The sequence below is a fragment of the Manis javanica genome, chromosome 3 (assembly GCF_040802235.1).
Source record: "Manis javanica isolate MJ-LG chromosome 3, MJ_LKY, whole genome shotgun sequence".
Lineage (NCBI taxonomy): Eukaryota > Metazoa > Chordata > Mammalia > Pholidota > Manidae > Manis > Manis javanica.
In genome coordinates this window covers 202,007,047-202,124,260 of record NC_133158.1, presented here as the reverse complement: position 1 = coordinate 202,124,260, position 117,214 = coordinate 202,007,047, and the positions used below count along the sequence as shown (strand labels likewise).

At 38.4% G+C, this 117,214-nt stretch overlaps 1 long non-coding RNA gene across 2 annotated transcripts; it reads left to right on the top strand.

Annotated features, from left to right (window-relative positions):
• Positions 1-12,515: 12,515 nt before the first annotated feature.
• Positions 12,516-54,330, top strand: LOC140848547 (uncharacterized). 2 transcript variants are annotated; one of them, XR_012129631.1, is made up of 4 exons: positions 12,516-40,364; positions 47,474-47,560; positions 53,196-53,330; positions 53,723-54,330. It is a non-coding gene; the product is annotated as an uncharacterized lncRNA (long non-coding RNA). The 2 variants fall into 2 exon arrangements; XR_012129630.1 differs by lacking the exon at positions 53,196-53,330.
• Positions 54,331-117,214: the final 62,884 nt, after the last annotated feature.

Below are 117,214 nucleotides of genomic sequence, written 5' to 3'. Positions count from 1 at the left end.
GATTTAATGTGGGTCCCCATTTCCTTTCTTTACAGTTACTACATGATGTGCTGTGTATTGGAAGTGTGCTTAATAATGCCCAGGAAGTCAGAAATCCTCGAGACTACGTGGTGAGTAGGCAGTGAATAACTGCTCCATTTTGCCTCTAGTTCCATTGTGTTATCCTCCTGGAGTCAGGCGTCATGCATGATCTTTCCAGTAAGGATAAATAAGCCCAGTTTGTCCTGTGTCTATTTAAGCATTCCACAAATAATTAGCACCTACCATGCGCTATGCCAAGTGCCAGAGAGAAGACCTTCAGTAAGTCAAGCTACCCTAGGAACTTACAGCTCACCTGAAGATAAGCAGGTAGGAAGGCAACCGGGTTCTGGAGTGCCCAGGGGCTTAGAACAGTGAGCAAAGGGCTCTGTGGGAGCACAAAAGAGCGCATCCTAACTCAAAGGGACTTCTGGAAAGACCTAGAGGTCGGGTAGCCAGGTCAAGGGAGACAAAAGTGCGTTTCCGGCAGAGAAAAAAATGTAAGTGACACTCTGAGTTTGAGAAAGTGTAGTTGTAGTTTGCAAAACAAAGTGTAAGGACACACACACAAATGTGCACATCTCTGCTTTTGAATGTCTAGTTAATCCAAATCCACTCTGCATTTACCTTTTGTAAACATGAATTTGACCCTTGTTCTTTGCATGAAGAAGTATTAGGGGAAGTACAGCCACAAAAGATACAGAATATATAGTAATTTCTTACATTTACTTTTTATTGAGTTGTAACACACACAGGTTTTAGGTGTGTAACTTCATGAATCAGTTGTACACACATACATACACGTGTGTGTGTGTGTGTGTTTGAAACCGCCACTCAGATCAAGACATAGAACATTCTCAACACTCCTGGTCATTTCTCTCCTTCCCAGTCATCAGACTGTACACAGAGAGCATGGATGATTGACCTAGGAGAAGAGGGAAAGTTTGTAGTGCTGTCAGGCTGGGTGAGTAGGCCCCAGGTTTTCTCTAAGCCTACCCTTGGGAATTGGAGACAGGGAAGCCACCTAGGCTATATCCTCTCAACTAAGTTCCAGGTTCCTGTAGTATCCAACTGGAGCCTTAGGAAAGATACCTTTTGCCCAGAATTCACCCTTTCCCTTTAGAGGTGGGCCCACAGTTGGTATATATCTTACTATTCAACCATTAATTTTGACCTTAGCTCATTAGCTCATACGGGAAACCTGATACAACTTGAACCCAGTGGATTCCCCTCTGGAGAGTATTTTTTTGAGAAACACAGATGACTGAGAGTTAGAAGTTAAGCACTTAGTAGTGATGGCATTCTCGGGTGGAAATCAACAAAAATTTCCTGCACTGCACCGAACCTCCTGGGTTCCCACCCTTTCTGACGCCTGGAGTCTGTGAGGTAGCCCAGTGTCCTTCCAATAAATTTCCTCATTCTCTGAAGCTATTTTGAAGTGGGTTTGGGATACTTGTAACCAAGACTCTTAATTAGGATAGGCCTTGATGTGTCTAATTACGGAATCATTAACAGAATGAAGTAAAGGCTGAGGCTGAGCTGAACTGGCTGGGGACCAAGATAGGCGGCTCTACAAGTTTCTGTGACAGGATTGAAGAGGGCAGTGACGGCACTCCCCAAGCCATTGCAGATCATTTGGCTTCAAATGACTAACGGGCCCTTTTGTGCGCAGCTAATCATGTGGGGCTGCTTGGCACCATCCGAATATTCATGCCTCTAGTCCTGCCACGACGCTCCCATAAGGGACGTGTGAGCCAGCACTCTGTCTTTTAGACAAACCCTGCTGGTTTTCTTTTACTATCTGTCTAGTGTAGAAGGGATTCAATTACCCTTTACCCTTAAAAATGTGCCGAAGGATGGTGCTGGTCTTCTGTGCTTTGGAGCAAACTCATATTGCACGAATCTGTTTCTCATTTACGTGGTTCAGCCAAAACGCCAAGGTTGTTTTTTTCCCTTCATAGATTGTGACAGTACAGAAGGCTGGCATCCTTTTGTTTTATTTCATTCTGTTCAGACCTTGGACATGGGGGGAATAGAGAAGAAATTACTGGAAAACTTAGATGTCTATCTTTATAGGACAAAAGGTCTCAGAATAAGAAATGATGGAAGAAGGCATTTTCAAATACTTAAGTTGATTTCTATGTTACTAGCCTCATACTCTATTAGCCAGAATGATGTAATAAATGAGTCGTATGATAATGTCTCTAATGCACTACCTTCAATACAAATATTGTGATAGATACTAGATATAGTTTAAAAAGAACATCCAGGAAAAAACTATGCAATAAGAAAGAAAACAAGGTTTCAGTAATGTAATATTTCAATAGCTTCAGTAACAATTCAGGGACTTATCTGTTCAAATTTTATAGATGATGCCACAAAATGCCATAAGTAGTTAAAATATTAGAACCTAGAAATAACCTAAAATTTACTCCTCAGAAAGATGCAAGACTGTCATTGAGACAGCTGTTTGATATCATTACTTATCTGAGAATATTAAAGCACAGAATAAATGTCTCACTTTGATAATATGTATTACTTAGTAAAGAAACATTTCTTTGGCTCTATACAGTCTTCGCCTTGGGTGAGCAGGGCTGAGGAGGTACCTACGTACATCCCTCACAGAGGGACTCAAACACAGACTGTGGTTTGAGCTGGTTCTTTCTCAGGAGGCCCAGGAGAGACTGCCCCCTAAGGCTTTTTCCTAGATCCCCTGAGCTACTCTTTTCTTCCATTTGTTTTTTTTGGTTTCTGTTAGCCAGCACTGATTTATTTTGCTTGCAGTCATGTGACTAACTAATACAGGAAAAGGTATACATAATCAGAGAAAAGTAGTCCAAAATTCAGAATCTGAGGCAATACCACTCCTGGGGACCAGACCACACAGATACAGCCTAGGTCTCTAACCGAAGCATCAGTGTCTTTGTGGCATCTCTACCTCTGTGTTGGGAGAAGACTAAGGAGACAGCCTGGGAAGCCCTTCTCTCTGCGGAAGTTGTGCTTCTGCTTTTGTTATGTAATCTTGGGAAGAAGCCCGACTGGTTACTTGTAGCTACTGGGGAGGCCAGCAGTGCCTTAAGAGTGTGACTTGAAAGCAAGTGCGTGGTGCCAGGACCTTGTAACACATCCTTCAGCTTTACCAAATGATGCTCCAGTGCAAAGATTTGGTATATCTCCCTGGCTTTGAGGCAATGGCTCTACGTCTTTTTTTAAGCTCATATCACTCATCCGTTCAATCCTTCTTCAGTTTTGTTCAATCCAGGAGATTCGATTAACTTTTACTTTCTGTAGTTGGTATTAAGGAACGAAGGGTATATATGCCTTCAGCATACACTTTCCCATTCAAGGAATGCCTGGATTGTAGCTATAAATACAGATTGCCAAAGGGTTTCCAGCTTACCCCGTGTTCCCTGCAGATGACACTTTAATGATGTCTAGGCGATAGCTGGCAGTTTGATAACATGTATTGAAAACCATTCAGTTTTGCACATTTCTTGAACCAGGTGTTTCATTTCCAAGACCTAATTTTAATGTTATAATGTTGGAGGAGTTCAAAGAATTAGCTACAAGAATAATAGAAAGATTTTAAAACAACCTAAATAGGCAGTAATAAATAAACATTTAAATAAATTTTAGTGAAATATTAAATGGCCAATAAAAATAATGTGATAGAAGGACAGTTAATGACATGGAAAGATATTCAAATATACTGTTAAGAAATACAAGTTACAAACTAGTATATATAGTATGTAGAAATTACATAATAGTATACAAAAGTTTGATATACTCTAAAAAATGATGAATTGCAAAATAAGTGTCCTGTATTATTCTTTTGTGGAAAATTACCTACTTTTATGTGTTGTGGGGAACCTGTATATAATTACATAGAAATAAAACTGAAAAGAATATACTCTCAAATAATGAGAATTTTCTTCTTGTTTGGCTTCTTAAGTATTCTACCATGAGAATATGTTGCTGTTCACTAATAAGAAAAATCAGATACAGTTACATTATTTGAAGAATGGATAGAAGAATTTCAAAACAAATATATCCTTTTTGATTTTGGAAGATCCTTTTTTTTTTCTAGGATAAAAAGTTGTTAACGTTTGTTCTGTGTTTTGATCACTAGAGGTCGCCAGAGTCATAAGGATTACCAGAAATTTTTTTTCCGTTTTTAATCCGAGGGATGTTTCTGGTCTCTCTTATTAGGCAGGTTTGAAGCATTTACTGGAAGACCTCTTGCTGCCTAGTCTTAAGGAGAGTAAACTGTTTGGACTAGTTTTTTTTAACATTAAATATTCCCTGAAACAGACAGCCATCTATCTATGGGACTATTCAAAACAGTTGGGTGTTTCTGGAGAATGTGATTTATTTCCTCCTCTGATACCAAAGGGCCTGTTGGCTGATACCTGCTGAATGTGAGTTCTGAGCAATGTTGTTGAGACAGGACCACAGAACCCCCAGCAGCAGCTCACACTGCCTCAAACGGAACAGCCTGGACCATTTCAGGGAAAAAACGCTGTGCCTTTACTGGTAGCATGTGTGGTATATGAGGCCTTAAATGAAGCAGAACATTCAAGAACACCCATTGCATCTTTTGAATAACAGACCACACTACTTTTGCATGCGTTTCTTGAATTCAACAGAAACCCAAATCCCCAGACCCTACAATTACGGAAACACAGGCAAGATTCAAAAACCAGATTGGAATTCTACGAACATTCAAAGAAACAGTCTCATTGCGAGGGGTTCATCAAAGCGAAGAACGACGAAGTAACTAATTTCAATGTCTTTAGAATCTCCCATTTCAAGGAGGTATAGTTCATGTTAAAAGATGAGTTTTCCATAATTAAACAGGATGCAGCATGTGGAAGGTGTCTTTGGTAGGAGTTACATACTGTGCTGTAAGAGGGAGTCTCACATTTTCAAAGTTTTAATTACCAGACGGAAATCAGTTACCTGGTCATGTAGATGAATCTGTGGTGGAGTCAGTCTCCCAGGGAAACGAGCACGCCATTGTTTTCCGGAAGAGCTCCCAGGGCTTCGACGACTGACAAATCCAAGGTTAAGGTTTTCGTACAAGCAATAAACTAAGAGACTTTAAGCCAATATCAACGTGACACAGTTTGCATTCAGGCTTGTTCCTTACTCAGTGTACTTCATTCGACTTTGATCTTGGTTAACTTTGAAGTATCCAAGGTTCCCACTTTCCATAAGTTTTTTTTTTTAAGTTAAATACGACAGGCGGGCAAAGGAACTCTAAACCTTAAAAGAAGTGAAAACAACTAGACACAGTCAGTTATATATTTTTACTACTTTGTTTAAAGTAGCACATTGCTCTACTTCAAACACTTCACATCACTGAGTTATTTATTAAGTTGTAAATAAAAGTCATATTTTCTACTATATCTTAGTAGACACTTTTGAAAACATGTTGCTGGGAACCTGTTGTATGATTCTTGTGAAAAGGTAAGTTAAATAAAAAACTATAGATTATAGTGAGTGATGTCCTGAAACTATTACTATGAAATAGCTATTAACTTAAAGGAAACATTTATATAAGGATTCTAATATTGGAGATCTTATACTGAAAATGGTTCTTTTTTAGAATTTCACAGACTCTGTATTCTAAAATTTACTAGAAACTTGGGTTGGTATTTGTATTTATAAAGTAATTCAGACCCATATCTCAAACACTCATTCATTTTATTTCATTTTATTATGCTTTAGATTTATGGAACTATTTCTCTCACTATTATAAAGGCAATTTTATTTAATAATGAAGTACATATACACAATCACACACACATACTTATGCATGTATGTATGAACTTACTTGGCACAAAAACAGAATTAGTGATGTATTTATAAAATTTATCTGAGAAGATATTAAAAGAGAACATTCCTTTTTTAGAGATTTTAAATTCAGCCCACCCAGGTACCATTTATCTCTTTTGTGATAACTCACGCACTTAGTCATCCTCCTTTATCTAAATTGCAAAGTAGAACTTCCCTCTATTAAAGAAAATAGCAAATTTATGTTATACCAGGTCGTGGACAGAGTGTCCTGGGGGCAGTTCATGGCCTGGGTAGCAAAAATTGTGAGTTACCTTTCAGGACATCGAGAAGGGCTAAATTCTCTTTCGGGTAAGTCTGATCCTGTCAAAGTACAAATCCAATATAGTTATTGGACATAATCTGAAGAATGATGTACATAAGAACTTGGAACAATTGAGTTACTCATGGGCTTGAGGAACATTTTGGAGAGGAATAAAAACTCTTCATATGTCTGGAGACAAGAGGTTTCATTCCTGCATCAGTTCTTTACCTTCCCATGGACATCTGAAGGAAAGCAGAAAGGAATTTATTTACTTGTCTGTAATTGCGAAGTTTAGGGAAGAAACTCTAAAGAAGAGAATTTAGAGAGGTAGTGTTGATGTGGGTAAAAATTTGTAAACCTCTCTACTGATTCTCCTAGATGGAAATTGTTGCTACAGAATGAGATATATGGTAGATGCCAAGGCCCCCATGGCTTTGACTGTGTTCCCTGGGATGACCCGGGGGCCTCCTTACTAGACTGGAATGTCAGAAGCTGCACAGGGCAGGCATTGGACACTCAGCTTGAATCCTAAAGCTGTGTGATCCTGTACAAGTTCTTTAACTTATTTGAATCGCAATTTCATTACCTGTAAAATGGAGATAATGCATGCTTTGGAAGACTGTTGTAAAGATTAAGGGAGCATCTAAATATAGAGCTCTAACATAATGTCTAGCTTGGAACAAATGTTTACTAAAAGTCTGTTTCCTTTCACAGAAAGTTAATGACTCAATATTTGTCCAAGTACTTTGTAAACTACAAAGTGCTAATCAAATATCAGTCATCATTAATATTATTTTTAACCAGTATTTTATATATACTTAGCTCCTTTTGGGAACTTCAACAAATATGTGGCCTATAAATGAGGTAGGAATTCTACTAGATAGTTCAAAGCCAAATTTGAGGAAGCATCCATTTCCTCTCAAGAAAAAAATCACATAATTTAACAAAGATCTAACTTCATTATTTGGAATAACTGTCATTTTTCTTCTGAACACCAAAATGCTCCACAGGTAGGTAAGAAAATACATAGGATGGGGTTAGAAAAATGGACAGTGGCCACTCTACCCCGTGCGTGATGGAATACGGTCTGTGATCCTACTTTAAAGGATGGAGAGCCATTTGAAAATGTTTACTGTGAAAGACACAATTATTTGACACCTACAATTTAGCAAATACCACTAAGTAGGTCTGGAAAAGGCTGATCATTTTGAGCTGAAGATGCACTTTCGAGAAGCTGGACGCCGTTCTGGACCCATGTATGTGTAGGAAAAGCTTAAATTGTGCAGCCTGAGTTGTAAGTCCATCCTGGCAAAAGCGGACTGCACTTGAGGGAAGACCCTGAGAATTTAGTGCCCTGAGAGAAATATTATGGGGTACCTGGGAGGTTAGCACGGAAAATAGAAACTGAGTGTGTGAGCCACTAGAGGCCAGAATCCCTTCAGGCCCTGTCTGTGAGCAGGAAGCAATTGGAATTCATTAAGTCCAAGTTAATACTCCGTGGGGATGTTTCTTCATAAATCAGGGTCCTAATGTACAGTGACTTATTCATAGTTTTAGAAGATATCTTGGAAGAATCAAGGTCGTAAGTCAATCTGATGTGCAGTTACTAGGCAATGAGTCACGGGAGAAGAAGCAGAATGAAGCCCGAGAGAACTTGCTCTGGAGTTGAACCAGCCCGTCACTGCCCCTTACTTTGTGACTTTCTCAACTTGCTCAAATTACAAACTTCAATTTCTTCATCTAGAAGATGGAGATAATAATAAATACATTTGCAGCATGTGTGTGAGGATTAAATGAGAAGATGTACGTAATGATGTTCAACTAACACTGTGTCCAACAAATAATAACTAACTAACTATGAATAATATTATTAATAAGATATACATAAAAATATTCTATCAGAAGAATATGGACCTCCAACCACGGGCCCTTTGTGGAAATAATACTAGGAATGCAGGGGCTGTCCTGAAGAATGTTCTGTCCTAATTTTAACTGAGAATGAAAAATGACTGCTTAGATAACAAGAACCAAAAAAAAAGGGGGGAATTTTATTGTAATATGTTCTTCGAATGTCTCTTCAAATAATAGTGACATTAGATTAAGCAGAGACAGCCATAACCTAGAAGATGCATTTCTTAAACTGTGCAAATTGTCTTTGTGTCCACACAACTTAAAACATACTGCTTGTTTTTAGCTCTAGAGAAGGCTTCATTTAAAAATGTATTTATTTGATTAGATACTAGTTGCTAGAGAAGCTGCACTACAAATGCTCTATTCTGATAAATATCTGTACAATACATTGAAATGTAGACTTGATCTGCTTTTAGTTCTGTTTGGTAACTCAATAGATAGCCTAGAATTGATGTGGGAATTTTACCAGATAATCCAAAGCTAAGTTTAAGATACCATCCATTTTCTCCCCAAGAAAAATTTTAAAATAATTAACAACTTCTTGATATTTTGTTAATAATCTTTGCAACAACTACCATCTGCCTTCCTCCGAACACCAAAATGTTCTAATGCACGTAACTGTTGAAAGACATGCGTAAATGATGCATCATCTCCAGTGAGTTACTTTTCCTCATTATAGACACTGTACTCTGGTGCTGTCTGTGTGGCTTCTGGCTCAGATCTACCAAATCGATGGTGAATCTACCCTGGAGGATAGACTTCCTAAAAGAAGGCAAAACAAAACCCCAACTCGAGTGAATGTTCTGAGAGGGGTGGAAGAAGGAATGAGTTTCGCTCAGGGAAGACTGTCCTGAGCTGAGGTTTATACCTGCCATCTCAGAATCTTCTTAGATGGCTCATTGATGTGGTCATTAAAGGCCATGTCTTGCCGCAGACAGCAGGTATAATTTGTCCTGGTGATTTTTTCATAAAAATATAACTTTTTTGGTACGCAAAATGTTGCCGTTAGAGTGTTAAATAATGCAGTCATAAAACAATGCCTATTGCTGAAAAAAATCTAATCATGATCAGTGCTTCCAAGAATAACAAATCCATTCTGGCAAAGTTGAGCAGGGATGAGAGTTGATTGAAAATCAAGCCAGGGAAGACAGTCTAGGAGGGAGATGAACAAAGTTTGCATGGAGACAGTAGCAGTGGGTCTGGAAAGCAGAGGGAGGTATAAAAGTAAGGGGGTAGAGTGTATGGGAGAGGTGAGAAAGAGGAAATAGTCTCAGATGACCCTCAGGTTTCTGGATTGGTAGACAGTAAGAATGGTGAGAGCTATTTCATGAGATGGGAAAGAACAGAACAAGTACGGAGGGAAAGGTGATGTGTTTGCATTGAATGGCTGAATCCTCAGCTCTAACCAGTAAGAAAGAGGATAGTAAATAGATTAAATAGGTATTAAATGCTAGAGGGGCATTTAAAATAAAAGGCAATCAACTATAGAGCATTATACATCAAGAACATTTCATATTATAAATAGACATATTCCAGTCATGTCATGGATCTACATTTTGTGAGTCAATAAAATTTAAATTGATAATACTATTCATTAGTACAGTAGATTTGGAAAACAATATGCAAATATCAAAGCCTTGAAAATATTAATATATTTTTTATTATGGTATCATTGATACACAATCTTATGAAGGTTTCACATGAGCAACATTGTGGTTATTACATTCACCCATATTATGAAGTCCCCCCCATACCCCACTGCAGTCACTGTCCATCAGCGTAGTAAGATGCTATAGAATCACTACTTGTCTTCTCTGTGCTGTGCTGCCTTCCCCATGACCCCCCTACATTATGTGTGCTCATGATAATGCTCCTTAATCCCCTTCTGCCTCCCTCCCTACCCACCCTCTCTACCCCCTTCCTGTTGGTAACAGGCTAGTCCCTTCTTGGAGTCTGTGAGTCTGCTGCTGTTTTGTTCCTTCAGTTTTGCTTTATTGTTATACTCTACAAATGAGGGAAATCATTTGGTACTTGTCTTTCTCTCCACCTGGCTTATTTCACTGAGCATAATACCCTCTAGCTCCATCTATGTTGTTGCCTACCAATGGTAGGATTTGTTTTCTTCTTATGGCTGAATAATATCCATTGTGTATATGTACCACCTCTTCTTTTCCATTCATCTACTGATGGACACTTACGTTGCTTCCATATCTTGGTTATTGTAAATAGTGCTGCAGTAAACATAGGGGTGCATATGTCTTTTTGAATCTGGGAACTTGTATTCTTTGGGTAAATTCCTAGGAGTGGAATTCCTGGGTCAAATGGTATTTCTATTTTTAGTTGTTGGAGGAACCTCCATATTGCTTTCCATGAAAATATTAATATTTTTATTGAATAATTTTACTTCTAAGAGTCTGTTCTAAGAAACTAATCACAAATATATAGACAATGTGGAAAAAGATAAATGCTGCAATAATTAAAGGAGCAAAAAGTTGAGATCAACCTAAAAATCCAAAAATAGGATAATAAAACAAACCATTATATATCTAGTAAAAAACATTAAAAATAGTTCTCTTAGAAAATCTTCAAAATGTGGATGCATTAATTTTCTCTTGCTACACAACAAATCACACCAAAGCATATTAACTTAAAATAACAAACATATATAATCTAACCCAATTTCTCAGGATTAGGAATCTGGGAGTGGATTATTTGGTGTTTCTGACTCAGGATGCCTCGTGAGATTTCAGTTGGGCTGCTGGCTTGACTGGGGCTTGAGAAAATGATATCTTCTGATTTATATGTTTAAAAGATAAGGCGCTTTGTGAGAAAAGGTGGATTGGGGAGAGGAGGAGGAGAAAGTAGCCGGGAGCAGTTAGCAGTCTCTGGTGAAAAGTGTGGAAATCAACCAGTCTCAACGGGCAGTACATTGTTCACCAAGTCTTGACTGGGGCTTCTCAAGGCTTGACTGGGGCTGGAGAAGCCATTTCCAGTCACAGGCACAGTTATCAGCAGACCTTCTGGCTGGTGGTTGGAGGCTTCAATTCCTCAGCATGTGGATGCCGTCCAAAGGCTGCTTACAGTATGGAAGCTTACTTTCCCCAGAGAAAGAAAGCAATGAGAGAGAGAGAGAGAGAGACAGAGAGAGAGAGAGAGAGAGAGAGAGAGAGAGAGAGAGAGAGAGAGAGAGAGAAAGAACAAGAACCAGCTCAATATGGAAGCTGAAGCCACATGTAACCTAATCTTAGAAGTGACATTCTGGCATATGCTACTAATCGCACAGACCAATCCTGATACAGTATGAGAGAGGATTACACAAAGGTGTGAACACTGGGAGGTAGGGACAATTGAGGGACATCTTGGATGCTGGCTATCACAGTAAGACAAGGTTGATGATAAAATATTAACTGAGCAGAAAAGATAATAAAGAGGCTTTATTCAAAAAATGCAAAGAAGACAATGTGAAGACGTCAGAATATTAACTACATACATCTTTGTTGCAGGACTACAACAAGTTGTTCTTATTTTCCTTTTTATAGCTTTTGATATTTAAAAAAATTTTTGTAGTTAACATGTATTTTATTCATTATATTCTTTATACATGCCAAAGAACCTCAGAAAATGCATTGAGCTTTCCATATTATTTTTATGTTCAAATAAAACTTGTCGTTGGCTAAAAAAATATTGAGTACCAATTTAGTACAACGAATTAAGTGTAGGATCAAGACATTATACTTTGATTTCTTTTCAAACAACTCCATGTATTTCCTAGAGTAAGTATTTTGTAGAAAATCAAATGTAATTACCAGGCCTCTTTGTTGATGATCATTAAGATGGTTTTGGTTTTCAGTTTTCCCACTTTATCAAAGGTAATATGTGCCTAGGCTAGATAATCTCTAAAGAAAGTTCTAATTCTAAAATCCACTGATTTTTTTTAGCAGGTATTTATTAAATACTTAATATGTACAAGGCACAGTGCTTTCTTAGTCAAGTGTACTACAGTCCAAGATTCATGAGGAATTTGAAGATGTTTTTGGAAAGAAAAGTTGGTGCAAATGTTTATTTTTTACTTGCACCATGAAATCTAGGCCCTGCCCCAACACACCAGAGGTTGGCATTTGGAGATGTAAAACAAAAACAGAAGTTTTCTGCAGCATTTACAGAGTTTCAATAGCTTCTACAAGAAGTGGGGCATATTTGTGGATTTATTTAGTCCTGAGAAGTGTCTGCAGATACCCCAACAAATGTCTTTCCTGATGTTTTAATGTTTACTGGTATTTCCTTCTGCAGGATATCCGCTCTGCTTGTTTTCCCGCATGAGAGAGTGCAGATGTTTCTGAAAGCATCTTTGCATAGATTCACTTGAAGCCAGGTCCTGACGGAAGGGGCAAAGCTCAAGGGGAGCTCCTGGGGCTGGAGGGAGGAAGGCAGCTGGGAAGAGCTTTTCAGGCTAAGGCAACATAGCCGTTCTCTAGGAGCCAGCTTCACTTTTTTAAGAGAATGGGCTCTTGCTGGTACAGAGGCCAGGGATGCTCTAGTATGTCTTCAATTTCTCAAAATGCAAATATCCCTATTGCCATACTTGCAGATGTTCTGTTTGTCTCATTGAAGTCCTAGGATTGTAGTTCCAACTCAATTTCAATTGATGAGTGTTTTCAAATACGAAGTTACCAAAATATGTCTCAGTGCCCGAGATGCAGGAGAGCTGGCAATAGGACTGGTAGGTCCCAGGAAGAAGGAAGACCTAATTTGACTCCAAGCAAGTAAAATGAATTCATGATTATAAAATCTAGTCAGAAGTACTCCATAAACATATCTCGAAGTGCTACTCATATAGTAAAGCTATGGCCACTGTGAAAAAGGGACTCACAACCAGGTCTCTAGGGTATAGGTATTAAATGTTGAATAACTTGTGGTGCATTGTACTCCTGAGAACAACTAAGTGCTTCCTTGAAGTCAGGAAGGACTGAGTTCTGCCTTACGAAGCTGAGGACTTACTAGTGAGGGAGACTTGAGGAAGTTGCTGTCAAATGACTAAGTCAAAGAGCCAAATTCAGAAGTACATGTATACACTTTCCCATCCTAAAAGAAGAGGAAACTCTACTCTCAAAATGGCACACGAAGAAGTGCACACAGATTAATTCAAACTGTAGTTGGTGGGCTAATATAGCTCTGTTCCAATGGAATCATAGTAGGACTTTTAGATTTGTATTTGTGCTAAAGCAAACTAAATTAGCATGCCAACAAATGCAGAAATTTCTTGGCCATAGTCAAGTCACAAGGCAAATAGAGAATCTGCAAAAGGAAGTCTGAGAAGAAAAAACCCCCCAAAACCCTAATCTCATCTTTCCCCAACACTTTTCCAAAGGACAACAGTCTCTGCCAGAGCTTTAAGTAAATGAATATTGAGCACAGATAGAATAGAAGGAGAGGAGGCCTACTTAGAAGTCTGACCTTCAAACTGTGGTACATAGCTATAAACTTTGAATTCTCCCAGACAGATCCTTAAATATAGAAACATGGCGTGGATTGTAAGGGAAGGGGCCACACATGGGTGGATGACTATATCAATGTCCATCTCTTTTTAGAAAGACTGGTCTGTCTCTCCTCCTCCTCCTCATCATTATGAAGCAAGGCCAGTTCCCTGAGATGAAAGAAGGCTTTCATAACTTAGGAAATGGGGCCCAGTTTGAGGAAGAATGGAAAGAAGGAAAAGAGATCATCTCCCATTCAATTACTTTGGGATTGGGTATAAAAGTAGAAGTAATTCATGTTTATTGATTGCTTGCAATGTCCTATGTAGTAGTAATTTATGTGCATTATCTCATAGAAGCTTCATAACAATTCAATGAAACAGGTCTTCTCATTTTGCTAATGAAAAAAACATAGGCTCAAATATGTTAATGATTTGCCACAACTAATACCAGCTCTAAGTGGCTTACTCTATTTTTGATCGATCTGTGTCTTTTGATTCAAAAGCCATTCTCTTCCCACTCCCCAGTGCTTCTTTCCTAAGCCGACCTGCATGAATGGCATACATCGGCCCACGCAGCCCTCTTAAGAGGGACGGGCCATTCTGCTCTTCCTTGGAGGAGTCAAGCTTGCCTTTGCCTGAGGGCCTTGCTTTTCCCTCAGGTGTTCTAATGAGCCATTCCCTCACTTCTCTTTGATCTCTGCTCAGTTGTCACCTTCCCAGAGAGACCTTCTCGACCTCACCATTGAAAATAGGACTTTTGCCATTAGCAGCCACCTTGTGGTCCTTACTTTTCGTGACAGCGCTTATCCCTATGTGACATTATGTATCTGTTTGTGTATTTGCTTCTTCTTTGACTCTTACATTAGAATGGGTGCTTCATGGACACAGGCTTTCTGTTTTGTTCACTACTGTGTCCATAGAGCCTAGATCTGGAATTTAAGAGATGTCTTCTCTGCACTAGTTGGGTCGATGAATTAAAAAGTGTGTTGCTGTGGCTATTTCTTAAGTAGAGGTGAAAAATCAAATCTCTGATTCTAACCTCTACCTTTCCCTAATTCACTTCTCTCTTCCATTTTTAACTGAAATAACAAGTTTACTCATTACCCTGGTTGATGGTAAAATTTACTACCAATGTTGGTGAAGATAGTGGTGACACAGATGGCCAGGCGTCCACCAGAACCCATCTTTCCCCTCCCAAGATGGGGTATTATCACTCAGAGGTGACTGCTTAGCCAAGAACTACAGTTCCCAAGTCCTTTCCTTCCATCTCAGGCAGCCATACAGTTGATCTTCAATGACAGAATATGAACAGAAGTTTCAGAGTTGGCTTGTTGAGTAGCAGGTATGCCTTCTACTATTTTTCCCTTTCTTCCAGCTCAATGCAGCTAATGGGGACAGGTCCCAGGAATGGTGGATCCAAAGATGGAGGGACTCTGGGTCTCTGAATCACCACATGGGGGACAATCACTTGCTACCTCTAGGGGGAACACCAACATTTCAAATGTGGGAAGACAAATTTCTATTAGATTAAGTCATTGTAAATTGAGGGTTTGCCTTAATATATGTGTTACCTGTTTTTATAGATAGCTGAATAAAATTTTAGGTGATAGGGATTTGGTGGAAATCTTGAACTAGTTTTACAATCATTCTAGAGTAAAAGAAATGTCAAAGATACTTTTTATTTTTCCAATTTTCACTGTCTAGGTCTATAGTACTCTTAAGAGAGTAATCTCTTAAAACACATCAGTACAACTCTTGCCTTTTTGATGTACAAACAAGTCCCTACTTATCCACTCAAGAGTCAAGTAAGGAGAATTTGTGGATAAAGACTTCTATGGGTGGTAGGAAATCTCTAATCAGGCCAACCAGATCTTGTCTTTGTGACATTATGTTTTATGCTTCCAGGGATTAAGGACATATGAATAACATTTCCTGAAATGTGATTGAGGTCACTGGACTCAGCTGTCTGGGATGCTTCCCAGAACCCAGTTGTCAGTTTAATAATGATAGTGTTGAAGATGCTTTGCTCCATTTGTTTTGCCACTAATTTGGTTATAAACCATGAAAGGAAGTATATTAAATTTCTGATAATCATGCCTTGGCTTTCAGTGAGAGGAATTATTGCTCATCTTTATGCAGATTAATTAGGTCCATCGAGAAAGGAAGTGTTGATTTGGCAGGTTCCCTGTGTTAAGGTGTTAAAAACTCTACAGGACAAGGGTGCTCTCCTGGTCTCATTACCAAGGTGTAGAAATGGCACAAATACTTAGGTTCGAGCTCTGCTTCTTCTTTCCCATATCCGTCACCACAAGGATTGCCTTCGCTTCCTCCCTGGCTTGAAACAGCAACTGGTATATGAATGACTTACTAATGACTCTAATCTAGGTAGGAGGTACAATGTTGTTTCCCAGAATTAGAAAACATTTGTTTAATGTTTCTTTTTCACTAAGTAAATAAATAAAATCAAGGAAGGAAGGAAAGACAGGAAGAAGTGGAGGAAGGAAGTTTGGCCCTCAAACTGTGGTACATAGCCATGAACTTCTGGGTTCTCCCAAACAGATCCTTGAAAGTATAAACATGGCGTGGATTGTAAGGGAAGGGGCCACACATGGGTGGATGGCTATATCAATGTCCATCTCTTTTTAGAAAGACTGGTCTGTCTCTCCTCCTCCTCCTCATTGTGAAGCAAGGCCAGTTCCCTGAGATGAAAGAAGGCTTTCATAACTTAGGAAATGGGGCCCAGTTTGAGGAGGAATGGAAAGAAGGAAAAGAGATTATCTCCCATTCACTGATTGGTTAAAATGAAATGAACTGGAAGTCTATATGTTTGATTTTGGCAACTATCAAGCTCACCTTTCATGATTATTACTATGATAACAGAGAAGATATATGACAATTGTTTTCCTAGGCAATATGAAGACAAAGCTATTTTTAAAGCTTTTTATTCATAGAGAATACATATACTGAAATGTGTATTTATCTTAAGTGTATACCTTGATGAGTTTTTCTAGTCATAAGATTAACCACCGTCCTGACTTCTGGCAGCAGAGCTCAGTTTGCTTCATTTTGTAATTTATACAAATGGGATCATACACCAGATACTCTTCTGGTCTGATGACTTTTGCTGAATATTTTTTTGCAAGATTTACCCTATTGCTGTGTATGCTTGTAGATTATTGATTCTCACTGCTGTATAAAATTCTACTGAGTAAATATGCGACAGTTTATTTATATACTCTATCACTGATAGAGTATCTATACAGACCCAGTTTGGTTTGGGGCTATTACAAATAGTGCTACTACGAACATTCTAGTTTCGTCATTTGGTAAATTCAAATATGTATTTTGTTATATACAGATATACATGCATATATTTATTGGTTTCATATCTCTGTCAATTCTTGGAATTTTTTGGCTTTATTGTTTTAGCCAGTCTGGTGGTATTTCATTGTCATTTAATTTACATTTTCTTGATGTCTAATGAATTTGAGAATATTTCCGTAGGTTTTTTGGCCATTTGGATATCCTCTTCTAATCTTTTAACCTATTTCTCTATTGAGTTTCTGCATTTCTCTTATTGATTTGTAGGAGCTCTTTGTATGTTGTAGATAATAGTCCCTAATGATATACACATACTGTGAATATCTTTTCCCACTCAGTGAGTTGTCCTTTTATGGCCTTCATATTATGTTTTGATTAAGAGAAATTCTTAATTTTAATTAGGCAAAACTGTAAAGCAAGAATGATGCTCTATTAAGCTTTGAAAAGAGGTAATGTGATTCCACAAATAGAATGTAAGTATCAAACTCCCAGAAATCACTTAACATTTTGCAACTTACTCTTCCTGGTCATAATGTTGGACAAGCAATAGTTGCCCCCAGGGGTCACAGGAATAATGGGGAGATTTTTGAAATCATACTAGCATCAAAGGATTCCCATCTGCAGATTTAAACAATGTGAAAATCTTAGCAAAGATGGTTACAACGGTAAGAGCACTGTATAGTTTTCAATGTCAAGTTGGTATTAGCCATGGCCTCCTTCAGGAAACTGTCAGTCTTCTGAAAATAATAAGCCAGAGAAATCCTTTTCAGTTTCTGACAACACTGCGAGGATGGCGATAAACAGTACTATTTTAAGTCTAAAATTTACCTTTAAGAGTCTTCTCAAGAACTGAGTTGCAAGATTCTATAATAAGGGATATTTTTAATTAAACAAAATCAGTACATGACATTATTTATTATATTAATCTATAATTTATTATATTAATCTAGAATTGGTTTAAATCCAACTTAAGATTAATGTTGGAAAAAAACACAGCAGATTACAGCTGTCTATACAATAACATGAACGAATAGATATACTCCCTGGAAAATGGAATTTACTATGTGAAATCTTATAAATAAGGCATGTTTTTGAAAAAAAACCTAGCCTGTAAAGTGATTTGGTGAAATAATTACTTTCCTCACAAGACAAAATAAATTCTTGTCATATTATTAAATATTGTACAACCCCAAAATGTTGTTTTATAGTGGATCAACTAGAAGTTTGGATTAAAGCTGATTGTATTATGACATGGTCAGAGGTTAAGCAGGGGACACAGTTTCTAGAAATTTTTCCTTCGGTGTGGATGTCAAGGTTGGGTCAACTATTTTTCACCTTCAGCAAGCCTCATATTCATCACCTATGTGTGCTGCCTCCCCTCATCCCTGGGAAAGGGCCATTTACCCTGAATACTATTTGTTCCCATTTTATGTTTCCATCACAGGTAATTAAAGAAAAATGTTTGCATACACAAGGTCCTATTAAAATCAAAGTGTCAAGAAAATACCTCCAAGAATCATATATGAGTAAAAGTAAGAGACAGAAATGCTCCTCCTTCAGATATTAAAGAATATGTCTAAGAACCACTAGGACTTTTGTACTTTGCTAAATGATCAGTTCCTCAGAGGTAGTCTGTTTTTTCACCTTTGTATCCTTCATTTTCCTAGCATACTGCTGCACAGAGAACATGTGCACAAGTCATACTTGGGGGCTAAGGGGGTGTTGACTTTAACTTTGGAACGTGAAGTGTGAGTTTAACAGATATTGTCTCCTATTCATATTCTAAATACTCAGAACTTGGAAAATCAATGCAGTAAACTGTCTCTCTAGATACAATTCTTTTATTTTTTCTTTTTAAAAAAGTGATAGAAGGAAAACAAATTCAAAGCATTAAAAGTTTTAAAGTTATGAAATCTCTCCTTGCTTCCAGGAATGTGTAAAGATATAACTTGAGGATGGGCTAATATAATTTTTTTTTAAATTTAACATACATTTAATGGGCTAAATTTTCTCAAAATGTGATCTTGTTTTATTTTGAAATACAAGTATTTCTTGAAGCATACATTGTAAGCAACTGGAAAATTGGTTTTAAGCACATGTGATATAAGATTTCACAAATGTTTAGGATCATGGTGTTATTTCCATGACTATGAGATTTCATAAACACATCATATAGCAACAATCAATGGTTCAGTACACAGTGTATAACTGAGGTGGCTCATTAAACACAAAGGCATTTTCTATCCATTACTGCAGATAGCTATGTTTTCTTGTATTCTAAGTGAACAGACACGTAGATCTGTGCAAAATGTAATTTTTTCCCCTTGGATTATAGATCTGCCCTAAGTGCATATATAGCTAGCAGTGTTTGATCTTAACTAGCCTTCAGACAGCCCAATGAAGGTAGAATGACATTATGTGCAAAATCGATTCTTTTCGACATGCTTCATTTGGAACACTACAGCTCAAACTACTGAATTAATAGAATTTTCACTGCCTATCTGGCCTAGCACAATATTAATTCTGTTAACTTATCTGAACATTCAGTTAAATGAAAACTATAGGGGAAAAATCTCTTTTTCTTATTAGACTGTTGAATAAAAATCTCATATTCTGTGATATCTGTTTCTAATTTGTCTTTGTGGAAAGGAATGCCAAATAGCTGCCTTGTCTCCCCCCATTCAGACATTCAGAACCTCGCCAAACTGCAGTCCAACCAGGATGCACACCCCAGCATGTGATATTTTTTTTCCTTAGGATCATAGTCAATAAATTTGATTAGTTTGTAAAGCATTCCAAGCCACCAGCCCACAAAGCAGGTTGAGCCAATACCTTCCCTTATTCCCTGTTCCTTCTAGACCACCAGGGCTCTAGTTTGTATTTTTAAACCTGGGTTGAATTGTGGCATAACCACAAACCATTGTATGCTATTAACAGTGGGGTTCCAATGAATGACTGACAAACAAAATCTTAGCACACAAAGTCTACTTCTCTCAATGGTAAACACATGTTATTAATGAAACGTTTCTAACGGGCGCAGGCAGTTTGAAGTCTGTCTTGACTGACAAGACTTATTTTGCTATCTGAGCTAAACAAACAAAATAAAATACTTGAAAATAGTATATTGTAAAGAATATGTTTTGGTGAATCACAAAGCTATAACTTGTAGCCCTGGATTTGGAACTTAACTTCCCCTCTCCAAACTTGGATTATGGTGTCCTATTTCTCTAGGGTCCAAACACAGGGTACAGTTCCTCTGTCTTCTGTAAGAAGATCTGGATGGTGTTAAACTCAACCCTTGGTCCAGCCTCAAGAAGAGTTACCTTGATGCACAAAGGACTCAACAAAGGTATTACATAGGACACTGCAGAAGGATCCAGGTGAATATCGGTTTTAAGTGCAGTTTGAAGGCTCTGAATCTAGTCCTCATAAGGAATTGCTCCTGTGAGGTAGAAGGCTAAATGAAGATCAGATGTGGTTCATCCTTGGCTTCCTCCAAGTTCATGAGGTAGGTGAGTAGAGACTTTGTCCACGTACATTTGAAGTTTTCCTTTATCAGTAACACTGGCTACTTGGTATGTAGGCATCCATGAAAATAGACAGTGAGTCTTTCATGCAATTTTTCCAAACTCCTGTTTAACATAAAAGGATAACAAACCCCAAACCAAATAAAACAACACTGGCATTGCATTTTAGATGTCTCTGAAACATTCCAATGGTTTGGACCACCAAACTCGAACCCACGATGGTTGCATTTCATTTTGATCAAATTGGGCACTCCTGCCTCAAGCTGGTTTGCATTTCTTCTCTTCAAATTTGCCCTGACTCTGTTAGAGGAACCAGAGAATTATAGAGAAACAATGCACCGCTAATCTGATCTGTCGAGTTCTTTTGAGAAGGAATTGAGCAGTGAGAAAATGAGGGATGGCGTCTAATTTCAGAGTGACACCGGTATCATCAAACAGTTCCTAATACCAAATGTCCCTGGGAGTGGATTATCACCGTCTCTAACAGCATCAAAGTAGCCAGTCAAAGGTAAGACCTTTATACAAACCACATATCCATGTTGTAAATACTCTTTTCCCTGAATAAGCTGGATTACTTCCTCTCCCCTGAATTGGCAAGTTCATGTCATAGGTACAGTCTAAAATTAAGCTAAAAGAGTGCACCCTAAAACACCTTAAGGGCAATGTTGAAGGAAAAATGTCTAGGATATGCACTAGTGGACAAGTGTGTCAATGAATAAGTCTAAGCAGCCCCACTCCTACTTGTCCCACTCTTTTTCTTTCCTGGTCTCTGCCACAGTGCCTTATTCTCAACCAAGAGCACTGTCTCTGAATCCTGCCCTCCATTTGCCCAACTAGCCTGTGTGAGATCTGTGTGGCCCTCCTACATGCCGCAGTGGTCCTTACTATTTGAACAGGGCTCTGCTGAGATGGCTCATCTCTTCTCCAGAAAACATTGGCTATGCTCACTCAAGGGCTCATGTTCAATTTGTAAGTCAGGTGGAGGCTGGCCAGTCCCAAATGGCCTCTCTCACAAGTCCAGCCATCGATGCTGGCTGTTTGCTGAGCCTTGTGTCCAGCATGCTTGCCTGAACTTTTTCAAGAGGAAAGGCAAGCCCCACTTCATAAGCATTTTTAAAGCCTCTGCATGCTGCACATGGGACCAGTGTTCTACTGCCCCAAACAAGTCGTATAGCCAAGCTTAGAGTCAATGTGGGAGAACTAAATGAGATCATGGATATGGAGAGGCATGATTCATTGGGAGCTAGCATTTTAACAATCACCACACTATACTGGATGAATACATTGCTCTTAAGGAGCTCAGAATTCTAAGACAGAGACATATAAATAAATGATTACACCACTGTATAAGAAGTGTCGGAACTGAAGCATGAAGAAAAGCTATAGAGGTATTAATAAGGAAAGAACTCACTCTGCTTGGCCTGGGCATAATGGCAAAACTTTCACAGATAAGGTCATTTTGGCACTGGGTTTTGATAGATGAGTAGGAATTTGTCGGGAGCCTGTGGGAGTTGTATGGGGGTCACTCTATGGTACTTGTTACATAGAGAATAGGCCAATTCTGTGACCCGATATCAGGCCCTGTGTACCTATACTTAACTGGAGGTGTTTCTTCACTGGGGACTTTGATCTTCCTGTGTCTTTATCCTGGAGATGGACATGGTCTCCTTTACTCTGATCTGAGAAGTTTATCCTCCATGAGGAATTGTTCAGACAGGGAAGCAATCTCCTCTTTCCTAATTACTATCACTTCATAATACATTAGCTTAAAATCTGGCAGGTTAAATGCCTTTTATTATCTCATAGAATTTGGTGGTTCAGGAATTTACATAGGGCACAGCAGATACGGTGGCTCTGCTCTCTGATGTCTAGTTCTCAGCTGGGAAGACTCAGTGGCTATGGACCAGGGTCATCGGATGCCTCATTCACTCAGATGTCTGCGGCCTGGGCTGGGATGGCTTGAACACCAGGACTGCTGACTGGAGCTCCTACCAAGGCATCTCCGTATGGTTTGGCTTCCTTGAACATGGCTGCCTCAGGGTAGTCAGCATTCTTACATGGCTGTTCCTGGCACCAAGAGCTGGCATTCTAAAACATAAGGTGGAGGCTGCATTACCTTTAATGGCCCAGCCTTAGAAGTTACATAAGTCATTTCTGCCATACTCTATTGGTTGGAGAAATCAAATGCCCGTAGGTTCAAGGTAAGGGGACATAGACTCTTACCTCTCAATAGGAGAACTGTCAGAGAATTTTGGAGCCATGTTTTAAAACCACCCAGCTTTCTTCTCTCACAGCTTATCTCTGATGCTCACTTCCCTTTCAACCTGAGGATTTTGTTTGCCCTTAGTCTGAAGCCCAGGGTGGGGTGGGAATGAGGGATGAGGAATATTTGCTCTGACTCAGGGTATCTTCTCCAAAATATTTTATCCATGCTTGGAGTCCTTTCCATTCACTGAGAACTTCAGTGTTTTGAAACTCAAAAGCCAGAAAGAAGCAGAAAGAACATTCTGCCTTTTGTTGTTACATTCCTTCCCTGAGGCAAAAAGTTCTAGAGACAAACCTTAACACCTGAAGCAGTGGAGGACCAAAGGGATACAGGAAATACTGTGTGCGCGGAGTGAACTGGTTAATATTGTTAAATGGCATTTTATTTTATATATTCAGCATTTAAATGCTATCTCATCAAAGATGCTCTAAAACAAATAAACAAAAATATTGTTGCTCTTCTCTGATAATTTTGCTAAACAAAATCACTATTTCTGTTTGGAATGACCTCTTTCTATATATTCATTTCTTTCTTTCTCTTTATTCACCTTTTATTCTCTACAATTAAATTTTTTTTTACATGTGTTTTCAATGTAATAGACCCAACATCCTGTGAATATTTCAGCAGTTTTAAGGTATAGGAACCTGTACTCTTTAAGGTGTATCAGACTGTATAGTGCAATCCCTCCTGCCAATCTCACACCATATATGATCAAAGAGTTCAGCTTTTCATCCTCTCCTCTACAAGATAAGAGATATAAACTGGGCAAGGTGAATTATCCAAGGGTAAAAATTCTTTACATTCCCCATAAAAACTCATTAACAGGCTAAGAACAATATGCAAAGATCTCTTCTTAAGACCCTTTAAGTCAGGAACAAAAGCCGGTCAACACAGATGTTAGTAGTTACGCAGGTGTTTAATTCTTGAGTTTTGAGCTACCCATTAGTCTGTAATGTAGTTTTTTCATTCATACTTCTTTTGTGTTTTATGTCCATGTCTATTTATGAATCAGTCTCAACACTTAGTCTGAATATATTAATCAGTCCCATTCTTGAAACTGGGGTGGTAGGAGTGAGACAATGTCTTACTCCCTGGAAGATACATGGCTGCATGACATAGGCATGAATATGTGGGATGAATTAGAATTCTGCTATGGATGAAGAAGTGGGGGGTAAATTCAAGCAATCATATTCGCTACAGAGAAACGATGGAAAACTTGAAGCACACAGCTACACGATCAGGACCAGTAAAAGTGCCTCTGAGCCTAATATTAACTCAAGAGATGGCTAGCCTTTGGTTCAAGGACTGAAAAACTAAACACGTTGAGGGTATTGCTGAATCGTTTCTTCATTGGGACATCAACGTAGGAACAAGGCAGCTAGTGTAGACACCAAAGTGGCTAAGGAGTTGCCTCCAGCTTGTGGAGATCACCAAAATGAGGAGAAGTGAACTCCCTAACAGATTGTCAGTGTAGACAATACCGACTCTTGGAAAAAATGCCTGCTACATCCTATGCCAGCAAAGAAAAGTGTCCTTGGTTTTAAAGATACTAAAGATAAGTTCGTACTCCTATTAGGTGAAAATACGTGGATAGCTACGCGCTTAAAACGATCTTAGACAACTTGGATTTTCGAAGAGATTTACAAACAAATGGACAAATGGCTGTTGAGAACTTAATGTGAACTTTTGCATATTCAAGGCACTGTTCTCTGCTTCGGAGTTGAATGGATCTTTGAAATCCCAAGACCTTTTGGCTGGTGTGGAACACAGGCGTTGAGAGACTAACATTTGGGAGCCATTTTCCTTTTGAGTTAGAACAGGAATTTGAATAAAATCCAGCCCGAGTCAGCTTCTAAACAAGGATGAAATTCAAGTTTACAAAGCTTTATTTTCAAGCCTGAAGCAGCTTATTTATATATTTTTAACATTTGTCTTAAAAAGAAACATTGGTCTATAACTTTGCAAAATGCGAAATTGAACACTCAGCAAAAGTACGTGTTCTTTAAACTGTGTTCAAAAACTGCTCTAAAGCATTTCCTCCAACCAGGGCTGGGAGCAGTGCCATGCTGACAGTAGAGAAAACAGAGCACAGGGCTACAAGACAGGAATCCTGAGAACCCCTCTCTGCCTGGGCACTAAGGAAGTTTTGGCCTTGGACAGGTCGTTTCACTTCTCTAGGTCAGAACGAGCCTAATTTACCAGATGAGATGCCAAAGGCACTAAAAAATGTTAATCACTATTTTCATCTGACGTTAGGGTTGAGGAATCTGAGTACAATTAAGCCACTTGTCCCCAGTCAAATACTGAGTCAGTAGGCCTGCGTGCCCCTTAACTGCTAGGCCAGGACTCTGTTTCTGCTTTAGTGCTTTCCAGAAACTGGCGGTAAATCTGGCTGTGTTGTGTCCAGTTGAAAGGGGTCCCGTCGTCAGTGTCACCCACAGAGAAGCACCTTTACCTCTGGAGCCCCCACCAAGTATTTCTAGCATTCAGGAAGGCTTGCGCCACCAACCCCACCTGCCTTGGCATCTCTGAAGCACAGTCTACAAGCAAGTACAGGATGCACGGAATAATCCCTCGCAAAGAACAAAAATCCTTTCAGACCCTGAACATGCTCGGAGGAGCATCACTTGGATTAGTGGATTAAACGCATTAATCTAAATGATCTTCCTGATTCTGCAGGACATAATAAGCACACAGCAGCCACAAAGGACAGAGGCAGGTCTTCAGTAGCCTTCACTTACTCAGCGTATGTAGGCAGGATACTGCATGGGATGAAATCAAGTGCAAACCAGCAGATAAAGCATTCAGAAAGAATGCTCAGTTTATACACAAAGTATTCTTCAAAATGGTTTAAGTAAAACATTCTTGCTCATTATCTTTGACTCCTAATTATCAATTAGACTATCTAGCAACTGTAAAGTCCAACAAGCATAGCTTTTCTCTGTCAGTTACTCACTAAAAATAGCTACCAGGGCTACAGAAGGGGGTCGTTAGAGCAACACACATAAGCCAGCACCAGCAAAAACAACTCTTTGGGTGTTTATATGTATGGAAAGTTTTGTATTTAAATACAACGTAGTTAATAAACACAGATTTATGAAATCTTTTCTTTCATCAATAAACTATGGCCAACTTGAAGTACATGGATTATATTGCTATGTATTAAAATTCAAAGGGCAGGAAAAAGTCCCAGGAACAGATTCTCAATAATAATAACAAATTTTGCTGCTTTAGAGATTTACCCTGACGTTTTTCCTCACTTGTATTTAGGCATCCAAGTATATTTTATTCTAACGTTTTACCTAAAATAATTTTCATGGTCTATGTCGGTTGCCCTGGAATGTAGCTGGAGAAAGGAAAGGTGAAAGTATCAAAAGTATCAAGCATATACTAAATGTTGCTATTAGTATTGGGAGCTTGAAAATGTGGTTAGCCTCAAAGATAAAAATCACTAGTCTGTATTTCTTGGAGTCAGTATTTTGCTCACAGATTTAAAGGGACAACACTGTAAATTGCATAGGAAGAAACATTTTGCTGATTTGTGTTTCGTTGCATGGATAAAGCAACACTGTCTTTAATGATCACAGGTTTAGTATTAATTATGAAGGGTGAAGAGTGAATTTTTATCCCCATGGTTTTCTTTATTTCAATTATTTGCTCTGATATTTCCCTGTGTTTCCATGTGCCTCACTCCCTTTTTATGGTTATTTTATATTGCATTTGTTGCAAGGAACACATCTTGCAGTTTCTAGGTGAAGTTTCTAGAATCGGGTAAGAGACTTGCTTCTTTTTAAAAACATCAAAGGAGTTTTGTTTAGAAATAAAGTTCTTGTTCTGATTAACAAAGGTTTAGCAGGGATTAAATCAGTGTCTGTTTCAGACTATCAGAGCTGCTTGCCTGCAAGAAGGGTGTTATAAACATGGTGAGGCTGATAGGTTTTGTGGTACGGAAAAGGATTGGACGTGAGCATGTTCAGGCAATTTATTGCCATGAAGGAAGCAAAGCGCAGGACATTCAGCTTGCTGGTCAGCACCTGGTAGAAGATGAACTGTGTACTCCCCAGAGACTCCCAGGTGAACAGGTGTGTGCTTCTGGGCGTGCAACTGTGTGCATCGAAATTATACTTCCCTTGGAGGCTATGCAGTATTCTTTATGCCACCTTCTCTCCAATCGGCCACATGTTTCCTCCTAACTCAACCCTCTCATTGAAGGTAGAGTTCCAGATGACCAGGACTTGCCTGGGATCCTTCCCTGTTACTAATTTCATCTGCAAAGGAAAATCCTGTTCAGTGGAGTAGTGCACCTGGCTTCTTGCCCCACTCCTTACACACTCCTGCTCCTTGCACACTCCTTACACACTCCTGTTCCTTGTCCCTTTCTCCCTCTGATTGGCATGTGACATCTATTAGTTAACATTTCTTCACTGGGAATGCAAATCTAGCAAAACGTACATGCTAGGGTTTCCTCTCTTTTCTCTCTTGCCTGACCTGTCCAGCAGCAATACTGTGTGTATTGCGGATACATATTTTCACAAGGCCTAGATTCAGGCTGGTGGGGGCTTTGACTGGTAAAATGCCCAGTGGCTGCCTATCTAAACCATGTCCTCTAATTTAGCTATTACAGATTGTTTGCACTTTGCTCTCTGACTGACTGCTTCCTCTTTCAAATATTCAGAATTCAGGCAATTGTTCAGAACTCAGGGAAAAGGAGTGTCATTTACTGGGCATCCTCAAATCCCAACAATTATGTGAACAACCGTAATCTAAATTTTCAAGTTATCTGATTTACTTAGTCTAGAGATTTTCTCAAGTAATAGAGTGTTGAAATAAATCTCAGTTGCTAGGGCCTCAGTCTTCAGTAAGAATCTGGCAGTCTTTTCTTTTGCTTTCCTACAATTTTTATTAGGTGAACTTTTACTAGCTGTAAAATAGTTGCCATTTGTAACACCTTTTGATTATTTTGTCAGATTTAAGTCCTTTAAAAAAAACTTCAATTTTCTACAATATAAAATTTCTCAGAGAACTTCTAGAATTTCAGCTACTTATGTGTTGCCAACATGTGTCTGCAATTAAATCTTATAAATGATGAGGTTTACACATACTCGGTGGAGCTGATTTCCGACCACTGTGGTATAAGCGATGGTTTGTGAAGTAAATGAACTGGAATCAGAACATGGGGACCCTTAACACGTGAGCTTGGACACATCACTTAACATTTCTGGATGTGCTAGCCTTACCGAGATCTTGAGATAAATAACTTTTGTCTTGCCTACTTTATAAGGCTGCCGTGAAGGTCAGGTGATATGAAAATTTGATGCAAAGTGAAGTGTGCAACTTCCTTTGTTTGACCAGCCCTCTGAGTACCATTCAATGGAGTTTACCCCTCATTTTCTCTTGGTGTTTGTGACGTTCATTTCCTGGTGTTCCCACTTTGGCCTCTTTTTAACATCTATTGAGCTACCTTAGTTGGTCCTTTTCTTCCAGACAATCCTGGCCTGGCTTTCCTGGAAAAGAGATAAAAGCTGGCAGGCAGCTCGTTTATTTGGGTAGTGATCCCAGGGAGCACTGTTGAGAGACAGGAGAAGACCGTAGGAAAAGATGGAAAACCAATGCAAAAATGAGTTGCCACCACTTCAGGAAGTTAGCCCTAGACACTGTAGGAGCCCTCTGAAATGCATCTCGGGACGTCTGCCTCAGAAATGCAAGGAGAAGCATTTACCCGTCATCTCTGGCTCTCCAATTGGTGATCCCATGGGCGATGACAGCTCCTGACTTCCCCATTGCCCTTGCATGAGGGCTGAGTGGTTCCTGGCAGCGCAGCAGAGAAGCTCCAGTGCAGGCTGATAAGAGGCCTTGTCAGTTTGTACTGTGCAAAGGCTGGAGAAGAGTTCGTGCAGAGGGTACCGTGGCAGTGGCTGGCATAAGAGGAAAGTCAAATCGACTAAAGTGGTGCAAAAGAGGTGCAAATATACAGATATCTAGGTATTGGTGCTCCTAGATCCTCTCCTCCTCTCTCTTAGCATGTCATACTCTTCCTAAGTGATTGCCTCTCCTCTTACGGTTGTAATTATCATCTGTATGCTTTTATTCCCAAATATATCTACCGTCAGCTCAGATTACAATTCTGAATTTCATATTCATTTATTCTGCTTTCTGCATAGCATCCACTCTAGAATATTTCAGAGAACACACAGTTCTATATGTATGTGTAAAGCCAGTACTTGATCTTTTCCTAAAAATGTGTTTCTTCCCTAGTCCTTGATGGCTTAGTAAATAGAACCTCTAATTTCTTAAGCAAATGTATTACTTATCTTTTGCTGTGTTACAAATTACCAAGAATTTAGTAGTTTAAAAGAACAATTTATTATCTGACAGTTTCTGTGGATAAGGAGTTCAGCAGCAGTTTAGCTGGCTGGTTCTGGCTTGGGCTCCCTCATGAAGTAGCTGTCAAGACGCTGGCTGGGGCTAATTGTTGGAAAGCTCTAGTAGGCCTAGAAGACTTGCTTCCAAACTGTCCCCTTACGTGAAGTTTAGCAAAAAGCCTCAGTTCCTTCCTGTCTGTTGGCAGGAAGCCTCAATTTCCTGCCACGTAGGACTCTTCATAGGGCTTTTCCCCAGGAGCAAGTCATCCAGGAGGGAGGGAGTGAAGCAGAAATTATGACGTCTTTTATGACCTTGCGTTGGAAGTCACAGGCCACCACTTCTGTTTTTTGCTGATCACACAGACCAACACTCTTCCAGTGTGGTAGGGAATCACACAAGAATGTGAATGCCAAGAGGAAGGGAGAATCGGGGGCACCCTGAAGACTGCCTATCCGTGCATGAAACCTGAGAGTCATCTTCGGTTTTTATTCTTCCCAGATTTGTCATCACATCAAATCTTGTTGATTTATATCCAAAAGATAACTAACATCTGTTGACTTTTCTCTACCTTTACTGCCACAGCTCTAATCGAGTCCAAAATTATATCTTGCTTGGACTGTAGTCTTCTAACTGGGTTTATTTGTATATACTCATGCTCCCTTCTAATCCTTTCTGCAGAATAACCAAAGTGATTTAAAATATATATATATCATGTTATATCACTCTCACTATTCTCCAGTCATTCCACTTCACTCTTAGAATAAAATCCAAACCTCTTCCTAAGGCCTGCAGAGCCCTTCCTGTTCCGACCTCTGACCATCTCGCTTTGAATTCATCTCTCACTGCTCTCCCCTGTATTTCTTAACAATACACGTCCCTGACTTCCCTACCTACACACTTTATTTACCGGCCACCATCCTACCCACTTTCTTTCTTTGAATAAGTTTGACTAATCTTCAATTATCAGGTTAAACTTTAGGGAGTCCTTTGCTAGCTTCCAACTGTGCCCCATCCTTTTATCATCTAGCCCCATCCCTTGTTTACAGCCTTTATTCGATTTTTGTCATTAGAAGTGTCACTATATGTTTGCGTGAATATGTCTTGGTGGACAGGGACCATGTGTATTTTGCTCACACTTGGCTATCCACTGACAGTCATCACACTTAGCATAGCAGAGTTACTACTTAAATAGTTGCTGAGTTAATGAATGCTATACTGAAGAAAGTCTTTCGGTTGTTATAGTTTAAAGAAAAAAATAGTCCTATCCATCTGTGAAAAAAAAATTCCCACAAGTTATGAATTATTGTTTATCAAAGAATAAAGAAGCATTCTACTAAAGGAAATAAAATATGGGTCACTGTCCTCATTGCTATAAACTTAATGGAACAAGATACAAACAAGCAGAAAGATAACAAGCACAAACAGAGAGAAACAAACAAAAAGTTATTTCCAATGAGGCCATAGAACCCAGAAGTAGGTTGTTGTAACTGAAAATGCAATACAGTTAAGAAGTTCAATTCTAACTGAAAAATAAATGACTTTACACATAGTGTTTGGCTTTCTAGATTATTAATCTACTGACAAAACATAAAGCAACATCTTTGAAAAGGTCATTCTTCCTATGCTGTACCCCGAACATGATAAATCAGAGGTACTCTTTTCATACAGAACAATCCTGTTTTCATTCCTAAGGGTCTCAAGCTGAAACCTATTATACACAGAAAAACTGAAGTGTCCACATGTGATCTTCATATGGCCACTACTTCAGATGAGAACATTTCAAGTCTTTACCAAGTTACAACTTTTTGAAACAACTTCCTATCATCATTGTTATTATCATCATTATTTATCTTTTACTCACAAACACTTGTGTCCAGCATCATATAACTCTTATTCTTTTTTCAGGAAAATCAGTGTTTTTTTTTTTTTTTTCTGTGAGACTCAATTGTTATTAGCCAATGCCCATTGTATAACATCTCCCTTCCTCTACCTTCTGTCTCCTGTCTTCTCCCCTTCTTTCCCTTTTAACCACCATGCATCAACCTGCATGGGACGGTGTAATACATTTAATTATCATTTTTCAAATTCGTCCCTGTAAAAATTGTTATTTCTAGAAACATCTAATAAACCTAGTTGATGAAGGCAGGAAATGAACTGCTTCAAACCTATGAATAGCCGATTATAACCATTTCATATATAAAATCAAAAGAGATTTCTGTTTCGATTACTGAAGTGAGAACTAAAGCCTCTTTGAGAATATGAACTTTCACTGTTTCCTCTATGATTTCTTTTAGCTTAAAGAAGTAAACTTCTAAAAATTACCTTCCCATGGTCAGTTGAGACCTAACTCCTTGGAATGAACATGTAATTTCTTAGAAGGTGATGAAAGAAACAGTAAAAAGAAAATGAATTTCAGCACTTGGTCATATAAAACATCTCTGGGACCTCTCACTACATCTACAAAGTGGATCTGGCCTAAATGGGCAAATAAATGTTTCTTTAAATAAAGAGAAATACATTGTTCAAAAACTTTGCATGTCATTTAAACTGAACTACAAATACCTTATAGCAACAGGTAGGCATTCTGAACATTTTTTTCATGCATTTCAGAATTACTCGTAGAATGAGACCTTAAAAAATACGAAGGGGGGCTTGTTGATAGAATACACGTGTTGCCATGGCGATATTTTTGGATCATACCATTTGCCAGGAACATGGTGTCATTCTGGCTAATTTCAGTTCAAATTAAATGCTGTTGTGACAAAACAGAAATGTCTCTAGGTCACATCAGTGTGATTTGCCCTAGGAAATTAGATTATTCTTCATTGGAAACATCAGCTACAAGGCATGACCACACAGCTTCATAAATCTTTCTGATTTAGAAATGGAAAATATGTTCTTGTAATGTAATCATTATTAGTAAGTGCTCTATATTCTCAGGATACTAGTTTGTCATTAGAAAACAACTCAGATCTTTATCCTTCTAACTACCACTCCAATATTACTCCCTATCAGAGTTCCAATAATTAGCTGATGAGGTGTGCAGCCCTCCCAAAGAGCAAACAGGGAGGGCTTTTGAATCATAGCTTTCCTGCAGCAGAGAGGCACATGAGGGCAAGGTTTCAGTGCACATCTCCCCAGTGGCTTCTAGTTCATAGGATGCTTTCGTTTAGATTCCGTAAGACCTTGCCTAATTTGACGTCTCTGTGTGGATTTGCAAAAATCATTTGGGAAATGGGCTTACGGTTTTTGTATTGTGAAGTGATGAAAACAGCTGGTCCCACTATTTACTATGTGACATTTGGAGTCTGTAGGTACTTAGGAGCTACTCCAAATGAACATTTACTTTTTGTCAATGTTCAGGATGTTAAGGTGTTTGGAAGGAAGTAGAATGAATGTTTGATTGGTACTTTTTGCTTATCTTCTGAATATGGGTTTCTAGGTTGTGCTGTGTATTTCTCAAGTATAAATGAAACCCGTACTTCCCAGCTCTCTGCAGATGGAACACATAGAAAATGATGTTTGTATGGCATGTTGCGGGGAGTGGATGGAGTTGTTTGAGGCTGGACCTGACCTACTGAAAGCTCAGGCCCAATCTGCTGCTGAGAAGCCTGGGTGCTCAATATCCAGGAATGCCAATAAGCTGCGACACCCTAGTGTGCCATGGCTGAAGAGTGGAACACTCTGGCGAATGAATCTGTTTTGCTATCTTTTCCACAGATGCCTGCAGCTGTTTCCTCTGAACCCAATGTAAATAATCTATATCAATTTAAATTGCACAGCTCAGAATTGCATCCCATGACATGAAATAAGTGTGATAAACGTACTTACCTTTTAGTTTCTACAAACTGCGGCTCTTGGTTAAACATTTTAGTGTCATCTTTCTTTCTTTAAATAACAATCACAACAAACAAAAAATAACAACAGAGGTACATCTTTGAATTCAGTTTTTTATCAACTATAGTCTCTTGATTTTTGATAGGTCATATTCCTAGAACAATTTCCCAAGAGCCAATAAGCATTAATATACATTTTTAAGACTCTAAATTTGGGAAATGTATTAAGTTCTCTTTAAAAGTAAGGTGAACCATCAAGTAGATGTTTAAGCTTAAAACTATAATGCCTTCAAGATGCAAACAATTGACTTAATTTTTCTAAGTAGATGAAACCTATTAGTGATCATAATACTCTCTATATTCAGTAGTTTGGTAGGTCTGATAGCTCCAAGGATGAAGGGTACTCTATTCAACTTTACTTTCTACAATATGTGCGTATCACTCTTTCTCTCTTTCTCTCTCTCACACACACATACACATTAGGTATGTGTGCAGTTTCTGCACATCTGTGTGTTTATATGTACATAGACACATGCTTATATGTATATCTCCCTAATGGAAAAATGTTCTCTAAACAGAATTTGTGGAAAGAAGGACTCTATAGCATTCACAGAAGTTAGGTTTTATAAGTTGTATTTTATTTTATTTTAAATATTCTTTCTTTCCATTAACATTTTTCCCCATGGATTCAAATGAGATTTAGTACTTTCTTTTATTTAGAATACTTAATTCCATAGGTTCCATCTCCTGAATCATGTTGAAACCAATGTGTAAAAATAGCTTTATACAAAAGTGAAAAAACAGATCCTGTTTTCCAAAGTTTAATAGACAGATTCCTTTATTTTTTCCCAAAGTACTTTAATCTATGACAGCTTAGGCCAGGTAGTCAACAACTCACTGCAATGTCACAGGACTAAGAAATTACAATCGGGAAATGTTAAAGCTGGAAAAAAATCTTGGAGGTTAACTTCTTTAACCCCATAATTTAAAAATACACCATAGAGATGCACATATTTAACCTCATAATTTTAAAAAGGAGGAAGCCAACATGGAAAGATTAAATGATTTTTCCTCTCAGTTAATTAGTGGCAGAATTAGGACAGGAACTTGGGTAATCTGCCTCCCAACTCATTGTTTCTGCTGGTGTATTAGCTATTTCTCATTACTGGCAAGCAAAAGGATTAAATGAGATGAAAAGACTCAAGAAAATTATAATTTAGTCCTTCATATATGTATCCTTTCCAAATACTCTTCTAGTAAAAAGATGCTAACAAGATTTGTATATTCATTCATCTGAGTAAATAAATGGTATTTTAAAGAATACATTTATTATAAAAATATACCACAGAAGTCAGATATCAAGAGTTTGTTATTTTGGCTTGTGTAAGAGGACTGAGCATAGAATTCTTATCTTGAAAAATTCCCTCCTCCCTTTGTATTCCTGGCTCAGTTGTGATTCCTTAATGTTTTTCAGGGCACGTACCAGTGTCACAGTTTGACTTTCATTGCCCATCATCAACTGGTTTCCCCTAATGTATTGAAATTTATTACCCACTTCTCCTGATAGTGAACTTCTCCTTCGGCTGGCCAGATTCATGGTCCTTCACTGAGAGTTTGCTTATTTCTCTCTCTATCGTTCCCCTTGAGTTTCTGCTCAATGAAAAGCATGCCCCTCCTGCCTCTAGAGAAAAAGGCGAAACATTCCCAGATCACACTGCCTCTAAGTTCTTCCATGTGAACTTTAACTAAAAAGCAGCCTTCCCCGTTAAAAAATTCCAACTGCATTTATCTTACCACTAGAGTCAAATCTATTTAGAATACATTGCTATTTATCTTCACCACTAGGACACTTCCATTGCTTCTTCTTGCCTACAGTACAGTTAATTGGTTGTCATAAGGGTCATGATCTCTGACATGTGTTACCTAAATCAATTTACACTGCTTTTGTATTCATTATTTTAACTGATCCTCACAACCCTTCTATGAGGATAGGGAAATTATTATTGCATTTATGCATAAGGAATTGAGAGAGAAGTTCAATTATTACTATCAAATGGAAATGTTAATATTTTATTTTGCCAATGTAACATTAAAAACAACCCTACCATCTACTATCTTCTATATTTCCTAATTGAAATGACATTTTACTGCCTGGGAGTAAGATGTTTGAAGTCAGGGAAAATTAACCTTTCGCAAAAACTGCTACCTTTCCTGACTTTACATCATTATAGTAAAAAATCATAGACTAGGGAAAAGTTTTAGGGCCCTTCTATAGTTGTCTTTCTGAGATTTATATAATTAAGGAGATAGATAATTTAAGCCCCCTTTTTTCTTCCTTGCATTTGTTTTGGTATGCATCTACCCAAGAATAGGTTGCCCTGACCACCATGGAATAGATAGGAGTCACTGTAGAGGACTCAGGGAAATGATGTTACATACAGTCACTATAACAAAGAGCTGAAAACTGTCTGAAGCTGATTCCATCCCAACTTAATGTATTTAAAGAATATTTAGAAAACTATTAATTAGCAAACTGATTTTTGAGAAACGATTTTTATGAAATGGCTTTTTTTTTCACTCAACATTCATTGCATATTTTTCTTTCTTACACTAGTTCTATCAGCTTCTGAATGCTGTGGAAGGCAGGTATATTCCAGTATCATACAGAGGAAACTGAAATAAGCAGGTGAGGTATTTAGGGCTGTAGACCCTCCATTTACTTCAAGGTACAGAGCCATGTAGGACGAACTCAGCACTAGCTGGAGGCCTCACCAGGCCTGCCATTGGCTTGACCACTGTACATTGTCAGTGTAAAACCCACTGTTCAGAGACCTGGTAACATGTCCAGTATCTACAGGGAAGATGAAAAAAAAATATGGAGCCAAATGGTATCATATTTCCTCTGGCATTTTCCTCTTTCCTGGTGTGGATGGGAGCTTGAGGTTTTATCATAAAGGGATGAAATGGCGACCAACTCACAACACAAGCACAATGGGGTGGTAGAACTACACTGAAGTGGGACTGAACTGGGACAAGATTCTGGAGCCCTTTTACCACTTTGCATCCTTGAGTAAACAGTTAGAAGATAGGACTAGGTAAATTTCCATTCCTTTAGCTCTAAAATGTCTTGGCCATAAAATTAGAGATTGGCCAGAGTGCCAGGAACCATGTGCCTATTATTCAGTTTTGGTCTATAGTCACCAACCTGCTTTGTCCCTTCCATTTGGATCTCAGACCTCAGCAATAGTTAATTTTGAGCCCAGCTCAGCCTCATCGCTGGGCTTTCTGTGGAGTAGTGGGAGTTTGGTGTAAGGCACTTTGATGGACTACATTCCTGCATCCTGTATCTCTGCATCTTTGTTTCTGTCTCCTTCATCCAGGACAGATGTTGATACAGCCTGACTTTGCTCTGTGTTCCCCACAGATTCCAAGCTGAACTGGGTCTATGGAAAAGAAGGTGTGGCTCTCGGACTGTGCAGTTATTCCAGGAGGAACTTGGCATGCAAGTGTGATATGGAATCTTCTTTCTATCATTTTCCCCATGACCTTTATACCTTTGCTCATAGTTTTTCCCTCAAATATAACAGGTTTTTTTTTGTCTTATTAAGGATGTTTTCTCTTTTTTTACATATCCCTTTGGGGTTTGAAACTGGCAACTTTGAACTCTCCTATTTTCTCTTCACCCTTGCTCTTAAACACACATCCATGTACCCTTGCTCTTACACATTCATGTACAATGTTGTGTCTGAGGGACATTTTCTTAAGAAAGGCGACCATTGTTTTCTTTCAAATGTCCTTGATCCATAAACTAGAATATATGTATCTGTTGCAGGGTTTTGAAGCAATATAAAATGAAATATTAGTCTGTGAAATGGGTACAATTATGAGCAGCTAAGATGAGAGGTAAATTGCCTTCATAGGCTTCTGTAAGATGATAAGCTCCATACTTAAGGCAAATACCAGACTTTAAAGAAACTCTCTCAGGAAATGATTTTAGGCTTAATATTTAATTTAAATGTCCTCCATCTGTTACTGAAAGATTTTAATTTTTTTCTTTTTAAAGGGTGGAAAATGTGGAGGAAATGGGTTGCTAAAAACAAGACAAGAAAGTTACTGAAAATGATTCCACATAGCTTTAAACTGTGACCAGTCTACCCTCTGGTGTTTTTAAACACAATCCTTTTCCACATTCCAGAACATCTGTGGTTGTGTTTAAGTCCACAAGGACCTAGGACATTTTGCACCAATTGGAAACCTACAGCATATATTTCTTGCAGAGATATGTCTTCACAAATGTAACTTCAGAAAGGGGCCCACCCAAGTGGACAGTTTTAATGTAAGTGAACAGTACAGTAAAAAAAAAAAAAAATCCAGATTTCTATAAAGAATTCTAGAACCCATTGGTCAGCTTTCGATAATCTATGTGAATCTCAAATCGTTTCCTGACTTTGCCTTTGAACATCAGTGGTAAGTTTTGGTTTCCAATAGTGAGGTATTGAGAGTATTTGGCGATCCTCTCTTCCCAAATCTGGGATCTTTATCTAGCAGATGTTTTCAGTTGTGTGAATGGTGTTGAGTTGTGTGTGGGGTATGATGATGCAGAAACCCAGAGAATAGTTTGAGACCAGGCCAAACGTTGTTGCTCGTTGCTTACTATGGGCCAAATTTGAACTCATGTATCCAAAGGTTCGAAAGTTAGCACATTAGCTTCTCCTGGAAAATACAGATTCCAGAACAATAAATTATTCTCAAAAGAAAACAGTCATTTTTGTATATCAAGTCATTACTACATGAGCCTGCTCCCTTTTAAAAGTGGAAAGATGCTTAATGTGTCAACTCTCCAAAACTCAGAATGCAAGCTCTATTTGCAGACTGAAGAAAATATGTCCTAATGAGGTAATATCCTAAAAACATTGTCAGTGTAAAACCCACTGTTCAGAGACCTGGTAACATGTCCAGTATCTACAGGGAAGATGATAAAAAAATATGGAGCCAAATGGTATCATATTTCCTCTGGCATTTTCCTCTTTCCTGGTGTGGATGGGAGCTTGAGGTTTTATCATAAAGGGATGAAATGGCCAAGAATCGTTTACTGGCTTGCAGTCATGGAGAAAAGGCATTCACATCTGTTTCTGGTATTCTGTTGAAGAATCTCTCCAGTTGATAATTTGGATTGGAAGCAAATTGGTTTGTTTTCATAGGTCCTTTTCTTCCAAGCTCAGATAAAACAAACCTATCCTGTGGGTCCAATGGTTTGCATTCTGAATTCTTGGTTTATGTGGCACAACATCCCTTTATTATATTGCTAACACATTATCCATCTTGAGAACAAACTTGCTAAGTTTCAGCAGGATTTATATTATTTAACTTCCATGACTGACTATACACATTGTGTTTTGGTGTGTGTGTGTGAATGAAATTAGAATTCTTATGGACTTCTAATGTAATTCTTGCATTCTACAATTGTTTTAAATGACTTGCACCTGTAATACTTATTATGACTTCTTCTTGGAAGACTACCCTAACATTTAAAAACAAGGATGTGTGCAAGAGATTAAAGGTGATAAAGTATCTTGTGATACTTTTCCTTGCTTGACATCTACTAGTCGAGGAAGAGAGTATTTTTCCTTTTTCGATCAGTCAGTAACAGGTGAATAAAATACCATATGTAGTCAAGGTTTTAAACTCAAGTTTTTAAGGTCAAGGAAAGACAAGCTCCCTCTTCACAGAGTATAAAATATATCAAAAGGGAACAAATGCAAAAGGAAATAAAAAGCGAAGAAAACATGTAACTTCACATACAAAAACATCCATGCATATGCCAAATGTGGCTGTTCATTAGGTTTGGTGATAGACTAAAAGGACTGGACAAGGTAGAAGCCAACTAGAGTGATAACAAGGAAGGAGTTATTCTCCAGGCATATGAGAACAAATAAATCTTTGCCACAGAGGGCCATGTGTTAGGTGAAAAATGCTGCAATAAGCATCTAATGAATCAGGAAAGTTATTTGTTCTTTCTTTTACTTTATTTCTGCTGGAATTGTGCTGCAGTTTTCTTAAATAAAGTGTAGAATGGAAATATTTTCCCAAATCATTGCAAAATTAAGTGCAGCTCTTCAATATGGCTTTAGTTTCTGAAATTCGATTTTTAAAAAGAGATTCAAATTAGGTAAAAGACTACTCTTTGAAAGTGAAAGAACTTTAAAATATCCTTGCAGAGATAATTTTTGGGGAGTTAGAGTAAGAGACTGAAAAATATGAAATAGTTTTATAAAAAATCTTGTTGTCTCTGTCTTTTCCCAAGGCACAGCAGTATAAACAAGTAGCAGATTTCCTGTATGGCCCAGTGAGACCTAAACACAGATAGTAACAGAAAAATGAGCACCAGAACACATCGCTTTTTAAAAGAAAGTTATGCAACTGGTGACATTCATGTATCTATTGAGACGTATTTAGGTGTTTAGGATTACTGGACTTTCTTAGTTAAAAAAATGTGTTAAACTGCCTCAGCCAGGAGCAACCTGGTTTACTGACCCCATTTGTAAGTTGTTTAACCATCTTGTCGGCAGGGTGTCTACCTGTTCTGGGCTTTATCTTACCTGTATTACATATCTCAATGGGACACCCTCACTGTAGTATTGCAATAATTCATCCTCCATGTAGAAATACATAATTTTCCTTTTAGATCTTCTAAACTTCAGAATCTAAACTGAACAGACAAAAAATAAGAAGAAGAAAATTATTTCCATATAGTCTTATCGTGAAAGCCTATCTCTAGGCACAATGAATTGATTCTATTTTTTAGAGAAAATTTAATAAGTAAATAAATAAATTAATTAATTAAAAAACCTTAACTGGGGAAAGATTGAATTGACAAAGGAGCTATACATGGTTTGAAATCCACATCTCTGGGTTGAAATAAAAGCAATTGGTGATTTAAACAAATTTTATAATATTTCTGTTTTTCTCCACTCCTTACCCCCACTTGTGTGAATTATTTTATTATCTTATATGTTTAAAAGGTTGATAAAGAAGTCTGGAACCTTTAATTAACTCATTATTTTTCATCTCTTGGCATTCAGAGCAAGACGCAAATCAAAGACAACAAGCTGATGTCAGGAATTTACCAGATAAAAAGGAAAATTCAAAATGCACCCTGGGCTCAGTAGACGTCATAGAACACAAGGGCTGAAAGAATCACAAAAGCAGAGAAATCCAACACGCACGTGCTCTGCAGTGAGACAAACTTGGGCCAAAATCCCAGCCCTACCACTCACTTGCTGTGTGGTCACAGTCTACGTATTTTGTAGTGAAAAAGAAATATAAACATGATTAGGAATTTATAAATAAAATTGAACCATTAAAGATTTTTTTTGTTTAAGAAATAGGAAAGACTTTGGCAGTGACTAGGTACTCATGTCTCACATTATGGGTTCTCTCTGTGTTGTCTTGCTCCTCACGCAGTAGGGGTCTGAGAAGGAGACGAGGGAAGTCGGGATACGATCTCAAGGGCTCCGAGGCTGAGAAGCCCATGAAGTTGCAGCAGGTGAGTCCCTCCCTCTTAAAGGTTGTTTTCACCAAGGGCCCTTTCAGAGGAGGGGGTCCATTGTGAAAGGCATGTTGTGTATGCTTTGTGTTCTGAAAATAACTTTGTAATTAAAAACGTAGTAAAATATACAATAAAAATGTGTTAAAGTAAAATTGTCCCTGGCTCTATCATTTTTGTTACCAGAAGTAGCACAACAATAACTACTACTAAAACAATTTCAGAAGGTCAAAAAGGCAGAGTTAGGGTAATGCCAATACTCAGACAGGTCTTAATTTTTTACAAATCAGCTCTTCTGCTCTAAGTTATGACTTTTAATTGGTGACATTCTTAAATTCATAAAAAGTATTTATTAAAATTCCATTTTTATACTTCAGAAAATATAAAATGCAATAGAAATTGGAGGAAATTTTTTAACGGGGACTCCAAAAAGCCTAACAAAGAGACGCTCATACTTTTTATTCTTTACATTTTTGTTCTGGCCTTCATAAAACACAGGAAGTGGCAATTCCATCGTGTGTTTGATTATAATGAAAGAGTAATATTTTTCAGTTTTTAGAAATGATTTAAAAACCTCTGAAATTAGTTACAAAATGATGTATTTCAGCAAATTTGCAGTGGAGTGGGTCTATTTATTTCACCAATATTTCACCTGCCATTGTGAACCGCCGGTACCTCGGGGATAATAAAGGCGCTTTAGTCATGCAGGCCTCAGCTGCAGATTCGGTTGCTTCGCTCGCTGGTTATGGGATGTGGGCACGTTGTTTGACTTCTTTGAATGTCACTATTTCTATCTGTCACATGGGAAAAAAAATAGAACATTAGGGTGATTATGAGAAGGAGTTATTTTAGGTACAGTACCTGGCCTTTGATATATGCAGAGTTGTTTTTTTTTTTAATTGTCAAAATATCATCTACTCATTGAATTTTCTTGGAGTAGATAAAATGTAGTCAATAAATTATTTTCTAGTTTCTAATACAGACCTGCCAAGGGCTAAGAGTTCTTCTTAGGCCCTTCTTGTGGTGGAGGATAATTGGGACTGGGTGGTCTGGCAATATTCAGAGGCTGGGGAGGAGGACTGGCCACAGTCAAGAGAATCAAAACTACTTTACAATTTTGCAAAGATTTTCTTGACCCTTAGTATGAAGAAGACTTGGACATAGGGGATTTCACTCCATTTGCCTTGATGTTTGCAAAATAGGTCTAGTTATAGGATCATATTATAAATGACACTCTCAGCACAGGGCCATTCTTCTTGGTCTCCTAATTTGTACTGGGGCCAGGTGGTATCGCAAAAGAAAATCATCTGTTTTAAGGGTAATGGGGTCAAAGACAGATCAACTCTTAAGGATGCAGCCTAATGGGGAGTGATGTAGGTGGGTGGCAGACAACTGGTCACGCATCTATAAGAGAAATACAGAGATTAGGGATTTGCAGTGTTTGGAAATCCTAATCCAAGGCCTAATCAGAGGAGATTCCCTGATCCTCTGGGAAAAAGGAGGCTCCAGTGCTTCAGGGGCTGCTAATGCCAGTGTGTTAGGGAATTCTCCCAGAAGAGCCATCAGGTCCCTTTAAGGGTTTCATGTGGACCCACTGGGGCTGAGAAGGTCTGCTGGACTTCTTCCTTAAAGATAATGATTGCAGGCTGATACCTGGGGATGGTAGGTTGAAGGGAAATCACCCATGGTCCAGGGGCAGCATCTCAAAAGGATCTGGGGCTGAGGGACAAAGATAACCCTAGGGATGACATCTCTGGCAAGTGCCTCTATAGGAGAAACAATTTTATCTTGAAGATGCTCCATTAAAAGTGCTGCTTTAATGTCCTGCACATCTGGAAGCAATAGGTGGTATGATTTTGATTGACTGTAAAGTTTTCTTTTGACTTAAAAGGACTTTTTATGATGGCCTACCTTGGCATTGCCCATCTAATGTCATAACATAGAAAGTAAGAGAAAAGGATGAGGGGGTCCAAGGTAGGTAAGGGGTGAGGTCTGGCTCCCTGGTCTAGGCAACCAATGGAAAAATTAGTGGCAGATAAGGTAGGGGTGCAGTTGGGGTTGGTAGAGAAATGGAAGTAGTAAGTCTTGTCCATGTGTAGCTTGGAGAAGAGATATGGGAAGCAACCCTGAGATGCGAGTTTGATTGCAGAAGTGGGTAAGAAGTCAAGAAGGGACTTAAGAAAAAGACTAAGAGCATTTTCCAAATGGCTAGGAGGATGTTGACTACCAGGGAAGAAGAAGAAACCCAATGACAGAAACTACTACCTAGGAAGAAATCACCAGGGCAAATCCAGTGTTGGCACCAGACATGGAGGAAAAAGGCAAGAGGTTGAGATTTGTCTGAAAAGTTCATTGTTAGGGATCATTTCAATGACAATAGATGGCCATAGGTTGTGTGGTCTGGGAAGGGTGAAGACCTTGGGAAGATCAGTGAATTGTTTACTTTTGATAAACGAACAAAAGCAGCAATCATATTATGAGGCTCTGTAATAGACACAGGGGCACAGAGGGTGTGATAACAAGGAAAGATAATGAAAGCAATGAGGGGAAACATGCACAAAGGCAGGAATGCAGCGCAGGGTATTTGATCGATTGCTCAACCCAAACAGTGGGGAGTGGCATACGCACATCTGAAGATATTGTAGAGGGCTTTGGATTTCCTCAGTTCTTGTCTCCTTTAAGGAAGTAATTCAGTCAAGAGATGCAAAGATTAATAATAAAAAGGGGAGCAGAGCTGCTTCTGCCTAGGTCACCCATATTGGAATTCAGAGACCAGGTAGGAAAAGTGCAAGGGAAGCATCCGAGTCATGGCACCAAAAAGATGTTACTGGGAGGGGTTTTTCTCACTCCTCCTCCAGTGCACCTGGACAAGGAATTGGAAGCAAGATGAGAAGGCTAGAAGACAGTTTTATTTAGCAAGGAGAAAGTATTCTCTTGAGGAGAGAGTGGGCTGTCTAAGAGGTCAGGACCAGCCCTGCCCTGCTTATCTGAATACTTGTTGGTTTTATAGAAAAGTGTGAGGGGTAGGTTCACAGGTGCAGATCATATAACTGCTCTGGCTCTGTGCATGTTCATATTCATAATGCAGAGAGAAAAACCCATAGGGAAAAATTCAAATGATCATGTGAGTGGACCAAGGTCATTCTTGGACACAGTGACCTTTGTGCAGGTGTCGGCCTTGGGGACTTCCCAGCTCTATCTTCTTGTTTTAGGCAAAGAGTGGGTACAAATCCACCCAGAAAGGTTACAGGCTTCCACCTCCCTTCCCTTTGCCACTCATATCTTACTCACTGCCTACTCTAACACAGGCGGTGGGGAGACATGAAACTGAGAAGAAGTGCTAGACTGAGTCGAGGAGGAGGTGCCAGAGGGCACCACAAGGGGAGGAAATGGATCCATGCATACTTGGAGACCACAGCCTATAGGGACAGTGTGCCATGGGTATGTGGATTGTTTTGCTTCACACTGTACCTAGATTCACAGACACTGTCTTGAGGTTGGCTGGTGGCCTAGAGCCAATCTAACCCATCATGACCAACTTATCCTCACACAGGATACTTGCAGGTGGTAACTGCCCTAGTGGCTTTGAAATGGTCAACCTGGGTCCACCAAGGAAGCATCAAAACAACCAAGGATCCAAATGAAAAAGACAAGTAGTGCCTTAAAGTAGCACAGAATTCCTCCTTCCGTAGACCATTAGTCAGCACCATGTTAAGAATCCCTTTGTGGTCACCAATATTGGGCAATCCAGTCCTGGGAGAGCTCCTTATACACTAGGTGAGACCTCAACCTGCAGAAGTGTTCCTGACTCTGATGGAGAGAGAATTCATGAGCAGGTTGAGTAGGTACAAACAAAGTGTAGTTTAAAAAAAACAAAATTCAGGGAGGGAGGGTAGGTGTGTTCCAGAGATGAGCAGCTGTAAGGGTATTATTTTAAAGTAAAAAGAATTTCTTCCAAAGTGATTTTGAAAAGCTTCCTCTAATACACTAGTTTTCTAGAGAACTGAATCCAATGGATTAATCATATTCTTGTAAATGTAGCATATAGTAATGAGGAATTTCAAACCTGACTTAGGAAGCTTCTGTATCCTTAGAAGAAATATGCTTTCCCTCTCTGTCTGAGTTCAACTGTTTCACATTTTTATTACCTTTTTATTGTCAAGACCAAAAGTACATTTTAACCATTAAAAAAGTATAAAACATCAAATAAAAAAATGTGGTAAAACTACCCTGAATATTGTTGAAGTTTATAGCCTGAGTCACTCAGAGAAGAATAATAAAGATAGGTTTTATAATGTTAAAAAAAGTGGTTTTACCAATCCAAAATATTTGGGAAATGATCCAGATTATGAAATATTCACGTATTATAGCAATATACTTAAAGCATGAAACTTAATTTTTGAAAATGACTGCACATAAAAATACATGTAAACTGAATTATTAGTGTTCTTCTTGCTGACAGGTACATTTATTGGGTTCACAATACATGCAGACCTTCACTAGGGGAGAAACTTTTTCATGACTTTCTATATAAATGATTCTTCTAAGGTGGCAGCTCATTGGAGGCAGCATCCCTAATTAAGGAGATGGTATTCTCTTTTGCAGACATGCAATACAGTAATTTTTCATCCCTGCTTAGGGGAGAGGGAGGGTCCTAGACATACCACTTTTCATAGTTCTTAAGTCTTTGACTCATGAGTAAATTAGTGTGTTACATCTCCACCCTTCTCATTCTTCTGGTAAAGATGATGATGGTAATAATGATCATTAATAATAATGACAAGGGAGAGAAAAAGAAAGGAGGCAAGAAGGGAAGAGAAGGAGGAGGAAGAGGAAGGGAAAGAAAGAAGAGAAGGAGAAAGAGAGAGCCAAGGGTCAGCCTACCCACTCATTTCCAAGGGTCACCTTGAGGATAAATCTCAAATTTTATGCTGCATGAGAATTGCCTGAGGCCTGTATTTGAAAATGCAAATTTCTCAGTTCCACCCCCCTGATAGTCCGATTCAGCCTGTCTGAAGTACAGCCTAGGAATCCATACTTAAAATATGCATCCCAGGTCTGTGTAGTCCCTTGAGAAATGTTGCTGTGTATATCTTAGGAAGTGGGAGAGCTGTGTCTTGGGTCTGCTGCTGGAAGCAGCCATCAACAGCTCTCTGTGGCTCCAGCTGTGCTGAGAGCTGCTGCTCACCTCATGGCCAAGGACTGCCTGGCCATCCTGCACTCTCTCTGCACGGCCCTTGTGCACGGGAGAGTGTGGTGTCGTCCCCGAATTCCCTTGCTGCTCACTCCTGTGTCTCTATTCCCTGGTCACACAGTTTGAATGTAGGAGGGAGTCTGAGACTTCAGTGAAGGGCTGGATTTCACTAAGGGAAAGGTAATACCCAGGATGTAAAAAAGAAGCTCTGTGGTTTTTAAGATGCCTAACAGCTCTTTTCCAGGAGAAAAGAAAAACATCAAAATTAACCTACTCTCAAGTGTGCCCTGTTGACAGACTGTGGTTCCTAGTGCCTGTCCTTCAGACTTCCCCCGAATGTCCCTGGACTCTTCTGTAGGGAACATCCACATCTTTCCCACAGAGATTTTGTTGCCTGGTAATTCATCCTCTCCTTTATCTAGCACTCCACAGACACAGTGTCCCCAGAAGAACATTCTTCAATTCTGAAATTAAAGTACAGTAGGTTAGCCTCATTGGGAGGGTAGGGGTGGGGAGGAATAGTGACTGCCTACAGCAGAGCAGTGCAGTGTCAGCTTTGACACTTCTGGTCTTGGCACCTTAAAAATGTCCCAAAGCAGTTATAGGTGCAGAATGATGAATTTGTCTAGTTATTTGGAGCATGCGTATGCATCACAGACACCACACAGGCTCATGCACACATACAGCTCACAAAGATAAAAATATTGATTCATATAGACATTACAGTCCAGACTCTATATCCATAGTAAGAAATAATAAAGTCCCTGTACGCAATATGATCTGCACAGGATGACCATCCACAGTGAAAACAGAATGTGAGATATTGCCGATAGGGTAATGCTGGTCTCTTTAATTAGCCTTTATCAGGGGCCTATTCACATTAGAAATCTATATGAAATGGTGCTTATTACCAAGCCAAATACACACAGAGGCTAACATACAGATCCAGTGGAAACTTTACAATTACGTATCAGGGCACTTTTCTAGGTTTGCTGTGAGTGTGAGGAACGCAGTATGAAGATTTGTGATCTTCCTGTAGAAAGTAGACCCTCGTGGGTTGAAGTTTGGTTGCAGGTGTCTAGCTGATGCGTCCAGTTCTAGGTGCAACCACTTTACATTTTTTTTAGTGTTTTAAAATTTATTCTTTTTAATTATCTTTAAATCAACATACAGTAAAACTGGCCTTTATTTTTGATGTAGAGCTCTATGAATTTTAACATGGGTAGACTTGTATAACCATCAGCACAATCAGGATACAAAGAAGCTCTATCACCTAAAAACTGACATTATACTTCACTTTCTCACGGCACCCTCCTCCAAACCACCAGTGACCTGTTCTGTATCATTTTGAGAATGTTATATAAATGGAATAATACAGTATGATTATTTCACTCAGCATAATGCCTTTGAGACTCATCCAAATTTTTGCAGGTGTCAATGATTTGATTTTTTATTGCTGAATAGTATTCCATTGTATGTACATAATCACTTTCTCCATTCATCCACGAAGGATATTTGGGTCATTCCACATTTTAAGCTATTACGGAGTGGCCATAAACATTCATGGACAGGTTTTTATTTGAATACAAATTTTCAATTCTTTTAGGTAAATACAGAAGAATGGGATTGCTGGTCATATGGGAAATGTATGTTTAAATTTATAAGAAACTGTCAAATTGCTTTCAGAATGGCTGTACTATTTTGCATTCCCACCAGCAATTTTTGAGAGTTTCATACTCCCCTTGTCAGTTCTAGGTACTGTTAGTATTCTTTATTTTAGCCACTCTAAAGGTATATAGTGTTATCTCATCATCAATTTAATTTGCATTTGCCTGGAGGCTGTAAGTATGGTTCATTTCTTCTATAATATTTTTGAATATATCTTCCATTGCAAATTTTGCATTGTCCATTTCAGGGATACCACTCAAGAATGAGTGAGGTGCTGGGCATAGAGGGATGATGAAGATACAGTTCCTGCCCTCAGGAAACTCACAGTATAGTGGTAGGTACAAATGCTGATCATGATGACCTAGAGATATGTACAGAATATACATTAAAAATAAACTTATTTTTTATACAACTATACAATTATTCTATATAAATATAGTTATTTTAGATGACTGTACAATCCTAAGATTTTTCCTGTAGAGTTGGAAAATATTGATTCCTATCTTTGCTGTCTGTTACACACATATCTGCAATTATTATTTACAGATTGATTACAGTTGATAATGAGAGATAGAAGGAGTTGGGGGTGGGAAGGAGAGTAAACTAGCACTTGGAAACTATATTTTCATCAAATTAAAAAATTATTTGCATATAATTTTAGGTAAAATTCTATTGAGTATAAAACCTCAACCATTAAAACTGGCTTAGTCTTAAGCCCAAAGGAAATAGATTCATTTCAAAAGATATCAAGCCATGTCCGCTATGTGACATAACACCAGTTTCTGAGAGCTGTTCTATTGAGTATAAAGAAAATAGCCAAAACATTTATTGCTGCCTGCCTCTAAAAGAATAACTTGATTTATGAACACTGTATTAGAATCACCATGTACATATGTTACATACACATACATGTGCTGGATATGTATATCTCACCTAAGGGCTCACTTTTCCAAGTTGTCCCAGAGGTGGCTTCTGGGATGCCTCATCTCTCTCTGCGGCTCCTTCCCCTCATACCTGCTTTTCCTGTTGGCCGGTCAGTCCTGCCACCAACCATGCTGATCACTGCCAGCTCTGCCCCTGGACAGGGGTGGCCCCACTAATATTACTCTCAAGTTTCTGCCCTGGACTCATACTGGTGCTCCTTTTTGTCCAGTCCCTGCTGTGCCTTCCTCCAGAAAGCTTGGAGGAAATGGTGGAATCATTTAGGAAATAATAGCAAAGGAGAGGGGAGGAAAGGGGAAATGTCATGCGATAGAAATAAAAAAACATGTCACTACCTGTTGTTATCATAATCCTTCCCCTTATCTTTTTTCTCAGCTTCTAAATCCTGCCCCTTATCATTCCTCTTTCCGCATGAGAACGCCTAACCTGAATCATTCCCCCGGCTCTCTTCAGAGCCCCAAAGCTGACCCCCTATCACAATGTGGTATTGGCCAGTGGAGCGGGCAGTGGTGGGTGGTGTTGACTTGGAGTGGTGGTAGGATGTGGAAATTGATGGAGACAAGAAAGGAAAAAAAAAATAGAAGGAAAATTTAGTTCTTTCATAATCTTCTGGTATTCCTTTTAATACATATATATATATATATATATATATATATATTTTGGTATCTTTAATATACAGTTACATGAACAACACTGTGGTTACTAGACTCCCCCTATTATCAAGTCCCCACCACATACCCCATTACAGTCACTGTCCGTCAGTGTTGTAAGATGCTATAGAATCACTACTTGTCTTCTCTGTGCTGTACTGCCTTCCCCGTGCCTCCCAACCCACGTTATGTGTGCTAATCGTAATGCCCCTTATTTCCCTTCTCCCTCCCCAGTTCCTTTCCCTTTGGCAACTGTTAGTCCATTCTTGGGTTCTGTGAGTCTGCTGCTGTTTTGTTCCTTCAGTTTTTTCTTTGTTCTTATACTCCACAGATGAGTGAAATCATCTGATAGTTGTCTTTCGTCACTTGGCTTATTTCACCGAGCATAATACCCTCTAGCTCCATCCATGTTGTTGCAAATGGTGGGATTTGTTTCCCTCTTATGGCTAAATAATTTTACCTCATTCCCTTGAGACCCAATCTCTATTCTTCTTTAGGCCTACAGAGATGACCAGTCTTATGCTCAAGGCTTGTAAACCAGCTATCTTATTCAAGTTCTAAATTATATGTTACTCATTTATTGTTATCTCCTGAACACCTCACAGAGTGCCTGACACATGAGTCCTTGTTGAATAAATGCATGAACAAATGAATGAACCAAGATTTGAAGTACCTAAGTTCTTACTCTACCTGCCTATTTAGAGGGTCTGACCACACTATGGGACTGCTTTTGGGGTGGGTTTTCTATGAAATCCTTAGTTGGAGTTATGATCCCATTTGTCCAGAGAAATCCTGTTGTCCTTGGAAGCTAAGTTTTGAAAAGAGCAAATCTATCAAGACACGTAAGACCAACGTCTTTGGATCTCACATTACAAGAACTGATATAGTGCCAATGATGATGGTGACTGTCATGAAGCTTCTGCTGATCGGTTCTCTTCCAACACAAAATTGTTCATCAGGCAGACTTAATTTTGGTGGGAGTTTCTCCCCCTTCTATTTCCGTTCCACATTGCTCTTTGACAAATTTGGCAAGATTTCATGCCAAGGAATCTTCTTATCTTCTCCTCCTCCTATCAGCATTTTAACAATATCCATCCTGTTATGTCAGAGCTCTTTGTATCTTCAGCTTTCATTAAAACCACAGTCTAGGAAAAAATGCTTTGTTAATGTGTTCCAGAAACTGTTCTGCCTAAGGTCACCAATAATCTTTTATAATACAAGAATCATTTTTATGTTATTTATCAAAACCCTCTTTTTTTTTAAAACTAAGGTATAACTTGCCTACAGTGAAGTACATAGACTGTAAGTAAATAGTTGAATGAAATTTGCACATGCAAGGGTAACCTATATCCCATCCAGGCACAGAACATGTCTATCACTCCAGAAAGTTCTGTGTGTCCCTCTCAATCTCCCTTGCAGAAGCAACTACAGTTTTGTTTTTAGATCATCACATTGTTTTCTATTACTCATTTTAGAACTTAACATAAATGGAATCATATGCTACATATATTTTTTGTGCCTAGCTTCTTTTACTCAGTATGCTATGTATGAGATTTAATATTCATTGAATACTCAGTAGTCTATCCATTTTTTTGCCAAGTAATATTCCATAATATGAATATTCACTTTTTTTAATGAGTTCTGTTGACAGACACCTGGACATACAGTTTTTGGCAGTTATGAAGAAAGCTGGTACAAAAATTTATTTAGGTTTTCTGTGGACATATGTTTTTATTTTTCTTGATAAACAACCTGGAGTAGAATACTAGATCATTGGATGTATGTTTTACTGTTCAAACACTGGCAAACAGTTTTACAAAGCAATTTTAACATTTCCCTTTTTATACTATTAATTCTTATTTAGACAAAAATAAATTTAAATAATTTATTATATTACTATTGCTTATTGATTTATTTTTTTTCTTCAACTTGATATTCTAGTTGGTAATTTTTTATTCACATACATCCATGATGCTATTCATCCAGGCTATTATGTTTTTACATTATACATTTAACTTACAGTTTCATATTTGTAACTGTTGATTCTCCCTTCCTAGATAAAGACAATATCCCCTCTTCCCGCTTTGTTCCTAAAATAAGTGAAAAGTATGTGTTTACTCTTTGTGACTGAATGTCCTGCTACTTAGTCCCTCTTCTGAACCAGTCTGTCTGGAAGGAGTGGTAAGAGAAACTGCAGGAGCTTCACCTTTGGTATTTTTTAACACAAGAGGTGGGCTGATGAGAGATCCCCTGTTTAATGGAGAGCCTCTGCAGGTGTTTTTCTGCGCTAACTGCCTACTCTTACCAGCCACCCGACCGCTGCTCTGCAACTCGCCTCTCACGCTTCTGCCTTCTGAAAACACATTCTTGTTGCAGCTTCCTGGCCTACAGGACTTCAGTGCATTTAAGGGCAAATTAGGTTGACTGATAACCACTGCAGTTCTGCAACTACTCCCATGTTAATTGCTCCCCAGCCTCTTTCTGTTCTCCTCTGCAATGTCCAGGACGAATCTCCCTTGACGTTGCCATTCTGTAGTAGAGCCTGTGGCTTCCTCAGTGTTTCTGGTCCTCTAAGATTTATCCTTTTTTAAAAAATGTGTGACTATGTAGTCACTTGGGAAATATTTTCTGTTATTTCAAGAATTTTGTATAGGAAAGAAGACTGTGCTGAGTTCTTTCTTTTATCCTGAAACGAAAAGACCACTTCTGAACTCTCTAAATTTGAAAAACGTTGTTGTCCAAGTTGGAAACTTGGAATCATTCAAAAAGAGAAGCACCAAAGATCTTTGTATTTTGGGGCAAAAATTTGAGTGAACAATAATTTTGTTTCATGAGCACTTTTAAGATATGAATGTAATTGATCAAAGTATAATATAGCTTAGAGAAATCAGGATATTATAATAAATGTTCAGCATATAAGAATTGTTTTATAAGTATTACTGTATATATAAATATTATATTATACCATATTAATGAACATCATTTATTTCTGAGGGATAATGCATAAAGACATTTTATAAAATAAAACTCTAAATTTAAAGATTTTTGATATTAATGGTGATGGGAATTGAAGTCCTTACTTCCATAAGGAATAAATGGGACAAAATTTGAAAGGTTTGGCCACTCACATTTCTAAAAGTTCTTATTTCATCTAAACTGATTGGTGCCCACTCTACCTTCCATTTACTTTTTCTAGTGTTTTCTTTTATGGCTTTTATTCAACATGCTCCTATTATTTGACTTTTTAATTCTGTGCTTTCTGATAGTTCAGCTAGCCATTTTGATAGTACCTTTATCCAACTTTCTTTTTATGTAGATCCTATTTATACTATTTATCACAGTCAGTCAGTAGTCACTGAGTACTCACTGTTTAGAACCACACAGCCTAACAGTAATAATGATGGTAATAGCAATTGTATTTATTGAGTGTTTACTATGTAATAGTTACTGCACTAAGCACTTTGCAGGTGACATCTGATTGAATTCTCACAGAGGTTCTTCATCTATCATAGAAAAGAAAACCAAGGGTAAGAAGGGTTAAAGGACTTGCCTAAAGTTATGGAGAAAATAGTGGCAGAAAAGGATTCGAATCCAACTCTTTTTGACTGTAGTGCCTTGCACATAGATATTTAATAATTACTTTGTTTCTTTTTATTTCTCATTTTTTTCCTTCTTTATCATCTAAGTTCCATTTTAGTTCTAAACATCTGTTGTCATGTTAATGTAATTTACAGTTGTAAATTATATTGGACAAATTTCATTCTGAAAAGCACATGTATCTCACAAAATTTCAAATTAAACACTTTGCTAACAATCATGCTAACCAAACTCCAAGCTATACTCTAGGTTATCTTTCTAATTCTTTGAGAGATAAGACTTAACTCTCTACACTAAAATTACGTATCTGTGAAAAAGCTTATGGGTGTCTCTTAAAGGGAAAAATTCCTTGGTTAAAATAATACTCCTGTAGTTTCCAATGCACTTTCACTTGTATTCTCCCTCTTCCATTAAGACAAGATTGTGTAATAACCAGAGAAGTTAAATAAGCAGTCCAGCAGCAGGGAGTGGTAAGAGACCTGAGAGCAGATGGCAGGTCTTCCCCTCAGCCCAGTACCACCATCACTGTCCCGGCGGGCTTGCTCCCCAGGCTCGTGTTAGGTCTTCCCTGAATCATTTCGGAGCTCAGAGATAAAACCCCATTTGGAAATGAAAAACCGCTTTACTCATGTTACTGTTCATATCCATCCTCTTTGTGCTGAAAGCTATGCTCTGTGTTCTGTGTTCCTTGCTGTCGGTGGTTTCAAACAATGCAACAAAAAATGGTGTCAACAAGTGTGTCTGATGTACGTCTTCCTTCCTATTATTGTCTCCTTACAGGATATGTTTTCAGCTTGTCACAGACTCTTGCAGATCCTAAATGACTCACTATACTCCGCTCCACAGAAGGCAGACATTCCCCAGGGGAAATTAGAGGAGGAGGGGGCACTTTTCCATACTCTCTGGAAATAATAGGTACAATTGCCTATGAAACATGCTTTATCAAACAGTGCTGGACTAAGGTGAAAGCACGTTTTGCTTACAGTTAAATTTCTGGTTCAGTGCTTTCTGCAAACTGTTTCATAATGAAAAACAAATGTGCCTTAAATGTGAAGCAAAGGGAAAGCTACAAACTATTCTCCTAATTAAAGAATGGTTATCAAACATGTGGTGTTTTTTCACTGTAAATAAATATAGAAGATACCTTACTGAGCTGTGTTTATTTGGCCTTGCCCATGTTAGGTGAATTTGTCTGTGACCGAGGATGAAAATTATATGTATTTATAATATATATATGTGACTAGTACGAGACATTAACTTTTTCTTTTAACATAGTGATAATTGCGATCTCATTCACATTCCTACAGCCTTCAACATACTCGGAGATTTTGTTCCACTTCATCAGAGTTTTTCTACATGTGGGATATGGTCTTTGAAGTTAGTTGGAGCCCTTCACGTTGAAGGAAGATGAAGGCAGAAAGTGGAAGTGAGCTCTGGTGTCCACTGCAGAAAGTGGGATTGCCTCCACTGCGGGGCGAGGACTCACACACAGTCTGATCACTGTAGAGAGAGCTGTGCACGCAGCAGGGCCTGAAGGATGATATATCACAGTGACGACAAACCACCCGGCTGCGGGGCTTAAATACAATGATCTAAATACAACAAGTAGATTTTTGGTTCCTCGTATAATTCTACTATCACCGAGTGTTTGATCTGGAAATAGAAAGAAATCAGGGGAATATTATTCACATTTGGTCTGTGAATTAAATGGATCTTATTAGAGCAGTGGTTTAAAGCTAGAACTTACTGCTTATCCCACCTATCCATTTCTAAACTAAATATTTACTAAACTGAATATTATCACAATGTTCTTTGAGGACATGTTAGAGGCTTCAACTATGAGCATGTCTTTTTAATTCTTTTGTTGATTAAAAGAATTAATCTGCTTGTTGATGGGTAGTTTGTTGCATAGACCAATGCTGCCAGCTATAAAATAAGGTTTCTTTCAGTTTGGGCAAATTCATTCATTAATTCCAGAACAGTAATTACTGAGCATATAATGCTCTAAGCACTTTATTAGTCACTGGAAATTCAGTGGTGAACAAAGTAAAAATGGAGCGTGTAGTCTGTCTCCTTAAATGAAAGATAGTAGCTATATTCTTGATCAGAAGTTTTACTGTGGCAATTTTTAGTGATAAAAATAGCTTTCCCAACACTTGAATTATTAAGGTCCAATTTATTATTATATTATTAATTTACAGCACTTACTATTGCAGACTTTTTCTTACATGATTTCATTTCATTCTTTCAACAACCCTATGAGATACATGTCTTTCTTCACTTTTAGCTGATTGAGAGATGGAAGGTTAAAGGGTTAAGTATCTTGCCCAGGGTCAAATAGTTAGCGAGTGGAGAGTTAAAACCCAGGTCTGCCTCCCTCTGAAACTTAAAAGCAGCAGACTATAAAGGTCTTTAAAATGAGAAGTGTAATTTGCAAGACTTTCAAGTCACACGATATCCAGTATCTTAGTGCAACTGGGGCATGACTAAGATCTGCAGAAAAGGACTCTTCGGAACCTCACTTTCTTGACAATCAGGGAATGACGCTAGGCAGACTGTAGAGATACTTAGCACCAGGTACACATTCTTCTATTTAAGCATTTATTGAAACATTGACTGTGCTAGGGTCCATTTCTTTTTTGAATATTTTGCTGATGGCTGTTGTATAAAGTAGATGCTTAGCAGAACACATGTAAGCTGATGCCACACTGATGTGTTTTCTCGACAGGCACTGCCCCGCTCTCTGCCCCTTCCGCAGCTGTTGGGCTTGTCCTTCTCATTCTCCACACTGCCCACAAAATGTCTTCGTTCGTGTGTTTAAATGCTAAGAGAGTTGAAACTTAAAAATGAGGCTGAAGAAAACAATCTCCTGTGCTCCATTTTTGGGTGTGAAGCTAGAGTAAGCCATTGTCAAAGTTATAAAATCCTTGAGAGTTTACTGGAGAGAATTGCTAGGGAGAATCTCCATACAAAATGATTTCATGAGAACTTGTTCAGAGGACAAGTTTGGGATATGGAAATTCTCTGAGAACCTGGTCCCTGTAATATTCACGTTTTTCATACAGCAGGGCAATATATTTCTTGAATAAAAAGTATTTAAACCCCTATGCCTGATTTTTTTCCCTCTGTTGTTTTCTGTATTTCTACTTTGAATAACTAGCATGTGATTATAAAGAATTGGTGTTCTAAGTAGGAAATTTGTTTTAAGTGTGAATGTGCATGCTAAGACCCCTTTAAGCATCTACTTAACAAGTATCAAAGACATAAACCTCCTTTTGTCCAATGAACCCAAAATCAACTATCTCATGAGCCAGGTTATAAGCTTGGTTGGTACCATCACCTTATTTTCTGGAGGGAAAAATAGAATCATCTCATTCCCAGGCTAATGCCATATACTGTTTAAATGGGCTATTCACAGCCACTCTAATGCCACTTGACGCTGTTCTAAAATTTCAGAGTTCAGGAACTTTTCTTAAGAACTGGGAAATCTGTCTTGTTCTCCAAGACTTGGCCAAATCCCATGCTCACAGGTACAGGATAGGTAATTCTAATAGCAGAAATCCCAGTTGAAATTTTACTTATGATTGTTTATTTCATATGCTGCTTTCTCATTATTATTATTCTTATTATTCTGGAATCTCTGTGAGTTTGAAGCCAAGATGGTTTTGTTTTCTTACAATTTCCTAGCAGAATACCTAGCACGTATTTGGAGCTTAATAAATATCTACTGAATAAAAGGAAAATGTTAGGACAAGGAAACCGATTTTTTTGTGTCTTTTCTAAGTTTAAAAGATTCTGTAGCATGGAATTATTAGAAAGTTACTGAGTACATGTCAGGCAGCATGCCACATACTTGCATACAGCATCTCATTCAATCCTTAAAACAGCTTAGAAAAGTCATTATTTTTGTTCCTATTTTAAAGATGAGGAATTGGGTTGAGATAGATCACACAGCTAGAAAGCAGTAGAGCCACTCCTGCCCTTGAGGCATGTCTGAGCACTGAGTCTATACTGGCCCGCACAGCACAGCTCCCACGCGTGATTTGATAAAGACATATGTGAGAGTTCTCACCGCATGGAGATGTAATAATGTTGATTTAAAAATCGCAACATCGAAATTCAAAACTGGCCCAAGTAATTCGAGATGTATGATCCCTAGATTTATACACAACCCTGTATAAACCCTGTATGAACTACGGTTTGCCTTACTTTTTCCTTCTGCTACCTAGTATCCCACAGCACCTCCCTTTAACTGCTAGTCAGCAAAATGTACATCCAAGTCTGGCGGAGATAGCTCCAGTTTGTTCCTGTTGTCCTGGTGAGGTCCTTAAAAGCACTCCCTTTTACAATATAAAATATTGCATTTCTGGCGGTGGGTCTCACCATCCTACCTCTCAGGGCTCACTTGGCCTTCACCTTCCCAGAATCCACTCTGGTATTTCGCTTGGGCCCAAACAATGCTGTTTTCCTTGCTAGGAAATTAGTCTTACCTCACATTCTTTATCAAAGTTCGTTGGCCAAAAAAGCATTGCCCTGAGGCCTTAGTCTCTTCTGCCAATTATTGCATTCCATGCTCTGCTTGATGTAAAGTTCCACCCCTCACAGGTGACACAGGTATAATTTAAATACACAGATCTAATTTCTAGATACACAGATCTTTTGAAATCCAAAGTTGGTCTTTCTCCTTACACTAGGCTACAGTGGCTGCCTTCATCTACTTGAACATGGAAGCTGCTTTGGACTTGTCTCTGTAATTTTCAGCAATTCTGGGTTTTCTGCACCTAACACTGACACCTCATAAGCCAGTTCTTTCCCCTAGGGAAAGGGGGTACATTTCCTCTCTTCTAATATGCCCCCTTCCTTGATTTCCTTCCATTGCAGGTTTACCATATAATCTTGCAAATGTCATGAGCAAATATTGGATTGATATGTGGTAAACCACTGGTTTAGGGAGCTGTGTTACCCAACTTCTGGAAGAAGTCAGATTAGTATATCTCATTTGTGCCTCTTTCCTACAAATGCTATATTGCACCCCTTTCTTCAAGAGTTTGGTTCAGTTTTAAATGACACAAATGAACAAGCTTCTGCTGTAATTTCTTGGGCAGAGCATCTCATATGATCCATAAATCTTTTATTTTACTCAGTGTCTTCCAGAAAATAGAAGGAAAGCAGTTAATTTGTTAGAATTCTGGAACTGTTTTGTCAGACTAAAAATGTCTTTATTATTTTAAGGAGTAAATTATGCATCCAGTAATACAGTTAGTTTTCAAAAGAGAATATATTGTTGTATGGCATAAAGCTGTAATGGGTTTATACTTGAAAAATATGAATTTTAAAATATAACCAAAATTATCTGTCGTTTCAAAAGGACATGTTGTTTTCCTTATTGGAAATTTGGCAGTTGTCATACTAAATAACAGTGGCCCAAAAGAATTCTTTTTATCATAAATTTCATTAGCATTTTCTCTTCCTTTCCCTAGGACAAATTTCAGGATTTATAAAATTAAATTAACACCTTTAAACTGAAATCACAATGTAAAACAGTTTTTAAAATTCCTTTAAAAAACAAACAAACATCCATCTATGCTTTTAAAAGAGAAACAAGGCAAAACCTCAGCCGCTCAGGTTTCTACGCTCAGGTAAGATGGTTCGGGAACACATACAGCTAAGAGGAACACAAAGGAGAGTGAGAGCTGAAGTTGGTATAGATTTTAAAAGTAGTGTAAATCTAACTTTGGGGCCTCTCTCCTACCACTAAAATTTCAGAAGTGTGCCCCCTACTGGTGGCAATTAACAGAGACCTGAACCTGGTTTTTTTAAAAAGGCAACTGTTACAGAAAAAGACGACTTCTCAGGAGTCAGGCTATGGGCACATTCCCTAATGGTCCATATAGTGAATTTGCTTGTCTCTTTCTTCTTTCCTGTGTTGACTGCACCTTCAGGCTTGAAACACGAGGGCCACAGCTGTTCCAAATGCGTCTAACAGCGTCCAGGGAAAAAAGTCATTTTCCCCATGACCACTTTTTTGAGGCGAGGAGATTTTTCCCAGAATCATGTGCCCACATATACAGCATTTCCTCACATCTCATTAGGATGCCCTGGGCAGGTGCCGTTTCTAAACCTGTCATTGGCAACAGGAAATGGGAACACTGTTTATGGCTTAGATCACTGGGTCTCAATCCTGTTTGCATGTTAGAATCCCCAGGAAAGCATTGGTAAAATGCTGATGCCCAACAACAGAGATTTGATTCATTGGTCTGACTTAGGCCTTGATATTCTAAAAAAATCTCCCCAAGATATTCTAACTTATATCTAGAATTGAGGAATGCTAACTTAGATGCATTATTGGAGATAGAATAGACGCTGGGAGTCATGACAAAGAACACTATAAGTGCCTCATTTTAATTTAAATTTTATTTTCTAGGCCGAGGTTGGAGGGGAATCATGAAAGATTTCTAACCAGAGACCAGGGCTGTGTTATCAAAATGTAATTCTGAGAGCTCTGGGTCTCACCACCAGCAGAGAGCCTGCCGAGCCCTCGGGAAGTGTTTAGTCTCCTGTGTTGGATGGATGAGATGGATGGAGGATGAAGGTGACAAGGACAGCAGTGCGAGGGCTCAGTTCCTGCATCCACAGAGCATATGAAGCAGTAGAGTCAATGAAAGATCCACCAAGTATTCTGTCTTTTTAAAATTTTCATTTTAAGCAAACTAAGTCTGTTCTGGAAATCTGGATACATAATCTGATTTTTCACTTTTTAGATAATTATTTTAAATTCCTAAATCTAATTCTTGGGACCTAATGACCCTTTGGGTGCGTCCGTGTGTGTGTGCATGTGTGTGATTTTGCCCCCATCCCTTTGGCAATGCCTAGAGACATTTTATGTTGTCTCAACGGGGAATGTGCATCTAGTGGAAAGAGGCCAGAAGATGCCACTAAATGTTTTACAGTGCACAGGGCTCACAAAAACAATGATCTGGCACAAATGTCAACAGTGCTGAGGTTGAGAAACCCTGTTCTAAGATATTAATCAAGAATATTTTTATAAGCACCCTAATATGGATGTCCTGCAGTTATTCAGAAATCTCCTAGGACTTCTGAGATTCTTAAAGGCAAATAGGTTAATCACAGCAAAGACTCAGAGGCTAAATCTTGATTGTTTAGGGTATATCTAGCTTTGTGTAAACCCTCAAACAAGCTGTTCCAATCTTTGAAGACCCAAGACAGAAGACTTGTGAGGCAGCCCTGTTGGTCATGTTGTGCACAGGCAATGCCAGCCAGATGATTTTACCCTCATCAAGATTTGTATGAACATGACATTTTGTTTATTCTGTTGCCTTTTCGTTCCTCTGATTCATAAACAGCAATAGCAGAGCTGAACAATTATCCCTTCTTGTTGCAGACACAGATGTGTAAATGCAGAGAGGCTTTCAATGAGGCCAGCGATGCCAAAACAATTCATATTATACCTCATCTACTGCACTATAGGATTTCAGACTACAAAAGTGTGCAAAACACTGTAACCCTCTATATTTATATTCACATGGTCTTAGGAGTAGGGCCATGGCATTCTGTATAGGCACACATTTTCCACAATTGTGTTAAATCACCAAAAACTCTCTCCATAGGCCCAGATTAAAACTTTTTGATTCAAACCCAGTGGATAATGTCCTAGCAGATAGTAAAACAAGTTCAGAGGTTTGCTCCAAGAAACTTCATTTCTGGTATTTTCAATTCTCCCATCTCTGAAGCTAGGAAGAAGGGTAACACTTTGAGCACTTAACTCAAATAGCTAAAAATATTAAGTGTAAGGGCTGCACAGTGCAATACTGTGGAGATGCATTTCAACCTATTATAAGGTAAGGGTCAGCAAACTGTCAGCCAAGGGCCAGATAGCACATATCTGGCTTTGTGGACCACACAAGTACTTCCACGACTACTCGGCTCGGCTCTTGTAGCAGGAAAGCTGTCACGGGCAACACGTAAATGAAGGAACACAACTGTGCTCATGCTTTGTTTTTGGGCTCTGAAATTTGAATTTCATATAATTTTCACATGTCATAAAATATTTTTTTAACCGCTTTAAAAATAGAAAAACCATTTTTTAGCTCATAAGCTACATAAACAGGCAAAGGGTTGGGTATGGTTCATGGGCCATAGTTTACTGACCCTTGATCTAAGGGACATGACTGTTTATATAAGAAAAATGCAAAATATAATTACATCAAGCAGAAGGAAAATGATTACAAGAAAGACAGGAGACTTACTTCAAACTCTCAACTTTTATAAAGATTTAAAATAAATTATTTACGAGTAAACATATTTTGATTTAAAAATGAAGATACTAAAGGAACTCTGCCATAAGAGTCTTTCATTAAAATGAGCAATTTTTAAGATTCAGATTCTTCAACTGAATTCAATTTTTTGATGGAAATGATGAGAGCTTTGACAAATAATCTGAGAATTTCAATCTGTAACATAATCTACACACTTTATAGTCTTTCCTTCATATTTTCTTTATGCATTGTGTTTTCAAGGATTTGGTTTATGGTACCATTACTGTAATTAAACCCAGTAGTAAATTTATTTGTAGATCAATTTTACTTAGGTGTCTGAGTTTCTCATTATCATGAATAAGAGGAAATTCAGCAAAGATATGTAGCTTACCTAAATCAGGTACATACATCCTAAAATGTAAACGTATCTCAGGGTTCAAGAAATAGGTTTCACATACTGGGTTTTACCCTTTCTTCTCTTAAAAAAAAAAGTTCTGAATATGCATCTTAAAGACAGTCACTGGATGAATGCTCCTTTGATCTGAAAGGACTTGCCTCCAAAGGAACCATTAGTATAAGTGAGGTTGATCCTTCCCTTATAAATAGCCATGTAATGAATGTCCCTCCTTCCTGTCCTTTCCCTCAGCTGAATCCTGAGAGAAGCAGTTATCAGAAGCCAATGCTCTCTAATTTCAAGGTCTTAGGTACCCACTAGACCATCTGAGGTTGTGTCGGTTCTTTTCATGTTTTATCTTGCTGCTCCTCCCGCCTGGAGTTCCTTATCTTTTGTTCCAGAATAACTCAAATATGATCTCCTCTGAGAAATGTTTGTGCACCCACACCACTCTCCTGCACGGCAGTGAGGTCCTCCAAGCGGCAGTGCCTCTGCTTCTTCATGCGCTTCCAGGTTTAGGCGCCCTGTATTGGGCTACATGCTCTTTGAGGGCAGATGTCTTACATCCTCAGTACCCAGCCTAATGCTGGGTGCAGATGTAGCATAGATGATAAACAGTTTGGGTGTTCTTGAGACCTATGGGACATTCAGAAGGCTGGTCTCATTGGCTCTCCTATCATTTGGACGTCTGCCAAGAAGTAGGTGTCTCCACTGAAGATGATCACTGCCTGTGACTTGGTGAGGGAGTCACTGAGGAGCCAAAGCCCCCCTTTCCTGTGGGAGCCCCCTTTTTCTTCCAACCCGCCAGCAGCTCCAGAATGTCTAGATTGAAGGACTGAGAAGTACAAATCTGATAAGAAAATGGGAATAGGAAAGGGATCTAGAGAATGCATCTCAAAGTGACATTTGCAAGGCAGGAACAATATTTTTATTTTGTGTCGACTTGGAGTGGCTTAATAAGGGACTTTCAGAGCTAATACAGAGATGGGCTAAAACACCTCCCGCCTGTTCTTTATACCACCCCTGCTCTTGTCTCTCGGTCCCTTTTACTTCTACTGTCATAACATTCTGGGCTGCAAACATAAATGTTTGTCCTCTGTGGCAAGTGAAATCTCAGGAAGAGGTTAAAACATAAGAGAAACAAAAGTTCTAGCGAATTTGGATTTTCTCTTGCATTGCACTGAGGAGTCTAACAAATCAGCAATCAGGAAGGGACTTCTTTACTTTCTCCCAACCAGATCTATTCACCTATGTCTATATTTTGGTGGACTTAAATTTTCTTCAGAAATTCCTTGAGGTTCCTCTCTTTAAGAAGTAAACCTTAATTCTTTACTCCTTGAATGTGAGCTGGATTTTGATTTCCAAATGTAATGCAATGCAATATGTAATTTTACAAATGTAACACCATGGAAGTTCTAGCACATCACTGTAGACCTGGTCGAGAAAAACACCGTGGCCTCCTTCTTGCCCTCTCTCATAAGTCACTTGCTCTGAGCAAGCCAACTGATATGCTGTAAAAACACTCAAGCAGCCCTTGGGAGAGGTTCAAGGGCAAGGGAAGTAAGAATTCCCAGCACTAGCCATGTGAATAAGCCAACCTCAGGTGGATCCTCCACTCTCAGCCAGGCCTTCAGATGACTATAGTGCTGGGCAAAACTTGACTGCAGTCCTGTGAGGAACCATGAGAAAGGACCACCCTAATTACTGCCTCTTTAAAACTGTGAGATAATAAATGTTTGGGTTTTAAGTTGTGGAGTGCTGGGATAATTTGTTACCAAAAAAAGTAGGTAATTAATATAGTATTTATATTATCTGAATGTCCTATATATTTAACTGAAAAATGAATAGCATTACAGAAGAAAAGAGTGTGCAAATAGTAACATCTAATCTAACAGATCACAAGTGAGCTTGTACTCAGTTCTTGGATAACTACTTAGCAATAAAGCAGTGTAGGCAAACTGAGACTTCTCCTTTTAGCTTCTGATTCATATCTAATTGTCTACACGATGTTTCCACGAGGATGTTTCTGGTAGATTGTTTCCATGGATGGCAGCCACTATTTCTCCGGTGATTTTTTCACCCTGTGACTATGATGTTCTTCTCTGTAAGAGCTGGAGTCTATTTCTCTTTCTCTGGAATCCAGGCTGGTCTCTGACTTACTCTGACTCACAGAATGTGGTAGAAGTGCAGGGCCCAGGCACTGGCTTCCAGGGGACTTGCAGCCTCTGCTTTCATTTCCTTAGACAGCTAGCCTGAGAGGTTGCCAGCCTCGTCTGACGTCTCACGGATTCTAATATCCATAGAATGTGTCACAATTTAAAATCACGCATGCAGGTGTGTATGTGGATGTATATAACATTTTCCATTTCCTTTCATGATATTGTGGTGAAACTGTGAGTCCGGAGACATTGTTTTGTCCATACAAGCACTTTGTATGGTGGCTGGCACATAGTAACTCTTCACTGAACACTTTTAGAATGAAGGAATAGCTAATAAAATGAACAAATACATAATGATTGTTTAAAAACTAATAATTTTATGGTGGAGACTTTCTGAGGAGGATGTCCCGGTAGATGTCATTTCCTTTCTAACTTGATATTCCTGGCCCCAGGTTTAACCCCAGCCCACAAGTACTTCCTTCTTCTCATCTCTTTATTTACAACCTCATCATCACCTTTATCTCTTCCTCTTTCAAGACGGTTCCCTCACTCCTTGGTGACAGTCTTCTAGAGCATGGTAGCATCCTATGCATGAGGTAGATAAGGAATGTGCACCTGTATTCTGTTTTAAGGTTGGGTATGGAAGAACAGTAATAGTGGGGAGGAACTGGCTCCAGTTCACGAGCAAAAGTTACTAGGGTTCTCCCATTTCTGCTTCATCTTCCTACCAATGAGAAGTGTCATAGATCATTATTGAGTCTTATTTAGTGATCATATCTTTTAAATACGAGCATTTCTTATCATCTTAGTAAACAATATGCTGGAGAAAGAATATCCTCTTATTTGCAGAACTCTGGACCTTCCCAATAGACTTCATAATTCCTCATAATTAAATCAAAGAGTATTGGTTCTTTCCTCCTCTCCCTGGCAACTAGTGTCTTTAACCAGAATTAAGCTGGCTTTCAATGTCTTCTTTCTTTGTTTACCAGGGCATGAGAATGGTTCTGATTACATTATTTGTATACATGCTGGTAAATTTGCAGGGATGGGAAAATTGTAGGGATAGGAGGAATGTAGTGCTGCCATTTCTTACCAGAACACTAATAAAAAAGGTCAGAGGTCAGAGGGTAGTTCGTCCAGAGTTTTTCCTCTCTAGACAACTGTTGGACTTTGGTCTCTTAGACTGTGGGGGCCATATTTATTTTGCATCTTTCTGTAAGAAAAGCATTAAGAGAAGTCAAAACTGATTACCAGCCTCATGTCTGTATCTAATGTCAATTGGACAAGTGAGTTATTTTGTTCCCTTTCCCCAGCCCCATCACAGGTCCCATCTCACTTCACCAAGAGATAAAATATGTTCTTCCTTCCCTTGAATCTCTGTTTAGTATAACACTTTTACTGAACATTTTTATTACGACCTTTTTTTGGAAATATATTTGACATATAGCAGTATGTGAATTTTAAGTATGCAATATGTTGATACATTTGTATGTTTTAATATGATTGCTATTATAGCAATAAAATTAGCACCTCTATCATGTCACATAATTATCATTTATTTTCAGTGGTTGAAATAACTGAAATCTAGTTTCTTAATTTAACCTTTATAATTCCAACCCGTGAATGTGGCCTACCCTGGGGGAAAGGAAACAGAAATATGATAATCAAGTAGCCTGTTCCAGGGGAAATAAAAAAGACTAAAGTTTTAAAGAGGGAAAATGAAACTTTGGAAGAACAAGCATACTGGGACTTGTGAGAAACAAGAATAAAAATTCTTTGTTCCTAAATTATGGTCAATCTCACTTCGAAAATAGGTTCAGTTGAGAATGACTCTACAGTTAAGGACAGGAAAGATGAATCAAAAGAAGCAATTTGTTTAATTTAAGCCCTCTAATTGGAATATGATGCAAAGATGAGGGAGAGTTAGGGAAAGAAAGTCAAGACAGATCGAGTAGGCAGACCTTAAGGAAAGAAATAAAGTTTGAGTTTCCAAACAAACAGAGAATCTTTATTAAACTTGGTAAGGGTAGAGCTACAACCCAGAGACACCCACTTCAACCTCATATGGAAATAGATGGAATGCATGGAACAGGCTCACACTGTAGAGTGGCATTTTGGTGGACCAGTCCCAGGTTCGACTGCTTGAAACATGGCAAGAGAAATATCGTCGCCCTACGAGAGGCCAAACCTGAAGTCCCAGACAGCTCTGTTCTCTTAAAACAGTCAGAGGGGGCAGCAGGAGTAAGGACTCCCAAGACTTAGGCTTTGGTCAAAGTGGGTAGATGTTAAAATATATGTTGATCTTTGGGGTTAAAGGGAAACTTGGGGGCTTACTATATAAAACCAAGAAGAGTCCTTGAAGACTTTAACCTTCTTTTCAGAGTCTAGAAGTCACACATGCGAGGCTTTAAGTTTATTCTAAACTCCTCAGTCTGTGATGAACAATAATGTGGTTTCTGTTTTTGTTCGATTGCCTGTCTCTGTTTATTTGCGGGTTGCAGCTAACTGATCACACACCATATCTGTTCCATTGCGGTAGACCAGCACTATTTGCTTTGTTATTTTCCTGGAGGTTGTTTGTAAAGTGTTTCCAGACGTCAAACAAATGGGTTATTCCAAGCACTCTTGTTTTCTAAGCATTTAGTGCCCCTCCTCCAGTGACTTGGGTTGGAACTCTGATCTGTTGTTATAGGTGGCTGAAGTACATAGACCGGAGATGGATGGACAGATGGCTAGAGAGGCGATCGCTAGGAAAGGCTATATAGACAGACTTATTTTTAAACTAATTTGTCTGTGGAAGTCTTGAGAGTTAATTCTGGGGCTGTACATTAAGACAGAGGGGGGTGGGAGAGAATGAGTGAAAAAAACATAAAAGCCAGAGAGAGAGAGACCGAGAAACAAAGTGAAAGTCAGTTCAAGTGGGTGACTATGACCTCTGGCAAGAGATCAGACAGGCAAGTTCAACCCAAAGTCAATTTAACTTTATTGGACCACACTGTCTCAGGCAATTAGAAAAATATTTGTAAAACATCAGATGAGAAAAGGGAACGTGGAGCCCAATAATGCAAAACAATGTTTATAAGAGAGAAATCATGAAGTGGGAAGAATAAACACAATTATTCTATCAGCACCTCCTGTTCTTCTCGAGATTACTTAACTTACATGTAGAGAACACTCTGAACAAACAGCCAAAATAGTTTCTTCATCACGTACTCCCGCCCCTAAGTAGTTAGTCTTAAGACCAAAAAAAAAAAAAAAAAAAAAAAAAAGAACTCCCCCGAACCAAAACCATGAGGAATTTTCAACTTGGAGGAATTAGAAATAACTACATACTATATTCCATGGGATTATGGATTCATTTTAGGCTAACTGATAATACCAAGCCAACAGGAAAATAAAAATGGTCTTTATAGCTCCTATTTGCCCTTGCATTTCACTTTAAGTGAAAAACGAACTGACAACATGCAAAAGTGATCATCCCAAAGTTGAGATAATAATTATAGGCTTATTTGCAGAAGAGATTGCACTTTAGCTCTGTACCCAAAAGGGCTTTCAAGCTTTTTCATAGATCATGTTAACTTAATTCAACTCAGTGTCATATTGGAGAGCTTAGCTTATTTTACCAACTCTTACAAATTATAGTAACCGAGTATATCATGGAGCCAAAAAACATGAAGCACTGTAAATTTTGCCATCTTCTATCACACACATACACATGCGCACACGTGCATGCATACACACACACTCTTCATGGTGTGTGCTTAATTCACATCTAGTAAATTCTGGTTCTGACTGCTTTTCATTAGCCCTCATTCTCTTTACACAACTGTCCTTGTTATATTACCTATCTTCTGTTCTTTCATAATCCCTCCTAATCACCAAATTCTAGACCTACTTTTGAAAAACATTGGTCATATAGTCCTCTCCAATCACAAAAAACATATTATCTATGTAAAACCAACATGAGGTTGATGCTGCTCCTTCCCTTCTACCATAAACATTCCATTAATATGTCAACCCTCAAATTAGTTCTGCTTCAATGGAAAAGCAATATGCATCAAAGTCTATGTCAGGTTCTCTTTACTTAAAGAAATAGATATTATGAAGTGCACACAAAAATATTTCTCTTGCATTGTGACTCTTAGGGAAATATTAGGCAAATGAAACAGATTTCTAAGATTTCTAATATTGACTGCATTCTTGAATATTTCTAGTCTAGAACTTCATTTGTAATCATCATTTTTCTTTGAAATCCAATGAGCTTCTTGACTTTTTAAAAATGTTTTTAAAGGAGAGAATCATTCTCTGTGTTTACTATGATTATGCTCAACAATCAGTAAGAAAATTTGAAGACTAACAGAAGGAACGGCTACATGCCTGCAGTGAGAAAATGCTGGAAAATACAAATACCAACTAGATAATAAGTTGACATCCATATGTGTGTGTATGTGTGTGTGTGTATCCATGAGTGTGTTTGTGTGAGGGGTGTGTTTCCTTCTGTGTCATTCTGTTTTAAATAGTTTTAGAATTTGAGGTATTTATTTATGCCCCTAGCAAAGACAGTGGAAGAGGGAAGCTTGTGTGGGCATCTGGTCACTTTTTAAGTACTATTATTGAATCAGTGTTCTTAGAAGAGACTGATGTGGTAAAACATTTCTGTTAATTTCCCAGGAAGAATGTCACATTGGGTAATGTTATGTGGGTGGTCATGTAATGAGACACTGGTATCTGTCTATGACACATACTGTATATGAAAGGAGGCATAGATAAAGGTAACTTGAATTCCATCCCTTTCTGTGTTTATGTGATGCTTATCACCATGCTATCTAGACACCCAGACTAGAAGCTTTACAACAAGTAAATTTTCCACCTCCATTCAATCGAAATCAATGGACAATGAGTCAGGGCAGGTTCTCGAGGGGTTAATATGCACACATGCTTCTGGGTAGAGTTGAAAATGGACTGACCCAAGTGGCAACAATTTCCCCATTTCCAATAATGTAAGCAACTGCTTCAGTGGAATACCACTGGAAATGAATCTTCTATATTATAAACATATTCTAAGTGCATTTGCAGACATCTAGCTATTTAAACTGTTTTTACCTGTGACTGGTGTTTAAACCAGTGACTTTTGTAAAAATACAGCAAAATCCTAGTTTATTTCAAAGACTAATAGCATGGAGAATTTCAAAGGAAAATATTTAGCTATTTTTCTTGTAGGAGAAAGCAAGTGTTACAGTGATTCTATGTGTGTATGTGTTGTGTGCATATATATATATATATATATATATACACACACACATAATGTCACATATACTACTTTTAATCAAAAACATTAAAAGTATGTATTTCTTTTTTGTATGTAAAAATAACTTGTATTAAGATTGACACCAAGATATTTCCTTTTCCCTGTCCCGTGATGGAGTTGACACAATAAAGCATGTTGTTGATTAAGACCAAACATCGCTAAGTCCAACTGGATTCTGTACAAAATCAAATTATAGCAATAATGAGACTTTTAGAACATCTGTATTTTCTTTTAGAGAGTCTTTCACTTCCTTCCTCTTTCTAGCCTCTAACTTCCTTTGTTTTCTTTTAGTCTTGAACTGTAACCGGGACATTCTGGAACATAGATTTATTCATCTTGACCTCAACTGTGGTTAATCCACCCGAGACAAAGATCAACTTCTGCAAACACTGGTTCCTTCTCCCTTATATCAGTAATGTGAATTCACCTAGTGATCTGCAGTATCTGCTCTGGGTGTGGTTGAAAAAGATATTCTCAAGGGCAAAGATACAAGAATTATCTGAAATTCATTTAACAAACACACATTGGATAGCATTCGTGTATTGCGTACAGTATATTAATGAGTGGATATACTGGCACTGCGTAAGCAGTATATTAATGAGTGAATATTCATTTTACTGTACTTGAAACTCTGGGATGCAAATGAAGTTTAGGAAGATGATGAATGGCTTACAGTCCACATTTGTAAGTTCTGTTCTTGTTCCACTACCATATGGCATGGGAGCAAAATTATAATTCTCTCTGGGTGGGAGGAGGTACTATTGTACGTTAATCAAATATGCTGGCAATTAAGATGAATGAAACCTTAGTTAATACTAAAACCTCATTGGAACCATTAATTTTGACCTCTTTATCAAAACTTTTGCCCAGGCTGCTAACAATTAACAAAATTGATGAATCTGAGTTTCAGCCTTGTGCCGCTCTTATACTGGTCATTTTTCAATTGGGAGCATTTATTGAGAATTCACTGTGTATGCAACATTGCGGAGACTTGCAACCTCCAAACCCTGTTAAGGGAAACCCTCTTGAAGGAGTACTGATAGGCTTCTTGAGACAAAGTAGTCACTTTTGCAAATCAGTTACTTCAATGTTTATGAATGCATGTCTTTTTACAATAGGCCTTCTCAGTGTCTCTAATCTTCTAACACATTGTTAAACACGCAAGAGGAAGCTTTAGCATTCCCCGTTTTCCTTTGTTATCCTTTGTTATTCAAGTACCGACTAATATTTCCTGGAAATAGTGTTTTGCCAACCTCAATAAATAGGAGCTCTGATCCCTGCTTTGAAAAGGGGAGGTTAATATCTTTATTGTAGAAGTTATTATAGAACTATACATTTTTAGAGAAAGGACATCAGAGATGACTTAACCCAAAGGTTCCCAAACCAAAGTGACTATTAATTTTTCCTTGGCAACCATTAAAAAATACAAATTCGCCAGTCTGGCTTCCCCCAGACTTACTGAATTTAAGATTTGGGTGGACAGAACCAAAAAGCTCTCAAGGTCCTGTGTTGATTCTGATGCTGAGCCAGGTGTAGAAAACACTCTTCCCGCCAAACCCATCAATGCCAAAGTGAGGGTGACATCGTTCCAAAGAATCTCTAAGGCTCATTGCCCAGGCATCGTGTTGGGCAGCAGATGACTACTTCACTGGCCTCTCCCCAGTGTCAGAGGTGTGCCCTGGACCCACAGGCGAGCAACAGGAACACCAGTAAATAGTGAGGTAGACTTTTCTGCAGAGATGAGCTGCCCTAATCAATTAGCATTTTGCACTAGAAAACCCAAAGATAACGGGGTCCCTGGGCCAGGGGAATTGATGTTGAAGATGCATGAGAAAAATTTATGAGATATTGAAACTGTGATGATTTTTGAAGTTAAGAAGAGGTAGAAGCTAGTAAGCAATAAGCTATGATATAAAATAGAAACAATAAAAAGAATATATGGACAGACTAAATCATCCCAACATTTCTAAAACTGTGGTATATACCGTTTGATAACAAATCAGATGACTGGTGGTTTACTCCATGTGAGGTCCCAGGCAGCCTGTCTTGCTTTTATTTATGGCCTGCAGAGACCCACGTAGAGGTATTCAGAAGAGAACAGTTCTTAGACAGTGGTTCTCGGTCTTGGCTACACATTAGGTTTTGAAAATACTGATTCTCAAGCCTCACCACAAAACAGTCTCTGCAGGTGCTTTCCAGGTAAAAGTATTCTTTTAAATCACCAAGGTGATTCTAAAATGCAACCAAGGTTGGGACCTGTTGGCGGGGGGAAAGGAGACAAGGAGAGGAATGTTTTCTGATTCCCTCTGCCCTGTCAAGATGAAGATGGAAGTGACCCATAGGCCGAGGATGTCCTTGTATTCATGTTTCCTGTAGAGGAAGACAAGCATACTGCATTTTTTAATTTACATGAAAAATATAGTTTCTTTTTGAAATCATTTTCTTAAGATAAAAACAAAAAGTTGATTTAAAAAAAATTAAGCAACTAACAGAGTAGGTGGTATCTTATATGGCAGAAATTGTGGATGTGGAATGTAGATGGATGGGGTCCGTCAAATTCTGAGCCAGTCAGTAGTGAGAGGAGAGAAGAGCCGACATCTGAGGGGAGCTGATCACATTAATGGGGACACAAGAGAAGAAGTCCCTGCTGCTCAGAGTTCCTAAGCTTCTACCCTTCCTTTGTTCAGTTTTTCCTTAGTTCCCACACAAAAGGACCCAAATAACTATTCTCTCCCCAATACTCACAAACGGGCCTATTTCTTGTGAGCAAAAGAAACTTCCTAAAATCCTTGCCTTCATAATAAAATGATATATGGGACCATACAGTTAATAAATATAATTATGGTCCTTCTTTAAATATAGGTCCTTATTTTACAGCTATAATATATAAGAATGAAATCATATGCAAATGTGTATTTTTAAAGTTTAAAGAGGGTCTCCGGCTGATCCCTCACTGTCTAGGGCTATTCTGGCAATTGGCTGATCACACTAAGATCTAGGTTGACCCACCACATGGACCACACTAGAAACATCACTCTTCTAGATTAAAAAAGAAGCTAAACAAAAACATCTTGTACAAGCATATTTCATATATTCACACACACACGTAATGTAAACCAAAGTATGACAAACTGCAGCAGTCCAACTGAACAGGACAATAAATAGGTAAGAATTAGTTTCTTATCTACTAGAGTTCATGGAGAGGTAAGAAATAAATAGTATATGCAAAAAGGATAAACAGGTTTGGTGAAAGAGGACCTCAGGTATGGACGTGGGGTATAAAATGCATGTGCAAAAGAGGAGATACTTTGTTTAAAGACTGGGAGAAAAGTATAGCCAAGTAAGGAGGCATTTGTTGGTTGGTGCCCTGCCATAAAATCCATGACCCAGATTTTAAATATGATTCAAGAATGAATTAGGGAAAATATTACCATGTTAAAATGTTTTTTTTTCTAATTGTAAGGCTAATATATATTAAAAACTAACTTAATTTAAGGCACAGTGCTGAGTATTTTCTAGCCCTTCATTCATTTATTCCTCCCAGCATAGCCAAGAAGTACAGACAAATGCATGCCTTGATATGCTGGGGGGGAAATAGAGGCCAGGAGATGTCAAGTGTTTCGTCAGGGGTTGTTAAGTGTTAAGGTCAGGATTTAAACTCAGATCCTACTCCCTGGGCCATACTGTGGGTGTTAAAAATATTTTCAGTAGTCGAAATAGATGTGAATTGGTTTCAGAGGAAAAGAGAAATCAAGTGGCCTCATTAATACACTTCCTGGATCCTGAAATTTCTGGTTTGCAAGAGTTAATTTTTTCTCATTAAAGTTGATACAATAAAAATATACTGAACAGAACTTTGGAAAAGAGCCTAAAGGTTATGAAAACTACAGTACAGGAATTTAGAGAATCTGAGGTGTTGCCACGAGTAGAAATTTGTGTTTTATAAAAAATGTATTAAAATTGGAAATGTTTATGGCTTAGTTTAAAAGTAATGCTCTAAATCGATAAATTAACACACTGACACAAAGTACTGCCTTAAGCACATTCCTTAAGAACTTTCAAAGACCATGTTGTGTCTGAAAATATAGAGCTAAACATTTATATTGTATAGGGAAAAATGACCAACAAATACATGCCAACCATTTTTCAAATCAAGCTCTTTCCCAAATTCTTTACATCCACGTCTCAAGAGACTTCACATGCTTAATAAGATTCTCTATTTTCCTAAAGGACTTGGAAGGAACTTACCTTCTGGATCTTCCAGTAGAAGAAATGTAAATTTAGTGGGTAGACACCCATGATGACAGGAAGTATTGTTAGGGTGGGAATTCTCTAAGGGTGGGGGTGACAACCACCCTCCGGGCTAAAGACATGGGAGGATAAATATAGGGGAAGAGCGTTTTAGCTTAAGAATCTATGAAAACTTCTTACTCCGACCTTCATTAGTCAATTCTGATCTCACTGATGATGTCTAAGGTTTTGATTAAGCTTGTAGTATGGGGGAAAAAAAGGAAAAACTGTAAGCCTCTAGAAGCATTTTTCGTCATATGTGTTTCTGCTAATGTGCATGTTTGTGTCAGTGGAAATGCAAAAAGGTCCAGAATCTTCCTTCTCTTTTTGAGTTAAGGGTGTATTTTTCAGATATTTTTATTCTGGGTCATAGAAACATTAAAAAATAAATGTAAGAGAAGAGAGAGAAATTTCCTGAGAGTCTAATTCACATGAATTTGGATGATTCCAATTACCTTGCCATGTTTGAATTTATCTATCTGTACCAGAAAGCCATGTGCTTTTGGAAACCTCTATAATAATATGCCACATATAATCACAATTACATAATTATGCAATACAAAAACGATTACTTAAATAACATTACTGGTTAACCCTGGTAATTACCTGTACATGTATGTAGGCAAACAAGCAATTTTACTACGGAAGACAGCTCTGTTTGAAATTGTTTTTATGATGAAATTGTGGCAGTTCTAAAAAAAAACAAACCTTCTTAAAACTATAAGGCACTGCTTTGATTGCTTGGCCTGTGAATAAACTTTTCCAGAATGCTTTTCAGATTTGGCACAGAATAATGCTGCAAGCCAAGAAATCAAAGGCAACTTGTTGAAGAAACTTTGTGTTGAGTTGGTAAATAATTCAGCCAGACTTTTTAGACTGGTTTGAAACTTTAAACAGGAGATACTGTAACAGAGTAAAGTTCGAGAACTAGGTGCGTGTACAAGTGAAATCATGCTTGCCCCAACTAATAATAGGGTTATATCAGCCAAATAAGGTCCTCTGGACTACCTGCCTCCCAGAAACTGGAAGAGGGATAAAAACACAGATGGGGAGAGACAGGAGCCCAGAGCTCTTCTCTGAGGAAGGAACCTCCCTTGTACCTACCCTGATAAGGAGCCCCCTCCAAAGAAGACTTAAATGCTATGGATTGCCCTTTAGTTGAATGAGGTAGCTATTTTTCAAGAAAAGAAAGAAACATAAGCTCACCAATTTAGTGAAAAATCAGTCAAATGCTTTGAATTGATCTTCACTTAGTCAAAGAGGAAGCAAATGGTTGACTGGGGAGATAAACCCAGAGAGGCAACTGAGGTAATTTCATGCACAATTTACCTGATGCCCTGTCAATGGCTTAACATTAAACACATTGAGGAGTGTGATTTAGGGCAGAAATCAAAGGAAACGATAATACATTGATTAGGTCAGAAAAATAAAATATTTGTGGTGATTGTATATTCAGAAAGAACTTAGTGGAAAAGCTTTAGCAAAAATATGTTCCTGCTTTATTTTGCTCTTCACCAATTACCATCCTCTTAAAAATCTGGCACAAAATTTAATTCAGTTTTTCCTTTGCTCCTAAACTTGTTAAAGATGGACTGCTCTACCTTTCACTGTTGATAGAGTTCAAGACACAGTATCAAAGAGAAAAAAATTTTCTAATAGAAACTGACTTTTTCCCCTTATATCCTTGTTCTCTGCTTTGTTACTCTACTACAAGCTTCTTAAAATTGCTCAGCTAAAAACTGCATAGTAATCTATATTTATTTTAGAGAGAATATTTCTTTGTAATGAATGATGGAAAAGTAAAGATAAGCTAAGTATACTAAGCAGCAGATAAATCAAGTTAAATTTGGCTGAAGAGAAGTTTATAAAATTGACATTCACCCCCAAACTAGCCTTTGAATTACTAAAAGGACACAAATGCAAACATCACGTAGAGTGAATTACCAACACTGAGTGTCAGTTCTTTCTAGCTGTTTAGGTATGTGGCAATGAAATGATCCATGGACAAGAAAAATACACACGTTGGTTTTGCAATATGCACTGAATAACCTGAAGTAGAGGCAGCCACACAAGTTCTAACACTTGTGTGTTCACAGAGGGATTTCACGGAAAGGGGGTTAAGAAGGCACAGGGGGATAGACTGATCTTTTGGGAAGAAGAAAAAAATAAAAGAATGAGGCTTGAAATTCTCCAGATACGGGCAAATGAACTGCAATTCTTTTTTCAAGGCACAGAAGCCAAATAAAGTCATCTTTGTCTTACTAATAAAAGCTTCAGAAAACACAACCGTTAAAAAGAGGGGTACATCCCAGAAAGACAAAGAAAACCAACCAAAAGCTCACCTGAGATGTTTGGATTTAAGGGATATTCCTTAGATAGTGGAATATTAATTATTTTGGATTTATTTTAAAGAGAAACTAATGCTTGGTTAAGTCATTTGTAGGCAGTTTTTTTTCATGTTGCTAGGTGGATAATAAAACTGTGGTTGACCTAATGTTTACTTTGTCTTATGCCATAAATCATTCAGTTTTCTAAGGTTTTGAATTATGATGGCAACGTGTTTGGCCAGGTCTGATTTGGTGAATGATGCTCAGGAGTGGTGACAATAGGCTTTAAGCTTAGCTTGAAAAGGAAATCTGTATAGTACAAGTTCAGAGAAAAAAATCAAATTAGAGTCACAAAATGCATAATACATTAATAATCTTAATAATCATGATTTGGTTGTTACAGTGACTTACAGCTTTCAAAGGATGTCACATTTGGTTATCTTTTCTGATGCTCAAAAAATTCTATTAGAGAAAGTGACTATTATCTCTACCATGTAAATGAATTTACAGGTTCAAAGAGTCTGAATGGCTTTCCTCCATTCTCCCAGATTTCTTCTTGGAATCAAGTGGCTGTGGTGGAGTGTTTGGCACATGGACAGGAGGCACGTACCCTCCAAGCCATCTGGTCAGGCCTCTGACCCACGTTAGTCATTTGGAGGTCACTACGGGTTACAGTCCTGCCACCTGCCCTAGAGTATGCAGTCTGTAGCTCCAAGATCTTCGTGGAATAGAGTGAGGCCTATGGAAGCAGTCTGAGCTTCGACTGGGTGGTGCTGCTTAGAACCTAGCCAGAGAAATACAGATACTATGAATAGGCCAGGTGAGTCAGGTTGAGACACACAAAGTGAAATATAGGAAGACCAGTCAGAATGAAAAGAATAAATGTAAACACTATGCCTTGTCTAGCCCAACCTGCTTTCTGCTAAGCTGATAGTTCAGTTGTACATAATATTTAATTTTTTCAAAATAATTTTTATGATTATCTTCTAATGATTTAGAGAACTAATTCCCCTGAAATGAAATCTTAATGAATCTATATTATAATTGTTTAAGCTATGGACTAAGCTTTGCCTGATAAATTCAAAGAATGGGTTACTGAATAACCATGGACTGTCTCATCTCAGAAAGGTTAAGAAGATGGTTCTGGAACCAAACTGCCTTGTATTTGAATCTCAGTCATGCTACTTGCTAACTGAGTGGCTTTGGTAAATTACTCCACCTCCCTTTTTTAGTTTCTTCTTTTGAAAATAGCAATGATAAAGAGAAGCCCACTTCACAGTGTTTTTGTGAAGATTAAATAAATAACTCACATAAAACACTTAATGAGTGTATTATATTATAGGTTCTTATTTGGGAAGCTTCTGGAGACACAAGCAAAATTCTCTGTATGATGGGAACTTAACCACATCCTACTCACTTGTCCCCAAATGAGCCCCAAGCCCACACATCTTTACTTTCTGTCTCTATAGTTGATTTGCCTATTGTGACATTTCATGTAAATATGTAGTTATACAATATGTTTGAAGGTTTTTTTTATAACTCATTTCTTTCACTTTGAATAATGTTTCCAAGGTCATACATGCTATAGCATGTATCAGTACTTCACTCTTTGTTATGGCTGAATAATATTCCACTGTACAGATATACCATTGTGTTTAATCATTCATCAGTTGATAGACATTTGGACTGTTTCTACATTTTATATGTTATATTTATAAATAATGCTATTACAAATAATAAAGCTATGAATATTCATATACAAGCTATATATTTTCAATTCTTTTCTATATATCTATGTGTAGAGTTGTTGAGTCATATGTTAATTCTGTTTTTAACTTTTGGGGAAATGCCAAGCTATTTTCCAAAATGGTTGCATATTCCAGTAGCACAATGTAAGTTTTCCAATTTCTCTATACTCTCACTAACACTTGTTATTGTTCTGTTTTAAAAACTATAGCTATGCTAGTGGGTGTGAAGTATGTCATTGTGGTTTTGATTTGCATGACTAATGACTAATGATGTTCAGCATCTTGTCATATGCTTGCTTATTGTCCATGTGCATATCTCCTTTGGAGAAAGTCTATTTGCCCACATAAAAAATAAAAAATAGGTTATTTGTCTTTTTACTATTGAGTTGAAAGAGTTTTATATATAGATTATAGAAGATATGATATTTGGAGCTATTTCTTGCCATTCTATGGGTGGCCTTTAAATTTCTTGATAATGTTCTTTGAAGCACAAATATTTTTAATTTTGACAAAGTTTAGTTTATCTATTTGTCATTTCTAAGAAACCACTGCCTAATCTAATGTCTTAAAGATTTACGTGTTTTCTTATAGAAGTTTCACGGTTTTAACTATCACATTTAGGTCTTTGATAAATGTTGAGTTAATATTTATATGTTGTGTAAGGCAGAGTCCAACTTCATTCTTTTGCATGTGGATATTCAGTTGTCTTTTCACCATTTGTTGAAAAGACTATTCTTTATCCATTGAATGGTCTCACTTTGTCTAAAGTTAATTGGCCATATGCGTATGGGGCTTTTTCTAAATTGAATCTATTTAGGGTTAATTTCTGTGTATGGTGTGGGATAAGAGTCTAAGTTCCTCTTTCTGCATGTGATTAACCAAATATCCTAGTGCCATTTGATGAAAAGAGGACTATTCCTTCTTTTTTAACATTGCTTTGGCATTTTGTCAAAAATCAACTGATCATAAATAAAAGGGACTCTCAATTCTGTTTTATTGATCTGTGCATCTATCCTTATGCATTGGTTATTTTTTAATCTTGTCGGTAGGCATGCCTAGTGAGAGAGCATGTTCTGCTCACATGGTTAATTCCATGTCACTTTTTCTTCTAAAGAAAATAATGTAAAATAAGGCAGAAATTAAATGAAAAAATATATAAAGGAAGACAAAGGTTAAACTAAATGGTGAACATTGAACTAAATGGGAAGGAGAGTGCTGGAAATCATAAGAACTGAATTTAAATTTTAATTAGCAGGGTATAAGACAGTGGGAATTCCTAGGTGATAGCTTCCAATTTTGCTAAATGAAGAAAGAATATTGATAGAAAATATTGCAAAAAATCAGGGTTATGAGGGCAGGGGTTGGGGTAGGACTTGCATCAGTACTGACAGTAGATCCTGTCACAGGATCTACTGAAATTGATTTTCCTGCTACAAAATACATCTTTATTATTCCCCGGCAGTGGGCAAAATTAAAGGTTAGGGAAAAGGAAAGAATTGTTGACAGAATTCTACATGCAGTCCATGGTAGCCAGTGTCCTGGGAAGGAGGACTCACGGGACATCACCATTCCTGATGCAATGCACGTGTTGTACTCAGGAAGGGATGTAGAGAAAACTCTTGACAGTCAAAATAGGATTTGCATACGCTGGCATAGCTGATGGACAGCACGGCTCCTGTCCCTGCCTCAGGCATTTCAGCTGTACTTGTGGTCGGCCCTAAGGACTTCTGCCTGTGGAGCAGGGAATGGAAGGCTTAAAAACAGCAAGCAGGGTAAAAGAAATGCGGGGCGATGGCCATAAACTCTTCTCAAACAGGTCTGTTCTGATACTGGAAACTGGAAGAAGGCACTACAGACTCAGTGGATAATGAGCCTTCATTTGTTCTGGTCCTGCCTGAATGTGTAGTCATTTCATTTAACAGCATCATACAATCAGAGGATAAACATGCTGGAAAATGCCACAGAGTTGAAATGGGAAACATGACCGTCCAGTAACAAAAAATGATGAGTGAACAGGAAATTCATTCTACACTCTAACAGGACAAGATAATGGAGCAGAAGAGTCGTGTGATTATTTAATAAACTTTATCTCAAAAAAAAATTTTTTTAAACAACAACAACAAAAAGCCCTCAACTACTAGAGGCAGAAAGCAGAGTGGTTAGGAGAATGCATGTAAGGGCAAAACTCCCTGAGGACGATTTCCAGATTTGCCACCTACTACCAGCTCTGTGAACCTGGGCAAGGAGTGTAAGCTCTATCCACCTCTGTCATCTTTTCTGTGAAAGGCGTGAGCATTTGTTAACTCCTTCAGAGAGCTGTAATACGGATTAAATGGTGGGGAAAGCACTTAGGAATACCTGAAACTTATTCAGCGCTCTGTAGGTGGTTACTACTATAATGCCTCTTATATCCTTTTATTATACATTCTTTTCAATTCGAATTGAAAAAGTAGGGGAGTCATTAAAGCTTAAAAATATCACTTTACCCACTTTTGTAGTAAGATTAGTGTGTAAAGTAGTATCAATATTATTTGATGATAGTAAGAAATCTAATTTTATGTTTATCAATTTGGTGTTCTTGATTTATAGTGAAACCAGCACTTCTGAAGAGAATTAAAAAGTAGATTAAAAACCCTTTAAAACAAAAAAATGTATAATTGTGGAGGTAGCACATATGCATTAATTCTGAAATTTTTCTGTATAAATGAATGTATTATAAAATTGCTTCTGCTTAGAAAAATAGAACATAAGTCAAATATCCATTATTTTCCTAATGAAGTGTTACTGAAAAGTGAAGTACAAGTAAGGTATTTGAAAATTTGATGGAGTATTAGTGATACCTTTTGTGGTGACAAATCCTTTCTGTAATGTGAGTTACCTTGCTAATTTAATTTGTATGTATGCATGTGTTTAGAATTTAGAGTAAAATAAAAAATATTTGCATAAATGGGGATTAATGTATAATTTTAGATGCATTAATGTCTGTAGGTGATTAGGTGAACAAGTGTCCCTTTACTTTGTGGTCATTAAAGACTTTGGACATGCCGTGTGAGAGCGAGATGCCTTCCCAGGCTCTGGCCAAGGTTAAGGTCAAAGTATGGCAGGGGACTGTTTAATGTGGCCCATGGAGTTTGAGACTAAAGATACTTTATCCCCTTTGATGTATAATAGAGACAGGCTGCCAACAGCTCCCTCGTGAGCTGACCCATCTCATTCAGAGATCTTCACCGCTCCAGCTCAGTCTGGACCTACGTGTAGGTTTGTCTTCCTGTTTTGCCTGCAGTTTTTGTCTGTTATTTCTTCTCCTACCTAAATTTGGAGAATTTTGTGCGTAATGATGCTTTGCAAGGTAATAATTTTGGTCTCCCTGTTTTCCTTCTCCTTTTTCTCACCATCCTTCTATATGTTTTCCAGAAAATCAGTTCCTCCTATTGACCACACTCGTCCACCTGGCTACTCTAGTTTCTCCAGCCCGCCTGTCAGAACTTTATGGTTTGTTTGCATGTACGGTATGCAATGCTACACTCTTCATGGTGGTTGCCAAGCAATGGCATGTCATGAACCCCCAAGGGAATTCCTAAATTCCCAGACACACTCATTCAAGAAGGTCACCCTCCAGATATCAGCCTGTGACCGGTAAGCAACAGCTGTTGGGCTATACTAGCTCATATCATTTGTATTGTCTACTGCAATTATTATACCCCAAGAAACCCCATGCTTCCTATATGGTGAAATAATTGTTCTGAGATGCTAACCCCACCAGATGGGTCTGTTTGTGGCAGTGTAATTCCCCTGCGAATGCTAGTTACTGTCCCAGAAATGCTATCATCTAGAGAGAGTATGCTCCAGCAATAAGGAAATATGCAATCCTGGGTTCGGTCCCCCTTGCCTACAGTACCAATAATTATTCACAACTGTCCTTCCAGCAGCTCATCGTGGCCAGGCCCAAGGAAATATATCTCAAAACAAGTGTTTGATACTCAGTGCCCACCTCAAGTTCCACTCTTATCAATCGCAGTCTTAGGCAAATAAATATTTGTACAATAGTTACATATAATAGCCGTACTAATTCTCCCTTCATACCTTGCTTCCTACCTACTTTGCTCACAATCTGTTTACTGATGTGAATCCTCCCCCAGTTCCCCCCCATTTACCTCAATCTAGTCATCCTTCAAAATCAAGCTCAAATGCCACTACACAGATATATACACATATGTATGTACATACAGCCATTACGTGTACATATATCTCTATGTATATATAGCATATATATCAGATATGAAATATATACACATATATGTAATTTATGAATATGCCTTTTCCTGTACTTGGTTGTAACTTTCTTGAGGGCCATGCCTATCTTTGAAATACTAGCATGTGGAGCATCTAGCTGTGCCTCATTCATGATAGACACACAATAAAATACGGTTGTCTATGATGTCAGGTTTCATCTGGTTCTTAAGAAACTTTCTCAAGCAGGTTTGTAAGTCTTAAAGTAACAAGATGAGGGTCTTAAGGAGTTGTGAACTCTCCTGGGACTTCCTTTCTACCTCTGAGTGTTCAGTCTATTGCTGCATTACCACCCTGCAGTTGTTATTTGAATGCCACACTCAAGCACCAAGTTCACAGCCCAAACCTTCTGACTGAAGGGCAACATCCCTCCGCTCTCTGAGGTTCCAGAGGGCGGTCAGCCCAAGGGCCATCTGAGCATCAAGATCTCTCTGTGGATTTTGGAAATTTCATCTAATGTGGCGGTCTGTTGTCAAGAGAGTTGACATGATCTGCTTAGCATACTTCTTGGGATAGGCACATGCCGGATTTAACCTAACTGGTGCAGACAAGTGAGCTATAGTTTGAAATTTTTAAGAATCATTTGCAGTCACAGCAGTAGTATCCTCTTATCTGTGGAGAACACTCTCTAAGACCCCCAGTGGAAGCCTGAAACAGTGACTAATCAGAAACCCCATGTATACTATATATTTTTCCTATACATGCATACCTGTGATAAAGATTAGGCACAGCAAGAGATTAACAATGATAACTCATAATAAAATAAAATAATTATAACAATATACTTCAGTAGAAGTTATGTGAATGTGGTCTCTCTTTCTCTCAAAATATTGTATGGGACTCAGCCTTCCTCTCATGATAATGTAAGATGATAAAAATGCCTGTGTGATGAGATAAAGTGAGGTGAGTGACACAGGCATTGTGATATATCTCAAAACAATATCTCTGTTCAGAGAAGGCTGCCTGGAGTCATCCTCACCTCCTGTCTCACTCCTAGGACCCCTCATCCTTTTCTCTCTCTCCTCAAAGTGTGCCCCTGTTGGTGCTTCTGGGCATACACTCCTGACTCAGCCTATTTCGGTGGCATTCTCAGCTCAGACTCATTTATTCCACCAGACCTAGCCTCCCCTCAGGCTAAAATCTCATGACCAAAATGCTTTGAATTAAGTGGGAAATACAAACTGCCAGTTGCTCAGGAAGGAACAGTAAGACCAGACCTGTCCTGAGACCTTCTTACGAACTTTCCTAGGTGAACTTTCCTATGAAGGGAAAAGTGAAATTCTAGCTCTCACACCTCTTTTAGAAAATATGCATAAGGAGACATTCCTGTTCTGAAATACCAGGGGGGTGGAAATGGATCGTTAGGGAAATTTGATAGGCATGAGAAAAGCACTTATGCAGCCCCTCTGACCCCTGACTTTCTGGTCTCCCTCAGACCCCAGGAAGTGGTGTGACTCCAGCCAATTGTCACTTATCCACGGTGACTGGGGCAGGGCAAGCATGACTAATGGAGGTCCTTTGTGACTCCTCAAGCTTTGTTTTAGTCATTAATTTCATCCTTCTTCCCCACCAAACCTTTTACCAGAGCTGCTAAGTGGCCAGGTTGGAGTCTTAATCATCAGCCCACCCTCTGCCGAAGTGCTAACTGAATTGGGATAGAGGTCTCAGCTCAGGCCCAAGGACCACAGTAATTTAATGAGAAGGAACACTCAGGCATTCCTCAGGGCAAAGCGATTCCCAGCTTCCTGGGAAGGCTGCGGTAACTGGAAGCAGAGGGAACCGTGGCTGCCACAAGCTATCAGCTCACGTCAGGATCGAGGTGCAGGTCCTCTTCCAGCCTGCATGTATCCCAAGGAGCCCAGTGATGTGCTTATGGGCACAAGTGCCCTTTCCTTACTTCTAAGTCATGGCTAAATTCCTTCTTTTAATATAAGTAGTGTTGAGTACAAGTATTCATTTTTATAAATTAAAGAGTTGGGAAGAAAAACTGAGCATAAGAAACCGTGTCTGCACTGGGACTCCTGGAGAAATGGCATCCTCTGCGGAATCATTAGCTTTGGTGTTTGCCGGGGCTGGCATGGAGAAGATGCCTCTTGAATCCCCTGTCAGCTGTTGGCATCAGTGCATGAAAATGCTAGAAATCAATGAATCCTTTACATTCATGTTCAATTTATTGAGACCTCAGCTACTCACATAGCGTGGTTCCTCAGATATTACCAGTCCTACATACCTTCTCCTAACCCTCTAAATTATAAGTCGTTTTCACAGGCAAAGATACGCTTAGTATTAATAGTTGGAAAGAGTTTTGCTTCTCTCCCAGCTGCCTCCTCCTAAGTTTGTAGAGGAGCTGACTTTGCAGGGGACCAAATGATGTCATATTAGTCATGGCATCATTTTTCAGCTGAAAAATACTCCCTTCACCTGCAAAAATAAAATCGATATCATTCTCCATACATTTTTATATCATGTCTCAGGAAAGAGAATCCATCACCCAAACTCTCGACTGGATATCACTTTATTCAGTGGTTGAAAAATGATGCTTTGTCTAAAGGCCTATCATTCTCCCTCACACAAGAGACTATGATTTAAGGAGAAACCAGATCAACGGGAAAACATCAAAGAAATGCACTCCCCATGGACCTTTCCCAGAGGGCAATGATGCTTTTATGTGAAGTGCTGCAAATAATGACATTTAAAATTCATTTAAATCTTGATCACTGTTTCAAAGATTTAAGAAAGAATTCCTCAAAATATTAAATATCTCCAAAATGTGTATGTCATCAGTCTTTTGTATATGATGTAAGTCCATGAGGACAGGAATGGCATCCTTTCTTAATTTTATGCACTGCCTATTATGTCAGCTATGAGCTGGGAATCCTTTTAATAGTATTGATGATAACCTTGCATTTAATATTTTTGGTGTGAAATGTTCCTCATGGCTACAGTGAATGTATCTAAAGTAGTAATACTACTCTGGTCTTCTTAAGTCACGTTCCATTTACTATAATATAGTAGGAGAGAAGAAGATTGAAAGATAGCTCTTTCTGGGACCTAGATTCCTTTATAGTTGTAAATTAAGCCAGGAGCAGGCTATAACCAAGGGCAAATAATAACATAACTAGATGCAGTTGGGCTATCTCACTCTGGAAGACTGTCTAGATATGGGAAACTTAAGAAAATAGTGGAACAGAACCTCGAAGAACTGATAGACATTTTTCATTGTTCATATGCAGACAAGGGTGGGCAAAAGATCTTTGAAACTCCAAACCACCAGTATTCTCAAGTACGAAAACTGGATTAGAAGGAATAGCCTATGCATATTTTAGGCAGCCTGTGGTTGCTTCGGTTAAAAGCTTACAATAAAACCACCAGGGTTTTACCAAGTTCACAACAAATTTTCAAGGTTGAAATCTTTAGAAAATACACAAAGTCTTTGCCTAAGACATTTTCATTCACTGATTCAATCAAGAACAAGTTAAATTTGTAATTCCATGGCAAATCAAATCCAGATTTAAACCAGTTTGTAGGTTTTTTCCACAGAATAATTTTAGGAAAGTAAATTATCATTTAATTTTGTTTTTCTGGATGTTTGTCATATATTTCTATTTCTTCACTAGAATTTTCTCCTAAATGATTCTCTCTGTCCTCGAATAGATTCCTTTTACAGTGCACATGCCACCTTGCCCTCGGTTGAGCAAAGATCTGACAAGATCCCTGATTTTCTTTTACAGCCTTAGCTGTGAGTGAGAATCAGTTCAATTCAATATATATTAAAGTGCTGGAAGGAATAATTTCACTGTCAGAGGGAAATACCAGATGAAAAACTAATTAATGTCCTCAAACACAGCCAGTTGATTTCATACTGGGAGCAGTGTTGATAAATGTCTGCCCAGATGGTTATGTGATATGGGAGAAAGTGACAGCTTTATTAAAATTATTTATGCTTCTTCTACCTTGTGAGAAGGGTTAGAAAAGATCCGAGTTTGTTAAATGAAGATATGAAGCAAGTCTCTCAGAGTATGATTAATGTTTGAAAACACATGGATGAGTAAAGCTTGGAGAGAACCGTTGGGATCTCTCCTACATGTTAAGACAGCCCATCCTTGAACAAAGTCTGTGCAAAATATATGCTGCTGTCTCCTTCCCTACCATGGTTCTCAGCTGACTTTTGTAGCCGTCTTTATGCCTAACCTTTTCTAAATTCCTTGTCACTATTAAAACTCACTTGCCCTAGGTCTGTTTCTCTCAGGTCTTAGAGAATTAAAGTTTTACCTCTCAGACTGCAGCACTAATACCTTCTGGAGGTCTGCAGGTTTTCTCAGAAGGCACTAGATAACAGTGTGTGCCTTTGAGACTTCCCTTTCACTAGGCTTTTGAGGATGGTCGATCCTCTTCCATCAGAAACATCATATTTAAAAAAGATTTAACAATATTAATAGATTCAGTTTGGTTACATAACATCTCATCAATATGAGAGCCATTTGTTGTACTCTTGAAGTGACTTTCCTAACCTATACCCTGATGTACTTGCAGGAGATTTCCTCATTTAACTTTCAAAAGGAAATCTGTTTCTTTTACTTGGGGGGAAGTCCTCACAGTGATTCCCTTCCTGCCCACCACTTCCCTAAGAACTAACAATTAAGAGTGTGTTAAGAATGAAATGAAAATATAGGCTGTGGCAAGTAAACAACTCAAGGTTAATCAGCATTTTCTCCAAATAAGGAGATTAAAATATCAAACAGTTTTACTAGATAACCTTTAAGATCATTTAAAATTCTGAGTATCCAAAGTATTGTTTTTCCCCCAAGCATAAATCCTTGTTTAATAATTTCAGGTATCATAGATAATAATATCACACTGTGTAAGCCTCAGGACAACTAATTCAAAAATCTAGCAAAATTTCTTATTTTGCAGAAGAGGTAATTAATACCTAAAGTCCCAGAGCTAATAATTCAGTCCAGATATATTTCTGCTGCTATTTCACACACTCCATTCTATCTTTAGAAATGTTTATGAAACATTTAAGTCAAACATTTGACATTTATTTTTTTAATGGTTACTATTGAATTTTTAGCTTATATATTTGACATTAGTTAATTGCATCTGCATTCCATTCCTTTCTGAGATCCATCTTTCTTGTTCTGAAATACATATATTTTTTTTATTGAAGTACTATTATGTGCACTCTTATATTGGTTTAAATTATACAACCCAGTGGTTCAATCATGAAATATATTTCTTAGTGTTGTTATTTTAGTGAGGGTCTGTGGATGATAAATATTCTTAGTGCTTATCTAAAAATGTCTTTATTTCACCAACATTTTTGAGTGATAATTTCTTTGGGTTTAAACCCTTAATTGATATGATTACCTTGTCTTCCTTGATATAAAGTCTGCTATCAATCAAAATGATATTTTCTTTTTAGATAACTTACCTTTTCTCTTTGATTTCTTTTCCAACTCTGAATCATGCTTCTCTATTATCTCTATGGATATTGCTGTCCCCAAATTCTCTATATTCTTGGCCCTTCTGGAATTCTTCTTTAGCATATATTAGATTTTATCATTTTGTTCTTCATGTTTATTAGCTCCCCTTTTTTATTTTCCATCTTTTTGTTTCTCTTTGCTATTTTTTCTGTGTAATTTCCTAAGACCTGTCTTCTAGTTCACTAATTCTCTCTTTGCCTATGTCTGTCAACTCTTTTTACTCTTAACTTTAATGACTATATACCTTTACAAATTTTTTTAAATGTTTAGTTTGTATCTATTTCAAATTTGCCTGTTCATTTTTTATACAGACCTATTTTTTAATCATGGATTCTATTTTTTTTATCTTGATCATTATTTAAAAACATTTATTTTATAACTCTTCAGATTAGTCTACTACCTCTAGTTCTTGGAGAACTAATTTTCTTGTCTAATAAATATGCTAATTATTCCTCAGTAATTAATCTCTTTTTCCAATTTTTTTATAGTGAACTAGTGTTTTCTCTCTCTTTCTTTCTCCCATAAATCCATGATATTATACTTTGAGTTGTGTGAATGTCTTTAGAAATTGGTCCCAGTTTCTGGGGCTTGATGATTTCATATTTTCATTAACTTATTATATATTGAGTTTTATATTATTTCTTTTAAAATGTATCAATATTAAATTCTTATTTTGAGCTCTACACAATTAGGGTAGTATTGAAACATACCCCTATAGTTTGCTAAGTGCTGTTCTTTTGTTTCTTGTAGGTACCACTTTTTTCTTATTCATAGTCCCAGATAAATGACTTTATTGTGAACTTCCTGGGAAGTGGACAAGCTTTTCTATTTCCCCTTTCACATTCTGAGTAGCTTTTGGTTTTTTTCAGGTGGCTTAATTTTAATTTTCTATCTTTCTTGGACTTGAGACTACTCCATCTACTTTCCCCTAAGGTTGTTAAAATCCCAGTGTCCAATGTCTAGGGCCCATATCTATGGCTGAAACCCTCATTTGGATTTATTATTTTTTTCTAGCATCTGGAGATTTCTTTTTTTTATTTCAAGTTAATTTTACTTTTATTTTAATTGAATTGATCAATGAAGTGGTCATCTATTTTAGTGTTGCCAACCATTCTAAAACATTTAAAAGAGATTTTCTGCAGGTCCAGTCCATATATTTTCTCTATTTTAGTTGTGATTCTGAAGTAATATGTTGATGTTCAATTCCCCAGAATCTAAGACAATGAACAGACTTGAATTACCAACTGGCTCAATCATCTCCTCAGTTCTTTTCACATTAATTCTTAAACAACACCAATGATATAACTATAATCAATTTCTCCATGGAGGATCAAAAACTTGTTTTTGTTATTATTCTTGTTATTTGAGTCAAATCTTTAAAGGCAAATAGATGGTCTGATCATGCAGAAAAGGAATCTTCCTGGCATAAAGAAGAGGATAAGTAAAGGCATGAGCATAAAAGAGTATAACATGATCAGAGAACTGCAAATAGTTCTGTAGATAAAAGCAAAAGATTGAGGCTAGACAGTGGTGGAACCATTGAGAATGAAAGCCAGAAAGGCGAGCAAAGATCAAATTGTGGTAGTTCTTTATACAAAGCTAAAGAATTTGAACTTTGTTCCTCTTGGACATGGTAAAGTTTTAAGCTTATAAGCTTTGTGCTTTATTAGAAAGATTTGTCTTAAAGAACACTGAGGGGAATAATCAGAAAGGAAATAAAGCTGGAAGGAAATAAAGCTAGAAAACTAATAAGGAATTTATTGCAGATTAGGAGAAGCCAAAATAAACCAGGAATAATAGGAATGAGAGGAGACAGACAAATACAACAGATATTAGTGAGCAAGAATTGGTCAGACTTAACTATGTTTGAATGGTGCTCTCCACCATGACTTTGAGAAACAGATTCAGAGACATGATAATAAGTGTGTTGATATTCATTGATTTTGAGGCACCCATGGGACATAGGCAATTGGAGGTCCTAGGAAATCTATCTGGCTTAGATGTATTGATATTGATAGAACCAGAAAGTTCTTTCTTATTGGGCTAAAATATCTCTTGTACCTTTTGCTGAAGAAGAGAAAGAGAAGAAATCAGCTCTTTTAATGGTATCTTATAGGGCATTTATTCATTCACTCATGCACTCAATCTACATTTATGTAGAACCTGCTCTATGCCAGGCCTTCACTCTACGCTGGAGATAGAGCAGTGCCTAAGAAAAACATGGTTCTTAACAGCGTCCCTCACCTCCATGGAACGTATGTGCAAGTGGTAGAGAGATGATAAAGCAGTGAACATGTAAACAAAATAATTACAGAGTAAGATAAAAACCACAGAGTAAGTAATAGAGTTATCTGAAAAAGAAAAATGATGTAAGGGCTAATTTAGATAGAGTAATTATGAAAGGCCTGTCTTTGGAAGTTCAATTCAAAATACCTGCAAAGTGAGGCAATGCCAGGCAAAATGCCAGGAAGTTCCAGGCAAAGGGACTAACAACAACACATACCTTGAGGAGGGAAAAAAGTTGATGTGGTCTAGGAAATATCAGGAGTTCAGCCAGAGTGGATAATATAGACTTAAAACAATGATGGGGAAATAGGTAGAAAACAGAACATGCAAGAAAAGATTTACAGATGTCTCATTATTCGAGAGTTTATGGTAGAAATAAATTTTACAGTCATAAAAATAAAATGTGCAAAATTGAAACTTTCTTATTTTCTCTATTTCTGATTTTACATTCATTCTGAAAGATTCATTTCTGGTATAGCACAAAATTTACTTTTGGTAATTAAGTCCATATTTGTCACTTTGGATTTTTCTTAGCTCCTTTTGGTTAAAAGTCAGTCACTTTGCGGTTATCCCTTCACTATTTTCATTTTCGTATTTACAGTAATGATCTAGATTACTGAATAGGTAGAGGTGAGAATGAGAGAGAAAGAGAGAGAGAGAGAGAGAGAGAGAGAGAGAGAGAGAGAGAGAGAGTGTGTGTGTGTGTGTGTGTGTGTGTGTGTATTACTTATATGTCCTGATTTGCCTTCTACTCTCTTGGCATACTTTTTTGTCCTTGGGTCCCATCTGATTTAGTGACTATTCCAAAGTTAAATTTTAATAAAATATTATTAATAATAATTTTATTAAAATAATCTGAAATAGGTGTGGTAGACCTGTCCTTTGCACCTGCAGCCCCCACTTCCATCTCCTCTAGTAGTGTGTGAGACATGAGCATGGTGACTACAGTTCTGCCCTATATGTGGTAACTAAAGACAACTGGTGATAACCTACCTCTACTTGTTAACCTTTCCCAGACTCAAGGAAATTAACATTTTCTTCTCAAGGTCAGCATGTGAGGCACTTACCAATAAAATGATGTGCGTCAGATCATGAGCAACTAGGGAAGGTGAATTTCCTTATACCTCAAGTGGTAGTCGGGAAAGTATCACTGCTGCCCCTGCTGGTCACTTGGTGTCAGAGCCTATTGGGTAACTGCCATGGTTTGTGATACGCACAAAACCACCAGCAAAAGGCTTTGGGAGCAGAATGGAAACTGTAAAAAAATTTGCCTTCGGTATCATAATAAAAATAAGTGCAAAAAGTAGAGGTTGAGCATTCTTGTTAATAGAATACAGAGAGACAGTGCTCTGGATGTTCTTGCTTATGCTGGTTTTGCTGTTTATTGTATATTATAAACACAGAGTGAATTTTTCAAGGTAGTGTTTGATGGGTCAGACAAGAAGCAAATACGAAAAACAGTTATCTAAAGTGGTATTTTAGTACTAGGAATTTTTAACTATATATAAATTGTTACCTAGGTTACAAAAAGGGTCAGACAAACTAACAAACAAACACTGTACAATAACACCAAGATAACAACTTCAGAAAGTAGTTACCTTTCTTGAAGCCGAAAGAAGGAAAGGGGTTGGAATTACTGAAACTTAGAAACTTAGAGAAAGAGACCCCAGGGATCTGAAACTCAAATCTCTGGAGAGGAAGCTCTTCTCAGCTGATAGTAGTTAAAAAGACACCCAGTTCATAATGAGAATTATGAATAATGAGAACCTCAGGCCACAGAGTCACTTGATATCCCGTGATTACATGTATAGACTCAAAAGGTCTTCATTTACAAGTCAGGAGCTGCTTTTCAAAAAGTGTTACCTGTAGAAGAGAGCATGGACTTGCTCCCCAACCCAAGTATTTGCGAATGTGATTCTCTCTTAGTGTTTTTGCCAGAGGCTCTGTACAGTGTCTTTCTTTGCCTCAAACATGCCTCAGACATTTCTTGGAGACTCCAGATTTCCGAAGTGCTGAAATGTAAGTCCCAAGTAGAGGAGCAGCTTGCACTCAGTCTGGACTTGCTAGAGCATTTTGTTTTGCTCTGGTCTCTACTGAGAACTGTCAATATATGCATTAGTTAGTAAATTAGTCAAGATAGCACACTTAAATATGGTATATGCTGACTCAAAAATTTTAGAAAAATCCAGCTAAATACTGTGCCTCATTTTGGGTGGTAGGTGTATAAGGGACAGCAAATTGTTTTTCACTTTGGAGAGGCTATCTCAACAAGTTTCGAAGTCTTAGACTCCCACAGACTTCACACTGAGAGCTACTTAATTTTCTTGGCCTTGATCTCTCCCACCCTCTGATTTGCACAGGTCTTACTAAGGCATCTAAAGTACTTTCTACTTTCTTCTATCAGATGTAATCAGAAGACTTTATCATGGAACTGGTCAGTGGGAAGTTGGGCGGATGGTAAAGATGATCAAGATTTTGGGAGACTGAGTTATGTAGAGTAGCAAAGCTGAGAAGCCTTGAGACAAGACCGTGAAGGTATATTATTGGTCATGTCAGGTAAAAAATCACAGCCTTGTGAGGTTCTTGTACACTGGTATGAAGAAAAGAGCATTTCCTAAGCAACTGCTTCATATCAGGGGCCAGAGACCATACTGGCTTGCTCCAGTACAGACATTGGAGCATACTTGCAACCGTGCTTACTACCTAATTAAGTTTATAATAATTCACAGACATTGGCTAAGGTTCATTTGCCCTCTTCCTAGAAAAGATAAACAAGCAAAATGATGTTCTGGATATCACTACACTGCATCTTTCTTGGCTCAGCTGGCAGCACTAATCTTTGTATTTCTTCCAGGGATGTGGTATTGTTTTTGATTTACTGTCCTGGTAAAGAAGGGAAATTTGAGGTTCCATTTGGCCCTTCCTAGGTCAGAAAGCTGATGTGGGAATTCTGCCAGTTGTCAAGAATCTCTATTCCAATTATAAATTCAGAAACTGGGGAAATAACCACGAAGTAATTTTGTGGATTGACTGGGTCTAGTGTGATTCATACTTGGGCTAAGACTCCATTTAGCTCCTTGATCACCATAAACCCCCACTGTGACTAATGGGCCAGAGTAGTGTTTGTGGGGTTTTAAGAAATTATCATGTTTTCACAGTTGGTAAGTAGCAACTAACAAGATGTATTTTATATATATGTGTATATATATTTACATATAATCATTCTTGTAAATAGCTACAGGTCCCTTGAAAGATGACTTGGAGCATAGATTTGTGAGAGTGTTGGAGGTTCCTTCCCCGAGAGTAAGGAGATTTTCCATCAAAGAGAAAGCTCTAGGTTTGTGAACTGGCTGAAGTCTGGAAATTGGGTGAGAGTACATAATTCTCCACTGTGCTGACGCAAGTCAGAATTTGGTCACTCCATCTGGAGTCTTCCCTGTTATATATAAGAATAAATATTTTAGAAAGCTGCCCATCTATTATCACTCCTAAGGTAACTGTGACAAACAAGTTCCTTCCAATGATTCCTTATATCAAAACATTTGGGTTACACTTTACTTCTGCTGCCTTTTTATTGTGACTACATCTACCTTATCTTTGGTTTGGTTTTTAAGAGCTTGACCTCTGCTACCCTGGGATTGACATCAGAGCCCCCATCTCAGTGGCAGCATCCCCCACTATTAGACATAGCCAACCAAGGACAGACACCAGAGACCTTTTGAAGAGTGCACTGCTTGATGTTTCCCTCACTATTATATCCCAAAGTCTTAGGGAATTCTGTGGGCCTTCTCATAGGATGGAATTGAGGAGTGGTAGCTCTATATGCATATAATGAATCTCCTCCAAAATTTCCATCTCCCTAAGCCTTTGAATTCTTTTTGCCTATTTTATGCCAGCAAAGTTCTGGCATAGACTGTTGTTGAGTCTAAAGTTTAGTCAACTAGCTGAGTAAATGGCTAGAATTATTTCCATATATATTAGTGTATCAGTCAGGCTTCAATAAAGGAAAGAGCACCAGGAGAGATGATACAGAATATGAGATTTATTATAGAACCTTGACTTTATGCAATTGTGAGAGGTAATTAAACAGTTTACATGTGACTGCTGCTCGTGTATCTGGTGCCAGATCAGAAGTCAATAGGGCAGAAAGTTGGAAAGGAAGGGACAACACTGAAGCAAAGGAGAGCAGAAAAGATTGGCATCTGTGAGAATGCCTTGGAGCCCATGCTGTGTCTGTTGTAGGCATAAAAATGGCACCCCCAAGTTGTCCGCATCCTAACACCTAGAACTTACATTACATTACAGGGCAAAAGAGACTTAAATTTGTAGATGGAATTAATGCTGTTAATCAGCTGATATTAAGGTAGGGATGCATAATGAGGGGAAGGCAGGAGGGATAAGATATAAGAGGAGCTTAACCTATTGTGTGTACCTTTAAAGGTAGAGGAAGGGGGCCAAGGGCCAAAGAGTAGGGCAGCCTTTAGAAGCTGGGAATGGGTTTTAACTGGCAGCTGCAAAACAATAAAGACATCAATATTACAGCAGCTAGGAAATGAACTATGCCAATGATCTGAATAAGCAAGGAAATGGATTCACTCAAGAGCCTCAGAGAGCTGAAGAATTATTTCCATATATATTAGTTTATCAGTCAGGCTTCAATAAAAAGAAAGAGAAGCAGGAGAGGTGATACACAATATGAGATTTATTATTGAACCTTGACCTTATGGTTGCAGTCTCGCCAATACTATGTCAAACTTCTGACCTACAGAATTGTAAGTTAATAAATTTGAGTTGCTTTAAGCCACTAAGTTTCTGGCAATTTGTTACAGCAGCCATACAAAAGCAATACAATCTCTCACCACTTCACTGCTTCCATTTTGACCATGCAGCCTACAGGAAAAGCTGGCACTCTTTGTTAAAAGCTGGCACACTTGGCCCAGAATTGAGAGGAGCTGAGGGAGAAGTCATGGCCAGACCTTTGCCACATGCCAACAAGATGGCCCAGCAGCTCAGTGACAGTGTGGGGAGCTTCAGTAACATCCGGGATGTGTACCAAGTTTCCTAGCACAAGAAGAATATGATTGTTGCTCCACATTCATGTTACAAATGTCAGGTGGCTTATGTTGTGTGGTCCCTAGCAACCCAGATCTATTCATGGAAAGGAATTCTAATCATTGTAGTTCCAGCTTAGCTAAATTAAGATAGTATAACTTCTCCAGAAAGAGCTGATGCATTCAATCTGGAATCAATGGTAAGTAAACACGTATCAGTGAAGTTGGGATGATTTGGTATTGGAGTCTGTTGTTTTTGGGTTAACTCTTCGAAGGTTTATTCCCACACATATTCCCAGGTTTCTTTCAGTATAAATCTGCCAGTTCTCTTGGTATATGTTATTTCTTCCTAGGTCAAAATATGTAATCTTTTCCCTAGAGCACACTGACATTATCCATGAGTATAGAGGTGAAAGGTATATTTGGAGAATCTTAAGAAGATTGAGCTTTCCCTTGCATGCCAAATGCCCAAGTGAAGTCACTGTAGGCTTTTCAAATATAGGGAAGACTGTTATCCTCAGATGTGGGATAAGCTATTTCCACTGATAAGAAAGGCTCAGCATGACTCAAGGGTCCTAAATTTTCAGCTTCCTCTAAGTCCAACCAAATGAGCTTATTCCTTGTTTCAGGACCTGCTCCTGTCCAGTGAATGCCTTAGTTTTCAGATGATGCATTTGGAAAAACTGTGAAATAACTGACATTGTAATTCTGCAATTCTGCAAGTCACACAATTAAATCTGAGGTTTCATTTTCCAGCAATATTGGCCCTATGGCTATGAAAAAAAAAATTTGCTAAAATGTAATTCTGCAACTCACACAATTCAATTTAAGGTTTCATTTTCCAGCAAGATTGGCCATATTGCTATGAAAAAAATAAGAAAAATTTGCTATTAAAAAGATCTTTTAGGTCTGTCAGAGAAGTTCTGTTATTATTTTTTTAATTTTGAGGTGAGAGCTTAAAGACTTGAGCTCATCATTTTCATTTTATAAATGCTTCTCTGTACTTGGAAGACTCCATCCAACACCAAAGACCGTCCAGTCATCCTTACTGCCACAATGGTTGACCAAAGTCATCATTTTCCCCCTTCAATAATTACCTTGGTAGGAATACTATTACAACTAATCACAGGTTGATTAATTTAATTAATGTAATGCCACTACATGCAATGGATTAATAGCACCCCGTTTCACACTGGCAAGGGGCTCAATGCTTCACTCAGTCCCAAAACACATTCAAACCATTTACCAAATCCCATCTTCGAGGGTTGTTTTCCTGGGTCCACTCTTCATATGATTAGTGTACAAGTCAGGGTCCAGTCAAGGGGTGAAGCCATACCAATTATATGAACAGAAAATGTTTAACTAAAGAATATGTTACTAGGCATAAGGATGTTAATGGGTAATTGAATAAGTAAAAAAAAAGCCCTAAGGTAACTTCACAGACAAAAGGAACACCAAGGTATCATAGGAGTATCACCTAAAGGGAGCAGCTGCTATCCTTATGGGCTAAGGGGTGAATCTGGTTCTGTAGATATTAGAAAAACTAGATTCACCAGTGGCTGTGGGAAGACCCTGCTGGGGTGAGGATACTTTGCTAGAGGGATGTACACAGAAATTGAAAGCACAAAGGTACAAACTCTCACCTATAAGATGAATAAGGTCTGAGGATTTGATGTACAACATGGTGACTGTAGTTGATAACACTCTACTGTACAATTGAAATTTGTTGAGAGAATAAAAATTAAATGTTCTCACCAAAAAACAAAAGAAGATAAATATGTGAGGTGATGAATGTGTTAGTTAACTGGATGGGGAGAATCCTCTCACATACATTTATAAAACAAACACAATGTACAGTTTAAAAATCTTGCAGTTTTATAAATCAGTGATACCTAAATAAAGCTGAGTTTTCAAAAAAAGCATATAAGAAGCCCATAGGAAAAGACAGAAAAAAGCAAATTCCTTCTTAATTATCAACCTATCAGTTTTCCCCTCTCCTTCTCCCCATTATCAAAACCTAACCAGAACCCAATTGTCAAAATTTGGGTTTACAAAATCCAGCTCTGGCATCACAAAGCAGAATCTAGAAGGGTGGGTTCTAAGTTGAAAATAATATTCTGTGATAGCTGGCACATTTGATAGATACTGATCTTTTTTTCTTTGCAATAAATCCTTCTAGCACCAATATGCTAATGAATGTTTAGTAAATATTTAAATACCAAGTATCCCTTTCTCAAGAGAGTTGATGTCAAACACATAAATTGCACAAAATATTTTTGACTCTATGGAGCCTGTAGAGATACAACTAATCATGTGAAAACTGAAGAAAGCAACATCTACTTAAAATTTCATGACTGTTTTTAGGAAACTTGGGCCCAAATATATCATTTTCAGAGATGCAGCTACAGAAAGTGTGTTTATATATCACTCTGAAACATAAATCTTCACTGAGATCAAGTAACTTTCACTTTTGGTCAAAATATTTCCTGCACACCCATGGAAAGTCAAGTGATGACTGTAATATGTTTGTTTTATTGTAATATGTTGGTTTTAACATCTGTGAACAGTTAAAGAATGCCATTTTGTAAAAATTGAATCACGTGCTTCACGTGGATAATCAGTATTCTATTATTGGTTCGATTTCTTTCATTAAATCCACTTAATAAAGTAAAGCTTTTGGAAGGTCAGTTTGTTGGAGATGAATCTATCGTATGTTCAGTTAGATATGTTCAACTTTGAATATACAATTATTTGTTTTTGAAGTATTAATATGGATACAAATTTACCAGAACATAGCACATCATGGATAAAATAATGGTCTTACTAAATTAAGGGACCTACAGAAAAAACATGCTCTTGGAACTGGCTGTGGTACACAAATAAGTTATAACTTCAGCCAACAAATTACCAATAGTCTACCATCTGAAATAAAAACTGTAGATGTCAACATTTATAACATTAAAATACAGCAAAGACATTATGATGAAGCGTATGTGAGGTACCCTCAAAAAATATCTGTGTGAGTTCATGTGTGCTTTCTCTGTTGCTGTCCCACTTCTGATTTTAGAAATGTTTCAACTTTCAGGAGAACTATTTTGTAACTCAACCTACAAGTACTATAATGACATTGAATATTTTCTTAACTCCATATTAAACATAAAGATTTGGAATCTGTTTTCAAAATATCCAATGAATTGGAAGTCAGAAAACTTCAGTTTTTGCAATAACTTCAAACAAAGGCAAATTTAGTCCTGCAAAAGCAGGAAGATGAGCAAATTAAATGATGAAACCTCAAACAATGGACAAGATTTAATTTTAAAATGCTGTGAATGCTGTTGAAATGGCTTGTAGAAAAAATCTTTTGATCAGATTCTTTTTTTGGTAATTGGATTATATTATGTACTGGAATGGAATGACATTGAAAAGACCTATGATTCTGCAGCATCTTTTTGGCAAAACACTAAAGGAATTATGAATTAAAAATTTACTTCATGAGCTCTGCCTTAATAAAATATTTGTAGAAAAGAAAAACACTAAATTGAAGCAATAAAGACAAACCTACAAAAATATTTGAGCTGATACATTTACACATTTCATAAAAATTAGAATTGAGAATATCCTCCACTTACTAGAATCTTCTCTGAATTTACTTGTTAACTCAGTACCTCCAAATATTTTCTCAATTCAAATGTAATATGGTCTACAGAGAAAAGTAAATGTGTGTCCTTTTCAAATGTATTCATACAAAATGTAACAAAACTACAGGCAATTTTTGAAAAATTAAGAATAAGACCATGTCAAAATAACACACTCTCCAGAAAAAATATTAGAGAAAGATATGTTTTGTGTTGTTTTTTAATGTTTAGGCAGGCAATATACTTTTATATTTTGCTTTAATCTACAAGGATATATGTCATTTTAATTTTTAGAAATAATTTTATTTTTGAAAGTAAGTTTTCTAAAAAAATAGGTTGATACATTAACAAATATAAATAATATTACCAATTGGTTGTTTAATGAATAAATATTTTGAATATAGAATTCGCATTACTTTTAATGACCCCCTTCATCCTCAGGAGTGTTTGACTTGGTCTTACTGTGCTCAGGCTGCCATAACAAAATATCATAGACTGGGAGGCTTAAACAGCAGACGTATATTTTCTCACAGTTTTGGAGGCTGGAAGTCTGGAATCAGGGTGCAAGCGTGGTTGGTTTCGTGGTTCTGTTGAGGCTTCTCTCCCTGGTTCAGAGATGGCCACCTTCTCTCTGTGCCCTCACACGGCGGATGGAGAGAGACCAAGCCCTCTCTTGGTTACCCATCCCATTACGAGGGTCTCACCTTCATGATCTCACCTAAATGGAGTTACCTCTCAAGAGTCCCATCTCTGAATGCCGTCACCCCGTGGGTTAGGACTTCCACATCTGAATTTTGTGGAATTCAGTCCATGGCACTTGGATAATAAATTTCGGGGCATCACACTTCGGAATTTTATTCTCCCAGAGTAAGGAATGTCCGGTCCTTTGCCGCTGGATTCCAGATGGACTGTTCTTGCTTGTCTGGTTGCCAACATCTAAACCTCCATAGCATCCAAATCAAAATGAGCACGTTTCCCTTTCATCTCTTGTCTAAGAACAGGTCATTTTTTATCGTCTTCTTACTGTCTGTGAAAGATCTCTACCCTTCTGGCCCTCTCTTAGACACGTCTATGTTCCTCAGTTAAATTTTTTCTCAGTTAAAATGTTATATATTCTACAGAGACCCTCTTGAGGATACAGCTTCTCCTTTCTGTCTTGCTGGGCATATGGGATTCTGCAAGGCTGCCTGCATCCATTTTGCCATAATAGCTCATTCGACCATTATTCTCCTGCTCAGATGCCATGATGAATGCTAGGTTTCTCTACGAGGCTTGCAAATGCCGTGAGAAGGTAGGCAATGCTTCTCTGTGGCCTGGGATACTTTCAAAATAATTTGAGATTTCCATTGTTCCTCCTCATTCTTGACACTCGCCTGAGCAGATGGGCACCAGGCTCCTCTTTCGGAATCTGTCACTATCTAAGGTCCAGTCCATCCCTTCTTGCTTTTCCCTCCCAGAAAGTTGATTTTATTCCTTCCTGGCAACAAACGAGTTCTAAAACCATTCCTTGCTATTGACATAGACCCTAGACATAGTTTAAAATTCAGCTCTTATATTTTTAACCTTCTATCAAATACCTTCACAGATATACTCAAATGTTTTAGGTTTCAAGATTATTGTGGCTAAAATTAATTTTAAAACAACAATAAAAATTCAAATGACATCATTGTTCACTGTATCTACCGTTGTCCTAAACAATGAAAGCCAGTGGCTCCATAGTGGACAGCAATATCGGGAAGGCTAGAAAGACAAACCTTAGTTATTACCTCAAAATGTCCTGCCAAAAATGTTGGAATTTTAAGACTGAAGAAAATCTTTATAAATTATTCGTCAAGTCCACCCTTTTTTTTTATAGAGGTCCTGTGTAAAGCGAGACTCAGAGAAAGTAAATGATTTTCTTTTAAGACTACACAGGTTCTGAACAGCAGAGGTAGGACTGTAATAAACTTTATTCCATCAAGCATAGAATTCTTTCTCCTGATTTACACTGTTTCAGTCTACCTGTGTCAGTTTTTCTGAATTTCCCTATAAAGGGGGCATCAAAAGTTAGGTCACTTGAAGTGTTGTCAGAATATGGTAGAGTTCTGGTAGTCTGCTGACGTGTGGACACTAACCTTTAAGTGCAGCTAAGATCTCCTCCTTGTGCTGTTTGAAAGCATCTCATTGCTGATGTGTCTTGGGCCTGTCTGTTTATGCTGGCAGTGCTGTAAAGCCAGGTCTCCTCTTTCTGTACCAAGTGTTCAGTTTGTGAAATTGCATTCAAACTCCAGGACATCAGATTGTCATGGAATAAAACTGCTTTAGTAAATCACATTGCTAAGGGAAAGGAAAATGATTTATACTGCAAAAATGAAACCCTTTCCAATTAGTGCATAATCTAAACCTTAGCTGTCTATTAAAAACATTTTTCTCAGACTTGAACCAAGTTTCTTTCCAAAGGTTTTCAGTTTCAAGGAGAACTTTTCAGATACAGAGGCTTTCTGAGCCACATTCTTTCCAACCCGGAACCCAGTATTTTAACCTGTCCTGTGAGACACTTTGTGTCTTGGCAAAACTGTGAAACATATCCAAATTTTTAGGGAAAATAGTTCTAAAACCATCTTATAAGGCCAATGCTATACCTACATATGAACAAGATTTAAATGGTCTTTTAAAACATAAATTTATTTTTGCCTGACATTTAATTGTTATAATTAGTTTGGTCACCTAAAACCTGATTTTAAGAGAGATTATGATCTCTTAAGTGCTATCACTTCATTCTTTGTCTGTTTGTGGTCCATTATGACAATTAACAAGCAGTAATGTTCTCATCTCAAGAAATGCTGCAGGCAGCATTTGAATCTGTACTCTGTTATGGTCTAAATAGGAGAGTTGTCTTATTTATTCCAGATTAATCATAGTTTTATTTTCTGCTGTCTGTATTAATTGAAATGTTCTTAAACAATCAGACCTTAAAATTCATTTAATGCATACAAAGCAGATTCTTAGTCTATGAGAGAGGAAAAAAAATATCTGTTAAGGACATTATTACAATTTTAGGGCCTGAGCATAGTTATTTTTAAAACATATGGAAATAGAAATAAGAAATAATAGGAAATGTAATGCAAATGTAAAATAGTTTATATAATTATTTCCTGCAGTGCTTCATCTTTTGAAATATGGTATTTCTAAGGGTGCTTTGCTTTAAAAAACAACAATACATTGTATATAAACCAGAGAGCATGCATAGCAGCTCTGTTTAGAAAATAGCAAAGTACCATGTAAAAGGCCTCTGTTTGGTCAGCCCACCCACCAGCTGGGGAGAAAACTGAAATGAGAAAAAGGAGAATGGAATACATGGAGTCATTACCACTGTGTGGAACCTGGGATGTGATTTTCCACAGTGCTCACCAAGTGGGGTCTTAGAGTAATTAATTATTCAATACACTTATTCACTTAGGTACCTAATTTGAAAATTCAATCCAACATCACTTGCCTTGTTTTTTGGTTTGGTTTTGTTTATAAGATGTGGGTTTTTTTTCCCCTAACATAACATAATGGGGCAAACTAGACCTAGAAATAGTTAACAGTGATCACCCTTTCCTTTTGTACTCCCATTTCTAGCATCTACGCTCTTCCCCCCGACCCCACTTAATCCGAACTACAACCTTCTGGGGAAGGTAAGGCATACGGGGAACTTTTCGTGCCAAATATAAATGACTAGAACAAAATCACACGGCTTGGGGTCCTTCTTTTTCTGTTTGGCGACACTAATTATATAAAGTTTTTTATTTGTTATTGCTGCTGTTAAGTTGCATGTATTAAATAAAATTATAATGAAAACCTTATCTGTTGCTTGTGGAAACTGGGTGCTGATTAGATCCCTAAACTCAAACCCAAGTCCTCCAAATTTCTCTCTCCTGGCCAGCGGGCATGCTTGCCCTCAAACTGGACTCATGTAAAACTCAACTCCGCGTCTCCCTCCTGGCAACCTGTTTCCTGTTCTCACCCACGTGACCCTGGCATTCACGTTCTCCCTTACCCCACAGAAAGCCGCACTTGCGGCACAGTCAGCCCAGGGTGGAAGGGGCACGTGAGCAGACAAGGACCTGCCCCAGCTCATTGACCTCCCTGCCGCCCTCCAGCATGCAGCCCGTTTCCCATCTGCTCTGCCTGACTCACGTTGTGTCCACTTAGCTGACCCTAAACCCCAGTCCTTAGATGATTCCTTTCCCCTTCTAAGTTCCTACCCACAGCATCCCTCCTGGCTCAACTCTTGCTGGTATCCAAGGACTGTTTTCTTCACAGCAGCAAACTCTCCTGTAGCCCAGCCCCGGGACCTCTGCACTTGCATCCTCTGGGTCCCTGGACCCCAAGGCTCCGTGGCTCCGGGTCCAATGACTGGCTTCTGAGGCCCGGAGAGGACAAGACTCAGGTTCTGCCTCCTCGCTCTCCCCTTTCAATTCGGTGTCTAATTTGGCTCTTTCAGTCTCACAGATTCTATTGTAATCATTCTCTCCCATCAGCCCACAGTTCCAACCCCTGTTTTCTCCTTGCCCAGAGGAGCAAGTTTAAGTCCAACCTGCCATTGCACTTCATGACATGGAAATAAATGCACGTTTGAGTGTTTACCGGAAATAACCTGATCTTTCTTATAGCTCATTATGTTCATGCTATGAGTTTAGAGAAAATAGAAGACATTTCCTCACTCTTCCCGCTGGGTCTCTTTGGTCCACATTGAGTCTTTTCATTATGGACAACTAGAATTCTCCCTGGCACCCCAGCCTTGATCATCTTTTCTGCTTCCTTTCCCTCCCTCCCCACTCTTGCCTTCCACCTTCAATACATGCCTCACTTTGCCCAAAAAAGCCAGAAGCCAGGTGGATGCTTTTATCTTTGTGGCCAAAGCTAAGAAAACATTTGCTCTGGATGCCTACCCTTTTCGGACTGAAAGGGTGTTATTCCTCACCTATTAATCACCACTGATTGCATAACTTGGCATGCATTATTACGCTAAAATAATGTCTATTCACAACCCAAACCTTCCCTTTGAACTCCAGACTCATCTATCCCACTCTTTCCTCAAAATTGCCTCTTGAACATTGTATCAGACAGGGTTCAACCAAAGAAATTGAACCAGTAGGAGATACATATTAAGATAAACTGCAAAAAATTGGCTTACGGGATTTCAAGGGCTGGCTAGAGGTCCTAAAACCACAGGGCAGGCCGCCAGGAAAGGCAGGGTGAAACTCTCCTGCAGGGGCTGAAGCTGCAGGCAGAAGGATCTCTATACCAGGGAGGTCTCAGCTCTGCACTTGGGGCCTTTCAGCTGATCTAGGCCCACCCGGGGATCTAGGCTAATCCCCTTTATGAAAGTCAATTGGTTATGGACTTCACTCACATCTACAAAATATCTTTACAACAACAACACATGCATACATCAAAAGGCCATCACAAATATGTCATAGATACATCTCAAAATTAATGTGTCCATGCTGAACCCCTGTTCTTCCTTCAGCACTCACTGCAATCTGCCTTCACTAGCAATGACAAACCTATATTTTCAATTGTTCAGGTCCAGAACATGTAATCAAGGCCTCTTCCTCTCACACACCATATGTTACGTTAAATATTAGCATCCCCACTCTGTCCATGTCTTAATTCCTAGAATATTTTATGGCAAAAGGGACTTTGCAGATGTGACTAAATCAAGGATTTAAGATGTGAATGTTATCCTGGATTACCTGGGCAACCAGTATGATCACGATTGCCCTTAAAAGATGGACACAGGAAGAGTGGGACTCAGAGGAGAAGTGTGGTGATGGGAGCAGGGTTCACTGTGATGCCCTTTGAATCTGAAGGAAGGACCCACCAGCCAAGGAATATAGGAAGTGTTCAAAGCTGAACAAGACAACAAACGGATTCTCCCCTTGGCCCCCAGACTGAATCAGCCTTGCCCACACCTTGACTTAAGCCCAGTGAATCTGATTTCAGACTTCTGACCTCCAGCACTGGAAGATAAAAAGCCTATGTTTCTTGAAGCCACCAAGTTTGTGCTACTTTATTATAGCAGCAATGGAGAACTCATACACCCATTTCCATTCTGAGATGACATCTTGTTGACTTTACCTTCACTGTGTCTGGAATGGAGCTACTTCTCACCACCATCCATGCTGCCACCTGGTGCTAGCCTTCATCATCTCTGTTCTGCATGATTTCAATAGCCTGCTAACTGCCTTCATCCACTGTTCTCCACTCTTCTGTCCCTGCCTGCCTAGTCAGTCACTGCAGTTCCTGTGGCAGCTTCATGAGAGTTAGAAAAAGGTATTTTTCCTTTAGGTGAACACAGTCCCATGCCAGCGTATACAGTGTGGCAAGCAGACTTGAGACTGAATGCCCTCATATGGAATACAACCTCTGCAACCGTACATAGAACCCCTGCCTACAGTCCTTTCCAACAGCAGTCTGAATAACCCTGTTAAAACAGAAGTCAGATCATGTCATTGCTCTGCTTAAAACCCTCACAAGTCTCTCCATTTTACTCAGTCCTTAGAACCGGTCTGCAAATCCTATGTCATCTAGCCAGTTACCCCTCAGATCTTGCCTCTTAATATCCCCCTTTCACTCCCTGTTCCAGTAAAGCCAGGCTTTCTGCTCTTCCTCAAATACCCCAGGTACAATTCACCTCTAGGTCTTTGCTCCTGCTGTTCCCTTATGCTGCAAAGATGTGTCAGCAATATCTCAATGGCCGGCATTCTCACCTCTTTCAAGTATTTGGTTAAATGTCCCTTTCTTAGTGACACCTACCCTGATTATCTCATTGAAATTTGTAACCCACACCTTTAATCCCACACTCCCAAACCCTTTTATTGTGGCTTATTTTTCTCTATAACAATATCACATTCTAACGTTCCATATATAAAGACTTTATTATATTTATTATAAGCTATTAGATAGTAGGGGTTTATGCCTGATTCATTTAGTCATATAAATTCAAATAATACCTGGAATGTAGTAGGTGCACACAAAATATTTATATAAATGAATAAAAGCATCTTTTCTTTCTCAGTCTGGACTCTCCCAGAATTGGATCCTGAGCCAACAATCCAGGTACACGTAGTTTATTTGGAAGGTGATCCCAGTAAACACTGTCAGCCCAGAGCACCGGGAAGTAAAACAGAAGGGAAGGCAGCCAGTGAAGGATATGTTTTCAAACCTTCCAATTACTTTGCAGGGAACTAGAACTTAAGCCCACTGGGATACCCTGGGAACCCTGCAGGGGAGGAAAGACTTTTCCTCTACTCTCTAATATTGTGGATGAGCCTGGAATTAAACTGATAAAAGATTCATAGGAGAAAAGCATACAAATTATATTTGACATTAATATTTTTACAGGGTATGAGACCTTTCATAGAAAAGAAATGAAGACCCAAAGAAGTGTATAGACCCGACAGCTTATATACCAATTTAACAAAGAATGATATATTGTGGAGGTGTGATAAGACAAAGGAGAAAGGGAATTAGGCTGTAGGGGTGGGGGTGGGGTAAATAGTGGGAAAGTGAATGGGAACTGCATGAGAGAAACTAATCTTCCATTAGTAGGTTTATTCATATAGGTTCATCTTGGTATCAACTTCCCATCAAGAGTAATAAAATATTTTCCTCTTCCTAGCATGGGGAGGGCACCTTTCTTACAGGAAATGTATGTCCTGCTTTTAGATGGAAAGGGATGGTCAGATAGCACTTCCTGTATCTCCTCTTTCTCAAGTGCTTTCAACTCCAAATCATCAGTACGTGTAAGTGGCATGTTTTGGGACAGCATGTTTGCTTCAGTCTTCCCACACTGGAGGTCAGGCAGCTGGGGTCTTCACCAAATTTCAGGAGGGGCATTAATTCTCTCGCACTTCCCTGTAGTCACATGCATAGGGCAGACCTGACTGCATCATCAGAGTCTCCTGTCAAAGAGATCATTGCCAGCAGCAGAAGTCAAGTCTAGTGACATGGAAGCCTGAGGGCACACAAATGCAGCTTCATTAGCATCTGCTGCGCTTCTTCACTAGGAATGAGAAGACACTCCCCTAGCTGCCAAAGAAGTTATGAATATGGCAAGTTGATAATCTCATTATACCCAGTGTCTTCAATCTGTGTTTCTGGACCCATCGTATCTGTCACCCCTGGTTGAGGTGTGAGGTGTGGAGATGGGAGGCTGGCAGGGGAGAGAAGCATACTTGGTGTCTGTCCTGCGGGGTTCAAGCAGAGAAAGCCTTTCACTGTAGGAACTGAATAGAAGCCTGAGTCAGGACACAGTAGAACAGATGGAATGATATTTACTGGGAACAGCTTGAGCTGATACTCTTGTTGTTCATAGCCAGCATTCTGATGTGTCGGTACCCCACCATATGTGCTTCAATATTTTTAATATTAACCTTTGAAGAGGCCGTCTTGGTAACCCAGAGATGGACCCCCAAAGGGCTGCCAACACAGTGAAGCAGTCTTGAAGCAGACACAGGGATCTGGAATGCAGTAAGCGGCATCAAAGAGGAGGGAGTAATGGGTTGAGGGCATGAGTGGGTGGGCGGTCCAGCCTGAGATGAGAATTGCTCTCTGAATGCTTTCATACCTTTCCCAAGCCTGATGAGTGCTACATCACATCGTTTCAGGGCCCTGGGAGAGGGTATCTTAAAGACAGGGCTGCCTTATCTTTTAGTCTTTTTCATATTTCAAGCCTTTAGGGAGTCAGAATCTGCAAAGACAAAACTTCCCTGGTAACTATGAAGATGCAGATTCCATGTCCACCAGGTCGGCCACGAGGTGTGGGTGCCCCATGGGCCGCGTCGTTCTTCTGTCTGACCCACCCAGAAGCATGTCTGCCGCATAACGAGAGGGTTCGAGTACCCATCCTCCTAAACTCTACCATAATGTCTTCAGATCTGATTTCATTTTTCCTCTAGGCCTGTCCTCATTTTTCTTAGGTGCCTGGCTAGAAGCATGGACTAATTTGGATGACTGATAATGATGACAGTTAATAGTGTGGTAATGGAATATAGAGAGAAGAAGGGAAAAAGAAGCAAGTGAGTAATGAAAACCAGATCGCTTGGGGCCCACCAAGAGACCCCTCCTAGAACGGCAGGAGTTCAAGTTAGGAAGCCCGAGGCGGAAATAATGAAGTCCAGGATAAGGGCCTGTCACAGGCATTCCTTCCTGCTCCAGATAAGCTGAAACAGCTTCCAATGGTAAAAAACATCACTTTGAATTCTCATCAAAGCGGGGAAACCACTGTCTCAGGATTAGCTTTCCAGAGATAGCCTGACCAGTGCCACTTCACAACCATGACCACGTCTAGAATTGAAAGATGACTTTAGCAGCTGTTCTCATGAAATCGTTTCAACACTATGAGGTTGTAATACAGAAAAGCTACAGCTGAAAAACTGAATATGTATTCTCCTTAGAATAAAGGGAAATGACTACAAGCCTGGTAATAAATGTGGCAGCTTACTAGAAAGGCAGGTTTAAAGAATAAGGAAACTCATGTTAGAGCTTAAATTGAAAACAGGTGCTGGGCCTACTTCATGGTGTCATAGTATGTTGGAACTGGAGGGGACCCAGGGGTAACTCATCCACTTCCCACATTCGGTGTATCAGGAAGCCCAGGTCATGAGAAATGAAGTGACTTGCTCAGTGCCACACACATGGCACATTTTATCTCCCATTTCCAACTTCAGGGGTTTTGGGGACATTGTAACACCTCTGGCACAAAATTAATAAAAGAAACCTCTGTTTCTTTTTATAAGATTGATTATAAACTTGAATTCTAAATAATCACACATATCTGACCATGTTCTCTATTTCCACAGTCTCTGAAACCTTATGTTTGGCCATCTTTTCGTTAGCACTATCGTAAGTTCCCAGTGTCTGAGATGGTTCCGACTGGCTGGTTTCTTCATCCCCTTGACTCTTTCCTTCTCTCCCTGCAGCCACAGCACCAGTATAAGCCCCCAATGTCTCAGCCCACCTTGCTAGATCACTGTTCTTCTACCTATATATTTTGATTCCCATTTCTCCTTTCTGTTATGGACCTTAAACAGTGGGAAAATCATGCCACTCTCTGTTTCCAAAAATCTGTAATATTTTTCTCATACCCAGAGGAGCCAGTCTAATCTCTTCAACTAACAATCTCTGTCATCTGTCCCCCCTTACCCAATTAATAGCTGACATGACTTACCAATATGAGCGTCCAGCACCTCCCGTCTCCTTAATGTTTCAGAAATAAACTGCACATATACCTTCCACACTCTCTCAGACTTCACATAACCTTTCCCAAAAGAAATGCCTTTCTACTCATGTCTGTCTACCCAAATCCCACTTTTTCTGCAAAGCCTAGCAAAAACAAAAAATAAAAGACAAACATTTCTGGTTATTCTGGCTCAAGGGTAGTTTCCACTCCTATCCCTGAGTATATATTACATTGCTTTGCTATCAATGTCTTATCAACCAGTGTCTCATCTCTCCACAGCTGATATAGTTCAACTGAAACATTCATTGTGTGACCTTTTCAATAGGGACTGTACATAAAGTTCAATAAAGGCTTTCCAAAGAGCTGATGAATGAGCAAATGATGCAGCATAATATTAGCCAGAGAAATTGTTCTGTATTTGAAATCTTTAAATATATTAATATAGAATCAGTATTCCAAACAGTGTAGCACTTTCCTGCTGTGGTCAGAAAGCATTCTCTAAAAGTATACCTGTCTAAACACACACAGAAGTCCCTGTACATATTTTCTATTGCTTTTTGTCTTGGGAATTCTTTGTTGTATCCACATGGAGCAAAAAAGGAAGGTGAAATAATCCCTAAAAACCATGCCCCTGAGCTGACAGCTATTCATTCATTCATTCAGTCAGTCCATCAACCAGTTGGTCATTCAATCAAATATTATTTGAGTATCTGCCATGTGTCAGGCATTTTCTGAAAACAATGAGGATTCCTCCCCCTTGTTCTCTCTCTTTCTGGGAGAAATCCACTTCCTTCCCTGAACATTGGGTGATATGACCATCATTTTTCACCTGTGTGTCTTACAAGGTAGAAATGGACTCCATTTCCATTTCCTGGCTCAGGCATGCTTTTTCATTTAGTACCCTGACTCCCTGGAGAATAAAAAGTAAGCTGTTTGATTCCCACTGGACCCACTTTTCCTCAGTTCTAACATGCTTCCCTGGCACTGTGCTAATGGGGAGCCCTGGTGGCCCCGGTCCTGCCCACACGAAAAGTCTGGCTAATTGTTCAACTGATTACAGATATGCTTACTCAGCTTTCCTGCTCTGAGTCACTAAAATCCATCCGCAAATTTGGAGGAATTGGTTTCCCCTTTCAGATTCTGTCCTGATTCCCTATCTAATTTTATGAGAAAATCTTTACCCTTGTGACTTAGCTGTAATGGGCATGTAATCTCTGCTTGAGAGTCATACTATTTCCCCTCTCTTAATAGTAATAAAAACAGTAACAATGAGTAGCATTAGATTAGCAACTATAATGTGTTAGACACTGTGCTACCACATTATTATTATTATTTCATTCAATCCTCACAACTCCTAAAGCAGACATTACTATTTGCTCCATTATGCAATTGAGGGAATTTATGCCCATAGAGTAACAGTGTGTGTTTATTATACCAGATTTTTTAAAAAATGCATTTCGTTGCATCTAACAACTTAAGCCACCAACTGTCAGATGTAATCTTGTCCCCACCCACCACTACCACCAAATAGTCTTTTCCTTCACATATGTAATTTCATATTAAAAACTGTATCTTTTTTTCTGCCAAATCCATTTTTGGCTTCCTTATATGTTTAATAGACTTAAACTCACACACTTACACTGTAGGAAACCAACTTTCACTATACTAACAATCAGAAATATTTAGAATATGTTTAACTTCGAAATTTAATGAGCAAGTATGAATATAAAATCATTATTCTAACATGAAATTTCATTAGCAGTCCATCTTGAACCAATGTTACTGAAATTCTTTGTCCAGGTTATTGCATTCTGAGCATGTCAAATACTGGAAAGCCTGTAAAATGAATGACCATCAGGTTCAGAGTATTCTAGACACCCCTCTCCACAATACAGTCACCCCAAATGGAGTCTAGGGACTCATAAATGAGCCACTGTAATTAATAGTGGATGAAGCTTTCAGTGAAAAGAGAGAAGAATAAAATTAAACTGGAAATCAGATTCTTATCTGTCTGACCTTGTCCACTTTTTTTCTGGGCTATCTTACTGTCTCAGTTTTGAAGCTAGTTGAGTAAGGAAGAGCCTAGAAGTGACTCCCACAGGTAAACTGCCCTTCTGAATGACAAGCAGGAACCAGAGTAGAGATCCAAGCGGAAAAGAGCTGTGAGCAAATTGCCTGCATTTTCCTCTAACTTCAATTTTGTGCTGAAGGATCAAGGAGCTCTAACACGGTTTTTCCCAGAATGTCGTGCTAGGAGATAATGCATCCTGCATCCTTAGTAATAGTGAGTGGATGAATGGATGGCCAAGAATGACGTGTGCTTTTGCTTGGAGTATCTTCTTGCATAACCATTAATAAATTCAACATAAAAATAAGCAATTGTTACAAACGACTGATATTGTTAGATGTTAGAAATGACTGATGCAGATACTTTGAATCCTTTTGGGGGGTGGCGTTGAAAAGCGGTGACGATGTTGCTATGGCTTTCCCTGACGCTGACAGGCTGTGCATTCAGTTTGCTGTAATATTATTCCTTCCTTGAACTTCTTTTTAGATTATAGCTCAGAAATTAATTAAAACCACATCCTCTCATGAATGAATCCTAAACATTTTATAACTGGTGCCACTACCCTCCTTGGTCTCTTTTATTTAGAGTTGCTTAACAAGGATATGTTCTTCTTTCTCTTCTTGTCTTTTTCACACTTACACTGAAAGCTTAACCAACTCCTTTCAGAACTAAAGAAAGGAACAATGTGGTTTTGTACTTCATAACAGCAACTGCTGTATTTATAAGGAACCGTTTTCTACGGACTCAGGAGAAATATCCATTGCCAGCTCCCATCTCTTCCTGCACTCGCTGTCATGAGGTTCATCTCTCCATGCTTAGTGTCCTGCCACAAGGAAGAGAAGGGAAGACTTTGGTCATCGTTTAAAGAAAAAGTGGCCTTGTTTCTAGTGAAAGAAGTAGGAACTAAGTAGTGGTAAAATAATGTATTCAGGCACATTGCCCAGCCTCTCTCTCCATGCTTTTCATAAAAGGAACCACATCGAGGAAAAAAAAGGAAAGTTCTGGTCCGAGATCCTCTGAGTTCTGGGTTACAAAAGCGTCACAAAGGTAGTGATTTAATGCTGGTTTTCCACCCCCACAGCTTCTGTCACTGTGTTGGTGCCAGGCTAATTCATAGCCTTAACAGGGCCAGCTTCAGTTTTATAATTTTGTGTCCATTGAGTGAGTTATTTCACTTCTTAGTTTAGCACACACAGTCAGTCCTGAAATGGTCTTAGTCCTCACTGGCGGGTTCGCCACAAGAAACTGATGCAATCAGGGAGACCGTTTTCTGGTAAGGCCCATCATTCCATACAGACTCAGGGAAAAAGTTAAATTACATTGTAGGCAATTGTTAAAGTGTTTGGTTTCATTATTTAGTTAGTTAGTAAGTCTCTCAGGTGAACAAATCACTCAAGCCTATGCTTGGGAGCTCCAACTGTGCGAGCATGGATTCGGATTCACAATTTTCTAGTTTTCCACACATCTGAAATCAACGTATTGTCATTTGACAACTAAGATTTGGTAGAATAGAAACCTGTAGTAGGGGAGGTTCTTGAGAATAATAGTAATAAATAGTAGTATTAATAAAATGTTGTAACTCATTATTTTGAATTATTTACTTTAAAAGATGTCTTTTGTTTAAGACTGAGTTTCAGTGTATGTTTACATGAAGATGGAGTGATGTAACACAAGAAGTTCATATAAATTTCAGTATAAAACAAGGAACTGCATACATATATAATTTATTAGTTTTATCCATTCATACAATTTTTCAAAAGTGTATGTTGAGTTAGTCATATGTAACTTCAAATGTAGTATTCAAAAAATTTTGAAGTACAGATTTCTTTTGTAAAGTTTTCAAAGATATGCCAGTGTAAAACACAATTGTCATCAATAATACTTGCCATAAAGAAACCACTGGTGTTGTGATTTAAATGTGAAACCACCCAACAGGGATAAGGTGATCTAACTGGGAAAATTTATGGAGGTTCAGAGCACTAAGGAAGGAGTCAGACATACTTGGCTTCAGGTCCTGCTCAGCCACTTACTAATGGTGAAAGATCCTTGGCAAAATGACGTGTCAAAGCCTAGATCTTTTTCATCTTTAACAAGACTAACATAGCATCTTATCTCTTGCTTTTGTAAGGATTAGAGTGTGTAGCAGAGTGGCTAGCCCATAGTAAGTGCTTAATTAATCCTCACTCATTTTATTAGTAATTGTGTGCCTCTCAATCTCCCAAACAGTGACTCACATTAGTAAAGAAAGAATAAAGTCTTAAGAAAGAATAGGAAGGAGTTGAAAATTTCTGAGGGACTCCCAGGGCATATTGATGGTTTTAAAATAAAAATTGCAGCTTGTCTGTGCAGTTTCATATAAGATGTCATGGTGGAAAAAGAGAAGAAAAAGCGGAAGAATGAAACCTTCATCCATGACTAAGAAAACTGCTCTTGGGATTGCTTAAAAAGATAGTAAAAAAAAAAAAAGAGTGAAGAGAGGCAGAAGTATGAAAGTGGCATCTGAGAGAGACCTGTCACATGTAACAGTGACAAATATTGGCTAATGGGGAGAGGAGTCCAAAGAAATCATAAACTTCCCAGCCGTGACTGATGACAGTATTACACTAGAAAGCTTGTAAGACAACACACGAAAACATAACTGTAAATCATTCCACACCAACACTGTTCCATAATAACTTGAGGAAGTATTTCCAAAGTGTGCAACTTAGTTCTAGGGAGTGCTGAAAGATTTGCACTTCACATATAGTGGGAACAAAGCATAAGCTAATCGAGAATGCTAATGTGCTCTTCAAAGAATGAAGAGCTATCGTGGAAGTAATTTTATTGTCCTCAATTTTCTCTCCCCAGTCATTATATTCTAAATTAACAGCCACATTTAAGTTGACAGACTGATTATTAAAAACATGCCAAGTAGTACAGAATTCAAATATGTAAATAAAATGACCTATACTAAATAAAAATAATATACTAAAACAAATGTACTTTCCTCAACAAGCTTACAAGAAAGCAATCAAGTTGGTTGCATATTCACTACTTTGATAAATATGTGGGCTTAACTAAATCATCCAATTTCTCACTGGCCATTTTTAGTCATGTTCTAGTCATGAAATGGAAAAATACAGCCTGGTCAGAATAAGAGAAGGATGGCAGGTCTACTGTAGGTAGAATGGGGACCAGTTGGGTACTAAGCTCTGAGGTAAAGAGGTAAGTTGCTTAATGGAGCCAGGAATCCTGCATACTGACATCAGATATTGCATTAACTTTTGTGACTTTAGATGGGTCACTTTGCTTCCCAGGACCAAGACTTTTGAATGCAAAACCAGAAGGTCAGACTAATAATTTCTCAGGTTCCTTCCAGCCCCACCACTCTGCAATTTCAGCTGTTCCTTTTGTTGCCCATGTTGTTCCTGTGGCTGCATCTTTCATCACTACCTTCATGTTTCTGTGGATACAGCTTGGGTTGGGAAAGGGACATGGGGTATTATTAAGAATAACTATGGATAAGGAGGAGTGACAGGCTGTGTTGCACAGTAAAAGCCACTTGGTTGAATATTCAGCTCCCTCAGATGTTGTAATTACTCTTTTATCATACATTCACCTCTTTGATATCCAGTAATGTGCTAAATTGCTGCCAGTGTAATTGCTTGAAATTATAACAGATACATGCATAACCGTGTACCTGATGGTTTTAATGGTAGATATAACTAAGGTGGTCCAAATTCCCTAACTTGTACATTTGCAACATTGCACAGGCCTCATAGATACTGTAAGTTGTATTCCTGCTGAAAATTACATATTTCCTGAGCTGAGCCTCATGCCAGAAATTCATTACCCTTTTCACAGCTTCACCTTACAGCTTTGTTCTGGTTGGAGGAGTTACTGAAATAATTTTACAAATTATTATTCATTCTAAAATGGGGCATAAAGTGGATATATTTGCATCATGGCCCAAATTCACATGTGAACTGATACTCTGCTATGGCTCATCTTATACTTCTACTTGCTAGCTGAGAACTGTCACTTCCTTCAGCTTCTCCCTGTTTCTCAATGTCCATCTATAGCATAAGCTCTTGGTTTTCTCTGCTGGGTCATTTTTTTCATAAAGAAAATAAGTTCTTATTAGCTCATGGAGGTTTATATGGGGAATAGAACCCAATGCAATTATAAATCTGTATTTGTGTTACATATACTGACATGATCCATGATTCTTGCTTCTTCAAAAAATTACTGGCCTACGGCTGACATACATCTCCTACACTGTGCTTTTCTTTGGCGTGTTCTTTGCTTTGTATTTTACTTTGTTTTTTTGACTGCTCATCAAACACCAAGCACAGCATTAAGCTCTGTACCTTGCATTTCATCAGACCTAGTCCTTCTAATAACCTTACAAGGTAGGTGTTGTTATTCACCTCTTTTACAAATGGGATTCAGAAGCCTCAGTAACTACATCAAGGTCATTCATTCATCTCAGGCAACTGAGCAAAGACTTGACTTTAGCTCTACCACAAAGCCTCTCTTAGACACACCCTTTAGCAAAATTAGAGATCACTACATGTTATGAATCTTGTGAATCACTTTCAAATCACCAGTATTACAAAATTAATGAATGCCTAAATGTGCAATTCATTATTCTTCATGTTGGAAATGATGTTATAGGTGGTGGTAAGTATGTAGCTGGACCTGAAAACAGTAATACATGAAAAAGTTCTCTGCAAACTTTAAACCTACAGGACATTAGTGCTATAAAGTAGATGCAATAACTACTTATACTTATTCCCTTGTAGAATTATAGATTGTAATATGACTAGATGTTTGTAAATTATGAATTAAAAATGACTTTTCAAATTTTCTTACAGTTTCTAATTTTTTTTGATTATCGTAGAAATCATCCCATTGAAAAGTTATTTCCTCTTTGGCTGCTACATTTGTGTCCAATTGTTAATATCTTTCATTTGGACTGTGCCTTTGAATAAAGTATCTATTGTGTTATATTCCCTTAAACTTTGGTAAAGATGAAAACAATTAACACAAATATTAATGCTTTATCTGTAAAGCAAATTTCTAATTTTGGTGCCAGGTGGTACAGCTTGTTTTGCTTAGAAAAAGAGAGTGTTTTTCTGTTGTAGAAAAAAACAAAATATTTTTCAATATATTAGATTCAAATTTCTTGAAGTTCAGAAAGCAATTCCACTTTAATATATTATTCATCTGTCCTTTTAATGACGGGTTTAGAAAGCAGGATGGGGTAAAATTTAAGCACATTCAGGTCTCAATCCCCTGAGCATTTGAGTCAAATTAACAAGTGGATAAGAAATTTGTTTTTCTTAATAGATTTATAGATCTGGAATTTATTTAGTGGTTTTGAGGAAGACTAGAAAACAGAACTGTAAATAGGGTTGGAAAATAACGCAGAAAAACTAAGATAATTTCTAGTTGTTATGACCCCAAATGGATTCCTGAGAGTGGAATTTCCATAATTCACAATCCTATTATTGGTTATTTCTGGAGCCATTGAGACTGCAGGCAATATCCTCTGTAGAATCCCTCGCCTATTTCCTACCCTGGGAGTGTCTACTCTCCATTCCCCATTTCACTAATTAATTGTATTTTATATGCTAACAGCTTCCTAAAAGGAACTGAGGTGGCTTGTTACAAGTGCCAGAGAAATGGTATCATTAACTTAAGGGGAACAAAAGGGAACAGAGCTGTGTTATTCAAAGAAGAAAAAGTTGCACCAAGATACTAGCCTAAGAATAACTATGACAATTGAGCAGAAAAGTAAGTTTTCACATTCCCAACAGTCACTGAAAACATGTTTACCCTGTATATAATGAGGATAAATAAGAGTAAAAATTTTAAACAAGAAGAGCAAAACCTAAGAGAAAATGGAGTTGGACCCTCGGAAGCCTGACGGAGGCGAGAGCAAACAGTGACGTAACAAAGTCACTCCAAACACAAGGAGGAACAGATCCCTGTTAAAAAGAAACTGAAAGGATTAGAAAGAGAGAAATTAACACGACTGGAAGTGTGTTCCCTATGAACAAGCCCTCCCCTAAGAGGTTTCTGGATGCAATATTAATTCCAGACTGGGGCAGGAAATAACCAAATGTCACCCAAATGATCTGGAATTAATGTAACCTCCTAGCATATGATTTACTTTCAAGAAAACAATTTACTCTCAAATTCTGCCTGGAGAATTCACTTCAAAAAATGGGAGAGGGAGTAAAATCTATACATGCACAAGCAGCTTAACTGCATAGGCCCTGCAGAGCCTGGGCCAATTACAGATAGAAGGAGCAAAAAATTGAAGATTTTCGGTCGATTTGGTGCTGCTGCTGCCAGTTCATGGTGGAGGAGCATGACTACAGAGGCTCCCAGTGCTCTGTCGGCCTGTTTGGAGCTGCTTCCCCTTGACGTTGGTGGGTCCCGCCCCTCCCGGGCACATCTGGCAGGCACTGTCTGGCACTGGGCTTCCTGGAGCAGCCCATCAGGCCTGTCTGCAGCCTCCACCAGGGGACAACGCGGCTTTTCTTAACTGCCCACTCCCTTGGCTTCTGAGCTCTTAAACTGTGCCTGCAACATCATTCTCTGCTAAGTGGAAGACGTGCAGACAGGATGACATGTCCCAACGCAGGTCTGGTGTCCCAGACCTGCTCTGATGGCATGTTATTTCCGCACAATGAGAACACATGGGCCTTTGTGCAATGTGCATCTGGAAAACTTCCCAGATCATGCATCTGCCCTCTGATTTACACCTTGCAGAGTAAGGCCGGCCCGCAGGAAAGCAACTGCATCTATAAGCGGTGGGTGGGCTGTGCTCCCTCCTCCGGCCCCTGCCTCCTTCTTATTCTGAGAAACAATCGTGGGTGTTCCCACCTCCCCAAAACTCCCTCCCCTGAAAAAGAAGGGGGGAAAAGCTGCTTCCTGGCTGAATAAAGCTGAAACACCTGTGTGCCAGAAACACACAGATGTAGACAGGCACAGCACGGCTGCAGTTCCATCTGCCCAGCGTGTTCTCTCCGGGGGTTTGGGGCGGCGGCCAATTAGGGTGGGAAACCCACACCATACGAAGAGGTTCCTTTGGTCCTCATTATCCCCCTGCCCTCGCAATTCTCCTTCTCACGTTTCTCAATGCTTTACTCAAGGATGAATTCGCAATGCCAAAAACAACCTGTGGCTTTTAAAAGGCCTGAAAGGCAGTTATATTTCAGGTGGTATCTTTCCTTTATCATTTCTCATCCTGCCTTTTTGATCTGGGCTGGAAGGAC